Raw genomic sequence first — 144179 nt, 5'->3', positions numbered from 1 at the left:
GAGTTTAATGTTTTGTATTGCTGTATTGTTGTAAGCCACCCTGAGTCCTACAGGATTAAATAGCATAGAAGTCAAACAAACAAACAAATAAACAAACAAACAAACAAACAAACAAACAAGCAAATAAGCAAATGTTTAAAAAGCACAAATCTATAAAGCCTTGCCTTAATGCATCTTCAAGGTTTTATAAGAGGGTATTTTTTGTTTTAACAAAAAACAATGAACTATCATCAACAATAGAGTTGTAACATACCAGGGAAGTGGAAACAGAGATGGAAAACACAAAACTATATTCATACTGTAATTATTGATAGTTGTTTTTAGGGCTGGGAAATAAATGAATAATTGCATTTTACAACAATTGCAGATTGTTTTTAATCAACCAAAATAAAAACAAAAGTTGTTCAAGTCCACAAGTCGTAAAGTTGCCAAGTTTGAAAACCTCTGACTTACAGGTATTGGCTTTCAGTACATGGAAACCCACAAAAAAACTCTATGCCTACATCCTCCAAGATTCCTGTATTCATATCATTCAATCAAATACCTGGAAATACCCCCAAACAGTATAATCAGTTGCAATCAAACAGCATAAATAAAATGCAAACTATTCAGTGAAATCAAGAAGACTCATCTCATAAACTCTATCCTGGTGAAATATAATTTGAGGATGCTGAAAGAAGTTAAATAAAATAAATTTGTGCGTTCGTTTATAAAATCCACCCACGTTTGATTTACATTACAGCAAAGTATAACTAATTCAATAAAAAGAAATATGAAAAACAAATCTGAATTTTTGCTTTTATTTTTCACATTCATTTTTCTAAATGGCAGGCCTGGTTGCTATCACATGCATCATAATGTCATTGTACCAGTGATGGGCTACTACAGGTACGGACAGGTACAGAGAACCGGTAGGTTTTTTTTCTTTTTTTCCTTTCCGGGCTCTTGGTATGTTTTTCCTATCATGGTAAATGAGGTTGAATGTGTATAATTTTAGAAGAGCTGTGTGTGTATGTGTATACATACACATACAGTTTATATATTTTTGTGTGCCTGTGTATAATATGTATGTAGACAAATGGCATATATACATAGAATTAAATAGTATATTTTTGATGTTTATGAATAGTAAATAGATAGGGAAATTGTATTTGCTTGAGGCAAGGAGAGGCCAGGCACTCTAACCCTAACCCAACCCTTGATGTGAGTAATGTCAAGTTGGGCACTTTTAAGCCAGTCACATGACCTTTAAGCCACCCCCCTAGTCACATGATCATCAAGCCACTCCTTCCTGGTCACCTAGCCGGCAAGCCACACCCAAAAAATAAGCCACGTCCACAATGTGGTAGTAAATTTTTTTGCAGCCCTTCACTACATTGAACATGTGAGACATATTACTTGTGCAATGATATCTACACCAGAGCCTAAACATTTGACAATATTTGCATGAAATGTGCCAAAAAATCAAAACGGGAAATGAGCAGATAGGATTTTCCATTGAAAACTAAGACAAAATGATAAGCTTCATTTTTATTTGCTTCTGTGTTAGAGACCTCTCATTCATTCTGCCAGAACTAACTACATATGATGCTGCAGGCCACAGATTGAATCCAATTGGGATGGAAAATATTTAAATTACAAATACCATAATATAACTAGATAAACCATTAAAAACAAAGGGAAGCCCATGTCTCTAAAATATATGTTGTATTGCAGGAGCTATCCAGTAATACTTTTCTTTCATGTTGTGGGATGAGGCCCTCCTTATTCAGATGAAATGAATGGTATTCTAAGATATGGCTCCTTGACTTTGAGCTTTAGGATTGGTAACCAATGTTTATCCCCTCCCCCCAACACACATATTATCCTTATTCTTCTATTCCACCCCCCCACTAGAAAGTGGGGAAATAGAAAAAAGTGGCAGCAATCACTTCCTTACTCTGAATTGCAGTATTTTATTTATTTATTTATTTATTTATTTATTTATTTTATTTTTTTATGCCGCCCTTCTCCTTAGACTCAGGGCGGCTTATGACATGTTAGCAATAGCACTTTTTAACAGAGCCAGCATATTGTCCCCACAATCCGGGTCCTCATTTTACCCACTTTGGAAGGATGGAAGGCTGAGTCAACCTTGAGCCAGTGATGAGATTTGAACCGCTGACCTGCAGATCTAGCAGTCAGCTTTAGTGGCCTGCAGTACTGCACTCTACCCACTGTGCCACCTCGGCTCTTGTACATGTTTTGTTTGCCCCTTGGAAGGAATGGCAGTCAATTCAAAGCAGCCAGGAAAACAGAGCAGAGCAGAGGAGAAGGGAAGGGAAGAGAAGATAGGAGAAGAGAAGGATTGGAAGGGACCTTGGAGGTCTTCGAGTCCAACCCTATATAATTTCAGACTGTTGTTGTTATTGTTGTTGTTATTATTATTATTATCGTTGTCGTTGTTGTTGTCATTGTTGTTGTTATCATCAAGACAACATAGCAAACGAGATCACTTACTAAGGCATTATGTAGTGGTATTAACACTTCATGTGATCTTGAGTCTATTCCTCTATTAATGCAGCCTAGAACTGTGTTGGCTTTTTTGGCAGCTGCTGCCGACTTCTGGCTCATATTTAAATGGTTGTCCACTAGGATTTCAAGGTCCCTCTCTCAGTTACTACTGTTGAGCAAGGTACCACATATACTGTGCCTGTGCATTTCGTTTTTGCCTAAATGTAGAACCTTACTTTTTTCATTATTGAATTTCATTTTATTTGATAGCGCCCAATGTTCAAGTCTGTCAAGATCCTTCTGATTGTCCAATCTCTTCTTAAAAACTTCCAGTGTTGGAGAGTTCACAACTTCTGGAGGAAACTTGTTTCACTGATTAATTGTTCTAACTGTCATGAAATTTCTTCTTAGTTGTAGGTTGCTTCTCTCCCTGATCCATCCATTTCTTCCTATCAAAGAGAGCAAGGTTGGGCTAGAAACTAGAGGTTTGTGAATTCTCTAAGGAATGCTTCCTTAGAACCCAATCCAGGTTGTGGTTTCTATTGCAAGGAAAATAAGCAGTAGCATTATACATGTGGCTTTGAGTTGTACAGAATAAAGACAGAATAGAAATCTAATAATAATAATAATAATAATAAAACTAAGTTGGTGTTTTCTTCCATTGGGAAGCTGCCATACAGCAATTCTTATATGAGTTTATATTCTGAAGTTGATTATTTTACAGAATGAATCCCACTCAGTTTGCTGTAAGCCATCCTTTGATGGATCAGCAGTCCCTTTGTGGGTTGAAGAAGTCTGAATCTTGCTTCAAGTTTTACCAACTTCTGTAGGGAAAGGAAAGGCAGAAGATTAGAGCTTACTCTGCTTTACCCAGTGCTTCTATAAATTTGGAAAAGAAGCAAGTTAAATATCAGTCTCTCTGTTGATATGCATGTTGAGGGAAAGGGATGGAATCCAAATTGCTTAGTTTTGGTTTCTACCTGAACTTTAGCCAGTGCAGAAACCTGAGTCGGAACTCTTTTTTTCATATATGGTTCATTTCTCAAAATTATTATTTGGATTACATTGGCTGTTTGAATATGAAAAAGAGCAAAAGCTTTGTGTTGTGTTATAAAACATCTGCTATTTTCAGATTCTTACTTTCTAGATTCTAAACCATATCCTGCCTACAGTATTGAAGTAAACCAGGTGTAAGCGGTTTGAATAGTTGAGCCAAACCACATCTTACTGAGAGAAACTGTCTTGAAGTCTCTGTCCCTGATAGACCGAACACTCAACCATTCCCAGGTTGTTTCTGAGAATGTTTACAAAGGCCAGCAGCCCAGAAATGCTGAATTCAGACCCTGAAAGCCACTCTTACAAATTAAACCCTGAAAGGCATATTCAAAATATTAAGCAACAGAATCTATCATCTAACCAGAGTAGCCACTCTTTCAAATACTTCATGTTTGCTTAGCTATTTTTAAATATGTACAATATTGCTTTGAACTCAGGTGATTGATTTGTTGTTGCATTAAAGAAAGAGAAGAAACTTCTGTTTCCCATAATATTTTGCCTCGGCAGTTCTTTTTCTCATAATTGTGGAGTGCAATATTAGAATGGCAGAAAAGAGGAAGAAAAAAACAACAGAAGAAGAAGAAGAAGAAGAAGAGAGGAGAGGATCATTAGACCAGCCTGCAGAAACAGGAATTATACCAGAGTTTCTTAGAGAGATGGAAACATATTTAGATTGTCCTTCGTTATTGTAGTTGAGAAAGATGTTATGTTTTTCTTGAGATTCTTGAGTGATTCTGGAGGATTCTGGTAAAGGCAATAGAGAAAAAGTAATTAAAACTATTCCATTTCTAGGGGGCAGGATGAGAACTAGCAGATGCAGAAAATGGCAATGTTTAAAGACTAAATGCAAGATTTACAAAATTAAGAAATGTTCCAAGAGATTTCCTTGTGTATTTTGTGAGGAAGAATACAAAGAACCAGCAGCATTTCAATACAAGATTGAAGATTGATAACAGAGATGTAATTGTACTTGAAAGTAATTTCAATGAAAATAATGCACAAGAAAAAATGTATTACTTTCGTGTACAAACCAAGTTTTCCCAGGCCATATGACCAGCCTGCTGGATAGGGGAAAACCTATTTTTACCTTTATAAAGGTTCTTCAATCTGTGTTGGAAAGGTGAACAACAAGAAAGGTCATTTTATCAGACTTGGTGGATGTGGTGAAAAGCTAGAATATTAACTTTTCAAACAAACTCAACTGAGCAACTCTCGGGCGAAAGCTCCTTGCCTGGGTGCAGGGTCATGGTAAAATTACACCTGCCCCCTGCCCCATTACCACGCCCCCCATGGCGTGTGGGATGGCTCGCTACTGGTCTCTGTTAATCCCCAGCCAGCGAGCCACAGGAGCGACCCCCTCCCCGAACCCAAGCCGGTCGAGCCCTGTAATCCGAGAAGGAGATCGCCCCTCACCTCAGTAGAAGTGCCCTAAAGGAGATCACACAGTTGCTGCTTACGCCCATTTCCGCCCCCTATTGGCCACAGCAGGGGGTGAAATTATAATTTATTCCCCCTGCTCCCCCCCTGCACATGAATGTGCAGGCACCTATGCAGGTCCGCTATAAATTTGTCGTTCCCCTTGTCTGTCAAATGTACCCCGTCCTGTCTATACAAATCTATCTGGGATGCTCTAATGTCAAGGTGGTCTATCACTCCACCCCCTGCCTGGAGTACCCACTTCTTAACTGCTCTGTTGACTCTCTTCCTGGCCCCATCTACCGCCTTAGGGATTATGGCATGCCTCCAGCACCTTCGTGGCAAGATATTGGACCACAACACATGTGTGTCTGGCCACCGCTCCCAAATCACCTGTAAGCCATCCCAAATGTGCCACAGCAAGTCGACCCCCGTCATTGATCCCAGGTCGTTACCTCCCACATGTAAAACCAACCATCCTGGCACCCCTTGCACCTTCCCGCTGTTGAATAACAGGGGAAGCAAATCAAACCACCGTAGTCCTCTACGGCCCAACCATTGGACAATCACATGCTGGTCCAGCTTCAACTGCGTGCCGGGCATCATCTCGTGGGCCCTCCTCTTGGCCCAGTATACCATGCTGTGGCCACAGATCAGAATTCTGTGGTGCGCACCCTGTACTTTATCTAAAGGAAGGGAGGAAACAAAGCAGCATCAGAAGTGGCGGCGCAGACCGCACCCTTTCCCGCCCTACTCACTTAAGGGCGGATGTATGTCTGGAAGGCCGCAGATCTCCAACGGCCCACTGCGCGTATGTCCGGTGTGCTGAAACCCTCTTCAGCTGCAAAGGAAGCTGCACCAATCCTAAAAGAGTGAGTCCCATAACGCTTGGGGTCCAAGCCCAGCCGGGACAAGGCCTTAGACGTTACTGCCCAAAACTGGTACCTGGTGAGAGGTTCCCCAGAGGCATGACAGAAAAGAGGGCCCGGCTCTCCACCCCTAAGGGCCCAGTATGCTGAGATTGCCCCCACGGGGCACACCCTCTTGTTGCTAGTCCGGGAAAGCTTAACCGTAACACCCCGACCCCTTTGGTCAGTCTTGGATCGTCTCAGCCGCAGGAAAACCGAGCCACGCCTAAACCTAATATCCCTTGCCGTCAGGGCACGGACGGAGCTATCGGACCTGGATGCCACAAGAACCTCATTGACACGAAAAGCCCAAAAAAACAAGGTAACCGCAGCCGTGTGGTAAAGTGCCACCTCGTAATCAGAGCGGCAAAGCCCGTCCCACAAGTCACACATCCCCATTAGGTGGGCTAACTTGAGGGGACACCTGCTGTCACCCTGGACCTGACCCTTTTCCCTGATCCAGCCCTCCAGTGTTTTCCTAACCCTGAAGTCCCCCGTGGTGTCTGAGAAACCCCTCGACTTGGCTATAAAGGCCAAGCCTGCCAGTTTGCCCCGTATTGTTCGGGCTGTCAACCCCCGGTGTTTGCTAAGCGCACAAAACTCAAGCAGGTGCTCCACCGGGGCCGGCCATAGCTGATCGTATCTCCTGAGGTGACGAAAAGCCCCAAATTCCCTACCTGCCCGCTGGTATGACCTCCTGGTGCTGGCGGCTATGGACATATCCATTGCCCTGTTTACGTCGGCCCTCCAATCAGCCACAGGTGATGGGGGGCTGCCTCCGGGTGCTCCTCGGCCTGTGGGGCAAACAGCCGGAACCTAGCCAACTGCCCCCTTGACAATGCGTCAGCCACCCCGTTTCTAATCCCAGGGACATGGTGTGCTCGGAAGAGCATGTTATGGGCCAGGCACTTCACTACCATATGCCGAAACAGCCCCATCACCCGCTCATTCTTGGAGGAGAGTGTGTTGACCACATGTACCACTGCCATGTTATCGCACCAGAAGTGTACTGTCTTCCCGGTGAAACTAGGGGACCAAAGCTCAATGGCCACAACAATCAGGAATAGCTCCAGGAATGTCAAATCCTTGCAAACCGTGGTACCGCGCCACTCCTGCGGCCAGTCCGCCCGAAACCATCTATCCTTCCATATGACGCCAAAACCAGCCGTCCCGGCCGCATCAGACTTCACCTGCAAATCCCCTTTCAGCAGCATGTCCTGTCTCCAAAAAGATACCCCATTGTATGTGTCTAAAAACCGTTGCCACACCCCTAGATCCTTCCTAACGCTAGCCGTCAAGCGAATCCTGTGGTACGGCTTACTCAGGCCGACCATTGCCTGGTAAAGTCTAAACATAAATGCCCTTCCCGGCGTTATCACTCGACAAGCGAAATTCAACAGTTCAGCTAGCTCCTGGACCTGCCTGAGAGTCACCTTCCTGGCCTTCCAGACATACATCCGCCCTTAAGTGAGTAGGGCGGGAAAGGGTGCGGTCTGCGCCGCCACTTCTGACGCTGCTTTGTTTCCTCCCTTCCTTTAGATAAAGTACAGGGTGCGCACCACAGAATTCTGATCTGTGGCCGCAGCATGGTATACTGGGCCAAGAGGAGGGCCCACGAGACGACGCCCGGCACGCAGTTGAAGCTGGACCAGCATGTGATTGTCCAATGGTTGGGCATTGGTTGAGCCCGTGGCTCCCCCATGCTGGTGCCTGCCCCTCTTCCTCGGCCTCTTGTCCAGTTTCTCAAGCAAGGCAGATAATAGATGTGAGGAAACAGAAAGTGAATCATCCCCTGCGTTCTCCTTCCTGGCTGACCTCACAGCGGGGGGGCCGTCCTCAGACATGCTGATTTCTGAGCAGCTGGGTTCCCTTTCCTCAGGTCCAGAGACCTCAGCCAAATCACCACGTGGCCCCCTAGACGGGGCCCGCCCCTGGCGGCGGCCTCTTGCCCCCGAGGTTGGTCCCGGCGGCTTGCCGCCCGCCCCCTGTGTCTATCATCCCCCCTAGGGCTGCCTTCACCCTCCGGCCCTCCGGCCTGCCTCGCCCCAGGGGCCTCCATCCATGCCCTCTTGGGGGCCTGTTTCCTCCCCGTGTGACGGGGCTCGATGGGGGGGGTGCCCTGCTCGCTGGCCTGCCCCCCCGCTGCCCGCCGCTGGGCCTCCGCCTTGGCTCTGCCACCCCTCGCCATCCCAGCAGCCTCCCTTATTGCTTTGCCCACAAATAGCCTCCAAACCGCTGTGCCGGACCGAGCGCCAAAAGAGAATGCCGCTCCAAGCCGTTCTCTGGCTTCTTCGGCCTTCAGGCCTTGTCGCATGATCCTCGGAGCCGACAGGAGCTGCTTCTGTGTCCCACGACGATCCGGGCGAGAGGAACTGCGCCACGAGGCAGCCCCTTTTATAGGGCTGCCTCCGTCCCGCCCGGCCAATCGGTGCCCAGCACACCCAAACTTTGTCACTGCGGCCCCCTGATGACGTGGGGGCCGCGGGCTCCGCCCCCACAATGGCGGCCTCCTTCCCCGACCAACGCCGCAACAACCGCCGGCCGGTAAGTCGGCCTCGGGCATTGTTATTGCTGACTGGAAACCTGGCCTTTTTGTGTAAAATAAATGAGAAAAGAATGATGTTATAATCTATGATTCTGACAAAGGGTATATAGGACAGATTATAAAAAGAAGAGAGCCACTATGTAACTTATAGAACATGAGGTATATGTATAATTGTTCTTATAACTACTGTAAAGATCAGAAGTCATTTTATATCTTTTTTGTTTCTTTTCTATTTTTCTTTCTTCCTACTTTATTTTAGTTTGTATTAACTTTTATTCTTGTTTTTAAAAAATTTCAATACAATTACAGAGAGAGAGAGAAATGAAAACTTTAGCTGTGATTTCATTTTTCTACATGAAAACATCCTGAAACAAGTGTCTAAAGCAGTGATTGCTTCTGAAAACTGACTGCATTAAATTATGGATATTTGCATGTTACTTCCTAATCAGCATTCACAATCTGGCTGGACCTATGCTAATATTATGCATATATTGAATATAGCCAAGGATTAATAAATGCATCTGAGCATTTACAGTCTCTGGATCAGGCATGTCAAAGAAGATTTTTCTCATTGCTTTTTACAAAAACCAACAGATTCCTTATTCTTGTGGTATATGTGCAATAAAGAGCTCTTTGTGATTCATTCTTCATGTTTTCATTCAGTAAAAAGCCCCTTATTGGCTTTTTTTAAATATTACAAAGCAAATGAGATTATTGCTTAAATTGTCCCATCGCCATCAGCTTCAGTCCTCTAGCTCATTTCATTTGCAGGTTTCTATTGTGATTTGAAGAAAGGAACAGGAATAATAATACAAAAACTTTTTTTTTAAAGCTTCCCCAAATAAATCATGCTAACAATAAAAGGAACATTGCTGCAGGGTGACAATTTGTGGTGGCTTTTTATGCTTCTAATTATCATGATCTGTTCCCCCCCTTCCCCCACACTTTATTTATTTAATAATAATAATAATAATAATAATAATAACAATAATAATAATAATAATAATAATATATTAGATTTGTATGCCGCCCCTCTCCAAGGACTCAGAGTGGCTCACAACAAGTAAAACATCATATACAAATCCAATGTTAAAACAGTTTTAAAAACCCTTATTAAAAACAATCATACAACCCAAACACACCATACATAAAGTCAAGACAGCTAAGGATATATCAATTCCTCCATGCCTGGCGACATAGATGAGTTTTCAAAAGTTTACGTAAGGCAATGAGCGTGGGGGCAATCCTAATCTCCAGGGGGAGTTGATTCCAGAGGGCCGGGGCTGCCACAGAGAAAGCTCTTCCCCTGGATCCCGCCAGATGGCATTGTTTTGTCGATGGGACCTGGAGAAGGCCAACTCTGTGGGACCTAATCGGTCGCTGGGATTCATGTGGCAGCAAGCGGTAACGGAGGTATTCTGGTCCGATGCCATGTAGGGCTTTATAGGTCACAACCAACACTTTGAATTGTGACTGGAAACTGATTGGCAGCCAGTGCAGGCTGTGGAGTGATGACGAAACCTGGCATATCTGGGAATGCCCATCATAGGTCTCGCAGCTGCATTCTGCACGATCTGAAGTTTCCGAACACTCTTCAAAGGTAGCCCCATGTAGAGAGTGTTGCAGTAGTCGAACCTCAAGGTGATGAGGGCATGAGTGACTGTGAGCAATGACTCCCTGTCCAAATAAGGCCACAACTGGTGCACCCGGCGAACCTGGGTAAATGGCCTCCTCGCCACAGCTGAAAGGTGGTGCTCTAATGTAAGATGTGGATTGAGGAAGATGCCCAAGTTGTGGACACTCTCCGAGGGGGTCAATAATTCCACCCCCCAGGGTAATGGATGGACAGATGGAAGTGTCTTTGGGAGGACACTCCGTCTTGTCAGGGTTGAGTTTGAGCCTGTTGACACCCATCCAGACCCTAACAGCCTCCAGGAACCGGCACATCACTTCCACTGCTTCACTTCATTTCTTTTCATCTTCATTCTCCTGCATTCTGAGGCTCTTGTAATAAAGCTTAAGAAGACTGGGAACATTTTCTAAAAGGGAAAACATCCCACCGCCATTTAAGCCTGGAAGGACAGCATTCTGACCAGGTCCTATAAGCAAGTACCCTTCTATAATAAATGATTTTTGCATTTTGTACACCTTCTTCAGGCATTCCTCTAAACCAGGGGTATCAAACTCAAGGCCCAGAGATAGGATCTGGCTTGCAGAAGGCTTAGATCTACCCTGTGGAGCCACCCTAGAAACAGCAAGGGACTGGCCCATAGTGCCTCTGGCAGTGAAAATGGAGCTTGGGACAGCTGCATACGGCCCTCATGAGCTCTGTTTTTGCTGGCAGGGGATTGCGGGAGGCCATCACAACTGAAAATGGAGCTTGAGAGCCCATATTCTCAGGTAGAACGCTTGGTGATATCAAGCTGGCCATGCCCATTCTGGCCACACACCCCTCTCCAAGGTCAAACACAACCCTGATGCGGCTCTCAAGGAAATTGAGTTTGACACCCCTGATCTAAATGCATTAAGTAAACAGAGATCAGCCTCTCTTCATTCTTCTTCTAGCAGTCATGTTCTAAGCCAGTAATTCAGAAGAGAGATTGCATTTCTACTTTCTTTAATGATTGTTCAACTAAATTTGTGATCTCTCTATGGGACCCTAATCAAGCATGTTTCCCAGTTCATTGAGAAATCAGCTTAATCTCACCCATGCTTTAATAGATGTTTGTTATTAAACTTCACATAAGTACATACATTTTGGAGAGATATACTTTTCCAGATCTACATAACATAACATTATATGATTTTTGGGGGGTTGGGGGGTGGGATTTGTGACATTCCACAAAGAATGCCAAGTAAAAGAGTTTTTAGGGTTTTTTAAATTATTTGCATACTTATAATGATCCTTTTAAATAAATTATTTGAAGTTTAACATCATTGGGTGGATTTTTGTTAACAGCAATAGACAGAATAGTGAGCGATGTAACATTCATTTTTTATGGAATAATTCTTTCCTCCTATATCATTACCATGCAAATAGTTGCAGAGAAAAATCTCAAGGGCAAAAGATTCAGGGAAGTGCAGAACTCTAAAAGTTTTAGAGATATTTGTTACCTGGGCCCAAAACCTTTTCTATTAGAGAAGTATTTTTTCTTGTTATGTGTGAGCATTTTCTTCTTCTTCTTCTTCTTCTTCTTCTTCTTCTTCTTCTTCTTCTTCTTCTTCTTCTTCTTCTTCTTCTTCTTCTTCTTCCTCCTCCTCCTCCTCCTCCTCCTCCTCCTCCTGAATTCAATTGAGCACAATTCAGCTAAAACATCACCTGTGGAAACTTAATTTTTAGCAATCTGTTCAGATAGATGTCTAAAACCAAACAAAACAAAACAAAACAAAACAAAACAAGCCACCCCTTCTTCCTGAAGCGGTCACAGAAGAATCTGGTAGATTTTGTCTCTACTATGTCTTTAACAAAATAAGATCCTAATTTTCAAGGATAAATTCTAATGAGGTTAGAAACCTGCATGTTAGACACAGGTTTCAATTGCAACACACATTTAGCACATTTTCCTCCTTGAGTACATTTAGCTTTTCATATATATTCAAACAAAAGCCTTAGCTCATGGCCAATATTTAGATCAACCGAAATTCCTGATCATCATAATTAAGTTGTATATGCATGGGACCTTGCTGAAAAAATCATTTAAGTGCTTAGCTATTAAACCATAATGATTGTCATTTTTGATGCAGTAGAGACTAAAAACATGCTTTCAATAATTTTCATTCTGCAGTTGAGACATTACTTACCCACAGAGTGCTCCACAGAGTTTATCAAAAGAAATGGAAATAGTTGGGTAGAAGAATTTTGCACACTGTGTTGTATATAAGTAAGAGTTAGCTATGTTAGGATAAACATGCTGTATGCAGTGGCAAAGGGTCTTTAAGAAGTGTGTATATTAGAAGAAGGAAAGTTAGGGTCAAGAATGAATAAAGACTAATTCAGTTCAGAAAGTTAATCTAATTTAATCTAATTTAAAAAACCACACTTTTTGACATGTGTTCATCAAATCAGCAGACTGAGTTGGAAATATCTAATTTGATTTACTGATTCTGCCTGACCTGATTGGAATTCAGAGATTTGATAGAATATTCAGTAAAAATGCCCGGAGATTGAAACACTGAATCATGTTTCTGCATATATCTAAAGATCTATGGGGGGAAAAAAATCTAAATAGTATTATCAAAAACATCTGAATAGAAGTTTATTTTGTTTGAAAATACTTTAATGGTTGAAATGATTAAGGTTGATGTCTTGAAATCTGCATTTTCCAGATATATTGTGGCTAAAGTTTTTCTAATTCTTAGCCTGCATGGCCCAGATTTGGGAGTTCCAGAGTGCAGATGACTGGGGAAAGCTATTTTAGAATAACAAATTTGGTAATTAATAAAAAATGTAGCTGTAGCCTCTACTTAATTCCCCAAAGTTTAGCTTTAATGAGAAGAAATAATGATTTGGTGACTCATTCTACAATGGGCGAGTCAACCCATTGCTTCCACCACTAAAATTGCATAGGTCTAGCATTAATTCTATATCAGGTCATTTCCCCAAACCTGAGCATAATCTGAAGCAACTATTTTCAACATTCTCACTCTCTTCTTTTTGATTCCCTTTAAAACCTGGCAGCATCTGTCAATAAGCCATAAGTGCCAAGCTAAGAAGAACTGCTGTCATCAGATAAAAAGGCCTCCAAGTCCACTTCCTAACAACCCATTTTAATAACAAGAGCAATAACGGGATTTATTATGCATGCACTCTCCGCAATCATTTCTGAAGAGAAAATTAGTTTGAAGCCTTGGGCGACAGTTGAACTCTCCAAGGCGCTTAAAATAAAATAAGGAATGGAGAGGGAAATATATACATAAAAAGCATCAACGGGGGCGGGGAACAATAACTACTGAGCACTAAGAGTGCAGTGTGAATATTTATAGAGATAAGTGGGATAGTAAACTTTAGCTGTTTCTCACAATGCCAGTTTTTCTTCACCCCCAAGTGGAGAGTAGAGGAGCTGGCTTTTTTCAAGCTGAATAATGGTAGGTTGGTTGAAGGGCTGGGCTACTGCCCAGATTGGGGGCGACGCGACACAGTAGGGTAGTGAAAATGGAGCTCCACCCCAGAGCACCCAATTTGCACTGAAAGATGTTGAAAGAAAATGCAGGGCGTCCTGCATAAGCCACGCCCACAGTGTGGTAATAAAATTTTTGGTAGACCTTCACTGGTTGGTTGACTGCTTGCTTGGTTGGTCTGGCTCATTGGTTGGTTGGCTTGTTGGTACTAAGCTTCAAAGCATTAAATGTGTGGCAAATAGAGGCTCGGCAGTCCTGTCTGCTCGCGTGCAGATATATTTCCCAAGGAAATTGGCAATACATTCTGGATGCCTTTACTGCAGGTTGTAAATCTCAGATGCGTTGATAGAGAGTTAAGAGTAAAGACAAATCTTTATGCTTCAAGCAGAGAACAATGGATTAACCCTTCCCTAGAGCATGAACCAATAAGTGGCTTTTCATGGGCCATGTCATGGATGATTCAGGCAGCCAAATACTGTATTTACAAAATCAATTAGAGGAATACTTGAGGATAATTTTAAAAGACTAAAGATTTTAATTCCACAGGTTGTTGAGCTCTATTTTTATGAGTAGAACACCTAAGATTCAGTTTCAGTAGATACGGATCCTATTTCTTTTAGAAGTGTACAGATCAATTAAAACTTTCCCATGTTACCAACTTATTAATAAGATAGCTGGGTTACTGAGTTGTCTTTATATCAGGAAGAGTCTGGTAGCACCTTTTCTGACTAAAAGAAAGCTTTTGGCTTTTTAACAAAAATTGTTAGTTGGAAAAGGTGCTACCACATGCCTTCTGATCCCCCCCCCCCACACACACACACCATAGACTAACACAGTTGTCCTCCTACAATAAAATGTCTTTTTGGATTATTATTATTTTTTTTAGAAAGTACATACATTAGAGAAATTCATATTTTAAAAAAATCTGTGGTGTGAAAATCAAAAGAACAAAAAAAGTAATTCTATTTCAAAAAGGTTCTTGAGGACTTCAGATTGATTTATTAATCAATTTTATATAGTTGCCTGTTTAGTAGAAAGTGACTATGAGTGGTATACAGCAAATCAGTAAAAAGCAAAACTATAAAGCTGTCATTAACTGCAATAACACAGTAATTAGTTAAAAAGCATTAAAACTATAAAAGCAAAACTAAAAAAAGAAGAAAGTATTAGACAGAGAATAATTGTTTGTTTGTTTGTTTGTTTGTTTGTTTGTTTGCTTATTTATTTATTTATTTATTTATTCATTCATTCATTCATTCATTCATTCATTCATTCATTCATTCATTTATTTATTTATTTATTTATTTATTTATTTATTTATTTATTATGCCGCCCCTCTCTGCAGACTCGGGGCGGCTCACAGCAACAGAAAACAATATATAATACAAATTCAATAATTAGAAAGCTGAAAACCCATAATTTAAAAAACATGCACACAACATACCATACATAAACAGTATAGGCCTGGGGAAGTTATCTCAGTTCCCCCATGCCTGACGGCAGAGGTGGGTTTTAAGGAGTTTACGAAAGGCAAGGAGGGTGGAGGCAGTTCTAATCTCAGGGGGGAGCTGGTTCCAGAGGGTCGGGGCCACCACAGAGAAGGCTCTTCCCCTGGGACCCACCAAACGACATTGTTTAGTCAACGGGACCCGGAGAAGGCCAACTCTGTGGGACCTGACTGGTCGTTGGGATTCGTGCAGCAGAAGGTGGTCCCGGAGATATTCTGGTCTGATGCCATGAAGGGCTTTATAGGTCAAAACCAACACTTTGAATTGTGACCGGAAATTGATCGGCAACCAATGCAGACTGCGGAGTGTTGGTGTAATATGGGCATACCTTGGGAAGCTCATGATTACTCTCGCAGCTGCGTTCTGCACGATCTGAAGTTTCCGAACACTTTTCAAAGGTAGCCCCATCACAATAAAAGTACCCTCTTACTAGTTCATCCATTTCCTGGGGTCTCCAGATCTTGGGAGACATTTGAAAGCTCAGAAATAAAGAGGCTGATCTCATTTCTTGGGCAAGGGAGAAGATGTGATAATGTGACACATCACAAAAGATCATTCATCAGATGAAGATCCCACTAGAAAACTGCAGGACAAAATCAATTTATATTTTCACTAAATGAAATATCACCCTATTTAGATTTGCATATTGAGACACAATCAACATAGACTTTTGATTCAGTAGTTCATGACAAATTAATTCTAAAACTAAAATCCTATGGCATCTCTGGACCACTACATGATTGAAAAGTAGCATTCCGGTCTTTCAAACAACAAGTGGTCAAAATAGGAAGTGCCATAACTAATCCTGCTCCTGTCAACAATGGTGTCCCTCAAGGCAGTGTTTTAGGACCAACATACTTCATACTCTACATAAACAATGTTTGTGATCACATTATAAGCAACTGTGTTCTCTTTGCTGATGATGTTAAACTAGTTAATAGCACCAACAATGCTGCTACCTCTCAAAAGGACCTTGACCACATAGCAGAATGGTCAAACAACTGGCAACTTCAAATCTCAACCAACAAATGCTCTGTCTTGCACATTGGGAAAAAGAATCAAAATACAAAATACAAACTTGTAGGAAATGAACTTGTAGATGACCCTCACTCTGTCAAAGATCTTGGAGTATTCATATCCAACAGCCTAACTGCTAGAACCCGCTGTAACAACATTGCCAAAAAAGCACTAAGAGTTGTTTATCTGATCTTACGGAGCTTCTTCTCTGGCAACATTGCAGTGCTAACCAGAGCATACAAAACATTTCTTATACCAATTCTAGAATACGGCTCACCAGTCTGGAACCCACATTGCATATCAGACATTAATACAATCGGGAGTCCAGAAATATTTCACAAGAAGAGTCCTTCACTCCTCCACTTGCAACAAAACATCTTATTCCACCAGACTTGAAATACTGCAATTAGACAATTTACAACTACATTGCCTATGATTTGATCTAACTATAGTTCACCAAATCATATACTAAAATGTCCTTCCTGTTAATGACTACTTCACCTTCAACCACAGAAATACATGAGCATGTAATAGATTCAAACTAAATGTGAACCGCTCTAAACTCGACTGCAGAAAATACAACTTCAGCACTATCTGACACTATGGTTTCTTTGTCAGACTTCAAACTTTAACGTTAGATTGTCTATAGTTGACCTCTCCCCATTTCTAAGAGGTCTATAAGGGGCATGAATAAGCGCACCATTGTGTCTACCGTCCCTCTCCTATTGTCCTATTGTTCTTTATATCATTACTTTTTACTTATGTTATGTTTATGCAAACTACTATCCTACACGTTTGATAGACAAATAAATAAATAGATCGATAGATCGATAGATCGATAGATCGATAGATCGATAGATCGATAGATCAATAGATAGATAGATAGATAGATAGACAGACAGACAGACAGACAGACAGACAAATAAATAAATATGGTCTATGTATATAGAAATACACATTTTCAGGGAGGCAAAATAGGTAGTTTACTAACTGAACACAGCAACATGGAAGTGCTGAATGAAACAATATCTATAGTATGTATAAAATGAAAGACATCTGTTTATCTTTTCTATTAATGATTGCATTTTTGATATTCTGATCTTTGCTAGGGAATGTATGATGGTTAATTTAATGGCATATAAATTTTAATATCAATAAATAGTACACTAGCTACATATGCAGCAGTCGTGTTACATTCTGTAATTCATATAAATTGAAGAGAGCATTTATTTTTGAGTCTTTCCTTCAGCAACCCCATAGTATATGATCTACAGCTCATTCCTGTGACTGAAGAATAATCTATTACAAAATGATAATGAATTTTTTTAATCCAGCCAAATGACTTTTCCTACGCAGTGTGAATCTGAAACTGCACATTTTACTATTAATACTGCAATGTCACTCTATTCCATGTTGTCAAAATATATTTTTCTAAATTTGATTATTTCTGCTATTTACTGTTTTCTTACTGATTTCTTTTTTAAAAATAAATATTTTAAATTCAATTACGGTAATAAATAAGATAGAGAAAAATGTATATAATAGCCTTTTTTAGTTTTCCTTTAGCCTGAGGAAAATATCACAAAATATCACAAAAATCACACCTAAGCTCAGCCTGGTGGGCATTCCATGTATCAGACCATTACCTTCTCCTCTGGTTTACATGTCTTTGGATATTCTCAATCATTTAGGTTGTCCAGTTTACACGTTCAACAAAAAACAAGGAAGTAGGGTGTTGGGTTGAACCCGGTTCGGACCGGTTCTTAGAGCCGGTAGTGGCTCTGCCCACCCACGTGGGACACTTCTGTGCATGCACACTTATGAAATAGTGTCAGCCTAATTTAGAACTCACCACTGAGTGGGAGGTATATGCTTAACACATCTATAAGCCAATGGTTTTGGAAAAATGACATAATTCATTATGATGAATTTACTTCCCAATTAATTGTTACTGTTAAAATATTTGTTAATTGACAACAACTAGAAAAATAATCTGAAATGCTGATAATATAGTCTAACACACTATCATCTTTCTGTGCATAAGTCTTACCTGATATATTGTGATCTTTCATTAACTTGAAAAATAATGATTATGTTGATTTGTGAGGAGCAGCAAATTAGATGATCCTGCTAGTGAAACAGGGAGAGATTTTTAAAAAGGATTATCCTGTATTCTAAAACCTCCCCCTTGTAGTTTTGCACTATTGTCTTTAAATATCTGCTTTGGATTAGATTCTTTACAACAGTAAAGAAGAAATAGAGAAGGAAAGTTAAACTATAAATATTATTGCTTGTTCGGTTTCATTTTCAGTTGGATATCCCATTGAAATCCATGTCTCATCACCAGAGGTGGGATTCTCCTGGTTCTGACCAGTTTGCCCAAACTGGCAGTGACCTGCTGGTAACGCACGGAACTGGTTCTGTCAGTGCTAGTCCATGGGCGCCACCATCTTTTCTTGAATTTTTTTTTGGGGGAGATATTTTTTTTAAAAAAATTCTGCTAAGCATGCACAGAAGCTGAGTTTCCGGCACTGTGCCTGCGTCACCATCTGGTTTTTGCCTTTTTTAGGGGGGATTTTTTTGGATTTTTCAGCACTGCGCATGTGTGCGCATGTGCAAAGCAGATGTGTATCCATGAGGCACAGCCACATACATGGGAAAAAGTGAACTGGCAATGAGGTAAGTTAGAATCCACCCCTGTTGATTGCAAGAAGGTTAATAGAGAGTAAATCTAGATCCAAATATTGTAATATGATCTTGCATTGCCAGGTCTTGTATAAACGTGAAACAGGCCATTCTCTCAGCTCATTTGAATGACCAACAATTCCATTTGAATGACCAACCAAAAACATTGTTCACTTGGAACTTTTCTTATTTTAACTTCTTACATTTGTATCATAGAACCTTCCCTTCCACATATATTCATATGTACATCAGTTGGGTGGGGGAGGAACCCTTAGTGATACCAGGATTTTAGTCTTAAGCCATTACAGTCAAGAGGTCAGCTGAAATTTGAGAAATACCAGAATGCTAGCTAAAGATTTGATTGCTGACAGACACACCCTGTGGAATATGATTTATTCCCAAACTAGCTATTCAAATTACATTTGTCCAATGAGAAGAATGGAAAAGGCACAAACATTATTGGAGGGGACATTGACTCAAGATGCCTTCTCGGGCAAACATCTGCCAAAACAATGGAAGATGACTGATAAACATTCTTTGTGAATTATTTCTAGAGTGAAAACACAAGGAATGAGTAATTAATCCCTTACTGCCTGTGTATACAGTGCAATAGTTTGCATGGTGTATTTCTCCAGGCAACAGTTACTGCAGCACTGAAAATACAGTCCACGTCCAGCTCTGTTACTATAACTTAAAATGTATCATTCATTTACTTCAGATGAGATTAAATATATGGATGGTGTCCAGAGAACGTCTCTTAATGTATGAGCAAAACCCACAGAATACAGTCCATAACTATTTTCAAATAATGCTTCAAACCAAAACACAAAACAAATGATATATAAACAACTAGAAAAACTGACTTTTGGAAAAAAAATTCTGTAGACCAACTGGTAAAGTATAATATAGCATATAGTCCTACTGTGTCCCACTTTTTAATGTCAAACTGCTTAGTTCAGGCTTGGATTTAATAAGATGGTTGTTTTAAATATCAATTGATTATTTAAAGCCTTTTTATTTATAAGTACCCATTAAAAAGTACTTAGAAATACACCAATCTGGAGAAAGAAGAGGCTGCTGAACATTCCTTCCTAGATTCATCATTTTGTGCAAATAAAATAAAATAAAATAAAATGGCATTTTTGGTGCCACTGGGTAAAGTGAATTATTATTATGGGTTGTTTCTTCCTTTGCATAATAACATACCTTTTGGAAATGGGTTATACAGACTCTACTGAACGGGAGGGGGGGATCTTTCTCAATACTGTATGTTCCATTTACACTAGGAAATGTGATTTATACATGCGGTGGCTGGTTTTAATGTAAAACTCATACAGCAAGGTAAAATACAGCAATTTGTAGCTCATGCAAATGTAAAAAGGTCAAATTAAGTCTGACTCCTAGTAAATACTTTCTGGCAGTTTTCTTGGAACAGGTGAGGAAGGGATTTGCCTTTTTCCAGGAAGCATTTTTGATTTCCCAGCAACCCTAGGACTTAATTAAAACAAATCAGACCCACCACATTTCGCACACACACACACACAAAACTCTGCCAAGCTGAGATGGATAGGTGAGGACCATTCACTATGTTATCTTATATTCATATTAAATTTATATTTTTTACTACTATTTATGATTACTAGCAGAAGCTCCTAAAGTGAAAAGAGAAGAGAGCAACTATGTGGATATTATCTATGTTTACTTTCCCACCTTTGACTGTAGATACATAGAAACATAGAAACATAGAAGACTGACGGCAGAAAAAGACCTCATGGTCCATCTAGTCTGCCCTTATACTATTTCCTGTATTTTATATTACAATGGATATATGTTTATCCCAGGCAGTTACTGTGGATTTACCAACCATGTCTGCTGGAAGTTTGTTCCAAGGATCTACTACTCTTTCAGTAAAATAATATTTTCTCATGTTGCCTTTGATCTTTCCTCCAACTAACTTCAGATTGTGTTCCCTTGTTCTTGTGTTCACTTTCCTATTAAAAACACTTCCCTCCTGAACCTTATTTAACCCTTTAACATATTTAAATGTTTCGATCATGTCCCCCCTTTTCCTTCTGTCCTCCAGACTCTACAGATTGAGTTCATTAAGTCTTTCCTGATACGTTTTATGCTTAAGACCTTCCACCATTCTTGTAGCCCATCTTTGGACCCATTCAATTTTGTCAATATCTTTTTGTAGGTGAGGTCTCCAGAACTGAACACAGTATTCCAAATGTGGTCTCACCAGTGCTCTATATAAGGGGATCACAATCTCCCTCTTCCTGCTTACCTTTGTATGCAGGAAGAGGGATACCTTTGTATAACTGGTATAAGGGGATTCACCCCCATCAATTATGATGATAGTTGCCACCACCATCATCATCATCTACATAATGGGTATCAAACTTGATTTCATTGAGGGCTGTATCAGGGTTGTGTTTGATCTCAGGAGATGGGAGGGCATGGCCAGAGTCAGTGTGGCCAGCATGATGTCACTCATGTTGGAGGCACCCAAGCATCCTGCTAGCAAAAATGGGCTCCCAAGCTCTTCTTTTTTTTGGCTGCAACAGCCTCCTGCAACCTTCTGCCAGTGAAAATAGAGCTGAAAAACATCCCCCAAGTATTTCTTTTCAATTATTACAGCGTTGTTACTAGATACATTTCCTAGAGACTGTTTTTTAGATCTTTTATCTCTCTGTAAAGATCCCCTTGATTTCAATAATTGTTAAATATTAATATTTGGCATGTTTTCCTCTGTTTTTGCTTTCTTTTCTTTTTATCATCTTGTATCTGCTTTCGCTGTATCAATAGATAGCCTGCCACCTTCTTTTGCTTTTAGCAATTCAGAATATTTTTTTAATTACTTTGATGAATTTCAGCCCAGAATTATTTGGGCATTCTGTTAAATCTAGTTTATTACATCTTTTCTTTACCTCATCTTCATGGAATATTGCTGAGGCTGTATCTTTAAGGCTTAGTGATTATTTCTTTAATTAAAAATGGAATTGTGCAGGAAGTTCATGATTTGAACTGCAGTCAGATCCAGATCTTGGTTTTGTTCACTTGGGTTATTCATCTTTTCTTGTGAAACTTAAGAGTCATTTCCCCCTCATTTTTGTTGTCTCTATAAGTGATGTCCCAATTAATAATAATGATAATAATAATAATGATAATGATGATAATAATAATAATAATAATAATAATAATAATAATAATAATAATGATAATAATAATAATAATTTATTATATTTGTATGCCGCCCCTGTCCGAGGATGCATTGTCCAGATTTTCCTGTTATTTCAGATGCTATTCCAACATTAACATTTTAACCATGTATGATGAGTACCACATTTGGGCATGTGTGCAGTGTTGCATAGGCAAAAGTGCAATTGTCTGTTCAAGGTATGGTGCAATTATTAAATAGGAGCATTTTCCAATTTGTGGTTAGAGCATGGAGTTGGATGACCATAATACTGAAAGATTTGCCTTGGACTCAGATTGAAACCATTGTGTTACTTTTGGGGTTGCATTCAAGTATGAAGTTTATTTTCTTGTTGTTCTCATCACCCATCTCTTACCTCTAATGACTTTATGACTGTAACTTTGTTGCTTGTATCCTTATGATTTATATTGACTGGTTCCTAATATGATTTGATTGCTTATTTGTACCTGGATTATAGTTAAGCGTTGTACAAACATATCTTTTATTTTATGTACACTGAGAGCATATGAACCAAGACAAATTCCTTGGGTGTCCAATCACACCTAGCCAATTAAAACTTCTATTCTATTCTATTCTATTCTCTGTTTCTTTTATGATTTTTTTGAGGAGGGACTGTATGTGTCCACTGTAGGAGATCTGATGGCCATGTTATATAATTGTTCCACAATTCTTCTATTGTTCCCATTCTCCTAGATTTTAGATTTTTATATGAAAATTATAGCATTATAATTAAAATATTATATTTTATTTTATATATATAGCATTTTCATATAAAAATCTAAAATCTAGAAAAACAAAATTGAAATAAATAATACAAATATGAATGTTCAAGACAAAATAGTGAAGTGGTATTTACATATTGTACAAAATGTACAAAATACATTTTGTAAAAAATTAAAAGTAATGTTATGATGTTAATTGGAAAAATATTAACAAATATATGTGGTTCGCTTTTGGGGTGCCTTCATAGTTTGTTTGAGCTTTAATTTGTGCCTGAAAATTATGTTTGAATATTAGAATAATGCCATTACTGTATTGCTATAAAAAGCAAAACATTGGAAGAGTGAATGCAAAAGCTACAGGGGACTTATTTTATTCAGTATTCTTGGGAAAGTGTTTGGCAGAATTGTAACTGAAAGGGTAAAAGAGGTAAGAATGTGTAAAATGCATGAAGTACAATATAACTTTGAGCCAGGAATGGAGTGTGCAGAACAGATGTTTCTCTCTTTAGCAGGTCATGGAGAAATATACAAATGATACTATTTATCATTTGATAAATGAATAGGCTTGAATTATGCAATGTGTTGTGTGAATATGGAATTGAAAGTTGGTTGTTGAGTGTTATAAGAGTGGTCATAGCAGTAATGGAAATAAAGCATCTGTGAGAATAAATAGAAAGCTTTGTAAATAACTCAGCATTAAACAGGGAGTAAGGCAGCAACGTGCAATGCCTTCTTAGTTGTTTAATATATGTATACCTAAATGTATAAAGAATACCATTGTTGCTGTTAGATTGAGAACATGAATATACTTTGTATATAGAAAAATACAAGCTTTTTGGTAGAAAACATGAATGATTTGCAGTAAATATTAAAGAACAAGTTCTCCCAGAGGTTTTTTTTTAACCAATGTTAATTAAAAGGGGATAGGATGAAGTTACAAAAATCTTAGGAACTTAATTCTCTTTATCGTTTAGAATTCAGTTGATTTCCCCGGTGCCTAAAGTGGAGATTTTTCTCAGTGTTTCAACAATTGCTCTCGCGTTAACTCATGAGAAGGCAATTTTCATGAATAATGGAAGGATGTCCAGCTGATTAAAATGTAACTATTTCTCCAATACATGGGAATGAATATTTGTTTTTTAAAAAAGCAAACTGGAATTTATTTTTTCCTGTTTTGTTATATAGATGTGAGATGCCCCTTAGAGAGGGGCAGCATACAAATCCAATTAAATAAATAAATAATAAATAAATAAAATGTTTGTTTGTTTGTTTGTTTAGCTGCCTATTCACTCATTGCACCTCAAGACTGCTTACAAAATATAAAACCACATTTAAAACCATAAAACTAATAAAAGGTCCTAACAAAAGATAAGTGCGAAGTTTAAAGACAAAAGGCAACATATAAAACATTGGCTGGGTATAGCAGAAGCAAGGACAACTCAATATTCAAAAGTTGGGGATAAGGCTTGTGTATATTGCTTTCATTTTGCTTGCTTATAGATTAGATTAGATTAGATTTATTGGATTTATATGCCGCCCCTCTCCGCAGACTCGGGGCGGCTCACAACAATGGCAAAAACAATACATAGTGACAAATCTAATATTTACCAATGTAATTACAGTTTTAGGTTAAAAAATTCATAAAAGCAACCCCAATATATATGAAAAACAAGCACACAATCAATCATACACCAAAACAACATGGGCAAGGGGGAGATGTTTCAATTCCCCCATGCCTGATGGCAGAGGTGGGTTTTAAGGAGTTTATGAAAGGCAATGAGGATGGGGGCAATCCTAATCTCTGGGGGGAGCTGGTTCCAGAGGGTCAGAGCCACCACAGAGAAGGCTCTTCCACTGGGTCCCACCAGACGACATTGTTTAGTTGACGGGACCCGGAGAAGGCCAACTCTGTGGGACCTAACCAGTCGCTGGGATTCGTGCGGCAGAAGGCGGTCCCGGAGATATTCTGGTCCAGTGCCATGAAGGGCTTTATAGGTCATAACCAACACTTTGAATTGTGATAGGAAACTGATCGGCAACCAATGCAGACTGCAGAGTGTTGGAGTAATATGGGCATACTTAGAGAAGCCCATGATTGCTCTCGCAGCTGCATTCTGCACGACCTGAAGTTTCCGAACATTTTTCAAAGGTAGCCCCATGTGGAGAGCATTACAGTAGTCGAGCCATGAGGTGATGAGGGCATGAGTGACTGTGAGCAATGACTCCCGGTCCAAATAGGGCCGCAACTGGTGCACCAGGCGAACCTGGGCAAACGCCCCCCTATATTGGTCTTGTGGTTAGCTCTGGCCCAGCTCCTGCCCCAAGGAATGTGCAGGTGGATGTGGGAGAGACATCCACATGCCGCAGGCCTGTTTTGCTCCTGATGGAATCTGCCGATGAAGCCTCCTCTGACCAAGGCAGCATGAGTGACAGGGAAGAGGGGAGTTTGGCAGATAGCCTAGGAGGAGATCAATCATCTGTATCGTCTTTGGATTCTGAACAAGAATTAATGACACATCCACGCATGCGTAGAGTGTTGCATAGGAGACAACAACGAAAGGATTATTACAAGAAAAAATGAGGCCACCTGTGGTTGGGTGGGGCTCCAGTAATTAGGGCTGCTGCTATAAATAGCAGCGTGTGGGTTTGGCCGTTGTGAAAGAGTATCTGATCACAGTTCGTCAGGAATCCTGGGTTGCTGGTTTCTGGACTTTGCTTGTTGATTTTTCACGCCTTTGAAAACAAAGCAGAGCAACGTGTGTGTGTGTGTGTGTGTGTCACTTCGTTGGAAGAAGAAGGGGTGTGAAGTTTCTTCACAGCTGCTAGCTAAGTACTTAATGACTGCTTAAGGTTAATTGTACAGACTACCCAGTTGTTTTGGGACGAGTGCTCTTTGCAATACAAAAAGAGTGCTTAGTTTATTTTGACTTTTGGGATAAAGAACATTGTTTTGAATTTTCAAACGTGTGTGTGTCTGAAATTTGTACCCTTGAATTTTCGGGAGGTTCCTATCAGAGAGCCCGGCAGAACATATTGGTATACACTATTCCAGTTTTATTTATGTCAGAATAGAGATTAGACAGCTCCTATCATTCTTTCACAAAGAAAATGGACATTTTCTTCATAATTTCAGCTGCTACAGAACAACTTTTGAATAAATAAGAAGAAATTACAAGGTATTATAATGAACAGATTAAAACAGATTGCTTTGCAAAAAGGTGATGTTTCCATCTGAAATGCTGGAGTAGCAGATCCAGCTGTCATGCTGATGTTTAGCCAGGAATGCTTATTCCTAGCCTCATCTGCTGCTTTACGGGGTTCTTCTTCAAAACAAAAGTCAGATTACCTTGGTTCATTCTGTGCAGTCCTTCAACTGTTATATGACAATTGGAGTATTCTTCCTTTACTTTAGGTTATATGGACATTTAGAATTTGTAACTGGAGTAAAATGAAATTTGCGAATTAATTTATGTGTTTACTAAAGTTATAAGATTATTCTTTGCATGGTTGGTCCACTATGTAGGAAGGACCTAGACAGACTAACACAGTGGGCCTACACCAACAAAATGATGTTTAATATCAACAAGAGCAAAATCCTTCACCTAGGCAGAAAAAAACCCTGGACACACATACAACCTGGGAGAAACCCCTCTTAGCAGTAGCGACTGCGAAAGAGACCTCGGAGTCTTGGTGGACAATCAACTAAACATGAGCCAACAATGTGCAGCAGCAGCTAAAAAAGCCAACACAATCCTAAACTGCATCAACAGGGGAATACACTCCAAGACCAGGGAAGTCTTAATACCACTCTACTACGCACTGGTCCGACCACACCTGGAGTACTGTATTCAGTTCTGGTCACCACACTTCAAAAGAGACATTGAAACTCTGGAGAAGGTGCAAAAAAGAGCAACCAAGATGATTAAGGGATTGGAAACCAAGACTTATGAAGAGAGATTGAGGGAACTGGGCATGGATAGCCTAGAGAAAAGGAGGGCCAGAGCGGACATGATAGCAGTCTACAAGCATACGAGGGGATGTCACAGAGAGGAGGGGATCACTTTGTTCTTCAGGGCACCAGAGGGCCAGACGAGGAACAACGGCTGGAAGCTGACCAAGGAGAGATTCAACATGGAGATAAGGAGGAACTTCCTGATGGTCAGAGCGATCAACCAGTGGAACAACTTACCAGTGGACGTTGTGAACTCCAACACTCTGGACATTTTTATGAGAAGATTGAACTGCCACTTGACTGGTGTACTATAGGGTTCCTGCTTGGGCAGGGGGTTGAACTCGATGGCCTTCATGGTCCCTTTCAACTCTAACAATAAATAAATAAATAAATATTCTCACTTGGAAGGAGCATTGTATTTACTTTATTTGTGTTGGGGTGGAAGGTAGGAGGGAGGTAGGTGAATGTTTATACCAGAAGCTCATCATTGCTTCAGTTAAATGATAAATTGGACCACAGATTGTCTCAGGTTTGTTTCCTGAAACCTTACCAGTCATTGATCTATATGAAAATAAAATACTGAAGTTTTGTTTTGCTTAGCTAAAGGGCAAACTAATGTACATATAAATATTATTCACATTTAATAATTGAATGGCAACCAACATCTACCTAGGCATATTAATGCTAGAGGATTACATGGGAAGTGAAGGATGAAATAATTTTTACTAAAAGGCAAACAACTGAAAGTATTGAACATTCCTGTAGGGCTTCCTTCATTTTTCAAATGTTTCTCTGGCTGGGTGAATTATTGTATACCACTTCTGTAACCTTTGATATTCATTTCTATTGACTGTGAAAAAAGTGATCAAATTAGTGAATGCAGTTTTTTAAAGGGAAAGTTGGGCATGGAGGAGGGAATGTGATTTATGATGGTCCAATTCTTAAAGGCATTTTGGGATTGCAGTAAAAAAAATTCTCAGATAACTGCTAATTGCTATTTTTTCAATCTATATTGCTCTCTTACAATGGGGTTGGGGAGACAGATTCAGCTGTCCTATACTTTAGGGGAGGGCCCTGGAGTCCAGCATTCACAACCATAATTGTTTTTCTATAGACTCCCTGGGCAGTGCAGAGCAAATAAAGTTTTTAGTCAACCTTTCAATGCCATCAAAGTTCTTGAATAGATTCTTTCACCCAATTAAAAAAATGGAGTCATCTCTCTCTTCCTCTTCAAAGCTTAAGAAAGATTTTCCCAATGAAATGGTTCAGAAATGTGCCTGATAAAATTAGGGCATACAGATGTTTGATGCTGTTGAAGGTTTTTTTTTAAAAAAAAATTAAACAATATAGTATGATTGCATGTGGAAATTCTGAAACGAAATACAAGCTCTCTAACAATGGAAAAGAGTCCACCATTATTATTGATAAGGCTATTATCTTTCTGTTTCCTTTGTTTGTTTATTAAACTTCTCTGCAGCCCATCTCATTGATACAGCTTCATAATTTTATTTATTTATTTATTTATTTATTTATTTATTTATTTATTTATTTATTTATTTATTTATTTATTTATTTATTTATTTATTTATTTATTTATTTATTTATTTATTTATTTATTTATTTATTTATTTATTTATTTATTTATTTATTTATTTATTTATTTATTTATTTATTTATTTATTTATTTATTTATTTATTTATTTATTTAGTCCAATACATGATACACATTGAAGAGAATAGATATGTAATAATATAAGTAAAGAAAAGAATAGAAGAAAAGATATAAAAGTATAGGTGAACATATTTGAAAGGAAGAAAAGATAAATGAGATAAGGAGAGACAATTGGACAGGGGACGGAAGGAACATTGGTGCACTTATGCACGCCCCTTACTGACCTCTAAGGAACCTGGAGAGGTCAATCATGGATAGTCTAAAGGAAAAATGTTTGGGGTTAGGGGTTGACACTACTGAGTCAGGTAATGAGTTCCACGCTTCGACAACTCGGTTGCTGAAGTCATATTTTTTACAGTCAAGTTTGGAGCAGTTAATATTAAGTTTGAATCTGTTGTGTGCTCTTGTGTTGCTGCGATTGAAGCTGAAATAGTCATTGACAGGTAGAATGTTGCAGCATATGATCTTGTGGGCAATAGTTAGATCATGTTTTGGGTGACGTAGTTCTAAGCTTTCTAGACCTAGGATTGATAGTCTGCTTTGTACGGTATTCTGTTTTGAGTGGAGGAGTGAAGGGCTCTTCTGGTGAAGTATCTTTGGACATTTTCAAGAGTGTTGATGTCCGAGATGGGTTCCAGACAGATGAACTGTATTCGAGGATGGGTCTGGCAAAAGTTTTGTAGACTCTGGTGAGTAGCATGAGATTGCCAGATCAGAAGCTGCATAGGATCAGTTTAACAACTCTAGAAGCCTTTTCGGTGATATTGTTGCAGTGGGCTTTGGCACTGAATCAAGCTAATTTTGACTCCATTTTAAATCATATATATCTAGTATTGTTACCTGTAGCATAATCCACTGACAGGATGGAAATCAATTAAAAATATATATTTTCTCTTTTAGGATAGAATATAATAACAGAGTTGGAAGGGACTTTGGAGGTCTTCTAGTTCAACCCAGTGCTTAGGCAGGAAACCCTACACCACTTCAGACAAATGATTATCCAACATCTTCCAGTGTTGGAGCATTCACAACTTCTGGAGGCAAGCTGTTCTACAGATTAATTGTTCTAACCATTAGGAAATTGCTCTTTACTTCTAAGCTGCTTCTCTTCTTGATTAGTTTCCACCCATTGCTTCTTGTTCTATCCTCATGTACTTTGGAAAATCTTTTAACTCCCTCTTCTTTGCAGCAACCCTCGAGATATTGGAACACTGCTAACATGTCTCCCGTAGTCCTTCTTTTCATTAAATTAGACATATCCAGTTCCTGCAACCATTCTTCATATGCTTTAGCCTCCAGGCCTCTTTGTTGCTCTTCTCTGCAATCTTTCTAGAGTCTCAACATCCTTTTTACACCATGGTGACCAAAACTGAATGCAGTTTTTCTGGCAGACTCATGAAGCTTCCTAAAGTTTGCAGAAAAGTGGTTGCCATACCACTTAGCAACATTAGGTACCATGAGCCTGTCAAAATACACTTGGCATGAAGGTTTGCCCTAAAATCATCCTCTGTGAGACCATCAGGAAAGTTCTGTTAACCACAAGAAATATTTTTTTAACAGTTCATAGTGGCAGTGTGAGAACAGGTAAGCTAAATGGATGGTGAGCAAAGTATTTCAAGCTTCCACTCAAGCCCTAGTAATTGCTCACCAGACACTACAGGACAAGCTGCCTGATAAAATTCAGAGCCTGTAATGAGGCAGACAGGCATAATAACACAGCAATAAATCACAGCCTTTACTGTATATTCCCTGGACAAATGGCAAAGGGGTTTCAATCAGAAGTCAAGATCAAACCTGTAAGTAAGCATCATGTTACAATCTCAATCACTTCTGAACCTTTGTCTTCTCTGTTTCTTGCCCTCTCTTTCCATTGAAGGAATATATTCCTTCCTCCGAGTCTTCGGAGAGGGGCGGCATACAAATCTAATAAATTATTATTATTATTATTATTATTATTATTATTATTATTATTATTATTATTATATTCCCCACTCTTATAGATGCAATCTAGGCAGATCCAAACCGAATGAACAATGCCCTTTGAAATTGCTCTGTAATAATTATGTAAAATATCCGTGTGTAAAGATTTTATCCTTATAATGGTAGATTCACCGAGTGAATGTGGATATCAATGGCTACAACATTTGTTTGAAATCAGATCACCAGCATCTTTCAGTTACGGAGAAAATAAATCCAGTGCTGATTTCTTTTTATATAAAATATTTACCTTTAAGAAGTTCCAGCTATCAGCCACACAGAGAGCGGGAGCAAATTGAGTCTACTAGTTGCTACTATTTTTCTCCCATCTCTAGAATAGTTAATTTTAAAAAGATAGATGTGCTTAATTAATGTTTTATATTAAAAAAACTGTACATTGAAAAGAGCAGATATTGGGGTAGTTGGGTCAAAAATACTAATTTTCAGGTAGTTTTGCAAGTTTATTGAAGAAACATATCCCACAAACATATAGCACAATTGTGTTGATGCTGGTGATTTTGGCATTTAAAAAGCCCTATGCCTAGATTATATTATCTAATATATACTATTATATGGAATAGGAACAAAATGTGCAAACAGTTGAAAATTGATCTGCACATTCTCGCTTCAGCCAGTTTTTCTTTATTTTCTTTTGTTTGTTTTATTTATTTTGTTTTCTACATTTTTCCTCTTGCTTTTCCCCTCATTTATTTACACAATGATCTATCCCAGAGGTGCCATAATCACATTATGTATTATGACTTTTTTCCTCTTCAATAAATCGGGCGTGGGTATGGCCAGTGCGTGACACATCCAGCTCTTGGGGCTGGATGTGATAGCCCCGATCCATCCTATACAATTATTTTCATATTGTTTGTTACTTTCTTTCTACTGGCAATATTGTTCAGTAATTTGAACATACTGTACATATTCCATAAAATTTATTCTCTAATAAAAAATGGGACCAATGGAAGCAAATCCTTTATAGTTTCCTTTATACCATATCCCATATTTATTTATTTTATTTATTTATTTATTTTGTCCAATACAAATAGAAAGTTAAAGAGAATGAAAACATGTAGTAGTAAATATCAGGGAAGGGATAGAAGAAGAGATATGAGAATAGAATACATCAATGAAGAGCAGAGGAAAGGATATATGAATGGGAGAAAAGATATATAAAGTATAGGAGAGACAATTGGACAGGGGACGGAAGGCACACTAGTGCACTTATGCTCGCCCCTTACTGACCTCTAAGGAATCTGGAGAGGTCAACTGTGGAAAGTCTAAGGGAAAAATGTTGGGGGTTGGGGTTGACACCACGGAGTCTGGTAATGAGTTCCACGCTTCAACAACTCAATTGCTAAAGTCATATTTTTTACAGTCAAGTTTGGAGTGGTTGATATTAAGTTTGAACCTGTTGCGTGCTCTTGTGTTATTGCGGTTGAAGCTGAAGTAATCATTGACAGGCAGGATGTTGCAGCATATGATCTTGTGAGCAATACTTAGATCATGTTTAAGGCGGTGTAGTTAATTTTTGTGACTTATTAACCTTTTAATAAGTTACTACGAGAAGAAATTTGTTTGGTTAGGGGAAATCTCATCAAGGTTTACTCAACAAGCAGTGGGATTTGAAGAGAAGTTATTTTTTTTAACATCTCAGAATTATAACATTTATGTCATAGAAAGAGCAAGGACCTGCAAATTTTATCTAAATAAATAACAATTTTTAAAATGGTATGTTTTTTTTTAAAAAAAAGCAAATATCAATGCATTGTGAACATTAAGAAAATGTCCAAATCAATCAATCACAAAAACTTTCAAACGTTTGTTATCCCTTTATATTTCATTCATTTCTAGTATGTGAGTTATATCTTTGTGGAAGGCCAATGTTCTAGGTTTCCAAATCTTGTTTCAAGTAGTTTCTTTGTTTTAGTCTAAAATAGATTTAGGTCACCATGGAACACTAGGTTTTAAATCTCCCTGAAACAATTCAAAGGTCCCAAAACATTATCTTGAATGTTTATGGAGATTCTCAGCTATCCAGGTCATGGTTGTCCCAAAAATGCTTTTCAAGAGACAACTGGACTTTCTGGTTTTTCTTTGAAGGTGTATTGCTGCTCATTTAAGAAGTCTAAGTGCTGAGGAAGCTTCTTGAATGAGAAGCAAAACTTTTTCTAAGAAAAACCAGAAAGTCCGGTTGTCTCTTGAAGAAGCATCTTTGGGACAATATTTTGAATGATTTGAAGATTTTTGAAGATTCAATTCAAAGAGGCAATCGGATGTCATCTAATCAAACCATGTTTTTGAAACTTTGTGTAATCCTAATATTCTCTGTAAATTTTTAAAATATGTTTAAATCTCTTTATTAAACACCAACAACTCTTTTAAAATGGGCAAAATCTTCTAAATTTTAAGTAACAAATATTGAAGCATAAAATCATAGATTGAAAATCATACTTTTTTTGTTTTGGAATTTATATTATATTTCTTTGTATGTAGTCTCTTGAGTAAATTATTTGTTTATTTATTTATTTGTTTATTTATTTGTTTGTTTGTTTGTTTATTGATTGATTGATTGATTGTTAGAGATGAAAGGGACCATGAAGGTCATCGAGTTCAACCCCCTGCCCAAGCAGGAACCCTTTTCTCCAGAGTTTTTTGCACTTTTTTTGCACCTTCTCCAGAGTTTCAATGTCTCAATGTCTTATTTTAGTTTGCAAATTTTATCTCTGGTAAATTGCTGCCTAGAGTCACTTGCTATAGAAATTGAATAAATAAGTACATTGAGTAAATCAATCAGTCAATACATAAATAGATAAATAATGATGTGTGATCATTCAGTCATCTCAATTTCAAATATACTCACTGCCCCTCTGCATTGAAAGACAGCCCGTTATAAAATAGACTCACGATTTCTTATATTTTTCTCAAAATAATTCATGAGATGGAACTGAGAAAAAGGTGAAAGACACATGAGAAGGGAGAAGGAGCAGGAGAATATTTTTTCATTATTATTTAAGATGCTTGAATAAGCATTTTGAACTCTAATATTACTATGTCAGGCATCAAATAGCTTTTGCCCCTTTTTGTAGTATAATTCAATTATACTAAAACATTTTTTTACATTCCCTTTTTTCTTTATCCATTATGAACGTTAATATTTTCCATTCCCAGGTTCCAAATGAAGTCTCCTAATTAAGACAATATATATTGCTTTTGTCTATGCTTTTATTTTAAATTCTTTGTGCACTCATTTTCTTATGTGATGTCCATTGTGTAAGTATCACTGCAACATGTACGATTTCTCTGTCTCATCAAGTTAAAATCCACAACATGGATACATTTTATTTGCTTATTTGATTAATATCCTGCCTTTTCTTCAGAAGCTCTGTCTCTTCAGCAGAATTTCTACATTTCCAAAGTTATATGATGAAAAACATATGCATGTCTGGTCCATGTAAATCTATGCAACACGTTAGTATGGATTTTTTTTAAAATAGATTTTTAAAAAATCTGGCTAAGCAATTAATATGGAAGGGTGAAGAGAGGAGTTTTACAGCATTACTTTGCAATAATGGGCAGGGGTGCACGCTAGGAAGTGTCCAATCAACAACTCCAGAGTTCTAAAAACCGTCAGTGTAGAACCAATGATCAAAAGTTAAGCTGGCTACTAACAAAAGAAAATAACTATCATACCGAAAGTAATAGGTGCCTCAAGTGCAATCCTAAAGCATATAAAAATGACTGCTGGAATTGGGTATCCCTAGTTTAATGAAAATAAGGATTAGGGGGTAACATGATAGCAGTGTTCCAATATTAAAGGGATGCTACACAAAATAGGAAGTCAATGCATTCTCCAAAGCAGGGATAAACAATCTTTCAGACCTCAGGGACCACTACACTCATAATTTTAAATCCTGTGGACCACTAATACAGTCTGCCTACTGATTGGCTAGGTGGGAGTGGCTAAGTGGTCATGTGATTGGATGGGTGTGGACAACACAATGTCACTCAGTGAGTAAAACTCACCGGCCTCTACTCACCCCTTCCAGACACTCCTTGCCTATGCATCTAGGCTCCTTAGGGTCCCAATAGGAAGAAGTTGCTGGAGCTAAGCAGCCAACACAAGAAAGAGTTGGCAAAACATCTGGCTGAGTAAAGAATGGATCTGACCAAGAAGGAGGCTCAGCACAAGCATCATATTGAGGACTACAAGCATAGGCTTTACAAGCAGAGGGCAGACACTCCCTGTGGGAGTGCAAGGCCAAGCAATGGATGGAAACAATCAAGGAGAAAAGAATATGCTGGCTCTATTACTAAAATGTGCTATTGCTAACATGTTGTAAGCCACCCTGAGTCTAAGGAGAAGGGTGGCACAAAAATCAAACAGACAGACAGACAGACAGACAGACAGACAGACAAACAAACAAACAAACAAACTAAAGAGAAATCCTTGGATCCTTGGAACAAACTTCCAGCAGACGTGGTAGATAAATCCACAGTAACTGAATTAAAACATGCCTGGGATAAACATATATCCATCCTAAGATAAAATACAGAAAATAGTATAAGGGCAGACTAGATGGACCATGAGGTCTTTTTCTGCCGCCAGACTTCTATGTTGCTATGTTTCTATGAAATGTCCTGACAGAGCAATTAATAAATGGAATAACTTACCTCCAGAAATTGTGAATGCTCCAACACTGGAAGTTTTTAAGAAGAATTTGGACAATAATTTATCAGAAATGATATAGGGGTTCAACCACAACAATACACAAGCACACAATAGATACAAACTTTAATGTGAAAAATATGACTTTAGCAGCAGAGTGATTAATGTCTAGAACTCACTACCTGGCTGTGTGGTTTCATCACCAACCCCCAAAAACTTTACCCTTAGACTGTCCACTGTTTGACCTCACCTGATGCTTAAGAAGGGGCATGCATAAGTGCGCCAGTGTGCCCACCGTCCCTGTCCTAATGTTCCCTCTTATCAATACCCATCTCATGTATATAAACAATGTTATATCTATGTATATTACAAATATGCACTTTACAAAATGAATGAATAAATAAAATAAATAAATACATTTGACTGACCATGGGATCCACCATAATAATAATAATAATTGAATGTACACAATCCTAATGTGCAACACAGAAATTTTTCTTGGATGATTTTCTTATTAATCAGTCTTAGGGAGAGAGAGGAACTCCTAATCGACTCAAGGTATTCTCAGGAGTTTAATACTTCAGAGGTGTAAGATCCACAGAGAAAATGATTGACAGTTTTACGTTGAAGTAAAAATGCAGAGGTATAGAATTGCTTTAAACCAGGGGTCCCCATTAACAACTTTAAGGCTTGTGGACTTTAACTCCCAGAATTCTCCAGTTTGAGGACCTCTGGTTTAAGCAGATGGAAATTTTCCCCATCACTGAGACATACACACTATACATGCCAATTTTCTCTAATTTTAGGAAAAAGCATTTTGATCTGATTAACATAATAATCCAAATAATCATTAATAAATTAGCTGAATAATTGCCCGCATTATAAAATGGACTTCTACTTGGGTCTATCAAATGTGTTTCTTGATCATATTTTCTACTTGATCAATGATATGGAAAGATCCATTTTCACAGAGTGCACTTGCAATATTGAAATACTGTTAATCCCAGACCTTGACATCTGCATTCAAATTTCTAACATGTTTGCACAGGGTAATACATTTCAGTTTTACAAAAGAACTTAAATTTCCAGATCACTTTTTAAATTCTGTTAGCCACCTCGTATGTTCACCAGGGCAGAAAAGCAGAATGTAAATCAAATACATAAATTATTTTTGTCATCTTGCACAAATCTTTTACTATCAGCTATATTGGACTACAATTCCCATTTAGGAGTTGCTAGTCTTTGAAGTAATGGAAAGATTTAACAAATGACCTTATAAAATAGCTTCCTTATGAAGCATTTATGCCTCATGATAATTTAAATCCAATATTTTTATTCTCAATGTTGAAATATGGCTCAATTGTCATTTTGATAAGTTTCTGGTTAGTCAATGGAAAGAAAGTGAATTCTTTTGACTGCCTTTTCCTTCAGCTGCAGAGCATCCAAAGATGTATTATTAGTTCTTTTCTTGACGATGCATAATTCTCATCCATCCTAAGGCATACTCTGGGATGATGGATTCAAATATTTCATCAAGCGAACAAGGCAGTCTATTGTAGTGCAGTCCAAGGATGGCACCATCAAGAGACAAGTTTTTCAAAGAGGCAATTCAGTAATATTCTCTGAGCAGATAATCTATGCCAAGAAGTTGCTCTGCAGCTGAGATTTTGGCAGCTACTAGAAAGATAATTTATCTCCCTATTGAAGTGAATCTTTGCAGCACTGGAACTGTTTTAAAAATTTCCTTTGAACATGTAATAAAATCTCCCACTTCCTAGCAGAAGAGAGGATTGAATTATAAAGGTTTCCTTTAAAAATATTATATATATTTATATACACACACAAATACACACACACACACAGAGAGAGAGAGAGAGAGAGAGAGAGAGAGAGAGAGAAACATACATATGAATGCACGCACGTGCGCATACACACAAACACACAAAGAAAATGACTTATTGAGTAACTGATTTAATTGGAGTCAATTTCATACAATCACAGCATCAAGAAGTTGTTAGCATGGAATCATTCCTTCTTCCCCAGCCCTGTTTTTCCACTATTCAAGAAAAGACCATTTATTTCTTTTTCAATATTTTTAAGTCATCCCAATCTGAAAATTGGGAAAGATTTCAAAAAGCATGGAAAAGGTTTCCTGGCCCATCGGGAAGAGGACTATAAGCATGGTATCATTTTTCAGAGTCCATACTTCCAGGATGGGCTATTTTTAATGATTAAAGGGAACATTTAAAATTTTGGACAAAACAAAGAACCCAGCAGGATAAACTCATAGTAAAAAGCCAGCAGAATTATATCATGCATATTATATCATGCAATTATATCATGCAATTCAGTATTTGCTCTTTTTAGGAGAAGAGAGGAAATCAGGAAGGATGTTGAATTCTTTTTTCTTTTTCTTTTTCTTTTTCTTTCTTTTTCTTATGTCTTGTGTTTATTTTAATGCATGCACCTTGTTTTTTGTGTAATTGAATAGATCATTCAGCTGCGAGAGCTATCATGGGCTTTCCTAAATATGCCCATGTCACACCAACACTCCGCAGTCTGCTTTGGTTGCCAATCAGTTTCCGGTCACAATTCAAAGTGTTGGTTATGACCTATAAAGCCCTTCATGGCACTGGACCAGAATATCTCTGGGACCGCCTTCTGCCGCACGAATCCCAGCGACCAGTTAGGTCTCACAGAGTTGGCCTTCTCCGGGTCCCGTCAACTAAACAATGTTGTTTGGCGGGACCCAGGGGAAGAGCCTTCTCTGTGGCGGCCCTGACCCTTTGGAACCAACTCCCCCCAGATATCAGAGTTGCCCCCACCCTCCTAGCCTTTCGTAAGCTCCTTAAAACCCACCTCTGTCGTCAGGCATGGGGGAATTGACATGTTCCCTCCCCCTAGGTTTATAAAATTTATGCATGGTACGCTAGTGTGCATGATTGGTTTTAATTTGTGGTGGTTTTTTTCTAAAACTAATTTAAATATTGGATTTGTCTTACATTGTATTGCTATTGCCGTGAGCCGCCCCGAGTCTGTGGAGAGGGGCGGCATACAAATCTGATTAAACTAAACTAAACTAAACATTCATCTTCAACAATAATGGCCAAAGGACAGGACCACAAAAGAAACCTGAGTTAGGGCCACATGCTGCCCTGAGACTGAAGGCTGCCCTCTCTTTAAACTTGTGGTTTTCTGGAGTAGCTTCTAGGGGAGATTGAACATTTACCATATTTAGCCTATCTTTTAATTTCATATCAAGATGAACTAACTTTTTTTTTAAAAAAAAGAGTGTGTAGGAAAGAGTAAAAAAGAAACCTATGAAAAAGGAGGTGACCTTACCTATGACAAAATAAAACAGGGAAAATCTATAAGATGAGAGATGTAGCATCATAATCAACGTTGTAAATGCACATACAAAAAGACTTTGTTTTTTTCACAGTGCTCCTTCAACAATCTTGAAGTGATACAGTCTATACAGGCTTAATTAAACATGTGAGAATACCATTCCTCAATAAAGAGTTCCAAAATCTAGCACTACTTAGCCAAGTACCAGAGTCTACGTATCTGAAAATTCTAACGTCTATTAATGTTATTTAAATTAATAAAAAATTAAAAGAATAAATTGAGTCCCCAGATTGTTAAGAATACAAAAGTCAAAGGTAAAGAATAATTTCATGTACATTGTAATTCATTTAAAATAAATGGCTTAAATCTTTAGCATTAGTTTCTTATTTTACTAAGAGTCTTTTGCATGATGGAAAATGAAACTGCTATCATTGATTTTCCTTGTCTGAATGACAATGGTTGCCAGTCTTCCTATTACTGTAATTGCTGGCTAAATGAATTATAATTGTATTAAGAAGGAACTCTGAAATATGTATCCTCTACTGCAAAAGGAAGGAAGAAATGCTTTCTTGATGTCACTGAAAGAAATATGAATCTTGAATCTACGTCTGAAGCTACATCTGAATAGTGCTCTCAAAATGAATTCCCTACCATCACTGCTCTTAAGATTTTGGCAAATAAAAATTGATATAAAAATCAAGAAGATTAATGAACAGTTCCTTTTATTTTGTGTGTGTGTGTGTGTGTGTGCGTGCGTGCGTGCGTGCGTGCGTGCGAGATAGAGAGAGAGAGACACTCATGAGAATACCACAAATAGCCACAAAAACAAGCAAAATAATAATAGAACAAATCACTCCTGGTCTAAATACTCAGGTTCAAATTATCATATTTTAAATATACTATGAAAACATTTACCTGTCTGGAGAAGGCTTTAATACTGGCTAAGGGAAAGAAAATGGAAAAGTAGGAAATCACAAGCATGTGGATGATTTCAATTATAGTACCAATAAATGCACTATTTGCAGAACTGAAGAATCAGATTGAAGGGTCAGAGAGATTTTTCTGATAAAAAAATATAAATGTACACTAGTGTACCTCAAATAGATGATACATTGTCAAACTCAGTCATGCAATTACCAGTAATCAGCTGGAGAGAAATGAAGTAACAGATACATTTCATTTTTAACTTATGAAATAAATGTTATTTATCCCTTTTGGGGCACTATTCCTATTGTTTATTTGTTTATTTGTTTATTTGTTTATTTGTTTATTTGTTTGTTTGTTCGTTCGTTCGTTCGCTCGCTCGCTCGCTCGCTCATTCATTCATTCATTCATTCATTTATTTATTTATTTATTTATTAGATTTGTATGCCGCCCCTCTCCGTAGACTCGGGGCAGCTCACAACAGCAATAGAACAATTCATAACAAATCTTAATAATTTAAAAACATTTTAAAAACCCCATGATTAATCAGACATACATACAAACATACCATACATAAATTGTATAGGCCCGGGGAGATAATGTATTTGATTATGATTGATTGATTGATTGATTAAGCATATCCATAATCTTGTATTGTTATGCTCTGATATTGGCGGGCTATATATCCTTTTTCAGGGTTTTGTAGATTCTTTAACTCTAGCTAAATTGGTGACTTGATAACAGGCTTTCAGTGAAAACTGAACCTTAGCAAGAGTATGGCTATTTGTAATATTTTTTTTAAGTTTGAGTAAGAATTCTTGCAATTAAACATTAAATGATTTTACTGCTTACTGTGGAAATGAAATTTGTCAGTCTCTCTTATCCTCAAGGCATTTTTTTCAGCTTGCTTTATTGGCATTGCTTTCATGAAAAGATAAAATGGTAGCAAAGGATTTCCCCAATCTTCCAGACAACTCTCTTTGCCTTTCTACGTTTAACTGAGTCATCAGTATGCATTTTAGTAGGTCAAGAATGCAATTAAATAGCTTGCCTATCATTAAAAAAAAACAAGTGGTAATACCTGATAAAGTTATCATTATCTTGGAGTAATTGACCACATCAAATAATTAAGATACCTGAGGCAAGTCTTCACCCTTTCAAACAAAGTTCAGAGATATGAAAATTGGTAGAGCCAATTTTCTCAAGGTTGTGCTAAAAGCTTCCATTAAAAGATTTCATTTAGGAAAGAGCTGTAGCTGTTCGTGGATTTGTAGCTGTGCAAGGTTTCTGGGACAGCAAAAGCACATAGAAAGGACTCTCAGGATTATTTTTACATGTTAACAAGCTCTTTACCATTATAACTTTGCCAAGTTCACATAACATGCTAAGCCATAAGCTCTGTTTGGTTTTCCTTTAGCAATTTTCTTATGGCTAAATGGAACACTTTTTAAACAAAAGGCCTCCAAGGAATTCAAAAGGTATCGGCAGGTGATGTCATTATGTCTTTAGGATAAGTGGAACATAGGCATCCATGACATCAAAATTATGCAATTATGTGCTTGCATCCTGAAGTCTGATAGACGTATGTAAATTGCTTCATTTGCATGACAATGTCATAATGCTGTGTTAGTGACCTTCCTTCAGATTCTATAAGTGAGACAAAGAGGGTATGGTGGTTTTTCACTTTCTCAAGAGTTAATTATGATCAGTATAATTGGGGGCGGGAGTCTAGACCAGTGGTTCTCAATCTATGGTCCACCGAGCCCGGGAGGGCCTTGTTTTCTTCACAAGGGGCCATAAAGGCTTGAAGAAATATTATGGTTTAAATCTTGAGTTCAGTCTTGGTGGGCCGAGGCCATGGTCCCTCTCCAGATAAGAGGATCATGATGAAGAAAAGGTTCATTATCTAGAAATCACTATTCTAGAGCCAGACTCCTGTTTTCCAAAATGCCTCACACTTCTGTTCTCCTCTCACCTTTATCAAAATTTGACATGGGTCAGATAATATTTGGCTCGTAGTAGATTTTATTAATTTGAATAAAAATAAAGGCTGGAAAACTTCAGTTTTATTGCTAGATATAGAAAGATCATTTATACAGCTCATCTGTTTGGAACCCACACCGCATCTCAGACATGAACACCCTCGAAAATGTCCAGAGATACTTCACCAGAAGAGCCCCTCACTCCTCCACTCGAAATAGAATACCCTATGAGACTAGACTTTCAATCCTGGGCCTAGAAAGCTTAGAACTAGGCCGCCTTAAACATGATCTAAGTATTGCCTACAAGATCATATGCTGCAACGTCCTGCCTATCAATGAATACTTCAGCTTCAACCACAACAACACTAGAGCACATAACAGATTCAAGCTCAATATTAACTGCTCCAAACCTGACTGTAAAAAATATGACTTTAGCAATAGAGTTGTTGAAGTGTGGAACTCATTACCAGATTCCGTATTATTATTATTATTATTATTATTATTATTATTATTATTATTATTATTGTTGTTGTTGTTATTATAATTATTATTGTTGTTGTTGTTGTTATTATTATTATTATTATTATTATTATTATTATTATTATTTAGATTTGTATGCCGCCCCTCTCCAAAGACTCGGAGCGGCTCACAACAACAATACACAGTACAAATCCAATAATTAAAAACAGTTTAAAACCCTTAATATAAAAAAAGTCATACATCCCAGACAAACCATACATAAAATGGAACAGCCCGGGGGAATCAATTTCCCCATGCCTGATGGCAGAGGTGGGTTTTAAGCAGTTTGCAAAAGGCAAGGAGGGTGGGGACAGTCCTGATCTCAGGGGGGAGTTGATTCCAGAGGGTTGGGGCCACCACAGAGAAGGCCCTTCACCTGGGTCCCACCAGACGACATTGTTTCATTGATGGGACCCAGAGAAGGCCAACTCTGTGAGACCTAATCGGACGCTGGGATTTGTGCGGCATCCCCTAATCCCCAACATTTTACCCTTAGACTGTCCATGGTTGACCTCTCCAGATTCCTAAGAGGTCAGTAAGGGACGTGCATAAGTGCACTAAAGTGCCTTCTGGCCCCTGTCCTATTGTCTCTCCTATATCCCATATATCTTCTCTTCCATCCCTTTATCTTTCTTCTATTCTCTCTTTGATTTATCTTATCCTATACTCTCTCTTCTATTCCTTCTCTAATTTTCTTTTCTTTTTTCCCCTTGAAGGTGTGCTCTACTACCTTCATTGTGTATTATTGTGTATTGGACAAAATTAAATAAATAAATAAATAAAATTTACACACACTATAACTAAGGTAACCCCAAGGATAACTGAAATAGCTAGCGATGGATGGACTGCCTGCATAAAGACATTCATTCATTCATTCATTCATTCATTCATTCATTCATTCGACTCCTATGCCGCCCTTCTCGAAGCGACTCAGGGTGGCGTACAACATTGTAAATACAAAAAATACATGTGAGAAATCTAATTATTTTAAAAAGACATATACAAAATTAATAAAAATCTAAAATTATGCAGCCATCCACATTCATCAATTCAATCATTCATATCAGCTGGAGACAATCTCGTGTCACATGGTCCCCATGCCTGTTCTTTTGGAATATTTATACATAAAAATTGTACTTAATTAGGCTGTTTAGACTTCAAAATATAACCAAGTTGCACTTTCCTAATCATATTACTAACATATTAACTTGAAAAGTTATGGTACATTAAATATCAAAATAGAGTTTGATTTTTTTTAATCATGCTACATTATTGCTAGATCTTGATTTCAAAAATGATTTCTAAAACATTTTATGTAAAGTCTGAATTTTGGAATCTTTACATTAGATCAACTATGGTTGATAAGAATTAGTTTTTATAATCTCTATCGTAAAAAATAAATAACATTTGTAAATACTAGCAATATATACTGAAATCTTGATTTGAATCACTACATTTTCAGCTTCAGAGGCACCTATGTTTCAAATGGAGTAATGCAGTCCAACGACAACAAGAAACCCACAATCATATTTTTAATAAAAAATGATTGGATTTTTTTCTGTGCCCTAATTATTGTCAAATCGTAACTCAACACTGGAAAAAGAAATTTATAGATTCAGTTACTTAGTAGATTTAAGACCTGACATTGTATTCTATGAATGAATTACCAATTGATACAAATTATTCATAGATAATGGATGGATGGATGGATGGATGGATGGATGGATGGATGGATGGGTGGGTGGGTGGGTGGAGGCAGGCAGGCAGGCAGGCAGGCAGGCAGGTTAGATTCATATATTATGAAGCTAGATTAAGTAGAAAAATCAACTCTAAGTTTCAAATTCTGGCACACAACCTTTTAAATGAAAAATTCACAAACCAAATATGTTCAGGTACGGAAGAAGAAACTGAATCAAGAACGAACTGGGACTTTGATAATTCCTGTCCTAAATTTCTATCTCCAACAAAATATAATGAAACACTTTGGTCAAAATGAAAATATTATTTTGGCATATTGCATATATGTTAGAAGATAATCGGAGAGTAACTGCCTACTTGATCTGCCTTATAATTCATAATACAGTAGAGTCTCAATTATGGGTGGGCTGATAGTCAAATAGCTGAAAATGTCAGACAATCCAGACTCTGCTGTATGTGGCCTTGACATGATTCAAAATCAAGGCAGGAGAACAATAAATAGGTCTCCAGAGGTCCTGGATAAAGCAATTCAGGAGATACGTCCCTCTCTAAAATTGTGTGCTCTTTCCTTCCCTCCTCTGCTTGCCCCAAGCCACCAGCAAAAACATTTCCTGACAGCAGCCCCCCCGTTGCCATCTGCTTCACTCTTCTCAGCTCACTTGCCCACCTGCCTGCTTCATTCCTCTCAGCTCGCTCACCTGCCTAGCTCCTCTCATCTCGCTTGCCTATCTGGCTACTCTCAGCTCACTCACACAGCCACGTCCCCAAGCAGCCACAACGTCGAATAATCCGGAATGTCAGATTATTGACGGACGGATAACTGAGACTCTACTGTAGTGTATAACTGTTTATTACTTAATAGGATTCATCCATTCGGCATGTGCAAAAGCAAAATTGCGCAAGTGGATGCATCCATGGGCACACATGGGCATTCATGTGCAACCACCCATTTATTTATTTATTTATTTATTTATTTATTTATTTATTTATTTATTTATTTATTTATTTATTTATTTATTTATTTATTTATTTATTTATTTATTTATTTATTTATTTATTTATTTCTTAGATTTGTATGCCACCCCTCTCCGAAGACAGGATGGGCGCACAGCGCACAGGTATGCAGATAAGTGGAACCCACCACTGTATGGTATGTACTTATACTGAAATACAAAGCAGTTCAAATATCAAAGTAAAACAGAACGGCACAGCAAAATGGTTCATTGGAAATGGAAAGTTGAATGGCTTGCTTAGACGAGACGATCAGATGGAGCTTTGAAATAAGCCTTTATTTTAAGAGGGAGGATGTATTGCAATATTTATGCCTGTTCCATATTTCCATACACATAGAGTGAGAATAAATAACTAGGAAGGAGCCTATTTGGATCCAGGTTTGATCCAGACAGCTCCTCTAACATTCTTTCCTACAGTTTTTAAGCTGGCAGAAAGTATGTTGACCTAGCATTCACTGCCCACACAGCTGAGTTTTATTGCACCTCAGCTACGAACCTGGGGAATGTTGCTTTCCTTACAATTTTTATTACAATATAGTTTCATGGTAGCAATTAGTAGATTCCTTGCCAATCTGTATAGTCTGGAGGACAGAAGGAAAAGGGGGGACATGATCGAAACATTTAAATATATTAAAGGGTTAAATAAGGTCCAGGAGGGAAGTGTTTTTAATAGGAAAGTGAACACAAGAACAAGGGGACACAATCTGAGGTTAGTTGGGGGAAAGATCAAAAGCAACATGAGAAAATATTATTTTACTGAAAGAGTAGTAGATCCTTGGAACAAACTTCCAGCAGACGTGGTAGATAAATCCACAGTAACTGAATTTAAACATGCCTGGGATAAACATATATCCATCCTAAGATAAAATACAGAAAATAGTATAAGGGCAGACTAGATGGACCATGGGGTCTTTTTCTGCCGTCAGACTTCTATGTTTCTATGTTTCTTTTCCCTCCCACCCAATGTCACCTGAACCTGTATTCCAGGGGGTTCTGGATGCTTACTGTATCTTTCTTCCATGGCCTTTTTATGTTCTACCAGCCATCTTGCCTGAAGATTTTTAAGGATATTATTTATTTATTTATTTATTTATTTATTTATTTATTTATTTATTTATTTATTTATTTATTTATTTATTTCTGTCTGTCTGTCTGTCTGTCTGTCTGTCTGTCTGTCTATCTATCTATCTATCTATCTATCTATCTATCTATCTATCTATCTATTAGATTTGTATGCCGCCCCTCTCCGAAGACTCGGGATGGCTAACAATAATATAAAAAGACAATGTAAACAAATCTAATATTAAAAATAATCTTAAAAACCCCAATTTAAAGAACCACTCATACATACAAGCATACCATGTATAAATTCTATAAGCCTAGGGGGAAAGGAAATTTCAATTCCCCCATGCCTGATGACAGAGGTGGGTTTTAAGGAGCTTGCGAAAGGCAAGGAGGGTGGGGGCAACTCTGATATCTGGGGGGAGCTGGTTCCAGAGGGTTGGGGCTGCCACAGAGAAGGCTCTTCTCCTGGGTCCCGCCAAACAACATTGCTTAGTTGATGGTACCCGGAGAAGGCCAACTCTGCGGGACCTAACAGGTTGCTGGGATTCATGCAGCAGAAGGCGGTCCCAGAGATATTCTGGTCCAATGCCATGAAGGGCTTTATAGGTTATAACCAACACTTTGAATTGTGACCGGAAATTGATCGGCAACCAATGCAGACTGCGGAGTGTTGGTGTAAAGTCAGTGGTTTTTAAAGTTATTATTATTTATTGGTTTGGGATTAAAGCTATGGAAGATCAAAACAACAAAATTATCACAGGAAAAAAATTGCCAAAGTTCCCAAGCACTGAACTTTTGTATGGAAAATTTTGGGTATCCTAGTCATCTGGGTAGATAGAAGCCTGTATTCTAACTATAGGGGAGAATTAAAAACAGTCCAACCAAAATTAATCAGACTGGAAAATGGTACAGCTTTCAATTGCCACTTGAACAAAAAGCAGAAAGGCACATTGGGAAAATAACCGCAGTGGTCCACTTGAGCTTCCCCTGCAAACCTGTTAGCAATAGAAGGTTTGCAATCTAACCAAGAAGAAATTCAGCCCAAGGGCTTGTAACAATCCCACTGACTTGTCTTCCAGACCCAGCTGCTAAGTGCTGAACAGGTTTCCTGAGGATAAAGTTGCCTGCATGAAATTCTGGCAGTTAATGGGAAATTAACTCCAGAAATCCACTTTTGTGAGAACTGCTCTGAAATATTTTTTAGCACAGCTATGGAAATGCTATTTGTTTCAGTGATGAGACCTCAAATTAAAATTTATTAAATTTTAGTCACACCATTTTATGTAACTGCTGTCATGGATTTGCCCAATTCAGATTGAAGGTTAAAATCTACTGGGATCAAATGTTTCCTTTACAATTTTCCCTATACCTTGGGATATTTCAGACTTCAGGTTGATTCTGTAACTTCTGCATTTTTTTAAAAAAAACCCCGTTTTTCTTTTTAATGTACTGGATCTATTAGCCTCAAAATGCGCAGGAAACGTTGGCTGAAAATATGCATTTTGTCCATGTGAAGCCACTCCTGCTCCATCAGCAACTGTTTTCTTTTTTTCTTTTTTCTTTTTAAAATTTTGTATCGACAAACATACAAACAACATTAAACATTTATACTTATCTATATGCATAATAATTAATATTTTACAATTATGTTTTTTTTTACATTATATTTCCTTAATACTAATGCCTTTTCTTGGTTTTTTTTCTATCCAGTTATACAGTTTCTGCCACACTCTGTAGTAGTTCTTATTTTGTTTATCCTGTAATTCATATGTTAATTTACTTAATTTAGCGAAGTCTAACATTTTCTTGATCACCATCTCTTCATTTGGTGTCTTTTCTTGTTTCCAATTTTGTGTGAATGCCAATCATGCTGATGTTAGTATGTGTGTTATTAAATAATAGTCTTCTTTGCTGTGTTGACCTCTGATTATTCCTAATAAATACATTTCTGGTTTTGTTTCTAATTTATATTCCAATATTTCTTCCAGCCAGCCCTGAGTTCTAGTCCAAAATTTTCTTGCTTCTGGGCATAACCACCACTCATGTATCCACTCAAATACTGAGTGTTTTCGTCTGAAAATATGTATATGAAATTATGTTTCCTTCTCCAATGACCAGTAGTAAAAAGAACAAGTACAAATTATACGTCCAATCTGTATCACAAGAAGGTCAGAGTGAGTCATATGAATCTCTGGTAAGACATTATTGAAGGAATGGGCTAAGTGGTAGATCTGACCTGTAACCATTTACCAGCAGGCTATTCCCTATCCAGATTGTGCTTTTCAGGATACTCTTTACTAACTTCTTTGCCTTTTTTATCAGCTGTTATTCCAAACAGAGCCAAGCTTTGACCAACTAAGAACCCAAGAGTGCTCCTAAGATCTATGTGGGGATAGCAAGGAAAAGGATCCATAAAAGAGAAGGGAGTGAGACAAATGAAGACCAGCATAGAAAGCTGTCCAACTGTATTGTATTGTATTGTATTGTTCTACAAGTCATTTTTAGCAACATCAGTTTCGGTGAAATACTTAGAGAAGAATCTACACTACCTTAAATCCTACATGTCTTTGTTTTGTCACTTTATTTACACAAAGCTAGAAAGTGATTTGAGGTATTATTCTGTATTATTAAAGTATTATTCTGAAACAAGGAATGCAACTTTAAATATCTGCCATGGAGCAAAAGGGCTAAGTAATTCAAATTACACAATTTGTGTCATTTGCACAAGGTATCATATAGGTGCGAATGGATAAAAATATTAATTAATATATAACTGCAGTATGCATAAGAGGGCGGTAGGAGAAAAGGGAGAGGGAGAAGAAGTTGTTAGGCTAGAAGTATTTTTAAAAATGCAGTCATTTAGATATGTTTTAAAAATAGGGACCAGTGCTTTTTTGAGTCTAAAAGCAAAAAGGAAGGCTAGTCCACTTCTTTCAGAAAGAATGCAATTCGGGCTTTCAAGTGGCATGTTTTATATTTTACATATTATTTTATTATTTTATTTATTATTTTATGTTGCCCTCCATCTTTCCTATAAGGTGACTCTGAGTAGCATAAATGGTCAAGTGATATATAATCATCTCTAGAAAGTATGGCAGTAAATTGTAATATATTAGTATTTTCAGTTGCCAATTTGTTCTGTTATTTTGATATGTGTTGTTGTTTTAATTTTATGCTACCCACAAATGAAAATTATTGATAATAACAGCACCAGTATTAGTAGCAATGATTTGTCTTAGTCTGAGGGTAGTCCTGTGTATAGCAAATTCAATAATTCAACTGGAATTTATGGCTATGAGTTGCCATGACTCGGTTATTGTACTGCAAGAGTAGTACAAGAGCCAACAAAACACGCTATAGGCCCAGTTGCTTGCTACTATATTTATTTATCTGTGGAAAATAGGCTCAGATTCCAACCATAACTTTCCTAAAGGTTATTTTTTTCCACCCAATAAGGTATTGGTTTTTTCTCTCTTCATTTTCCCCCTTGCTCCTCTTAGTGCTCAATAGTCCTAGTGGACAACATAGTTCCCTCTAAGCTGAGCAGTGAGCAATGGCTCATTTAAAAACCATCATCAATTCAGAGTTTTTCAAACCTGCCCAGAAGCCGAGAGGGAAAGAGTGAGAGGGAAAGAGTGCCGCCCAGTCCCGAAGGGACTGCCGCTCAGACACTATATTTTTCTGCCCCCCCCCCCCCCAAAAAATAGAGGGAACACTGGTGGACAACCATTTAAATATGAGCCAGCATTGTATTGCAGCTGCCAAAAAAGCCAATACAGTTTAAAGCTGCATAAAAAGAGGGGTAGAATCAAGATCACGTGATGTGTTAATACCACTTTATAATGTGTGTAAGGCCACACTTGGCATACTACATTCAGTTTTGATTGCTACGATGTAAAAAAGATGTTGAGACTCTAGAAAGACTGCAGAGAAGTGCAACAAAGATGATTAGGGGCCTGGAGGGCTAAAACATATAACTTTTGTTGGAACTGTATGTCTAGATTTATGAAAAGAAGGACTATGGGTGACATGATGGCAGTATTCTGGTATCTCAGAGGCTGCCAGAAAGAAGAGGGAGTCAAACTATTTTCCAAAGCACTTGAAAGTAGGACAAGAAACAGTGGGTGGAAACTAATCAAGGAGAGAAACAACTTAGAACTAGGGAGAAATTTCCTGACAGAACAATTAGTCAATGGGATAATTTGCCTCCAGAAGTTGTAAATGCTCCAACATTGAAAGTTTTAAAGAAGAAATTGGATAACCATTTGTTTGAGTAGTTTAGGGTTTTCTGCCTAAGCAGGGAATTGGACTAAAAGACCTCCAAGGTCCCTTCCAACTTCTCCTCTCCTCTCCTCTCCCCTCCCATCCCCTCCCCTCCTCTTCTATTCCTTGTTAAGGGTAGTTAGTTGCATTTATAGTATTTTATACCTTATCACATCACCTCTTTTTTTCTGGCTTCCCTTTTTCCTTTTAATTTTTTAGAAGAAATTGTTTGTCTGTTGTAGAAGACAGAGAATTACAATAGAAAATGATTTGTTGTTGCTGGTGGAAAAAAAGATCAGAGGCATGGAACATGTTTGAAAATTCCATAATCAATACAAGATAAATAAATAAATGAAAACCCTGGCTTCACTATGATGTCCCTAGTTCAAAGATAATTGTTGAAAAAAATTGAATCCCTAGGATTCAGCTGTCGATAGACACCAGGTTTGATTGGGGGAAGGGACAGAATTCTCTTTTTCACATTGCCATTGAGAAATGGATAACTTTATTAATGATATTGGGTGAAGGTGAAATAACAAACTGATCTGCAAATCTGCAAACTCTCATATAAATTTAAGGGATTTGTGGAGATTCAGAGCAGCACTTTGCTTTAATGAAGCTTCGAGTAATATACCCCTTTGAAACAAAGTACAAAATGAAGTGATTGCAACACAACTCTTCTAAAAAACAACAAAAAAGGAGGGATTGCTTCATTTTAGTCATTAGAAAAGAAGCTAGGCCAGGCTGCTAGTTGAGGAGAATCAGATTTGTCACAGTGCTTCATGAAGTAGACTATATCTAGTTCACACATTCTAATAAATCATACTGGGCATACGCAGAAGCAAAAACCACTATTTTTTTTACTGGAATCGCTCCAGGTTTTCATGCACGCATGTCCATGAGCAGCTGGAACCAGAACAGGCATAGGTGCTCTGCTTTCCACAGGAGTTCCTGCTGGAGCCCATGACTGGCTATAACTCATAAAACAGGCTCAAGCTCAACCCAGACAAGACTGAGTGGCTGTCGGCATTTCCTCCTAAGGACTATTCGATCTATCTGTCCATTGTTCTGGGGGAAGAAACATTGACCTCCTCAGATAGGATCTGCAACTTGGGTGTCCTTCTGGACCCATAGATGAGCCTTGATCACCACCTCTCGGCTGTGGCCAGGGGGACCTTTGCCCAGGTTCACCTGGTTTACCTGTTGCAACCCTATCTTAACCAGGAGGTTCTAGGCACAGTCACCCAGGCCCCCATGACCTCCTGTCTTGATTATTGCAACACGCTCTACATGAAGCTATCCTTGAAGAGTGTTCAGAGACTCCAAATTGCAGAATGCAGCTGCGCAAGCTGTCATGTCACTGAGGTACGCCGATATAACACCTACATTCTGTGAGCTGCACTGGCTTCCTATTAGTCTCCAGGCACAATTCAAGGTGTTGGTTATTACCTATAAAGCCCTACATGGCTCAGGGCCAGACTATTTATGGGACTGTCTCTCGCCACATACCTCCCAGAGACCAATAAGAGCACACAGAGTTGGCCACCTCCAGGTCCCAATGTAGGTTGGTGGGGCCATAGGAGAGGGCCTTCTCTGTTACCACCCCGGCTCTATGGAATCACCTTCTCCCCTGGTGTTCGTACTGGTCCCACCCTACTGGCCTTCCATAAGGCCACGAAGACTTGGCTCTGCTGGCAGGCCTGGCATGCATGCACGCTGTCTGGATAGTTTAACTATGGGTTTTAATTAGGGTTTAATAGTTTTAGATTGTACATTTGACTTATTATTATTGTTTTTGTATTTTATATTGTTGTAAGCCACCCTGAGTCCTTCGGGATTGGGCAGCGAAGAAGTTGAATTAAATAAGTAAGTAAGTAAGTCAGTCAGTCAGTCAGTCAGTCAGTCAGTCAGTCAGTCAGTCAGCCAGTCAGTACCGTGTTTCCCCAAAAATAAGACAGCGTCTTATATTAATTTTTGCTCCCAAAGATGTGCTACGTCTTACTTTCAGGGGATGTTTTAGAGTCTTCAGAGAGGGGCGGCATACAAATCTAATAAATTATTATTATTATTATTGTTGTTATTATTATTATTATTATTATTATTATTATTATTATTATTATTATTCAATTAATTGTATCCTGTATCCTGCTGCAGCAAAAATGCATCCAAACACACAGCCGCATGTTGGGTACGTATTGGATGTGTTTTAAAACTAATAGATGCAGCGTTTGGGGATGCAATTTATGGACAGCAGTGTTATATATGTTATGTTCAGGAATGTTGCGAAATGAAAGGTCTCCTATGTCTTACTTTCGGGGGATGCCTTATATTAGGCAATTCTATGAAACCTCTCCCATGTCTTACTTTCGGGGGTGACTTATTTTCGGGAAAACAGGGTAAGTAAGTAAGTAAGTAAGTAAGTAAGTAAATAAATAAATAATTTCAAAAAATTAGAATATTACATGTGATCAATAAAACAAGGATTGTACATAGAACAATATCGGACCACTGTAAAAGGTGAAAGATTTATATGATCTGAAGAGAAACCAGACCTCTGAAAAGTATAAGTATGCATATGTACTCAGTACTTGGTTTGGCCCCTTTTGCAGCAATTACTGCCTCAATGAGGTGTGGCATGGAAGCTATCAGCCTGTGACGTTGCTGAAATGTTATGGCAGACCAGGATGCTTTAATAGAAGCCTTCAACTCTTCTGCATTGTTCAGACTATGGAAACTTTTGCAACTGATTTGGAAACCAAGAACCCAGAGTATGGAGGAAGAATGGAAAGGCACACGCTGCAAGATGCTTGAGCTCCATTGTAAAGTTTCCACAGTTTGTGTTGATTTGGGGAGCCATGTCATCTGCTGGTGTTGGTCCACTGTGGGCAGAAGGGGCAGGAAAAACACCTTAAAAACCTTGGCAGAAACATCTCCTGTGTTAATTCAAAACTTGAAAGTTAAAAGCTTTCTTGGAAAAGCTGCTAAAGTCATAAAATTGAGAAAGTAACAAGCTCTAAAGAGACGGCCAGAAGTAACAAGCTACAAAGAGGTGATCTTTCCTTCTTTAATGTTATGTAAGATAGAGAGAGGAACAATAGGTACTATTTTTCTTGTCCCACTCTTCCTTTGGTTATCCTGTTTAGCAAAAGGTCATCATGCAGTCACTTCCCTTGTATGGTTGGCCCTTTCAATTGACCAATCTCCCACAGAGAAAATTGCACAATCCTAATCAGAGCGTGCAACAAGAAGGAAGAAGACCCGATACAGAACAGGCGGAACTTTTACACTGTTAATGCATTTCTTCATTAACACAATTGATACACAAACAACAGCCTACATTTTTGGAGGGGGTGGGGATACTGTTGGTGGAAACTAGGGTTTGAGTGCTACCTGGGTGGGAACCACCCAGCTAGCACTCAAACTTTTGTCAAAGTTTTACATATATGCATTTTAATATGATTGAAGATCTAACCACATATGTGTGCTTACACAAAGCTATGCAGCTTTTAAATATGTTCCACAAAACAATAATTAAACATAGAGAAATCAACTAAATTGGTATGCTGGGTTAAACAGTATCCCTAGTTGGGAATTCTGGCTGCTGTAACAGATTGGGGAAAGGTGTTCTTGTCAGTTGAAAAGATGTTAATCAGAATAATTGTCTCCCAGATATTATTGTCTGGACTGATGTATTACACTGAACTAGAAGTATATCCTGAGAACCCAAGAGTCTCTAAAAGTCATGGCTGGGACTCCCAGTGAACTCCCAAATTATTATAAATAACAAAAAGAAAAATGATTAAATACATTACTGGAGAATAATATATTGAATATATTCAACATTAATTAAATGTAATTGCAATTCATTAATTCTAGTTTTTGAGCTGACTCCAAATTATGGACCTCTTTTGCTAACTCTGACAATTGCAGCTGTTTAATATATTGTGCCAGGGATGAAATGTTCCCGGTTTGGGTGTGCCTGGCGGTCTTCGTGGAGCTAGTAGTGATAGCAGCACAAGACTTCATCCACCTGCCTAGACGCCATCATGTGGGCTATGGCCATTTGAGTAAAGCCACAAAGACCTGGGGCAGTGAATTGTATATCTTTCATGGCCAAACTGTATGAATGGTGTGTATGTATGCAATTATGTCTTTTTATAATAAATGGGTTTTATCATGTGCTTAGTTTTAGATATTATATTCGACTTCTCTTATTGCTTTGTATCTTTTGTATTGTATTATTATTTTGCAATCCACCCGGAATCCTTTGGGATTGGGCAGAATAGAAATTGAATAAAAAAAACAAACAATAAACAAACAAACAAGCAAATAAATGAATGAATGAATGAATGAATGAATGAATAAATAAAAATTTTACCCTCTGAACATGTGAAAAGTGTTCTGCACATGCACACAGCATAAAAGAACCCAGATGGCGGTGTCCGGGTGGGTGGGCAAAGCCTCACACTGCAACTGCTACTAGCTCTACAATGACCAATTGTAGAAATGCTCCCACCCAAAGGGGGAGCATTTCACTTCTGCACTGTGCTTAAGAAAACTATGACATTCTCTATTAACTTCCTATTTATGATCCTGTGATCATTTAATTTGGGGTAGAGTTGGGGCAACTGGATGGAGCTGAATTTAATGGCCACATGTCTCTCTGGATGTCACACAGCGTTCACAGCAGATTTTTTTCCCCTGGCATCCTAGGAGAGAAATATCTGCTGCTACCTAGAACTCAACTCTCAATGTTCCGAGAGGGAGGTGAGAGTCTTCACCATCTATTTTTCAAGTTCTATATTATTATTATTATTATTATTATTATTATTATTATTATTATTATTATGTCAATACAACACAGTAAATGAGATCACTGTGCTGGATTTCGTATTTCATCACCAGTCGGGTGATTCCCAAGCACCTATGACTGCGTGATGTAGCGGCGAATTATGTTTGCCAATCCCAGTAAAGCGGCCTTTTGCAATTGACAGATGGAGATTTTGTCAATTCTGATGGTTTTCAAATGTCCGCTGAGATGCTTTGGCACTGCGCCCAGCGTGCCAAGTACCACTGGGACCACTTTCACTGGCTTATGCCAGAATCATTGCAGCTCGATTTTTAGATCTTCGTATTTCACTAATTTCTTTAGCTGCTTCTCCTCAATTCTGCTGTCCCCTGGGATGATCCATACTTTCTTTTTCTCCACAATCAGGATGTCTGGTGTGTTATGCTTCAGAATTCGGTCAGTCTGAAGTCGTAAGTCCCACAGTAGTTTTGCTTGCTCATTTTTGACCACTTTTTCGGGCTTATGATCCCACCAGTTCTTTGCCACTGGTAAATGGTAGTTCCAGCACAAGTTCCAGTGGATCATCTGTGCCACAGCATCATGTCTATGCTTGTAGTCAGCCTATGTGATCTTTTTGCAGCAGCTGAGTATGTGATTGGTTGTTTCATCTGTTTCTTTACAGAGTTTGCACTTTGGATGGTCTGTTGATTTTTCAATTCTGGCTTTGATAGCATTTGTTCTAATAGCCTGTTCTTCTTCTTCTTCTTCTTCTTCTTCTTCTTCTTCTTCTTCTTCTTCTTCTTCTTCTTCTTATTATTATTATTATTATTATTATTATTTATTAGATTTGTATGTTGCCCCTCTCCGCAGAAAGATGTACTACAAGTTGTGACACTAGCTCCAGTCAAAATATTTAAATAATAAGGCTGCTCATCATCAGACTCTAATATGTAGATTTTTATCTGTTTTGGAGTAGCACAATTTGCCCCACAAATACTGAGCATGACAGGGCCAATTTTTGTCATTTCAGAAAAAATAAGTATTGCATCTTGAGTGCATAGTTATAATCATCCCTTGAAAAGTTGGCAGCCTTAAGCTGTGCACAAAGAAGTGCATGCAAAATTTTGTTCACAATAAGTCTGGTGCCTTCCCAGTCTCATTAGCAAATTGCAAAGTTATAATAATGCTGCTGGAATTTGTAAAATAGATTGACTATCTCTCCACCTAATGTCAAATACCTAATTCCGACTCCTCTAATGTTCAGACTTGCAATCAAATATGTTCATGAGTAAATAACATATTGGTGTGTGAGTGCATGTGTGTTTGCTTAGAGGCAAATTGCAAATGACATTTATAAAAGCAGCAATAAAACTGATGTAGTCAAATATATTTCTAAAACAAGTTTGTTACTGTCTCTTCAAAACTATGTTTGAATTATCCAGATGTCTATCTTTCATCTTTGCCGCTAATTATACCAAATAGTCTTGGAAAATTGCCTACAGAATTGACTTTCCCAAGGGAAGATTATCTTCTATGGAAAACGGAGACAGTGGGAAAATTTGGCCAGGAGAGATGGAAGTAGGTTGAAGACTATCAGCATACAGGTGGTCTTCATTTGACTATACACTATAGGACCACAATTTGTTATTCTCACAATCCTCTGCCTAGATAAAAAGATCATCTAACAAAATAACTGTTGTCTAATATAGCTAAGTCTATTAGATCAACTGATGCCCCACTTAATTCATCAACAACTGAGGTTTCTTGTTGGAGCATACAATTGGGAATTTTTCATGCTAAATCATAAGGCGCTAATTCATCTGAAATAATATCATAACAATAAGGGTGCCTGGTTTTCTGCCTCTTTAGTCTGCCTGAGTTGATAAAACTTGTGTGCAGGCTTTTCCACGAGATGCTAAGCAATCAGAACACGTAACTGACCTGAACAGAGACAGATGGCTGGGGCATCCATTAGTTCCACCTTTTCCAGTCTGCAGTCTACATTACAAAGGTTACTTGAGTTAATGGCCTACTGACAGGAGTAGCAAATATCAGCATTGCCAGGTTCTTACTGTGAAGTGCAGAACTAGGCTCTTAACATTGATTGCAGGGTTTATTCCCAGTAGCTGAATGCCACAGCTAGCTGTGGTGTATTATCAGACAAGCTATACATCTTTGCCAACTTACTGCAGATTCTATTAAGCATTACATTTGAATGGTAGGTATACTTTCTCTCATATATACACATAGGCATTCATGGTAGAAAACTCCAATTTCCTTATCATACTCAATACTTCTATTACAGTACTGCCCCATCCTAGATTTTCTTACAAATATTGATATATGTATCTTAATGCTATTTCATATTCATGGTACTTTGAAATGTTTAAGGGGACATAACCCTATTCAAAATCTAAAGAATTGGGAACAAAAGGAGAGGAAACCGGAAAGAAAAAAGTAGTTAGTTGTATGTTCATTTACTTCTTATATATTATGTGGGTTTAGTTCTACTGGATTTGAGATTGTCAGGTTACCTCAATAATCACTTGCGTCTCCTAATGTCCTCTAGATAAAATGGATTGTAATTCTCAACATATCCAGCCAACATACGATGTGAAAAAACACCAGATGTGAGAAAGGCTTTTATTTCACTCTATTTCTTTAAAGAAGGACATTGAGGAAGTTATGTATACTCCCAGTTTTGATGCAACTTTTAACATTTAGTAAACAGAATGACAGAAATTCATTGATTACCTTATTTTAGATATCATATCCTTGGAAACCTACCCACTCTGAGCTTCCAATTTTTAAAGCCCAATTGGAATTTGCTTTCTTATTTCTTAGTTATTTCTCTCTCATTCATATGGCTCATTTTAGTCTCTTCAGCTCTATTATTTTATAAAAATCAAAGCATAATTCATATAATCCTTTTTCTCTCCTAATCTACTATTTTAATATCTTGCCCTTTCTATGACTGCATATACTTATGCCTGAATGTAAGAAAATCAGTTCTATATATAAGAGCATCAGATTTTAAACAATCCAAAGTGCAGAAGAAAATTTACAGAACTAGAACTATACATTGTCCAAAATGATTACTCAATTTAAGTTTCTTTCTCCTGGTATTGATTGTTATTGTGTTGATTTAATCATTTCGATTTCTATTGTTAATATTATTATTATTATTATTATTATTATTATTATTATTATTATTATTATTATTATTACATGTATAAATTATTTTTAGCCTTGCAGATATTCAGATTAGAATCCAATCTAACATTAGCTGGGAAAAATCTTCGGAGAGGGGCGGCATACAAATCCAAATAATAAATAAATAAATAATAAATAAAAATCATAATACACTTAGAGGGACCTTGAATTCTACAGACCCAGAGTTGTACAGTTAAATATAGTTTATATAGAATTTCATGCTCTTTGGTTACATACATACACACAGTTATACTCTACCTCCAAATGTAAAAGACAAAAAAAAGAGTTACTGCCTTTGGGGGGGGGGGGGGGTGATGCATGTGTTCCTTTCTGCCAAAATATTATATTAAAAAGTTATCCTAGGCAATCCTACTAGTTTCGTTGTGGCTTGATTATAGTGTGGTCTTGCGTGGGTTGTATGTGGAGCTACTTCAAGTTTCACTTCAAGAGGTTTTTTTAACCTTTCAAGAAAGTCTCCACCTAATGTGTGCTGCCTCAAGTAATTCTACAGCTTTACAGAGGAAACCAGAATGATTTCTATTTTTGGTTGAGTAAACCTTCAACATTGAACAGTCAGGTGTTTATTTCACTCCAAAACTGTCTTCAGTTCAAGTAACACTTAAAGTGATCCCCATCTGAAGAGCGGGAGAAGAAGTGCAAACATCTAAGGTCTCACAATGGGACATTCCAAGGAAATAATTGCATCGTGCATCCCGTGCCACAACCTCCTCTGCCCCTTCTCATTAGAAAGCCATCAGGAAATAGCTTAGAGCCAGAGAATTTTCAGTCAAAATATTATTTCTTCATCTGCCCATTTCGACTCCCTCACAGGTTGTATGGCTAAATGGCATTCAGGAATGTACATCCTTCAAGGCACTCAGCTGAATGTTTTTTCTCATGTTGCTTTCACATTTGAAGCATAGCAGGGCCCCATATCTTTTGCCTCCCAAATGTCCCAGGATATATCTGACCTTTAAAAAGATGTCTTTCGCAATTCAGAGCCACTTAAGGTTGATACAGTGGCTACTGTAACCAGAGAAGGCCATAGCGTTTGAGTATTCTACAATTCAACCTTCCTGGGAAACTCACCTAGGTGTGATCCATAAAGTGTTGAAGGGCACTCAATGAGCAAAGGTTTTTTTTAAAAAAAAAAGAGGGAGGAGAGTCAGTGCCCCCAAATCAGATGTTATTGCATAAAATTCTACAATTCAAACCAGATGCTTGCATGCTTTCCTGCCCACGCTGTCTTAGCCTACACTTACCCATTCACATCCTAACAGGATGTTTCTGTTTAATTACCATGAACCACTTTAAACAAAGGACAATGAGAGGGAAAGCAGAATACTAACTGCATTTGCTACCAGATACCTCTAACATATTTCCAAATTTATCCATTATTTTGCTTGATTTTAAAAGCAAAAATAATTACAGGGTGCTAAGATCAAGCAAATAGAAAAGGTTGCACATCTTAATGCCCAATTTCTGAATGACCTATTTGGCTAGCAAATGATATAAGTTATGGTATTGAAAGATATTTGAATCTAATTCAACTAGTCAAATGTCCATATTCCTAGAACTGTACAAAACCAATTAGTAACAATAATTGTGTATCTTTTTTTTAAAGTCAAGAAGCACATGGTAATGAAGGTTACCTAGATTTGGGTTTGTATGTGAAATGTGATTATAAATTGGCAGAATTTGTCACCTAACTGATTTTTTAATACACATTGGAGAAATCATTTATAGAAAGTGTACATGGTGTGTATATGCATAAATGTATGCAGCAGTGATGAAACTGAAGTGTAATTCCAATAACTTTGATTATTTTGCATTTGATCAACTTTATGAGAGATAATAAGCATTCCAGTTGACTACCACTAGGACCAATGGGAAAGAAAACCCTGCATAGATTTAGGACTTGGAAAACATTGTAACAATGAAAGAGCTTGCAACCCTGGGAACATTGTTACCACCTGCTTAGGGATGGAAAGAAACATTCAGAGCAAGTAAAGCAATGAAAAAAAACCCTACAAAGACAGGAAAACATTTGGAAAACATTCCTCACAGAGAGTAATAATGAAAGAGCTTGCAAGCCAGTAAAAGCTGGGAACATTGTTAGCACCTGGTTAGGCCTGGAAAGAAATATTTGGAGCAAGTTAGACCAATGGAAAAAAACTTGCAAAGACTTAGGGCTTGGAAAACATTCTTCATAGGGAGAAACAATGAAAGAGCTTGGGAACATTAATAGCACCTGGTTAGGGCTGGGAAGAAACATCTGGAGCAAATAAAGCAATGAAAAAAAATAACCCTACAAAGACAGGGTTTGGAAAACATTCTTCTTCTCAGAGAGTAACAATGAAAGAGCTTGCAAGCCAGTAAAAGCTGGGAACATTGTTAGCACCTGGTTAGGGCTGAAAATAAACTTCTTCTCAGTAAGTTCAAGTAATGGCAAAAACCCTGCAAAGACTTAGGGCTTGGAAAACATTATTCACAGAGAGAAATAATGAAAGAGCCTACAAGGTAAGATATGGGAAGATCTTTAGCAGCTAGTTAGGGCTGGAAAAAAAAGCTACATTCAGAGTATAAGACGCACCCTAATTACCAGCCTATTTTATGGAGGAAAAAGTTGTGTCTTATACACCGAAAAATACTGTATATAAAATTTGCATAGACTTAAACAAAATGACAGAAATGCTCATCATCCCATGACCTCCTTATCTATTTCTTCTGCAGTGATTAAGTTCTTATGATAGACTGGGTTTTGTTCCAATATTGGAATAGGAGTTGAGTCTTCCATTTTACAGACCCAATCTGTGCAGAACCAGATGCCAAAGAAAAGAAACATTTTGCTTAGTGTACAGGTAGCATCTAAAATGTGATACTAACAACACTCTCACATACTTATAGTTCTGGTGTGGTGCGGCTCTACAGCTGTTCACACTCTTACTGTCTGCCAGAATTGACTAACCCATTAATCTCCCTGTAGAAAGTTAGCCAATAAATTGAAAATAATTAGTTGGATAGGCTACACAGTGAGGAATTGCACAGTTAAAGTATGAAGTGAGAGTGCTAAAACAAGATACATTGAAATGAGTAATGAAAGGGAGAAGGGGAGGAAATAAGGATGAAGTGAGAAAGTACATTGTCTTGAATACTGTTTTTGTGAGCTTTAATATTGCATGCCTAGAATATGAGAATTATATAAAATGACAGTCCTGACACAATGATAACCCAATGGCTCCTCTAGCAAACTATTGATCAGTCTATAGTGGCTAATTCTAAATGAAGTGGCAAGAATTCAGAATGATTTTGGTTATTTATCCATGAAAGAAGTGATTTTTACAATGAAAGGAATGTAGAACCGGCACAAATCTGGATATCATTTATTTATTTATTTATTTGATTTTTATGCCGCGCTTCTCCTTAGACTCAGGGCAGCTTACAAAATGTTAGCAATAGCACTTTTTAACAGAGCCAGCATATTGCCCCCACAATCCAGATCCTTATTTTACCCACCTCGGAAGGATGGCTGAGTCAACCTTGAGCTGGTGATGAGATTTGAACCGCTGAACTACAGATCTACAGTCAGCTTCAGTGGCCTGCGGTATAGCACACTATCTGCTGCGCCACCCCAGCTCAAGAGACTTGTATCTCTCACTTCCATAATAGTGAATAGCACAAGAAAAAAAATAGTTCAATATAGTTGAATTGTGGGGGAAAAGTGCACTTTTTAAATGTGAGATGCTAACACTGATCACTTGTATTCTTATCACCTCATAATTGGACTAGCATAATTCATTTTACATGTGTCTCTGTTCGACTCCGAGGGCATTGCTGAACTATTGCCCAATAATGATGTCAGAATGCATGGTTAAATTCTCTTACTAATCCAAAAGCAGACAAGTTATTACATTTGGAATATCAATTGTAGTTGTAACTGTATTCTTAAAATGTGGTATTAAATGATTGCACATTGCAATCATTTATTGGCTAAGTATGTCTCTTTTCTGAGTTATAGAGAAAAAAAAATCCCTTAGTAAGGAACAACCGTAGCTTTGACAATACCTAGACTTTCCGTCTCTGAATTAACATATTCTCACTCTTAATTCCTGTTGTGTACTTCCCCCAGATATTATATTTGCATTGATTAAATCTCCAAGAGAACTCCTGTTTTTTTCCAAATTATTTTCTACATATATTCTAATGTACTATATAATAGATTTTATGGTAATAAACTAATAAATTATATAGGGCTGTATTTGTATTATCCTTCTCATCTTTCCTACTACCTTCTATTGGTATTTTATAATTTATCACTTGTTTGCATATTATAATTAATAATTAATTATTATTAATAACGATGATGATTAATTATTGCTTTTATGATTTATGATATGTCATTTGTTATTTGTATGTACAATGTACACTGAGATCTTATGCTCTGAGACAAATTTCATGTGTATACAATCACACTTAGCCAATAAAGAATTATATTCTATTTTACCCTGTCCTGTCCTGCCTTACCGTACCCCATCCTCCTCTACCCTACTTTACCCTACCCTACCTACCCTACCCTGTCCTGTCCTTTCCTGTCTTATCCTATTTACTCAGAACTATCCTGACCAATATACCAACTAAGGGGCAAAAAGGGAATGGAAAATGTGCTTTATTTGTGTCAGGGAATAAAAATCTTGGGCTAGCTAGATTACCTTACAAGTTGTTTGTTTGTTTGTTTGTTTGGTTGGTTGGTTAGTTAGTTAGTTAGTTAGTTAGTTAGTTAGTTAGTTAGTTAGTTAGTTAGTTAGTCCAATACACAATGAGGGTTTTAGTGGGTATATATCTATATACACATAGTAAAATACATGATGAAGGTTATAGAGGAGATACTCATAGTAAAATATATCTAAGAAATAATAGAAAAGAAGGTATAGTAATAGAACATATCAACGAAAGAATAGAAGAAGAGATATAGGAATAGAAGAAAGGTATAGGAGATATAGGAGAACAATAGGACAGGGGACGGAAGGCACTCTAGTGCACTTGTACTCACCCCTTACTGACCTCTTAGGAATCTAGATAGGTTCTTAATATTCACCCAAAGGACTCTGCCAATAATAACAATACTAATTAAGTTTGCTTAATTTGCACAAAGCACTTAATATTGCTTTTGGTTATTTAAATGAATGAAAATAAGTATGTACTTTATATCTTTATATAATACTAAAATATTTTCTTATTTGAGGAAGTAAGTTTTTAGAAGTATATTAGACAGTATCATACTACAGCTACAAACTGTCAGGGTTCCAAATAGCATCCAAAATTAAATCAGAGTCCGACTCAAAGTAATCCTCAAACTCAGATTTTATTATTAGAGCCATGTTGGTACATCTGGGTGAAAGCTGAATCTGAAGTCCTCAGGGTTTCATCACCCTGTTGTCCCCACACCCACAAGTTCACATTCTCTAGTCTCCAAGTGCCGTGCTGGCATCTCATTCCATGCAGGTGCAGAAACGCAGAGACAAAAGGTGACCTTGGCTTTCTAGAAAGGAATTTGTTGTGGCTACATAGTAACAACCTCATACTACCCCCCTTCCATTTCCCCACAATAGCAAATGCATAATAGGATAGCACATAATGTGGCAAACCAAAGATTCCAAATAAAATGACTTCGGACTGACACAAACGTTTGATATATGAGAAGAGAGTCTCAGTCAGCCTGAGAATTTCATTAAAATGGGTAGTCAAATTATGGTTTCAGAATCATTGAGTATATAAGGATCCAGAAAACTAGACAATTTATGTACATGTATAAAATATGTGCAATATGAATCAGAAAAATGAATGCAAAATGCATATATTACATAAAACTGTAAATACTTTTTTCCCTTTTTGGAAAATGGTTTGGTCATAATTATACAAAACTAGGAAATTATGTAAAAATCCAGCCATTGGTTTACATACACACTAAATGCAAGATGGGGTATTTTTTTTCCAATTTGTTAACAGCTGGAATAAGATGAGACATGTATTTATTAAAATAATTATTAATCAGAGTGTCACCAATAAAAATGCCCTGCTTGACATCCCTGAAGATCACATCTCAAAAAGGTCTGAGCTTCATCACAAAATGCAGGCAGGTTATACAGCAGAGGTGCCAAATTCTCTTTCATTGAGGGCCACATTAGGGTTGAGTTTGACTTTGGGTGAGTGGGCGTGGCCAGGGTGGGCGTGGCCAGCTTGATATCACTCAGATCGGATGGGCATCGGTGGTGGCCTGAGCTCTCTGCCAGTAAAAAACATTCATTTAATGTTTTTGTTTTTTTTTTGCTTTCTACATGGGGCTACCTTTGAAAAGTGTTCGGAAACTTCAGATCGTGCAGAATGCAGCTGCGAGAGCAATCATGGGCTTCCCCAGGTATGCCCATGTCACACCAACACTCCGCTGTCTGCATTGGTTGCCCATCAATTTCCGGTCACAATTCAAAGTGTTGGTTATGATGTATAAAGCCCTTCATGGCATCGGACCAGAATATCTCCGGGACCTTCTTCTGCCGCACAAATCCCAGCAGCCAATTAGGTCCCACAGAGTTGGCCTTCTCCAGGTCCCGTTGACTAAACAATGTCATTTGGCGGGTCCCAGGGGAAGAGCATTCTCTGTGGCGGCCCCAACCCTCTGGAACCAGCTCCCCCCAGAGATTAGAACTGCCTCCACCCTCCTTGCCTTCCGTAAACTCCTTAAAACCCACATTTGCCTCCAGGCATGGGGGAATTGAGATATCTCCCCCGGGCCTATACAATTTATGTATGGTATGTTTGTATGTATGTCTGATTAATAATGAGGTTTTTAAAAATGTTTTTAAACTATTAGATTTGTTATGAATTGTTCTATTGCTGTTGTGAGCCGCCCCGAGTCTACGGATAGGGGCGGCATACAAATCTAATAAATATTAATATATAAATATATACAATTAATGATAACATTATTATTATTTCATTATTTTTTTTCAGTATTGTTGAATTGTTGAAATTATTATTGAATCCAGGCTTTGAATTGAAAAAAAAAAGGGTACTGAGTTTAAACAAAGAAATGCTACAATGAACACAGAGGATATACAGTGGCGTGAATCTCATCTGCTTTCTATCCTGACAGTTTATTTTTATTTTTTATTTTAAATTGAACATTATGACGTATATTTTCTGGTTCATTTAGGAGATGAGAATTTTATCTATTTTTGAAAATGTGTGAGATGGTTAGGACCTCAGCTTTTTCTTTTCTTTCAAAGCAAACATTTCCCATCCATGCATAGTAATAATATCAGCACTTCTTGGAATTATCATCTGCACATATAATAATGGAATGTTTTTATATTCAGAACATAGATGACTGCAATTTCACTATTTCTCAGCCCAACTTGTCCCACAGGAAGATGTTCTACAGAAAAAATGGAGGTGAGACTGCTATGTCAACTGCCTAACGTTTGAAATATAAATCTAATCTATGTATTTTTATATCTCAACATGTAAGCAGCCCCTCATTTCCCTAAACCATGTGTTAGCAACTATGAACAGAGAATTATCCATAGCTGTTTGCTGAAGTTTCTAGTGTGACTTAAAGAGTGAAGAGATTGCTTATTACTCTTCATATGTTGCATGTTAGAAGCATAGGTATCCCTTGAGCAGCACTTTTAATGATCACCACGTCTATTGCGGTATATATTTTGCTCTTATTTACTACTGCTTCAGGTTTTATGTAGATTTCAAGGGAATACTTTAAGGTAAGGCAGCTTACTTACTTATTAGGATGTGTAAACCTTTGAAGGGATGCTTTGATTTGACGAAGCTTTGATCAAATCATACTAGCAAAGCAGATTTGTGAAACTTAGCAAGAATTTGCTTCAAAATACAAAATCAAATTGCATAGCTTTAAATTTCAGTTTCGTAGATAGAAAATGCTCCATAGAGATGAACCCTTCATGGCATCGGACCAGAATATCTTCGGAACCACCTTCTGCCACACGAATCCCAGCGACCAATTAGGTCCCACAAAGTTGGCCTTTTCCGGGTCCCATCGACAAAACAATGCCATCTGGCGGGCCCCATGGGAAGAGCCTTCTCTGTGGCATCCCCGGCCCTCTGGAACCAACTCCCCCCGGAGATTAGAACTGCCCCCACTCTCCTTGACTTTCATAAGCCATTAAAGACCCACCTATATCGTCAGGCATGGGGAAGCTGAGCCCCTGGGTTATATTATTTATGTATGGTATGAGTGTGTTGTATGGTTTTTAGATAATGGGTTTTGGACTTCTTTTAATGCATTAGATTCGTTACATTGTTGTTATTCTTGTGAGCCACCCTGAGTCTTCAGAGAGGGGTGGCATACAAATGTAATAAAAATAATAATAATAATAATAATAATAATAATAATAATAATAATAATAACCATGATGATGAAAAAAATAATGGATTGTGCACTGCAATGTCATGAAACACAACTCCAACTGGCATCATGACGGTATCATGATTCATGTTTCTTCACTTCTCCATTCTGTTTGTTTGTTTGTATGCTGCCCCTCTCCGAATACTTGGTGCAGCTTACAGCATATAACACATATCTCAGTGTATAAGATGCACCAGTGTATAAGACGCACCTAGATTTTAGAGGAGGAAAACAAGGAAAAAAGTATTCTGAATCAAATGGTGTACTATTAAATAGTAATAGTAATAGTAACCTCTCCAGCCATGAGTGAGTGGGTTTTGTAGCTCCTGGTGTTTTCTGTGGGAAATGTCTCCCTTCCTTCCTTCTTTCCTTCTCTCTCTCCCTCCTTCCTTCCTCTCCACTTTTCTCTTTCCCTCCATCTTTCACTTTTCTTTCTTTCTCTCCACTTCTCTCTCTCTTTTCCGTCTCTCTCATTCTCTCTCTCTAGGTCTCTCTCATTTTTGTGTATCTCTCCCTCTCTCTCCCCCTTTTCTCTCTCATTTGTTTCTCTCTCCCCCCTTTTTGATCCCATTTCTCTCACTTTCACTTCTGTTTCTCTCTCTCTCTTTCCTCTCCCTCACCCTTTTCTTTCTCTCCCCTTCTCTCTCTCATTTGCTTCCCTTTTCTCCCTCTCTCATTCTCTCTCTCTCACTCTCTCAATCTTTTTCTCCTGCATCTTTCATTGCAAATTGGGTGCTCAAAATTTTGCTGCCAGTACTGTGTACCTGACCATACCCGTAGGAGTCCATCACTGGTTTCAACCCTTGGATGGGCAGGAGGACATTTTTTTCTAGCAGTAGCAGCGGAAACAATGTCCAAGCAGTAAAAAAATTCCCCCCCAAAAGATGACGGTGCCCATGGACCGGCACCAAGCAAACCAGGTCCGTGATGCCATCCTAATGTCACTAGCAGTTCAGATGATCTGGTCCAAACCAGGATAAATCCACCCCTGTCAGCAAAATGCACACAAAATAGTTGGAATAAACCTTGCACCCTAGAAAGGCAAGTGGAAAAATGTGGATTTATTTTTATATAAAGGCAAAGATTTCCCTGTCAGTTGTGTCAGACTCTAGGGCAAAGGGCTCATCTCCGTGTTTTCATTTTCAAGGGAAATTTCTTTTTATACAAACTATTTTATATAGTTTTTTTGGACCCAAAAGCTGAGTGTCGCAGTATGACATTTTGCGAATTGGTTAAGTCCAATTCTCTTATACCCACTGTGGGGACTCTAGCATTGTTTTAGGTTCATCCCACTAGTCCCTGCCCTAAAAGATAAAACAGTAGCTATCTTGAACTTTTATTGCAACGGAACCATTGAAGTTAATCCAATTTAACTTCAGTTAAATCCAATTGGCAGTTAAAGTCCAACAAATGGTTTCCCTTTAGTGCTATTTTCATCCTGTGAAAATAACAGCAACTCACAGGGGGAAAACCCCTATTATAACCTATGGAATAATTGTTTCCCCTGAAATCTCAGAATGGGAAGAAGCCAATCGAATTAGGGGGAGGGACTTTGCTTTTGAGTAGATTCAATATTATGTCACAGAAGAGAAGATTATTCACAAAAACATATTTTATACCTCTAAATCTCCTATATCCTAAATGTCCCCTCTGTCAGGGTGCCTGCCCTCTGAAACATCATCCTTATGGCTCCCACCCTGATGATATTCCAAAAGTCCTTGAAAACTTGGCTGTTTGCCCAGACCTTATTTTGCTCCTGTCATTTGTTCCTTATGCATTTTTAACCATGCGACTTCTCTGTATATTATATTGTTTTTGTTTATTTTTTAAATATAAGCTGCCCAGAGTGTCTGGAGTCAGGCAGTCTCTCAATGTAAGCAAATAAATGCATTCACAAATATACACACTGTATATACTTGGATAATTATAGAATTCTTATCAGATAAAGGCATTTTTTGCATGCACGTTTGACATATTGATGTACAAAGGTCTATTTTATTGCTCTTGTTGTATAAAGACACAAAAACATTGGAAGAACACTATTGGATTAGCCATCAAGGGCTTTTATATACATTATCCAACAGCAGCTCATATGAATCCAGAAAGCTCAGAAGCAGGATATGAGGTAAATATTTGCTAATTATTATCTCTATGCTCTAAATCAGGGATGTCAGTCTCAAGGCCCAGCGGCCAGATCTAGCCCACAGGGTTGCCCTAGAAACAGCAAAGAACCAGCCCGCAGTCCCTCTGCCAATGAAAACAGAGTTCAGGAGGGCTATGTATGCCCCTCCCAGGGCCTGTTTTTGGCCCTGATGGCCTCCTGCATCCCTCTGCTAGTGAAAAGGTGTCCACCCAAGCTCTATTTTAGCTGACAGAGCACTTGGCCCCCCATAGGTGCCCCTTACATGAGTGGCATCAAGCTGGCCATTCTTACCCTGGCCACACCCACCCTGGCCATGCCCACTATGGCCCCAAGATCAAACACAACGCTGATGCGTCCCTCAATAAAATTGAGTTTGACACCCTTGCTCTAAATTGAGGGCAATAAATGGGAATTAATTTCAATAATAATTATCCCAGGAACTCTGCCATTAGCCCATCTTTTCCAGTATTGTGTGTCACAATAACATAAAATACATTTCAGAAGCTCATAAATTTGGACTGGACAAAGACAGCTTCTTCCATTGTTCTTTTTGAATAATTGGTGTTTAAAGAACATATCCTATAATTCAGGAGATAGTAAACAGCCACCAATATTGGTAACCATTCATAGTGTGATCTTCCCCAAACTATACATTCATTGTCATCAGTACAACAGCTGGCAGCAAATTCTACAATTCACACAATTTTTCACTGGGTCAAAAAAAAATATTCTTCCATCCGTCCTGAATCTTTTTGCATTTAATTTCAGTGGAATGACTTCGAGTTTTAACACTGTGACAAAGGTAGAAAAAGTCCTTTCTCTGTATCTGCATTCTATTGCATACCTCTGTCTCCCCTTACTCACCTTCATTCCAAGTTAATTATAGTTAAAACAGACCCCATGAAATAAAAAACTCTTATAATAGAGACTCTGGCTCCAATCCAGATTGCATAAATCACCAAAGAAGGTCAAGGGACTGTGTTTTTAAAGAACGAAATAATTTGGAGTTTAAAACAACAGCAAACAGTGGACAACCATCCCTTCCTTTTTCCATAGATGGGAATCACTCAGTAAGATTTGCAAAGGTTGAAATTAATCTAAATCAATCGTCTTGACAGAGCAGCTTTCCCTGGGTGACAGATACTATTCTGACACCCTCCCTGAAACACTGCAAGTCAAAACAGCTTCATCAGCTTGAGCAGGGCAGGTTCATCCTCAACCCAAGCACTCATTCTGTCGTTCTTTTTGCTGTAGAAGCCTCTGGGGCCATCTAAGTGTTGCATGTCGAGTCTTGTGACAATGAGAAGAAAGAGACTACAAGACTCCCAGTCGAACAAGCAGGGTTCTCTCGGAGTTTCCTTCAGATGTGGAATCAGAGATATATCTGGAGGGAGGTTTAAAAATGGGGGGGGGAGAGAGAGAAAGCAGGGAATCATGCTTGTCAGATGTCTTGGAAAGGCAAATACCCAGCTTCTGAACTTTTAGGCATCTGGAAGGCAATTCTCATAACTGCACTTATAGTCTCCCCAGCTGTGGTTAACATCATTGTCAAACCAGGCATGCTGATTCTTGTTGCCCGGTTTTATTAGGAGAAGAGGGTTTTCTTTTTTCTTTTTTTCTTTTTCTATGAAATCCTGAAAGCATAATGAAAATCTTCATCCACCACAGCTTTTAAAGTGGAATAAATTATCTCGGTCTGAGGATGCTTTAATGCTCTGTCAAAATATTTTTGTTACTACTCAGATGGCTATTTAGCTTGGTATTTAGAGGGAAGCCAGGGGAAGGGGTTTTATTGACATAATTCATTCCTAGGTATGAAAACAAGTAAGAGGGATAAAGCATTGTGTGAAGTCAGGGTCCATTGGTCTATTAGTCCAGTGAATTCAATATTGTTTATCACAGTGGGAAAGCTATTTTTGTCTTTTATTACTAAATCAACAGTCTTATGGCCCCTTCATCGTGCATCAGATGAAGTGGGTTGTAATCCCTTTTGAGGATAAACATTTTGTTAGCCTTTAAGATTCCTTGTGATGCATTATTCAGAGATTCAAACAGGAGTCTGTTCTTCTTTTTCTTGGAAGACAACAAAGATTAGATCTGAGTTATGCATAGCATATATTCCATACAACTATGGTTCTTCTTATTAATACTTCGTATTAATAAGAACAGATTTTTGTGCAGTGACTGTAGAAAAGAGACGGTGGATATATCTGTAGTGGTCTTCTCCTTTCATGGGGTAGAACAGACAGGAGCTTGCAAGTGCTGCTTCTCTTTTGCAGTGCCTGCCTTGTGAAAGACGTACCCTATTCTGTAAATTGTTCCAAATGGAGCGTTAGACTTTTTATTGCTGCCAACTATGTATTATGCATTGATTTTTAATTGTTATTTTTGTAGTTTGTCAAAATGAATTTTGTTGTCTGTGAATTTTTCAAGTCTTATTTTATGTTAATATCATACTGTGGACATTAACAATATACAGTATTAGATTAGATTAGATTAGATTTATTGGATTTATATGCCGCCCCTCTCCGCAAACTCGGGGCGGCTCACAACAATAATAAAAAAAACAGTACATAATAACAAATCCAATGCCCACCAATCTAATTACAATTTAAAATTAGTAATTTCATAAAACAATCCCAATATATATAAAAAACAGGCACACAGTCAATCAATCAAACGGCAAAACAACATGGGCAAGGGGGGGATGTTTTAGTTCCCCCATGCCTGACGGCAGAGGTGGGTCTTAAGGAGTTTATGAAAGGCAGGGAGGGTGGGAGCAATCCTAATCTCTGGGGGGAGCTGGTTCCAGAGGGTCGGGGCCCCCACAGGGAAGGCTCTTCCCCTGGGTCAATATGGTTTCTTTAAAAAAAACCTTCTAGAACCTATCTGATTATGCAGGTATCAAATTAAATTACTAGATGGCATGAGAGGTTTCTAAAGATATTTATAGCTTAAATCATGTTCAACTAATTTTAAGTGATTTGGATTCCTGAATTCTAATTCTCAAGCTGCATTTTAAGAAATGGCATGTTGTACTGAATTACCTCGAAAGAAAGCATGTACTGTATTTTCTTCTGCAGAACTACAGTATGCAAGAATTCCATCCAGCCAATACTATTTGATTTTATTCTTTTTAAATTGAATGATAACTAGCAAATTAGTGATCCATCAGTGCATTAAAATGTTGGCTTTACCCCTTACAGTATTGCAAACAATGCAATAATGCAAACAATTATATTACTCAAAAAAATAAAGGGAAATCTTAAATAACAGAATATGACTCCAAGTAAATCAAACTTCTGTGAAATCAAACTCTCCACTTAGGAAGCAACGCTGATTGACAATCAATTTCATTTTGTTGTTAGCACATTCAACTTTGTACAGAACAAAGTATTCAATGAGAATATTTCATTCATTCAGATCTAGGATGTGTTATTTGAGTGTTCCCTTTATTTTTTTGAGCAGTGTATATTCTTTGAATCATGGTATCATAAGAATATATTAACAACAACAGGTCAATTCTATAGCCACTTGAATATATAAGTTGAGAAGTAATAGTTACTTGTAAATATTTTCAATCAGATCACAGCATTCAAATAAGCTATTATTTTGCAGAAATATGTGTGGCATAACTGGTTTGGTTAGATTGGTATTTAAGATGTTTATAAAATGTTAAATAAATAATTTTTGTGGGAGAGAGTTTTGGCACATCATAATAACTTTGTATTTTCTCTCCTGCATATTTGTGGGAGCTAAAGAGGTTTTAAAGAATTACAGGTTTAAAAGGTATTAATAATGGATATAAACCCAAATTGTTGTATAGAATTTATGGACATTTTCTTTCCTAGATCATATACAAGCCACCTATTCAAAGCATAGAAAGATATAAGTACAATAAGGAATGACTGTGTCCGAATGACCTTAATAATATTTGCTTGATATTATCACATTTCTTCTTCTTCTCCATTTTCTCCTATGCACCCAGGGGAGCTGCAGATGTTTAAAGAACATAGCACATTTTGAGAGATGTAAGGAACAGATAAATCAGCTTTCCCTGTCTGTAGCCCAACTCCTACAGCAATGTTGACAGGAAAAGCCTGAATAAATAAAACAGCTGGCCAAAATAATTTCAGTGAACCACCACTGGCTTTCCCAGATAACCAGAGGGAGCAAGGAAAGCATAGATAGCTATCACTTTGTTAAATTATTTAAAATAGTTTATTCTACCTTTTCTTCCATTATGTTGTCTAACAGCTACATCAGAACAAATAGAGCATCCAGCACATTGAAGCTGTTAAAAAAAGAACTTCATCCTACAGAAGTTCATTAAACTGCTGTTTTCTAAAGATGTGAAGCCTGGGAAGATCCTCCTCCACAGGAGGATGTAGTCACTGTTGAAATTCCCTTAAAACCATTGAGCCCAGCAAGAAAGTTTCTCAGATATCTCTCCCCATCAGTCTACCCTCCCTCAATTCTTCGGTGCTCACACTTTGTGGCCACTCAAGCACCATCACTCTCTTTCCCTGATCCCTGCTACACCTCTTCTGCATCTCTTTGTTCCCTCTTCTAACTGGCAGTTGTTACTTAACCTGTCTGATACTATTGGACTTGTAATATCCTGCTGGGTTTCCCAATTACCTGTGATAAACTGTTAGGACTATTGGAAATGATGACCATATGACCAGATAACCTTCTTATATGTTCTGTCGAGCTCTCTGGTAGAATCCTCCCAAAAATGCACAGATACAATTTCAGACACACAAACGTTTGAAAATTCAAAACAATGTTCTTTATACCGAAAATGCAAATAAACAGCGCACTCTTTTTGTATAGCAAATAGCACTTGTCTCCAAACAAATTGGTAATTTGTACAAGTCCCTTATCAGTTCTGTGATACTTGGCTTGCAACTGTGAGGCAATTCACAGTCCTTCTTCTTTCACAAAGTGAAACACACTTTGCTCTGGTTTAGTTTCAAAGGGGGGGGGGGAATCAGCACACAAAGATCAAAGTCAGCAAAGCAGTCACGAAACACAACTATCAGATAATCCTCCACAATGGCCAAATCCACAGGCTGCTATTTATAGCAGCCTCACTAATTACCACAGCCCCACCCAACCACAGGTGGCCTCATTTTCTTTGATAATAATCTCTCAGTTGTTGTTGCCTATGCATTGCTCTCCGCATGCGTGGCTGTATCATTAACTCTTGTTCTGAATCCAAGGAGGAGCTAGATAATTGATCTCCTTCTGAGCTGTCTGCCACACTCTCCTCCTCCCTGTCACTCATGTCTTCTTGGTCACAGGAGCCTTCATCAGCAGATTCCACCGGGGGCAAAACAGACCTGCAGCATGTGGATGTCTCCCCTACATCCACAGTCCTTGGGGCAGGAGCTGGGGCAGAGCGGGGAGGCGCGGCATACAAATCTAATAAATAAATAAATAAACAACACTTATATTTCATTTAATGGGACTAATGTGTTGGGAAACAGGCAGTTTCTGGCCTCCAGATGGCCTCTGGGGGGGCAGGGGACTCACGCATCAGTGAAATTGCACGCATGTGCTCTTCTGGCACCCGAGGGGGAAAAAAGGTTTGCCATCACTGCCCTATAGCCTCCAATGAGACTAGAATTTGTCTCCTATTTTCTAGGGTGGCTACTGGCTCTTTAAGGAAAATTCTTCTCTGAGGAAAATTCCTTTTAATAAAAGCTGTTCTTTATATATTTTTTAATCGATACAAACAAAGCAATTCAAAATTCCTGTACAGTATCTCTATTGATACCTTCTTGTCAATAGAAATACTGAATATTAAATACTGTATTTGTCCTTAACATTGGAAACATCCCTATCTATTCATTCAAATTATGTGTTTATTTTGTTTTGCTATTTTGCTTTGCATTATTGATTTGCATTATTGATTTGGCCTTATGTTGCTGTTGATCTTTATATACTTTCTTGATCAGCGTATGTTTAAAAAGAATTAAAATTCTAATAATCAACTATTGTTCTTTTACCTTGGTTCAATTTCTAATGTTTTGTAAAGGTATTTTAATTTATATTTTTTAATTTCAAATTTGTTTATTCATCTTCAATCAGGTCTTCTCTTTTTACAGGGTTTCATAAATGCAATGTAAAAAATAATAATTTTCTATGTATTGCTGAATTGGTAGAGAACATTAGCTTCATGACCTATCTGCAAACCTCAATGCTGCTTTAATTAAAAACAAAACCGAAGAGAGAATTCTTGTACCAACATGTTGCTGTCAGCACCCTGCTAACCATCTGAACTGAACTGTGCATATCCCTTCCTTGGCTACAAATATTCTAGTGCCAAAAAAATACCATTTATGGTCTTTTTAAAGGTACAGGCAGATTATTTCTAATTTGTATCTCAAATTAGTAGCACCCAGTAATAATAACACCAACTGTCATATCCAGAGATTAATGAAGACAAAACTCTACAAGGAGAAAAGATTGTGTTTGAAGTAAAACTGATGGTATTTGAGCTTCTATGCTCTATTAATGCTTATTTTCTTACTTTATCATTGCAAAGGGATTAAGGGCTGCAACTCAGACTGTGTTTTCTGGGGGAGGTAGGTAATTCAAATTAGAATATAATAGTTGGCTCAAGATTAGCAATTTCAACTAGGGCTGGGCTGGGCTGCAATGGATAATTCCAAATAGGTGTGGAACATCAACTTATTGCTCTATCTGGAGGGACCTGTTGGCAGAAGGGAAATGTTTTCTGTTTTTCAAGGATGGTAGACTTTTGTGAAGCCGTATACTCTGTTTTTTATATCTAAACCAGAAACCTAAATTTCTGGATACGGAATTATCAGATTTTGATAAAAGAACTGTAGGCTTTGAGGAATGTGAAGAGGGGACAATATTTAAGCATGGAAATGAATTGATATCAAAGCCTTTTCATGTTGATTCCTTTTGTAAAAAAAATATGGAAAACAGGCACTGCCCCAATATCATTATGGTGTCTTAATTCACTAAGGATTAAATATGTTAGGGGCACAAATCAGCTGATGGTGAGGGTCACATTCAGCCACTTGCCCATTTCTGAAGTTGGTTTCTAGACGCATCAGAGAAACTTACCTTTCCTTTGTATTTCACATTATGATAATCATATTGTCATAACCCTACGAACCCTCTCAAAGGCGTTGGTTATAACATATCAGCACAGCTTCAAAGAAAAACCAATTCTAAATCTTTTTCACAGTTTCAATATAATTAAACTACAAAATAACCTCATCCCCAACTATTACAGGTCACATTGGGTTAATTGGTGGGCTCTTATGGCATGTTTTTCTCAACCTTATCTATTGTCAGTAGAGATGACCTTGGTTCTCATGAGAGAGCTCTGTGTTGTGGCTAGATATTCCAACCTCCTTCCCTCCTTCTCCCTCCGTGTCGCAACTGAGGAACAGAAAGATGGCTGCAGCAAGATAAATTGACACTTATCTATCAACTGCTTGACCATGAGTTCTGAAACTGGTTAGTTTCAACAAACAATCATTTGAATTAACAATTTTTTAATGGTTTGATTCATTCAGTGGTGCCATTAGAATCAAACCACTGGGCACATTTTCAATTATATTCTCAAAGCCACACCTAAAACAAAGTAGGATAAGCCCATCAACTTGAGAATTGTCTAGACTCATTCCTTTCATGATGAACAGAATCAGAGTGGTAGATAATGTTTTACATGCAGATTTTTTTCAGGTTGAATGCTTGCCATCTTTGGGAGCTGGAAGAAGGGAATGTGCCATTGGCAATTAGCCTAGAAAATATTGCACAATCAGGGCAGGCTAAATCAACCCTCCCAATCTTCATCTGCCAGCTATCTGGACAACTTAATTTATGATTATTTATAATAATGAAAAATCAAGTTTGCTTAAATGGTAATAATAATGGCCCTGCTGTCTGAGAACTGTAACAGAACAGGTCTCAAGGTCATTGACCTTGAAAAGCAGGTCTTGTCCTGACATGAACTTTCATTTGCTATGAGGCAGCTTCCTAATTTTCAGGAGATACTTGTTAGATTAAGATTTGGTCACAAACTATGACCCACTTCCTTTTCAGTCTTAAGTTCTCTGACAAATCATCATTAGGGGCCTACAAAATTGCTGATGTTCAAAATGATGTAAAAATATGACTAATTTACACCTTTAAGAGAAATGACCTGATTTGTACTTCCTAGATTTATAAGTTGACCAGAACTTAATGTCTTCTGCTCCTCTCTGAATTTTGAGATGTTACTCATACATTCAGAAACACACCTTTTAGGGTAAGATATGGAAACAAAATATATATTTTAACCGGAAAAACAGTTTATATCATCAATTTTTGAAGATGTTGGCAAGTTTCCAGACTTCACATTTTAAATCTTGATTTAAGACAGAAGTTCCCAACTCCTGATCCATGGATTAATACTGGTCCATGCCAGAAACCAGACTGCACAAACAAGAAAAGCTCCATTTGTGGGAGGCAGGCAGCATGCAAAACAACGCCCCCTCTGGTCCACAGAAGAACTTCTCTTCACGGAACTGGTCCCTGGTGACCAAGAGATTGGGGGCTGCTGGTTTAAGATATACTGTATAGTCAGCATGAAGTTTTGATCATGCCTATTTGTCTTCCTAGTTGCGATTTTCAGTTCCTATGGTACTGTCTTTGTTCAGTTCTGAACTTACTTCCAGCTTTGTGTGTATGTGTTTGTGAGTTTCAGTCCAGATATTTGCCTGCACAAGTCCCTGAAATTTTCTTGACAAAGACTTTAACATAAATGATTTATCACTGTCTCCTTCTTAGGCCGAGAGATTGATCAACCCAAGGACATACAATTGGCCTTATGTTTAAGGTGAGAGTAGAATTAGTAGTTTCCTGGTTTCTAGCCTAGTGCCATAACCACTATACTAAATGTCTCTTTCTTCTAGTTGGTAGGTTGTTGTTGTTGCTGTTATTGTTATAGAATAGAATAACAAAATTGAAAGGGACCTTGGAGGTCTTCTCGTCCAGCACCCCTGGTGGGTTGGACTACACCACTTCAGACAAATGGTTAGCCAACATCTTCTTAAATACTTCCAATATTGGAGCATTTACAACATCTGGAGGCCAGTTGTTCCACTAATTAATTGTTCCAACAATCATGAAATTTCTCCTTAGTTTTACTTTGCTTCTCTCCTTGATTAGTTTCTACCCATTGCTTCTTGTCTTACCCTCAGGTGCTTTGTATAAAAGCCTGACTCCCTCTTCTCTGTGGCAACCCCTGAGATATTGAAACACTGCTATCATGTCTCCCCTGGTCCTTATTTTCATTAAATTAGCCATGTCCAGTTCCTGCAACTGTTCTTCAGACCCCCAAATCATCTTTGTCACTCTTCTCTGCACTTTTTCTAGAGTCTCAATATTTTTACATCGTGGCAACCAAACCTGAATGCAGTATTCCAAACGTGGCCTTACCAAGGCATTATAAAGTGGTGTTAACACTTCATGTGATCTTGATTCTATCCCTTTGTTAATGCTAGAACTGTGTTGGCTTTTTCTGCTTGCTCATGTTGTTGTTATTGTTGTTGTTGTTGTTGTTGTTGTAGTTGCAAAGCAGCACATTTGGCCATTCTAGACAACTTGTTCTTATCCTACCCTCAGGCCATTCTACACAACTTGAATCCCAGCGACCAGTTAGGTCTCACAGAGTGGGTCTTCTCCGGGTCCCGTCAACTAAACAATGCCGCTTGGCGGGACCCAGGGGAAGAGCCTTATCTGTGGTGGCCCTGGCCCTCTGGAACCAACTGCCCCCAGAGATTAGAATTGCCCCCACCCTCCTTGTCTTTCGTAAGCTACTTAAAACCCACCTCTGCCGCCAGGCATGGGGGAATTGAGATGCTCTTTCCCCCTAGGCCTTTACAATTTCATGTATGGTATGTCTGTATGTATGTTTGTTTGTTTTATATTAATGGGCTTTTAATCATTTTTAGTATTTATTGGATTATTATTGTACATTGTTTTATTATTGTTGTTAGCTGCCCCGAGTCTCCGGAGAGGGGCGGCATTCAAATCAAATCAAATCAAATCAAATCAAATCAAATCAAATCAAATCAAATCAAATCAAATCAAATCAAATCAAATCAAATCAAATCAAATCAAATCAAATCAAATCAAATCAAATCAAATCAAATCAAATCAAATCAAATCAAATCAAATCAAATCAAATCAAATCAAATCAAATCAAATCAAATCAAATCAAATCAAATCAAATCAAATCAAATCAAATCAAATCTAAATAAATAAACCAACCAACCAACCAACCAACCAACCAACCAACCAACCAACCAACCTCTGTGATAAAGCCAAAACCATCATATTCAAGAATCATTGCACTGTGTAGATATGAGGTAGTAGGCTGAGTTTTACAAGAAGCCTCATTCTCCAGTTCTTGGTGGCTAGAACTTTGGAATGAGTTTCAGAGCTACAGAGCTCTACAGAGCTACAGGGAAACAAAAACACCCACTCACCCTTTCTTCATAGTTTTTCTCCCAGTGTTTTATTTTTGCACAAGTTTAAATTAACTGGGGAAACTTCAGTGATTTAACATGATCAACACATACATATATACCCCATCCCAGATATAAAGTGAGTACACTAGAATCTCCATTGGTCTTCTAGGTAATCTTTTGAAAGCTTTAGGCATTCCACTGGATCAAAATTTAGGGAAATTAAAGTGCTAGAGTTTAGAAGCCCACTAAAATATTTTTGTCATTGTATTATATTCCTACATCAAACATGTAAAGCCTAATTTCTTTATTTTTCCCAACACATTGTATTTTAAAACAAGCCCACCGATAAAGCCAGAATCATTGTACTCAAGAATCATTGTACTGCGTAGATATGAGGTACTAGACTGAGTTTTCTAAAATTGTCTTACAGCAATTTTGTGGCCTATAGGGTATAGATACCCAAGTGTGGTATTCAGATTTTATCAACATTCATTTTGAATGAGTTCTCATTCTCTTCCTTTATACACACGCAGAGCAGAAAGAGTCATTTTTTTTCTTGCATACAAATTCTAACAGTATACACATCAAATTTGACACTGGAATGTGTCTGGAGTTCCTCTATGCCATTAGTTTATTAAAGCATTGGTAAAAAAAGAAATAATAAAGCCTCTTTTTCTTTCTCTCTCCGCTCACAAAAACTTTATTGTTCAGCTCTCACTGTTCCTTTGAAAGATGAAACAAGCACCCAAACCACAAAACATTAACCGAGAGATGCACTGAGTTGCACAATAAGCCTTATTATCAGTGTATTATCATTTGGGCGAGGTTCCATAACGCTGCTGGAAGAACACTAAATACAGTAGCAAACTTAACCCAAGCAGGCCTGGATTCCAGCTTGGCTAGGAAAACAATAGCCACAATGGCAAAACCTCAGGTGCTGTGCAATTAAAAAGTCAGTTGCTACATTTCATTTCAAACAAAAAAAGAGAGCCAACATTTCTGGAAGCAGCCACATTGTCCATTTCTTTGTTTCTGTGAACCATGTCAACTGCAATTGGCTGTTTTTTTTAAATATCATAATTGAAAGTGTCCTTTTATATATAATTTGCACAAGGCATTTCTTTTCATGTGAGGGGGGAAGGGAAAGCTGCCTACTTATTAATTAATTAATTAATTAATTAATTTGTCTGTCTGTCTGTCTGTCTGTCTGTGTGTCTGTCTGTTTGTTTGTCTGTTTGTTTGTTTGTTTGATTGATTTTTATGCCGTCCTTCTCATTTATTTTTTTATTTGACTCAGGGCGGCTTACAACATGTTAGCAATAGCACTTTTTAACAGAGCCAGCATATTGCCCCCACAATCTGGGTCTTCATTTTACCCACCTTGGAAGGATGGAAGGCCAAGTCAATCTTGAGCCGGTGATGAGATTTGAACCGCTGATCTACAGACCTACAATCACCTCCAATGGCTTGCACTACAGCACTCTACCTGTTGCGCCACCCTGGCTCTCCATATAGATAGAGACTCATGTTCACACAATCAAAACCACCACCAGAATATATATTTGTGAATGCATTGCTTTGCTCACATGATTGATCTACGACAGTGATGGCGAACGTATGGCACGGGTGCCACAGGTGGCATGCGGAACCGTATGTACTGGCATGTGAGCTGTTAGCCTAACTCAGCTCCAATGTGCATGTGTGTGTCAGCCAGCTGATTTTTGGCTCTCACAGAGGCTCTTGGAGGGCATTTTTAGCTTTCAGAGAGCCTTTGGGGGATGGAGAGGGTATTTTTACCCTCCCCCACCTCCAGGGAAGCACTTGGAGCCTGGGAAGGGTGAAACACGAAACTATTGGGCCCATTAGAAGTTGGGAAACAGACTGTTTCTGGCCTCCACAGGGCTTCTAGTGGGTAGGGAAGCTGTTTTAACCCTCCCCAGGCATTGAATTATGGGTGTGTTCATGCTCTTCTGGCACCCAAGGAAAAAAAGATTTGCCATCACTGATCTAGGACTTTGCAACAAATACTACAGCACAAAACCAGCAGGAATTGTTCTGGATCAGGTCTATTACCTACTGTGAGAACAAACCTCTGAAACCTAATTCTGATGGTGCCTTTTAATACATAGTTTCTTCACCCTTTAATCATAAGGAGTACCTATGAGAAAATAAAAGGATTGCTGATCGAAACACTGTTGCATTTGGATAAAAGTTTGGTTCTGATTTTGTACGCATTGAGCTAATCTTCACATGTCAGATAAATTGGGATGCTATGATTATTTAACTTCTGCACTTCAGCGAAGTTTAGGATGCCATTCCCCAATTTATTGATTTTTTTTAAGAAGTTCTAGAAAATAGGCATTAAAAGAAATGCCTAAGAAACAAACTTGAATATGTATATACTGTACGTGTTTAGGTAGCTAACAGAATTTTTTAAAAATCAATAGAAACAAACCAAAAACAACAGCAATAATAGGGGATGGGGGTTATGGTTGTTCTGACCAAGCTTCTCAAACATGACAAACCCTCTGCAGTTGAAGCAATGGTTCATTTTTTAGGTATGCCAGCAGCCTCGGCAAAAAGTTCCTATCTCACTGCAAGCTAACAGGTCCGGCCAGCGAGGATGAATAATTGTCTGCCACATCTATTCATCTCCACCCCCTGCCTTTTATCCCCAGAGCTAAGATGAGGGCTTCGCTAGCAGTGGTGGCTCTTCCTTCCCAGGATCAGCCCATAGATTTCCATTGCTCTCCTCTCCTCTGCTTTCTGCGCATCCACGTGTCAGGCACTGGATGCAGAAGTTCCTTCTCTTCCTCATCAATCACCTCCAGACCAGACCGAGGCTCCATCTCCATCTCTGTCTCTGTCTCTCTGTCTCTCTCTCTCTCTCTGTGCCAACTCCATTCCTTCTTCCCCCTACAAGCTCTCGGGTTGCCTTGATGCTGACCAGGCGGGGATTCCACTCAACGGCCACTACCGGTATGCCCTCTGGGATCATCAGGAGTGTGTGCATGCCCAGCAGGCATGTGAGCACCCATCAACGTAATATTTGGCTTCTGCGCATGTACAGCAAGCAAAATCTCAAGCAAGGATGCTCCCATGCACGCGATTTTGCTGATTTTCAGCAATTTCTTTGCTTATGCGCATGCGCAGAAGCAAAACATGCCCAAAATTGGCAAAATCTCACACACGTGAGTGTCCTTGCATGGAATTCTTTTTGCTACACATGTGCAGAAGCCAAATCTCATGTGTGCACATGTGTGCATGCAATGGGGGTAGAGAGATGCGTGCACATCTCAATTTCCGCCACTGGAACCCTGATCCCACTCATACCAGCTGCAACTCATTAGTGATGCTGACCCTGACTCTCATGCCTCCTCTTCCTCCTCCTTCTCTGATTCAGCTGCTGGAGGGGCCAGCAGCCAACAGGCCACAGCAATGGTATTCCACAAGGAAGACATTACAACAATTATAGGTCCCCAGCTCCTTCTAAAATGATAAATGATAACTCCTCTTCATGACAGGCCACAAATGAGAATATTTGTCTAATTTTAAGTTTTCTCTGTTTATACGTAAAGAACCAAAAATAACTATTCCGTCAACCTTGAAGAGGTGATGGAGAACGATTGAACACATTAAATGCTGGGAGGTTTTTGTTGGTGTTGGTGTTGGTGTTTCTAGCCTAGCACAAATTATGTCTTTCTTTGGGGGTGTGAGAAAGAGATAATGGAAGCTCCTATTCTTTGAATCATTAAACAAGGGCAGGGACATACTCTGCAGGTGTAAATGGTCCCACCCCCTGGTTAACCATCTGTCTATCTGCAGTCATAGTCATATACATCAAAGTTCTGTGCAGCTTTTCCAAAGTAAAGCAAAAGAAGGCAAAGAAAAAGGGATTATATTATTGTATGGTTGAGCCACCAAAAATGGGACAAGTCACACCTGAAGAAAATTTGCTTGCCCTTGAGCTTCACATAAAAATGGGAACCTCCCTGCTTTGGGAACAAATGGCTCATATAATCAGTGTACTATAATATTCTAGGTGACAAAGATATATCCTTATTTTTGTCCCCACACTCCCTAAACCAGTGATGGCGTAGCCATATCTGCTGGCATCGAGCCGTTGCCTTAGGTCAACTCCAACGTGCATGTGTGTGCTGGCCAGCTGGTTTTTGGCTCTCTGGGAGGGCATTTCTGGCTTCCAGAGAGCCTCTGAGGGATGGAGGAGGGCATTTTTACCCTCTCCTGGTTCCAAAAGAGCCTTTGGAGCCTGGGGAGGGTGAAACACTTGGGCCCACCAGAAGTTGGGAAACAGTCCATTTCTAGTCTCCAGTGGACCTTCAGGAGGGCGTGGGAAGCTGTTTTTATTTATTTATTTATTTATTTATTTATTCATTCATTCATTCATTCATTCATTCATTCATTCATTCATTTATTTATTGGATTTGTATGCCGCCCCTCTCCGTAGACTTGGGGCGGCTAACAACAATAATAAAAACAGCATGTAAATCTAGTACTACAACAACTAAAAAACCCTTATTTTAAAACCAATCATACCTGTTTTTGCCCTCCCCAGGCATTGAATTATGGGTGTGGGCACTCGTGCATGCGCAATAGAGTGTGTGCACACTCTTTCGGCACCAGAGGAAAAAAAGTTTGCCATTACTGCCCTGTACTCTCCATTTAATGGTTATATTTTGCCCCAAGGATGGATAAGCTATATTGGAGACTCCATCCCATAAGAGGGAAAAGGGAAGAGATGAGACATAGGAACAGTTTAGCACCTTTATTGTCTATTAGCTGGAACTAATATGGACTGCCAGCAGGCTGCAGGGAAGCCGCTTTTAACCTCAAAAGACCTGCAGTGAAGTACAATGAGGCTTGGAGGAGTTCGCTGAGGAGCCATGCAATTCCATGAAAATATGCCATTTCTTTTTCACATTAATTTAGTTTGGAGAGGTCTGCAATATTCTATCAATCCTTCACAAACTTGCAAAAGGAAAACCTGAAAGCTAAACAAAGAAACAAAAAAGTGAATACAGTGTTCCCTCGATTTTCGCGGGTTCGAACTTCACGAAAAGTCTATACCACGGTTTTTCCTGTCCGATGACATCATATGTCATTGCCAAACTTTCATCTGCCTTTAATAAATATTTTTTTTAATAAACTTTAATAAATAAACATGGTGAGTAATGATCTAAATGGTTGCTAAGGGAATGGGAAATTGCACTTTAGAGGTTTAAAGTGTTAAGGGAAGGCTTGTTCCCTCCATTACCTCTTGTAACCATCAAAATTCTTGTCTTTTACTCTTCTCCACTCAACTTACAGTACATCTCAAAATGAAGCAGCCCAACTGTGTTTTATATACACAAAACTTCTATGTCAGACGCTATACAAAATCTTCAGTGCCCCAAGTACTGTGTTTTGGTTTGGATATAGAAACATAGAAACATAGAAGTCTGACGGCAGAAAAAGACCTCATGGTCCATCTAGTCTGCCCTTATACTATTTTCTGTATTTTATCTTAGGATGGATATATGTTTATCCCACGCATGTTTAAATTCAGTTACTATGGATTTATCTACCACGTCTGCTGGAAGTTTGTTCCAAGCATCTACTACTCTTTCAGTAAAATAATATTTTCTCATGTTGCTTTTGATCTTTCCCCCAACTAACTTCAGATTGTGTCCCCTTGTTCTTGTGTTCACTTTCCTATTAAAAACACTTCCCTCCTGGACCTTATTTAACCCTTTAACATATTTAAATGTTTCGATCATGTCCCCCGTTTTCCTTCTGTCCTCCAGACTATACAGATTGAGTTCATTAAGTCTTTCCTGATAAGTTTTATGCATATCAGGATGGATGATGGCTATGGATGATCTCAAATAAGCTACATGGCCTGAAATGTTTAGAATAAACTTAGAGGAAAGCATTTTGACTAAGTGAATAAACAAACTTTAATATTAAAAAAAAAGATATCAAAACCCATGTGTGTTATATTAAGCATCCTTCTTTTTCTATATTTAATAACCATCCCAAAATATGAGTTGGTCTCTCTCTCTCTCTCTCTCCCTCTCCCTCTCCCTCTCTCTCCTTCCCGCTCTCTCTCTCTCCCTACCTACCAACCTACCTACCTATCTCTCCTATCATCTATCTTTTTATTTTATTGAAAAGTAGCAAACATGATCAGGTAATTAAATTAACATAAATCTATGATGCACAGAAAGAAAAAAAGTAGAAAAATTAAAAAATTAGAAAATTTAAAAAATTACTAAAAAGTAGGTAGCGAGACAATTATTGTACATGTATAAACTCACCATAGAGGTAAAGTGTTAACATATTATAGTGTATTGTTATTGAGGTAAACCATAAACCACTGTGGTTTCTGCCTTCTGATGTCTCATTGTTTTAACTTTGTTTTAATGTGGCAATTAAAGAGGCCTTGTTAATCTACATCACAAGTGTTACCTTATCTAGAGTTTTCCAGTGTTGGGCTACTATTATTTTAGCTGCTAAAATTAAATAGATAATGAGTTGAGCAATTATCTGTCTGTGGTTAATGCTTCTTTGCTGTTAGTAAAAATGAGTCCTGAAAATTTGCTGCTTCACAATCCTCCTGAAAAACAAAACTATTACTATGATCCTTGGAAATACACCTTAAACTGAAATCTAGCTTTCCCTAGGTAAGAAAATTTTCCCTGTTACAGTTTAGCATAATTTTTTTCCAAAACAAAATGCTTATATTGTGATTGCCCCTTACTAGAATACATTTCTATTCAAGTAAAGTCATTTTGGTTCTTTGTTTACCTTTGCATCTTAGCAAAGTAGTTGCTTCACAAGCAGGAACAAAAAGTCACAATTTCTTATTGGTTCTGAAGTTCTCACCCTCACTACAGATCAATGCCAACTTAGCTGAATTCTATGATAGAAAGAAAGCCATTGAAACAGGAGACAGTAATGCTGATAGTTTGTAATTGATTCATGTACCTAAATTATGTCATCTCAAATATTTTGACCAATCTCATTCAAGTCTTTAATTCTGGCCACATTCATCAATGGAAAACTGAATGAATCATAATATGCTATGGTACTACGGTATAAATCTCTATTGTTTTCATGGCTGTTGTTCCATCAAAAATAATTGATTCTATAAGTTCAGGAGGTAAGGAATTTATGAATAATATCTTTAGCAACCACATCTCTTCCCAACATTTTTTAAAAAAGAAATTGTCTATAAATAGATGTGGACAAATTACTGAAGATTTTATATTTTCAATTAGCTCAGATTTATTTGAGTGTTCATGGGGAAATAATTGTTATTTCTTGGGTTATGGCATCTACATTGTTTTTCCCTAATCTGCAATAATACTGATTACTGTACAATGTATCACAAGTAATTTGCCATATTGTTAGAAGGCATTAGTTCAATAGATGTTGAAGTTAGACTGACAAAACTAAATAAAGAGAGCAGATGGCTTTCTTGTAGATTAAAAATAGCCTTAAAAACTCCCAAGTCTTCTGAGAACTACCCTTTAAAGAAATTACCCTTTTAACCAAAGAATCTAGTACTCATAGAAAAGAAGAATACTTTCTTGGGCCATGTACTGTAAGACATACAGCATCCCTTTGGCTACTCAGAAAAAAGAAATTCTGATATAGTATATAAAATGGACTTGATGTTCATGAGGTTTTAAACTGATGGTTTGAAAAACTTCAAGTAAAAGGATAAAGATGTTGAGTGTTTGTAACAAATAAAGTTATTTTGTATGCCAGTTGGTTATAGATATTGGACATTTGACCATCTCAAGTATGTCTCAAGTAGACTAAAGTAGGAGTAAAATATGAGTTGTCAGAGAATCTGAAAATTACTAGAATAAAAACAGTATGATACAAGACAGTAAGACATTGAAAAACCTATCAGGGTCTCAAAAATCTGATATAACGAGACTGAAGTTTATCTAAAACCCAACAACTAAACAGATTCTTTACTGTAATTTATTATCTTTCAATTAAAAATTCATTTCCTCAACCTCCCACTTTACAATAGTAGGCCGTTTATGAATCTAAGCATAGTATAACAGTGATGGTCTCCAGTAATGGGCAGCCAAACTTTTTACTGCCACACTGTGGGTGTGGCTTATTTTGTGGGTGTGGCTTGATGGTCATGTGACTGGATAGGAGTGGCTTGCCAGCCATGTGACCAGGTGGGAGTGGCTTGGACGATCATCATCGTTCAAGTGAACTGTTAAGACCTCGACTTACAACCTCACCCGTGTCGCTCTCTGGGGTGACAATTTGCTTTGTGTTTTGCTGTGCTCTCCTTCCTGGGTCGCTCCCTGCCTCAGGCTGGGTAGCTAGGCCAATGGGTGCGGATCAGCTGTTGAGAAAAGAGGGGGGAGGAAATGGGCCCCCTGCAACTCCTGACAGTGCTGGTCTCCCTGCTGCTTTCCGAGGATGAGGAAGAGGATGGGAGTGGGGGATAGTCAGCTGGAGCTGGGCACACAGCTTCATTTCCACTGGTGGAACTGCGTTCCACCTCATCCTGCCTGCTGCCCACCCCTGATGGTCTCTCAAAAGTCTCAGGAAAAAAGCCCTATCTTTGGTTATATGAATTTGCCCACAGTAATCTGTTACCTGTGTTAAAAGAAAAGGAAAGTGGGCTACTCAAGTCTAATTCAGCATTTGCACTGAAAGATGTTGAAAAAAAATGCAGAGCATCCTGCATAAGCCATGCGCACACTGTGGTGGTAAAATTTTTTGGTAGCCCTTCACTGCTCCCACCCTCATGGCCTTTCAAAAGGCCTTAGAATACGGCTATGCTGGTAGGCCTGGGGCCATTAAGCATTATATTCTGCTCCGGCCAGTAGCTATGAATGCATGAAGTATGAATGTTTAATATTGGGGTTTTAAATTGTATTTTTATAAATACAATTTATTATTGTGTCTTTTTATTCTTATAAGCCACCCTGAGTCCACTTAGAGAAGGGCAGCCTAGAAATTTAATTAATTCAATAAAATAAAATAAATAAATAAAAAGGTGAGATTATTATAGGTTTATCTAAAAAGAAATTGGTTCTCAGTGGGAAAAAAAATTCCTAGTTCTGCATATCTGACTATGCTAAATTGTAATACATAAGCCAGGTTGCACAGTTGCATCACCTGGCTAATATTCAGAAGACAGGTTAACATTATAGACAGTATATTTGACATTTAATTAAACCTCATCATGAGTGACAGGGAGTGATCTCTGTTTCTCAATCTCAGAAGCAGGACTTGCAAAATACAGTGTGCTGAATATCAAATAATAATTGTTGCATTAAAACTGTGATCATATTCAAGGGGTGGGACTGAATGTCTATACTTCTGTTTGCCTCCGGTCTTGTCTGCATGGGAAAATCTGGTAATTGAATTCATGTACACAAGAGATATTAAGGTATCATTAAACAATTAGTAAAAGCTTGCCTTTCTCTACCTCAAAACGCTCATGGATTTCTTATATGCATCAAGATGCTTTTCTTTCTAACAGATATTCTCATGGTACCTACGCATAGACATTATAGATACAGCTAACATGCCAAAATATCTTATGTTTTAGTAGGGGGAAAAAAATCCACCTTGCTTGTCCGTAAGATCAAAGTCCATGTTGGAGCCTGACTGAGATGAAAGCCTGGTTTACAGCTCTGCAGCCAATTGCAATAGGCTGCCTGTTGATTATAGTAGGTTCATTTTTCATTAGAAGCCAGATTCAGTTTATATTAGGATCACAGTTTTCACATACTTTTAGCACCCACCATTATAAAGATAACAAAAAATTAAGAAATGTCTGTTTTCAATAGACCAACATGAATGATGTTGTACTGAAAATCTAAATTCTGCATAAATAGAAACTCACATACATTCTAGATTCATGCCATAAATCTGTACAACGTAAATATGCTTTGTAGGTTTTATAAATGTGTAGTATTGGCCACCATCCAGTTAACTGATGTTCTTCATTTTGCAGAAGTCTTGTGCTTAGTTGCAATACAAACTATGCTACAGGACCTCTAGTACAAACTTGTTTACATTCTTTGTTAACAAAAGCAATGAATAAACTAAAGGTCCATACAGATTCTGAGTCATCCAGGTCATGATGGTCCCAAATGTGCTTTTTCAGGAGGCAACTGGAGTTTCGTGTTTTTTCTTTGAAGACATTTTGCTTCTTATCCAAAAAACGTCTTCAACTCTGATGGGATAGCGGGGAATGGAAGGGTTTATAGTTCTTGCAGACAGCTGGCAATTTGCATCCTTTTAGGATGAATTATTCCATTCCCCAGTATCCTATCAGAGCTGAAGAAGCTTTTTAGATGAGAAGCAAAATGTCTTCCAAAAAAAATCCAGCTGCTTCCTGAAAAAACACCCTTGGGACAATGAATAAACTAAATTGTTCTTTATATGGTAAACCGCAACTCAGACCTATGGATTATTGTACAAGCATATCTTAATTTAATATGCAAAAAAATGCATGAAATACTATTGAAATCATGTCTTTAACCAATCCACAAATGTGCAAGGTAACAAGTTATCCTTGTTATAGACAGTTCTACTCACCAACAACTGGAGAGCAAAATCTTCAAGAAGCAAAGCCACTAAACTAACAGAATCATTTGATTTTGATAAGCATTTGAGAGAGTGGGATAACAAGCTAAAATAGCTTGTAATATATAGTACATTTTGCTCTATTCTTGGCTTGTGTAGTTTAAAGTTGCATTTAGAACAAGGTAGCCAGCCTGAGTTTGAAGGAACAGATTTGGGTAGAAAAAGTTAAGGGATGAGATGCTTTTTTAAAAAACAAAAGGAAGGAGGTTAAATTAATGAATTCATCTAAACCATTTGCTAAACTGAGCTTTTACTTGTAAACGAATAAACTAAAAATCATATACATTGATTGACAAGACCCATTTTTAACTATATAGCAATCATATCAAGATCATTGTGAAATAACACAGGGTTAAAGATTTTGCTTGCATCAACTCCCCACCCCAATTATTCTCATTTAGTCTAGTGGGGAAAAATAGCTTCTTTTTCTTTACCCATGAGATAACATTTCAATGGAATGCTAATAGATAAAGGAATTTATTTATTTATTTGATATACATGCCGCCCATCTCATCTATAGCACATATTTTAGCTATTACTGATAGATGCCAAGCAGCGCACTCAAGTGCCCTTTTTCTTTAAAGACAAATAATCTACTGGTACTTTGTGAGAGATTGCCAATCTGTCCAGCACTCCCTAATATACTCTCCCTAATATCCTTGGCTCTTAATCCCAAGAGACGACATCATCTTGAGGTCCTTTTTTTAGCCAAGGAAGTTTCCCCAAACTTCAAATAACTGTTCTCTTCTGTGGATCAACATTATTTTCTAAAGATTATTACAAATGCCAACTATGGCCAAACAGAAATAAAATATTTAAGGTAGGAGATATACAAAGTCTTAAAAGGCTTGTACGATATTTTAAGATAAGCATAATTTTCTTGTACTGCTGAATATGTTCTAGATACACTTCATATGTGGATAGATTCCTTTTTACTCACGTGTTCTCCTGGAGAGCCTCTATCCAATGCTTTCTTCACAGGTATTTAATATCCTATAATATCCTGGGATGAGGATCTATATGAATAAGAGACTTACAAATTCAACATCTCACAGTAATACTGTAAGATAAACTCAAAGTATTTTTTATTTATCCCATGCTTTATTCTAAAGCACTCGGAAAGTACAGTTACGTAGAAAAACAGAAGCCTTTTCCTGTAATAGAGATTATAAAGTGAATCTTTCTAGAGAAGGAAGTTATGGCAAAGACTTTATAGCCATTCTTGTGGGGCTAACATGCACCTTAAGCAGAAATCTACTTTACCATTTTGAGCAATATGAGTATTCAAGAAGAGTCTTGGAATATTTAAGAGTATTGACAGACAAAGACTTAAAGGTGGATACCTGGTAGAATAATATAAAACAGAGATGAGGGAAGACAGACAAGAAAATAGTCACAGGTTAAAGTCTTCTGCAGTGTGCTCACTTTCAAATGCACTCAGGAAATAAAATATCTGAAAGTTTTTTAAATGTCTCTGCAGTAAAGAATCATTGGTTTACATGATACAATATTTTGTTTTGTTTAATAAAAGCTCCTGGCTCATCTGCAGCCTTAAGAGTTCCATTCCGTATGTGAGAGTAGATAGGGGAAAAATAGATTGAAGAATACAAAATACTTGAAATTTGGTTATACTTATGACCGAATAATATCCACTGGTAGTATTCACCATACGATAAACCAATGAGTACAGCAGAGGTGGGGTGGGTTATGTAGAGTTTGTTTTTGTCTTGTCTATGATTTTCTCTTTCACTTACTTTTTTTTGCCTGTTTTGATGATGAATGTAAAGATGATATGATTGAGAAAATGTCCTTTTAAATGTATATATTTGAAATAAAATTCCTTTTTATTAAAAAAAGAGTTCCATTCTGTATTTAAAGTCATTATACTATAGTTTCTTCTGCCCATTCTCTATTTCTTGTGCCATCTTCTTTCTTTTTCTCCCAATTGCAGGCAAGACTTTGAAATTTCTCCCTACGACTGCCTGAAAATACTCAAAACCCTTGCATCTTTGTGTCTGCTACTTCTACCTCCCCAGTGCTCTATCTTCTCAGGTTCATTAGAAAATCAAAATGTATGTTTTATCACTTTTTAACCATAAAACACCTGACCCGCCAATATCAATGCTATGAAGTTGTTCTGGTAGACTCCTCCCAAAATTTCACAGGTACCAATTTCAGACACACACACGTTTGAAAATTCAAAACAATGTTGTTTATAATGAAAATTCACTTAAACCAAGCCCTCTTTTGGTATAGCAAAGAGCACTCGTCTCCAAACAAACTGGTAATTTGTACAAGTCCTTTATCAGTTCTGAGATACTTAGCTTGCAGATATGAGGCAATTCACAGTCCTTCTTCTTTCACAAAGTAAAACACACTTTGCTCTGGTTTAGTTTCAAAGCGGGAAAAAGCAGCACACAAAAGGTCAAAGTCAGTAAAGCAGTCACAAAACACAACAATCAGATAATCCTCCACAATAGCCAAACCCACAGGCTGCTCTTTATAGCAGCCTCACTAATTACCACATCCCCACCCAACCACAGGTGACCTCATTTTCTTTGATAATAATCTCTCAGTTGTTGTTGCCTATGCATCGCTCTCCTCATGCGTGGCTGTATCATTAACTCTTGTTCTGAATCCAAGGAGGAGCTAGATAATTGATCTCCTTCTGAGCTGTCTGCCACACTCTCCTCCTCCCTGTCACTCATGTCTTCTTGGTCAGAGGAGCCTTCATCATCAGATTCCACCAGGGGCAAAACAGGCCTGCAGCATGTGAATGTCTCCCCCACATCCACAGTCCTTGGGGCAGGAGCTGGGCTAGAGCTAACCACAACAGAAGTCAAGCAGATCAGTCTGCCATTGCGATGCAAGCACTTCAGTTTGAGCCTACTAACATTACACAGAGGTCCAATATGGCTTGCTAAATGATAGCACAACACAACTTTTGTCATTTTGATGAAAGGAATTGGAGTTGCAGATATGATAGCCAGTAAATGTTGCAGCATTGGCCACTTACCTTCAAGACAGCCCAGGCAATGATTAGGGCAGAAGACTATTTTGTGCTGTTCCTGGTGTAACAATAGGATATAAATGTAACAAAGTCTTAAGAGCAACTCCGTCATTATTGCAATAATTGTTCATGCAAAATTATATACAAAGTAGCATTTATTTATAAAAGCTTCATACTAAATCAGTGTATATATTTAGGAAAATTACATTCAAAAAGTAATTTGTAACTGGCTGACCAACCACACTCAATGTGTAGTCCTCAATGGAACTGCCTCTACATGGAGGGAAGTATGCAGTGGAGTACCCCAGGGCTCTGTTTTAGGCACAGTACTCTTCAACATCTTCATCAATGACTTGGACAAGGGGATAGATGGGGAACTCATCAGTTCTGCAGATGATACCAAGCTGGCAGGAATAGCCAACACTCCAGAAGATACATTTAAGATACCGAAGGATCTTGACAAATTTGAACATTGGGTGCAATCTAACAAAATAAAATTCAATGATGAAAAAAATTAAGGTTCTACATTTAGGCAAGAAAAAGAAAATGCACAGATACAGTCTATGTGGTACCTTGCTCAAGAGTAGTAAATGTGAGAGAGATCTTGGAGTCCTAGTGGACTATGAGCTAGCAGTGTGCAGCAGCAGCTGTCAAAAAAGTCAATACAGTTCTAATCTACATAAACATAGGAATAGAATCAAGATCACATGAAGTGTTAATACCACTTTATAATGCCTCAGTAAGGCCACACTTGGAATTCTGCATTCAATTTTGGATGCAAAAAGATGTTGAGACTCTAGAAAGAGTGCAAAGGGGAGCAACAAAGATGATTAGGGAACTGGAGGCTAAACATATGAAGAATGGCTGCAATAAGGGTGGGTTCCTCCCAGTTTGAACCAGATCACCTGAACTGGTAGCGACCCACTGGTGGCGTCACTTAACTGGATCAGCTGGTGCTGGTCCATGCACACTGCCATCTTTTTTGTTATTGTTGTTGTTCAGCTTCTTGAAAAGGGGCTCTCCCACCCACACCTGGGATAATACTGACCTTTAGTACTTTGCTTGAAGCACAGCTGATCAGCTCCTCAGCTGTGTTTCGGTCTGATTCCAGGTACCGAACTTGCGCGGAAACCAAATGATCACACAAAATGTCTCAATGCAAACCAGTGGGGGAGGTAGGTAGAACCCATCCATGGATGGCAAAAATTGTGTATGTCTACTTTAATGAAAAGAAGGACTAGGGGAGACATGATAGCAGTGTTTCAATATCTCAGGGGCCGCCGCAAACAAGAGTGAGTGAAGCTATTCTCCAAAGCACCTGAGGGTGGGACAAGAAGCAATGTATGGAAATTAATCAAGGAGAGAAACAACTTAGAACGAAGGAAAAATTTCCTGACAGTTAGAACAATTAATCAGTGGAACAGCTTGCCTCCAGAAGTTGTGAATGCTACAACACTGGATGTTTTAAAGAAGATGTTGGATAGCCATTTGTCTGAAGTAGTATAAGGTCTCCTGCCTAAGCAAAGGGTGGACTAGAAGACCTCTAAGCTCTTTTCCAACTCTGTTATTCTATTATTCTAAAATGTACTTTAGTAATTAAAATCAAGCTTTTTATGAGTGTATATTTCTACTACAAATAAAAACTCAGTTGTGGATTTATGGATACTTCCCTTTAGATCTTGCTCACTTTATTCTGAATAGCTTGCTGCCTAAACTTTGAATGAGCACTTTCTTTTGAACTTAAAAAAAACTTTTCAGCCTAATTTATGAGCCTGGGAATTTCTCCTAAATACTTACAAGGTCCAATCCTTCTTAACTTTTGAGCATAATGCAATTAATGATATTTAAATAAAGCATATTTATTTATTTATTTATTCATTTATTTATTTATTTATTTATTTATTTATTTATTCATTCATTCATTCATTCATTCATTCATTCATTTATTTACTCATTCAATTTTTATGCCGCCCTTCTCCTTAGACTCAGGGCGGCTTACAACATGTTAGCAATAGCACTTTTTTTTAACAGAGCTAGGCTATTGCCCCCACAATCTGGGTCCTCATTTTACCCACCTCGGAAGGATGGAATGCTGAGTCAACCTTGAGCCGGTGATGAGATTTAAACTGCTGACCTTCAGATCTACAGTCAGCTTCAGTGGCCTGCAGTACAGCACTCTACCTGCTGCGCCACCCCAGCTCATATATTGTGGGGAGTGGTATAAACAAGTAGTTGTATTAGAGCAATTAAAAATGGTAAAATGGTGGGAAAGTAGCATCTGATAATATGCATTTGGGAAGCAATTATTGCAAATAGACTATCAGTAGTATTCAGAAATGTGTATGTCTTCACAGGGTACTCTTCATAAGATACTGCACTCCTTCAGTGTTTTCTTTTTATAAGATATTGAGTTCCCATTTCTTCCTGCAACTTCACTCATGGTGGAACGGCTTGCAATGCCATCCAATGCTTCTTTTTGGTCATCCAGAAGTCCAAGGAGGATTTCTGGATGTCAAATAGTCAAATTTGGCAGCCAAAATAGTCTGTTCATATGGGACAAATTAACCTGGATGAATGGTCTTGTCTTTCTGGCTGCAATCTATTTCTTTAGGCTATTGGTGTGGTTCCCTCTCCATCATCCCTGACAAATAAGGTCACCGGTTGCCGGGAAAATATTCTGCACTTGGCAACCTTTTTAAGGATTGGGTGCTGGCATCTCATGAAAGAGACAAACCGATTCCACTTGCCACTCAGGTTTTAAGCGCTCTCGTTCATTTTAAGGGAGCTTGTTAGCACGTGTCCAGCCAGGAGAGCCAAGCTCCTACAGAGTTTGAATATTGTGTAGTATTATGAATTCTAAATCATAGGCAGAAGTTTCCAGTCAGAAAGCTCTTAATCCTCCTAAAGGGAGTGAAACCTCCCTTGCAGATAAAAAGAGGCACCAAGCTTTTTGCAAAGAAGGCCTGTGACATGCTTCCTCCCTCATACTTTTCCCTTGGGGAAATACAGCCCTGGAGAAGAAAGGAGGGGAAAGGGAAGATCAAAGGGAGCGGCAGTATTTCTGCTTCTTTCCAGCCCAGGAAACCCGTCATTACTGCTGTTAGAAGTGCCTTTTGATATGAACTGTGAGTGGGAAGTGCAGAGCAGCCCAAAATTTGGGATCTCCCACAGACTGGAGCTGTGGAGCTGCAACTAGGGAGAGTCAAGTTGGGAGGGACCATGGCTCCTTTTCCTCCTGGGGCAAGCTAGACACCAGGTGCATTCCTGAGACTTCAGTTTCATAATCATCTTGGAAACACTTGCATGTTTGTTCATTTTACCTTTTGCCTTTTCTAGTCAGTGCAAAATCCAGGAGTGGACTTTTCTTTCTTTCTTTCTTTCTTTCTTTCTTTCTTTCTTTCTTTCTTTCTTTCCTGCTTTCCTTCCTTCCTTCCTTCCTTCTTTCTTTCTTTCTTTCCTGCTTTCCTTCTTTCCACCTTTCTTTCTTTCTTTCTTTCTTTCTTTCCTTCTTTCCATCTTCCTTCCTTCTTTCTTTCTTTCCTTCCTGCTTTCCTTCTTTCCACCTTTCTTTCTTTCTTTCTTTCCTTCCTGCTTTTCTTCCTTCTTTCTTTCTTTCTTTCTTTCCTTCTTTCCATCTTCCTTCCTTCATTCTTTCTTTCTTTCCTGCTTTCCTTCCTTTTTTCTTTCTTTCTTTTTTCCTTCCATCTTTCCTTCCTTCCTTCCTTCTTTCTTTCTTTCCTTCCTTCCTTCCTTCCTTCCTTCCTTACGTATTTACCTCTTTCGTTTCTTTTCTTTTCTTCTTTTTTGGTAAATCTGTCCATATCCAACTTCCCCATAACCCTGAGTTAAGATGGCTAGAGCCCAAAAATTATAAGAACTGTAGTCCTAATGAATTTACAGGGTGCTAGGTTTGGGGAAATTGTAGTAGAAGACACAATATAGTCATGGGATTCTTAATCCTATGGCACAAGGTGTGCCAGATTTTAATTTAAAAAGGAGGATCTGGATTTTGTTCTATTATATAAGAAAAGCAAATAACATCACACCACAGCCTAAAGGAGTAAAAAAAGAGGTTTTCCTCTGGTTGTACATGGTTGCTCCATCCTCTGATTATATTTTGCCTGTGGCAGGTTCAAAACATTGCTATTTAAACAAGCAATACTAAGCTTTAAGATTACTAGGTGCCATCTGAATCCATATAGATGGAAACTAATCAAGGTGAGAACCAACCAATACTGTTGTGCCTAGAGGTGGAGCTCTCATCCCAAAAGCAGGAGATTGTGAGTTCAATCCTAGGTAGAAGCAGACATAGGGTCTCCTGCTTGGGCAGGGGTTGGACTAGATGCAAGGTCCCTTTATTTTTCAACCTAGAACTAAGAAGAAATTTCCTGACAGAACAATTAATCAGTGGAACAACTTGCCTCCAGACATTCTGGGTGCTTCAACACTGGAAGTCTTTAAGAATAGATTAGACATAATTTGTCTGAAATGGTATAGAATTTCCTGCCTGTACAGAGAGATGGACTAAAAGACCTCCAAGGTCCTTTCCAATGTTCTTATCCTTTTATTCTCGTATCTTTATGATCCTTCAATGCCATGTGAAAACCCTTGTCTTCAATCATCCTTTAAATTATTTATTTATTTATTTATTCGATTTTTATGCCGCCCTTCTCCTTAGACTCAGGGCGGCTTACAACATGTTAGCAATAGCACTTTTCAACAGAGCCAGCCTATTGCCCCCACAATCCGGGTCCTCATTTTGCCCACCTCGGAAGGAAGGAAGGCTGAGTCAACCTTGATGAAATTTGAACCGCTGACATACAGATCTACAGTCAGCTCCAGTGGCCTGCAGTACTGCACTCTACCTGCTGTGCCAGTTCTTCAATTAATTATAAATTTATACTATTTTTTGTTTAATGACAAATTAAGTTGTTTATTTATTTATTTATTTTATTTATTAAATTTGTATGCCGCCCCTCTCCGTAGACTCATAGTTTAGCTACTACACAAATGAAGGGATATAGGGTATCTGTCCTTAGAAATTTATTAACAAAAATTTACCAGGGTGGACAAACTGCTAGATCTGCAGGTCAAATCTCATCACCAGCTCAAGGTTGACTCAGCCTTCCATCCTTTCGAGGTGGGTAAAATGAGGACCCGGATTGTGGGGGCAATAGGCTGGCTCTGTTAAAAAGTGCTATTGCTAACATGTTGTAAGCCGCCCTGAGTCTAAGGAGAAGGGCGGCATAAAAATCGAATAAATAAATAAACTACAGACCATGGTAAACCTGTTCTACAGCCTGCAAAACCCTTAAAGATAGTACTATTGAAATTAGGAACAAATTGCCAATATAAAACAGAAAGGTTTTTTTAATTTTCACTAATTATTAGTACACTAATAGATAAAAGGCAGCGGATACCCTAACTCCAATTTTTAAAAGTTTGAGAGCACAGGGTAACAGAGTTGGAAGGACCTTGTAGGTCATCTAATCCTGTAGCTGTCGCTACACCATTTCCAACAAATGGCAGTCCAATTTCCTCTTGAAAGTCTCAATTGCTGGAGCTCTCATGACCTCCAAAGGCAAGCTGTTTCATTGGTTGATCACTCTCACTGTCAAAAATGTTCTACTTATTTCCAGGTTGAATCTCTCCTTGGTGAGTTTTTATCCATTATTCTTTGTCTGACTTTCTGGTGCCTTGGAAAACCTTCTCCTCTCTGTGGCAGTCCCCCAAGTATTGGAACATTGCTATCATGTCTCCCCTGATCCTTCTCTTCGCTAGACTAGCCATGCCCAATTCTAATAACTCCTCTTCATATGTTTTGCTTTCCAGACTGCTAATTATTCTGGTTGCTCCCGTCTGCACTTTCTCTAGAGTCTCAATGTCTTTTTTGTAGTGCGGTGACCAAAACTGGATGCAGATGTGGTCTAACTAAGCCTTTATAGAGTGGTATTAATATCTCCCTAGACCTAGATTGTATTCCTCTATTAATGCAGTTTAGGATTGCATTAGTTTTTTTGGCTGCCATTGCACGCTGCTGGCTCATGTTTAGCTGGTTGTTCATCAAGACTCCAAGATCCCTCTCACAGTCACTGCTATTGAGTCTGGTTTCACCCAGTTTATACATTTTTTTTTCTTCTTACCTAAGTTTAGGACTTTACTTTTCTCAAAATTGAATTTCATTTTGTTAGACAGGGCCCAGTGTGGAGCCTGTCCTCTAGGCCAGTGTTTCCCAACCTTGGCAACTTGAAGATATCTGGACTTCAACTCCCAGAATTCCCCAGCCAGCGAATTCTAGCTAGGGAATTCTGGGAGTTGAAGTCCAAATATCTTCAAGTTGCCAAGCATGGATCCTGCTTTCCTGGTGTCCTGTTATATGCCTAGAGCAGTGGCTCTAGGCATATAACAGGACACCAGGAAAGCAGGATCCATGCTAACAATTTGCCTTGTGTATTGATTAGCATGACAAAGGCTATGTTTTTCCCCAAATCACTTTTCTTTTTCTTTTCTTTTGCCCTAATGTAATTTTGAATTCATCTATTATAGGCTAGTATTCAGCAAACAATGGGTTTACACATCCTGGTTTAACAGTCTTTGTGAAACATTATTGAATTCAAAGATACATTCCCAGATTGCTACCAAATAAAAACAGTATATTTGTATTTTACATGAATGTAGTGAAAGCAAATAAGATGCCTAACCTTAGACAAATACAGATATCAACAGAGAAGACTATAAAAAAACCAACAGAGGAAGTTCCCAGTTTAAGACCAAGTTCTGATCTGAACTCTGTCCTTATGCCAGATTTGTATCTAAAGTGTAACAATTTATTCTGTGGTTAGACCGCAGTACTGCAGGCAACTTCTGCTGCCTGAAATTTGGCAGTTCAAATCTCACCAGACTCAAGATTGACTTAACCTTCTATCCTTCCTGTTGTGATTCCGTCTGAGGCCCTTCAGGGAACGGCTGATCTTCTGTCGGTTTCCTGCTCAGAGGGGGAGGATGAGGAACAGGAGGTGCAGGCAGACGAGGAGGAGGAATCCCAGGCTGAGGAAGAGGGGGAACAGCCAGAGGCCCCCGAGAGGGAGCTCTCCCCAGCAAGCAGCCTGGATTCCTTAGAGGAAAATGCACAAGCAATAATCGATCTGCGACAGAGAAGAGCAACACAAGAAGGGACCAATTGGCTAGGTACTTTCAGCACTAAAGAGGCAACAGCTGGGTTTGGGTGTGGTGCTCTCTGGAAAGGCTAAAAGGCAGACCCACCCTTCCTGGCTTGTGGAGTATTATCTTTGGGAGTCCTGGGACCTGGCTGTGATCTTTGGCATCTTGGAATTCTGGTTTGTGACTTTGACTACTGAAACCTTGGGGGGAAAAGGTGGGGGGTCTTATGCTCTACAGTGGTGGGTGTGCCAGCAAGAAGTTTGCTGTATTGTCTGGACATCAGGACTCTGCTGTAAAGTCTCCTAGCCTGCCTGTTGGGAAGAACAGGTTTTTCTCTGTGTTTATTTTTCAAGCTATAAAGTACTTTTGCTTTTACCAGCGTGTCTGGCTGTTTTTTCCAGTTGGTGTTGAGGTCTGGGGGAACCCAGACAGAACACTTCCAAGGTGGATAAAACGAGGACCTAAATTGATGAGGGTAAAATGCTGACTTGATAAATCGCTTAGCAAGGGCTGTTAAGCACTTTAAAGCGATATATACATGTATGTCTAAGTGCTAATGCTAATAAAATATTTGTTTAATAAACTACTGAAAATAGGCCAGAGTGCATAGAGACCCCAGGTGGGGGAGGGAATTGTGTGCAAGTAGGGAGGTGTACAAATTCCAAACTGAGGAGGTAAGCTTCGAAATGCAATGGTGAGTTTTAGATGGTGCTTTGCTGCTCAGCCATAGCCTCCCCATGCTGGGAATGTTCTTGCCAGCCATATGTGCATAAGAGAGACACACTACCAGGGATTCCCTGCCTGTAGTGGCCACAGCTGAATTTAAGAGAGAAAGAGACACCAATGAGCCTCCCTGCCTGCACAACTAGAATCTCCTTGCCAGCATGTACCTGCCTTTCTCTTTCTGAGTCAGATCTTGTTGCCAGTCAGCAGTCCACCACTTTGAGTACTACGAGCATCCTATTACCTGCCTAGGGCTGGAGGTGCATAACCAGAGGACTTCCTATATTCATATTTATCCCAAAGACACACAAAACATTTGAGACAGTCCTCAATTACTCGTTAACTTTTTCATGAGTGGAATGGCGATGATGATAATGAGCAGCAACTTTTGTTTTGCTTCACTTGTTAATGTGAAATAAGGAATCTGCTAGAGAAGAAAATAAAAGACCTCTTAACTATGTGAGCATTTCTATACATTCACAAAGTTGACTAAATTTTCATGGAAGCTTGAATATGGATGGAAACTTCAATCTTTCAAAAAGTCTGAATTTAATAATAATAATAATAATAATAATAATAATAATAATAATAATAATAATAATAATAATAATTTTTAAAAAAACCTGGAACTTGTGCTGGAACTACCATTTTCCAGTGGCTAAGAACTGGTGAGATCATAAGCCCAAAAAAGTGGTTGAAAATGAGCAAGCAAAACTACTATGGGACTTCTGACTTCAGACTGACCAAATTCTGAAGCATAACACAACAGACATCCTGTTTGTAGAGAAAAAGAAAGTATGGATCATCGACATCGCAATCCCAGGGGACAGCAGAATTGAGGAGAAGCAGCTAGAGAAATTAGTGAAATACGAAGATCTAAAAATCGAGCTGCAATGACTCTGGCATAAGCCAGTGAAAGTGGTCCCAGTGGTACTTGGCACGCTAGGCGCAGTGCCAAAGGATCTCAGCAGACATTTGAAAACCATCGGAATTGACAAAGTCTCCATCTGTCAATTGCAAAAGGCCGCTTTACTGGGATCGGCAGACATAATTTGCTGCTACATCACGCAGTCTTAAGTGCTTGGGAAGCGCCCGGCTGGTGATGAAATACGAAATCCAACATAGTGATCTCGTTCACTGTGTTGTATAGACATAATAATAATAATAATAATAATAATAATAATAATAATAATAATAATTTATTAGATTTGTATGCCTCCCCTCTCCAAGGACTCAGAATTGCCCTATAAAGAATCTTTTCAATCATTGTCAACGATAGCATTAGCTATTGATGGAATGGAGAATTAAAAGAAAACCCATTAATGACAGCTATGTAATTCAAGGATTAATTATTTCAGGTAAACCCCATCAAGGCAGTCCCTCTCTTCTTAGGGTTGTTTTTTTGTTCCCTCATCTTCCCAAACTGGTCACCACAGACGATAACTTTCCACAGTCTATGTCTCCTGGTGAGGCCCGAAATAGAAATAATCATTCTTCCTTTTATTATTTCTTTTCTTCTTGTCACGTACTGAGACATTCTTGTATGGACAACCTTTTAAGCTTCCCCTCAGTGAAGATAATATTTACTTTCCAATTGGCTGGATCTGCCTCATGTTTTCAGAGTGTGTGTGTTAATGATGGGGAACTCTAAAACAAACTGACTCATCCTTAGCTGCTAAGTTCTGACATGCACTCCAGATAAGTAAACCTAAGCAAGGAATGGAGGAGAGGAGCAGCCACACTCATTTCAAACCATCTAAGCCATCAGGAAAATGGTCATTTTTCCATGAAGCAGTTTATCACGGAACCCAGCTGGTGCCAATCTGCCCAGTCCATTTCTCCCAGCAAAGCTAACAAAGCACTTACTTGTTATCCAGGGAACTCTACTTCTAATAGACTTCCAGTGAAATAATATTTGCTTTCCAACCCCACTTTGAATCCCACTCATTTTTTAAAAAAGATTGCCTCCAGCTGTCTCTGCTGGTCTAATCTAATAGTTTCTAGTTTGTACAAGCAAGGCGCTTTCAACCAACTATATAAATAACTTAAAGAGAAGAAGACCCTTTTAAAGAGTACAGTGCTGGGTGCTTTGGAACATGACAGATTAGCAAATGACGCCTCGGCGCAATTCATTTGGGAACCTCTGTCAGCTGAATATGAGCAATTGCAATATTCTATTGGGGCTGAAAGGGTTGTCTGTACAAAAAGACTAACAAGAAAAATATTTCTTGTCTGCTTTGTCCTATGTGGGAAACTGATCTAACAACTTCTTCTCTTCCCCCACCCTTCAAAATCATCCTCTTTCCCTCTCATTTTCATCTCAGCAGCAGGAAAGCAAAAGAGAAAGAGCCGAAGTCCTTCTCCACCCATTCGACTTTTGGTTTGATTAAAATAAAGCTCAGAAAGAATAATATTGGGGAAAGAGGACTCCCTGATGCTTGTGAGGGAATTTATATCATCATATCAAAGGATTCTTTAATGACACCCCCCACTTTGACACCAGTAGGAATGCTGTATTTTTCTTAAATTAATATTGCCTCAACTTGCTAGAACCTGCTGACTTATCCTAGCTCACCTGCTAAGGTCACATCACGCCTTATATGTTCAAAGGACCACAGATGCACCCAAGTAATTTACATGGTTAAGTAAAAGTCTGAAGTTGCTGTATATGGTGTTAATTCCTCCGTGGTATTTTCAAAGTTGTATAGGCAGCCAATCACAGCCAAGGAGAGGATCTTCTTGTCGAAGGTACTATTGATAGGAGTTTGCAGAAACTCTTGCCTCTTCAAACCATTTAGAATGGATCTTTGTTTATTTATCAAAGAAGAAGACTAGTCTAAAGTATTCTAAGTCTAAATTTGGAGAATTCTGGGAGTTGAAGTCTGCCAAGCTTAAAGTTGCCAAGGTTGGAGACCCCTGTTCTAAGTTACTCAGTTGGATTTTCATTCAAACATTTGTGGTGCAAAGGTCTGATGGTCTGCATCTTTACAGAAGATTAGGACTGATGGTGTCTCTTTGAGTGAAGTTGAATTACAATGTTCTCTATTAGCCATGCTAGCTTAGGCTTTTGGGAGCTACAGTTCAATAACATCTGGAGGGTCTCCAGTTCTGGAGTCATTGGGAGTTAAGAAAGGCAAACTCAAATGTTTACACTCTGCTTTCACACCAAACAAGAAGTTATGTATTTTCTCCTGGACAGAGGTACAAGGCATGTTATGATGCTGGAAAATGATGCAAAAGTTCTGATTTGAATTGTTGATGATGTGTAAGAGCTCATATAACAGTATTTGATAAAAACCACAGCCATGTTATTATTTTAAAACATCAAATTAAAAACAGATGCAATAAACTCCTTAAATATTAAAACTACTGGGTACATTAGATTCTAAGTCCAATAATTATGGCTTCCCTGTTAAGTCCTATTTAAAAGGATATAACTTAGTACTTTTCTGAAAGTTTATAATGTTTGATTCTTACTGATAATATGTTCCAGATCATCAACTGATAATATGTTCCAGATCATCAACTGATAATATGTTCCAGATCATCATATTCGTAATGGCTCAAAAGCTTCATTTCTATTTCTGCACTGAAATTTGGGTTGGCAATAATAGGAATTACTGGTCTTTCCCTCTCCTCCCCTACTCGCATCCTTAAAGATGGATGGTAGGAGTCCTGTTATCAAGGACATATCAATGACCTTCAAAATCCAGCCACAACATCACACTCACTGCAAACATCCCCAGAAAATCCAAATAAATTGTCAAGTGCCAGGGACAGACCATCCTAATGCAAAAGTCATGCATATTAACAATGTGCATATTGATCCATATGTCATATGATTACATGAAATAAATTCTAGTGGTATCCCTCTATCTTCAAATCACTCATCAACTGTTCCAATGCAGATATGAGATCTAATGACTGTCCATTTATACCGGTGTCAGTCAGGCCCAAGATCAGCTTGGGCAATCACATGGTTGTAATGGACAATTACATGGCTGCCATGAACTCATGAGCCCACTTGATTCCATAGCTAGGGAATATTTTTCCAATATTAAAGACTTGGGTTTGCTGGTCTGGGCTGCAAATGGGAGAATTCCATGCTGAAACTGGCTGCTGGATTGATAGCACACTCCAATAATCGTGTAGTTCTATTTCTCTGTTTCTATTTTATTGTTTATTTTATTATCCTATTATCTTAGTTTCCATTGAGGATGTGTATACTGCATGACTCAAAAAGAGGGCTGTGAAAATATTTACAGACCTCTCATATCCCAAACACAGACTATTTCAAATCCTACACTCTAATGAGAGGTTCCATTAGGCACCTGGTAAAGTCCTGATTTTTGGAAGTAGTCAATTTATTTGTTTGTTTGTTTGTTTGTTTGTTTGTTTGTTTATTCATTCATTCATTCATTCATTCATTCATTCATTCATTTATTTATTTATTTATTTATTTATTTATTTATTTATTTATTTATTTATTTAAAAATACAATAAACAAAACATTCTGGTCCAATTAATAAGATAATAACTTTAAAAATTTTCTTAAAACTAAACATTTAAAATCAAAAAGTCACACACATACTATCACCCCAGATACATTCATTGGGCAGAGGCTGGGGTCTTATGACCCAAGCCTTGCAACATAAATGTGTTTTCAATTTCTTACGAAAAGTAAGGGGTTGGGGGCAGTGCAAATCTCTGGGGGAGTTGATTCCAGAGGGCTGGGGCTCCCACAGAAAAAGCTCTTCCCCTAGGCCCCGCCAGCCGGCATTGTCCAGTTGACGGGACCCTGAGGAGACCAACACTGTGAGACCTAACCGGATGCTGGAATTCATACGGCGGAAGGCAGTCTCGGAGATAATCTGGTCCTATCCATGATTATAATCAAGAAAACTTTTTCTGTAGAGCCCCTCACATCCTGGACATAAATTGTTTAAACTCCTATCCTCAAAATGACTGTATAGCGCACTGCACACCAAAACAATTAGATACAAGAACAGTTTTTCCAGAACACCATCACTCTGCTAAACAATTATTTCCGCCAGCATTGTCAAATTATTTACTAAGTCTGCACTACTATTAATCTTCTCATCATTCCTGTCATCCATCTCCTTCCACAAATGACTGTATGACTATAACTTTGTTGCTTGTATCCTTACGATTTATATTGACTGGTTCTTAATATAATTTGATTGCTTATTTGTACGCGGACTATCATTAAGTGTTATACCTTATGATTCTTGATGAACATATCTTTTTAAAATTTACACTGAGAGCATAAGCATCAAGATAAATTCCTTGTGTATCCAATCATGCTTGGCCAATAAAAAGAATTCTATTCTATTCTATTCTATTCTATTCTATTCTATTCTATTCTATTCTATTCTATTTCTATTCTATTTCTATTCACATTCTTTTCATTTCTTCCTTGTTATTGTTGTAAACTGCCTAGAGCAGTCCCATGGTGAGATAGCCAATATATAAATTTAACAAATATTTAAATAGTAATAATAGTAGCTTTGGAAGACTCCAAAATCAAAGCTATGAAATCTGGCTGCTGCTAAGGAGAAGGAAATTTGGGGTCATGGCATAATTCCCATCTTGATCCTTTAGTCCAAATTAATAAATATGAGTTCATGTTCAGTCTCCTATGGCAGTGTTTCCCAACCTTGGCAACTTGAAGATATTTGGACTTCAACTCCCAGAATTCCCCAGCCAGCAAATGCTGGCTGGGGAATTCTGGGAGTTGAAGTCCAAATATCTTCAAGTTGCCAAGGTTGGGAAACACTGTCCTATGGAACAGGCAGTTGATTACGGTCAGCTCGATCAATATGATTACTTAATCACCTATGGAACAAGGTAGAAGACAATCATGTTTACTCCCTAATCTTCATCTCAGAGCTACAACCAGCACAATACTCAGAAGTTACTCATATGAGCAAATCTCAGACAATTTAAATCTCTGGTGGAGATCTGACCTAAACCAATAGCAGTGTAAGCCAAATTTATTGGGGGGGGGGGGAGAAACTCTTCTAAATTTAGAATCTTGCTGAAACCTTGATTTAGGACTTACAGCATTTTTTAAATCAAAAAATAAAAGCAATGTTCCTCCTGCACTCCTGGTATTATTCATCATGTTCTTATCTGTAGCTGCCTGTGTGGTTTATATGCCATAGAGGCCTAAATTAAAAAAACAGAGGCCTCCAGCTACAGTATTTATGGGTGAACTCAGCTTAGCCCTTTATTCACAAACATCTTGAATTTAAACAGCTGGATTCTTCCAAACCAAGATCTGCAGGTCCAGAGGACTTTGGCTTTATCTGTGCTGTATCTTATATGTGCCTTCATAGCTTTAATTATATCCCACATAGGCTATCTATTCAAGGAGGGTTCAAATTAGTGCCAAGGGCTCAGTCTCAGCAAAGTGGGGATGCTTAGGAATGTATACTTTACAGGTTCTGATACGAAATAATATAATTCATTTCTCAAATGTATGAGCCGGGGTGGCGCAGCAGGTAGAGTGCTGTACTGCAGGCCACTGAAGCTGACTTGTAGATCTGAAGGTCAGCGGTTCAAATCTCATCACCGGCTCAAGGTGGACTCAGCCTTCCATCCTTCCAAGGTGGGTAAAATGAGGACCAGGATTGTGGGGGCAATAGCCTAGCTCTGTTTAAAAAAAAGTGCTATTGCTAACATGTTGTAAGCCGCCCTGAGTCTAAGGAGAAGGGCGGCATAAAAATTGAATAAATAAATAAATAAACAAACAAATAAACAAACAAACAAACAAATAAATAAATGCATCAAATCACAACTCTGGAAATACTACTATAGTTGGAGGAAGGCACATGCATACCGTATGTAAACAAAACAAAACATGCACACTAAATATCAACAGGTTAGTCAACTTTGGCTGATCTTATATTAGTTAAGCTGGTTGTTCCATGGGTGACAGACATCAGAAATGATCTTGAAAAAGTCCTTTATGGCCTCTAAAGTACTTTGTGAAACATTAGGCATCCTCCCCTCCCAACTGCAGTCACAGGACTTCATTTCAGGCACTTGGCAACCAGATGGCATTTACAATCAGTTTCTAGGCATCCCACAATCATCGATTTCCATTTGCCAGCTTCTCTGTCAGTTTCCCCAGAAAGTCAGTGGGGAAGCGGGCAAGGAAGGTTGCAAACAGGGAAGATGGAACAGAACTAACAATCCTGGGTCTAGAAAGCTTAGAACTATGGTGCCTAAAACACGATCTAAGTATTGCCCACAAGATCATATGCTGCAATATCCTACCGGTCAATGACAACTTCAGCTTCAACCGCAACAACACAAGAGCACGCAACAGATTCAAACTTAATATTAACCGCTCCAAACTTCACTGTAAAATATATGACTTTAACAATCGAGTTGTCGAAGTGTGGAACTCATTACCGGACTCAGTAGTGTCAACCCCTAACCCCCAACATTTCTCCCTTAGACTATCCACGATTGACCTCTCCAGCTTCCTAAGAGATCAGTAAGGGGTGTACATAAGTGCTCTAGTGTGCCTTTCGTCCCCTGTCCAATTGTCTTTCTTTATCTCATATATCATATATTTTTTTCCTTTCATATATCTTCTCCTCTATTTTTACATATTATCTTTATATATATTACTTCATGTCTATTCTCTTCCATATGTGTATTGGACAAATGAATAACTAACTAACTAACTAATTAACTAACTAACTAACTAACTAACTAAATAAATAAATAAATAACTGAATGAATGAATGAATGAATGAATGAATGAATGAATAAATAAATAAATAAATAAATAAATGAAAACTGAGATCATTCTGCATGCTGCAGGAATGGAGCTGAAATTTCCAGGATTTGTGCTTGGAGGGGGAATTGAAATTCTTTGGTGGGTTGTAGGAGTGTTTGAGGGTGAGCTCCCAGTTGAGTTGAAATCTTTCCTCCCACCAACACCCCAGCAATTTTTTTGACAAAATGCATCATTCAGCAGTCAGGCAGATATTTTGCTCCATTTAATAACCCAAGAAATTGCCTAATGACCACAATCCAGAATACTGTGATTATGGTCATTGAACAAAGCTGTCTCATGTCATGGATGCCTCACTTACTGACCACTCTACTCAATGATCAAGATTCCAGTTCCAGTTTGGGTTGTTAAGCAAGTATATATTTATATTAAAAAAGGATAAGCAATCTTTTTCTTGTCTAGAGCTATATTCCCTCAGAGGTCTCTCTTAAGAGTTAAACCTGTGACGGAACAAAAGCAAACCATGGAAAAAGCCAGAACCAACAATTGTCAGACACAATTTTTTCCTTCAATGGGCTTCCCACCTTTCTCTCCCCCCATCAACCTCTTGTTTCAAATAAGGACAGAAAAGAAATAGATAACCCTTTCCAGAACTTCTGTATTGCCATTTAAAAGACAATGTGAAGAATTATATCTGATGGTCTATAATGGCTGCAATTGTAGTATATTTGAGTAAGGAACCAACATCCCTCCCTGACGTGCAAAAAGAATTTCCAATGATCTGGAAACTCTTTTATTGTAGAGATCTATGTACATCCATTAATGTGTGCAGAACACTTCTTTTCACGTGTGGAAGAAGGGAGTAGTGATGGTACACATTGTTCAAAGGTATGCCAATGACAAAGAACACTTCGTCCCTGTCAGTTTGGAGAGTTCATGTACTTTTTTCCTAGAGTGGGTTGCTATGGAGTGCACTGATAATTTATTAGTATAAATACAGGCATGATACAGGCATTGCTAAACATTTGGAATTTGACCAGTTAAAACACTGGACATTTGCCAGCAGCATCAGAGAGAACAGGGCTAAGCACATATCCTTGGAAATATTCACAAATCTTAGGCAAGATGGGCCATTGCATCCTGTATAGCTACATAGAAATACTTTAAGGGGGTTACCTCATTTGTTTCAGTGGGTGGCCTTGAGGAAGTGAATTATTTAAGCAAGTCAGTTAAACTTCCTCCTGGTTTAATTCCAGAACAGTTCTTTGAAATTGGGTCAGTAAATCATTGAAAACAATTGTATCTGAAGGGTTCTTTTTTAATTTCTAGACAATTGTTAATATATTGCAAGAAGGAACACAAAATATTTTATAAAACAAATAACCAGTGAAGTCTCATAAGGATACATTTGTGCATAATTCATTTCTATTTTATTTCTGATGGGAAGAGAAAAGATGTCCCTAGATTATAATCCAATTAGCAGATCAGTTTTTCATGGGAATTTGTTGCATAGAGAGACTGCTATAATCAAAAAGGTCCTATTTTCTGTTTGTGCAAATAATTTACAGCAAAAAAATGATACAATTGGGCAGTGAAGGGCTACCAAAAAATTTTATTATCACACTGTGGGCATGGCTTATGCAGGATACCCTGCATTTTCTTTCAACATCTTTCAGTGCAAATTGGGTGTTCTGGGTGGAGCTCCATTTTCACTACCCCACTGCACCCCCCCCCCAAATCCGGGCAGTAGCCTACCCCTGCAATTGGGGTATCTTGGAAGAAGATAAGTAAAGTAGTTGAGCCAATCTAAATAGGAGGAGTTATTTTCTCAGGAATACCTGTAGGTAAGGTTCATAATTTATGAGCATGATCTTAAAGCTGACCAGGCAGCAAATCGTAACATAACCCATAATGCTGGAATATAAACAGTGACTAAACAACCAGCAGTAACAACTTTGACACCACATCTGGCATTTTCTGTATCACAAACACAAAGAATACCTTTGAAAGAAGATCTTTGTTGTGACTTTTGATCACACAGTCCTCAAAATGACAGCTCTAGGGTTATAGTCTACAACTGACACTGAAAAATAAGACAAAATAAACAATCTAATGAATTATCTAATTATGGAATGGACAGAAGTTAGGAAAAATGCCTGTAATAAAAACTCAATTTTATCAGGTATAAATTAATTCAGAGAGGAATGAGGTGTTTATTTCAATTTTGGCTCAAATAAAATGTATGGGTTACCTTGGAAATATTTCATGAAAATGTATAATCTTTTTAAGAATAAGCAAAATTTCACGCTGCTGGTAGTCACTTCAAAAGGAACATTTTTTAAAGCTTGATGGAGCTTCCACAACTGAAAATGACAGATCTTCTGCCTGGGAGTTGGTCTCAATCTGTTTTGAACAGAATATGCTTCCCTAAAGGACCAGTTTAGGGATGCTTCTATGAGATCCAGATTTAGCACTAAATTTTCAGACTGTGGGATTGGGATGTACTCCATTACTCAAGGCTGATCAGCTGTAAATGTTTTTAAACAGAGGCCAGGTTTTACATCATGCTAAGCCATAGTTTGTGAATTACAGTTTGTTGAATTGGCCACAATTGGCTGAATTCGTACATTATATTGTACTAAGTCAAACTAATCAAACCACATTGTGGCTTACCAAGATGTATGACATTTAGACAGTCTGGGCTCGATGACCTTTGGATCGGTTAAAGAAAATATACTCTCCATGAGACTGTTTGGAAATTTCAATTGATTGCAAATACTGTATATTCCCTGTGTTGCCACTTAGAACAAAACTTTATCAGTACAGAAAATCTTTATTAGTACTGAAACAACTGCACTTTTTATTTTGTGCACATCTACATATATTTTAAAGTACTGAGTGATGAAACTCATGAGATTGAGATTGGATTCTACACTAGCTGCTATGAAATATTCTTCCCTTTTTGATTTAGCAAGCTGGATCTCAAACTGTGAAGGACCTGATTTTTAGTTCCTAGCTTGTTTGCAAAATTACTGATAATGCCTCAACACCTTAGCATAATCCAGTGCATTATGGGAAATTTAAATGGCATACAGTTCCCTAGCGCTGTTATTTGGTAACAGTTAATTTAACACTATTTTGGATGTGACAAACAAACAAAACAGAAGAAATATCAAAGTGTTGTCGTTGTTACTTTTCTAAGTTAAAGTTTTCTTTAACTTTGAAATGCAGTCTTTTAATATTTATAAAAATGGCATGCTCATTTTTCGGGTGTTTTTCCTAATATGCATTTGGAAAGCATTTTCTTTTTGCATACTAATTTTTACAGGTTATTTCTGTTAATATCATGCACACATTTCCTTAATGTAAGTCATTTGCTGCTCCAAAATTCAGATTTGAGGAATTAAATGCCCATTAGTTGATATCTACAAAGTGGCCATTTGCTAATTCACATTTTAAAAGTTGATTTTCTTTAAATGGGGTTTCATCAATTTACAGATAGTAATGCTAATAAAAATATTAATAAAGAATGTCACATTATCTTAAACACAAATATTAAAACTGATGACTATAGCTCTCAAACCATATGAGTCAATATTGTGCGGTCATTAAAGTGGAACCAGGAAGATTTAGATTCAGGTACAAATTCTTAAGTTCAATCAACTTTAGAGGGTTTATATTGTCAGATGAAAGTGAAAATAAACATTAATGCCCTCTGAGGATGGCATATGGAGGAAAGGTAGTATATACATATATTAATATTAATATTCCCTGAGGATTTTTTTTTCATTTCTCAATTCTACCATGGTTGCAAAATGGTTAGAATGCAGTATTGCAAGCTAACACACTGCTCACTGCCATGAGTTCAATTCTGACTGGCTCAAGGTTGACTGAGCCTTCCATGATTCTGAAGTTGGTAAAATGAGGATCTCGATTATTTAGGGCAATGCTGACTCCGTAAACCGCTTAGAGAGGACTGCAAAACAATATGAATTGATGCCAAAGGTGATTTTTAAGAAACAACTGGACTTTCTGTTTTTTTCTTTGAAGACGTCTTGCTTCTCATCTGTTCTGCCGGGCTTCTCGACATGAGCCCCCAATTAAGTTCAAAAGTAGAAATTCAGACACACACAGTTGTAAAGTCAATAACACTGCTTTATCAAAAGGAAAATACGAGCTAAACACACTTTAGTCAGTCAAAGTGCTACAGCCTTGAATGCTGTGAAGAACAATAAACAAACACAAAGCAGATAAAAGGCATCTGTAAAGGCGTCACAGCCACCCCCTTTCGAGAGTTTGCAAGTCACAAACTTAACTATGATTTAGTTCACAAGTCCTGGAAACAGTTCACAGAGTCCTTGTAGAATTATGATGCAGAGCACACATCTCTCCTTCATCGAACAGATAAACTTCCATGCCCAGATGCAAGAACGCTGGCAATTTAACAGCAGCCCCACTCGCCTAATTACCCCCAGCCGCAGGTGATCGCCTTTATTTCCTGTAGTATTTATGCAGTTGCTCTTTCCTTGACATTTCCCTGCATCTGTGCACATCTATGAGTGTCTCCTTCTGAATCCAATGATGATAATGATGATGAATCACTCACGGGGCGACTATCTAATGGGCTGCCTGTAATTACCTCCTCTGTAGATCCCACTTCACTTTCACTATCTTCTACAGACGCTTTGCTATTGGAAGAGTCGGCAGTAAAACTGGCCTCTGACAATGGGGGGATTGTCCCACATCAACCCCCACAGTCCTTGGAGCAGGAGCTGGCCCAGAGCCAACCACAACACCATCCAAGATGCTTCTTCAGCTCTGACTGGACCAGGGGTGAAATTTAGCAGGTTCTGACAAGTGCTGGAGAACTGGTAGCAGAAATTTTGAGTAATTCGGAGAACTGGCAAATACCATCTCTGGCTGGCTGCAGAGTGGGGTGGGAATGGAGATTCTGCAGTATCCTTCCCCTGCCATGCCTGCCAAGCCACAATGACAAAACCGGTAGAGAAGATTTTTGAATTTCACTCCTGGACTGGATGGTGGGCAATGGTAGAATTTGTATTCCTTGATTCCTTTGATACCTTCTAACATTGAGTTAGAGCTGAAGAAGCTTTTTGGATGAGAAGTAAGACATATTCAAAGAAAAAAACAGAAAGTCTAGTTGTTTCTTGAAAATCACCTTTCGGATCAATTCATATTGTTTTGCAGTCTTCTCTAAGCAAAACATCTTCAATGAAAAACCAGAAAGTCCAGTTGCCTCGTGAAAAAGCACCTTTGGGACAACTATGAGCTGGATGACTGAGAATCTCCATAGGCACTATGAAGCGATATGTAAACCTAAGTGCTATTGTTACTGATTCTACATAGGGGTTAGGCATATAGCATGCAGCATGGTACTTTGGCAATATTGTTCCAACTTTTACTATAGTGTTTTTGCCTTCATCCTAATTGAGTTTTCACCACTTCCAGCATGGACTGCTTATCATGCCCTATATATCAGTTGTGCATATCCCAAAAATCTGTTTAACCCCTGTGGTGCCTAATAAGAAAGATGTCTCATTCAAATGAGCCTTTAAACCCTTCTAAACTGAGCCCATTATGTGCTGTGGCTTATCCATTTGCTTCTCTTACATGATAATTTATACATGTCAAAGTAGATAATCTGCAGGAAGTTCAGTCATCTAGACTAAGAGCTAAACAGGAGGAGAAAAGAGACAGAGAAGGCAGCTAGGGTTTGTGATTTCTTACTTCTCTATGCTTTTCTGATCCATTTCCCCTTTTAAGATGTTTAATACCCCATTTCTAAGTCCCCTTTTCCAAGACATTCCATCATTGAATAGATATATCCAGGCTGGAGGGAGATACTGCCATTCTTCCTGAATCACTACAATTGTGTATATTGGCACAAACATGGTAGAAACCTCACCTTTGCCCAAAGCTGTGTAACACCCAGATTGACAAGACGTGGCCGATGTGTTTCGCTCACTGTACTTGCAGTTGGCTAAGATACTGGCTTATGAACTGCATGAAGCTTGAAGACAAGGGTGTGTCCTGCCCAGGAAATTCAGATGACTTTTCAATCTTTTAGTTTGGATGGCAGCTGTCTAATTTATTCTCTCCAGAAAGAAATTTTGAATGTAAATCAAAAGCCAAAAGACTGACGTACCTGTACAAATCAAGTGGAAGAAAATTGTTGGACGGCAAGAGAGAAAGATTGTAGGGCGAAAATACATGGTTCTCTTTAAATTTCGGTTTGGATGTGCTGATCTGCCTCCTCCTAGATGCTTTAAAAAAATAAATCAACATATTCTAAATATAGAGTTTGTAATAAAGTAGAATAATATTAAAGTAAGAAGTTGCATTCAAACTTCTGAGAAACAGGGAAGGCAACTTGATTTATACAAGGAGTGAGTGGGGAAAAAGAGATTTTTGATTAAGGGTTATGGGAAAATGCAGGCACTATGAATCTCACAAAATGGAATAGAAGAAAAAGGAAGATTCAATGCAGCTCTAAAACAGGGGCCACAGTTTTAGGAAATGGAGCCCATTCCTTGCCACATATTATAGTTTGGAATATGGATGCTACACAATGAATGGGGTCAATGGACTTGTGCAGAAAGACAACAAAACACCTTATTCCACCAGACTTGAAATACTGGAATTATGCAAATGGTGTCCCTCTTTCCCAATCTTAAAATCTGGTCACTTTATGTTAATGACTACTTCACTTTCAACTGCAGCAATACATGAGCATGTAATAGATTTAAACTAAATGTAAATCGCTCTAAACCCGGCTGCAGAAAATACGACTTCAGCAATAGAGTGATCAATGCCTGGAATGTACTACCTGACTCTATGGTTTCTTCTCCAATCCCCAAAAATTTTAACCTTAGATTGTCTATAGTTAACCTCTCCCCGTTTCTAAGAGGTCTTTAAGGGGCATGGATAAGCGCACCATTGAGCCTATCATCCTTGCTCTATTGTCCTCTTTTATTGTCACTTTTCACTTATGTTTATTCAAACTACTACCATCCTATACATGTTTGACAAACAAAACAAAACAAAACAAAACAAAACAAAACAAAACAAAACAAAACAAAACAAAACAAAACAAAACAAAACAAAACAAAACAAAACAAAACAAAACAAAACAAAACAAAACAAAACAAAACAAAACAAAACAAAACAAAACAAAACAAAACAAAACAAAACAAAACAAAACAAAACAAAACAAAACAAAACAAAACAAAACAAAACAAAACAAAACAAAACAAAACAAAACAAAACAAAACAAAACAAAACAAAACAAAACAAAACAAAACAAAACAAAACAAAACAAAACAAAACAAAACAAAACAAAACAAAACAAAACAAAACAAAACAAAACAAAACACCACACCACACCACACCACACCAAACCAAACAAAACAAAACAAAACAAAACAAGTTTTAATTCATAGTATTCTGTGCAAAAAGGTGAAGAAGGGACTAAATGAATTTTTAAAAATGATGTTTTATTTTATTATTCTGTTCATTATGGAATCCACCAGATACAGAGATGGCTACCTATTTGGACAGAATTATAAAAGAATCAGAAAAATCCATACAGAATAGGCCTATTGGCTATCATCTTGATAAGTTTTGATTATCTCTAGAATCCCTGTTGTTTTACATGGAAGAATGATGTTCACGCAACAGTTTTTCCCCCTTTTTATCAGATCTTTTATTTATTTTATAATATAAAACACAAAGAAAAATAAAATAGGAAATTAAGAAACAGGGGAAATGGGGTATGAGATATAAAGGGTGGGAGGTGGGGAAAGACACTGACCTCCCACCCTTCTTAGCAGGATAAAAACAATCCAACCTCAACAGTCTCAACCTGAATACCAAAGTTCATTTTCTTTGTATTATACAATATGTTACATGATACACTGAACGTATTTCATTTGCCCAACACACTAAGCCAGGAAAAATTATAAAAACCCCTATAGTTATATCTTTCCTATTTACTTTGAATGTTATTTAGCCTTGATGCGTTTAGATTTTCACAGGCTGAAAAAAAAAATCTTGAAGTACTTCTTCAAGTTGCATGTAAAATAATTAATCAACATCTAGAGTTTTTTTACCATATGATGCTTGTCTGCATAGCTAGAGGTATAACAAGCAGGAAGAGGGAGATTGTGATCCAGCTATATAGAGCGCTGCTGAGACCACATTTGGAATACTGTTCAGTTCTGGAGACTTCACCTACAAAAAGATATTGACAAAATTGAACGGGTCCAAAGACGGGCTACAAGAATGGTGGAAGGTCTTAAGCATAAAACGTATCAGGAAAGACTTAATGAACTCAATCTGTATAGTCTGGAGGACAGAAGGAAAAGGGGGGACATGATCAAAACATTTAAATATGTCAAAAGGGTTAAATAAGGTTCAGGAGAGAAGTGTTTTTAATAGGAAAGTGAACACAAGAACAAGGGGACACAATCTGAAGTTAGATGGGGGAAAGATCAAAAGCAACATGAGAATATATTATTTTACTGAAAGAGTAGTAGATCCTTGGAACAAACTTCCAGCAGACGTGATTAGTAAATCCACAGTAACTGAATTTAAACATGCCTGGGATAAACATATATCCATCCTAAGATAAAATACAAAAAATAGTATAAGGGCAGACTAGATGGACCATGAGGTCTTTTTCTGCCGTCAGACTTCTATGTTTCTATGTTTCCATATAAAACTACATCCATATTCTGGCACATTATCTAAATGTATGAACTGTTGAAGAGAGCTAGGAGCTCAGGCACCAGTTATTATTCCCAATATCCGTATGTGGATCACCCTTCTTCTCTGCCTTTGATCTTTCTATGTTCAGTGGAAAGGCCTAAAGGGAGTTTCTAACCATATTAAGCTGAATCTGTGCTATCATGTTTCTCCATCATGGACAGCCTTCTAAAAGCACTCAGCCAAATACTATTAGAATCTCATTTTAGATCTTATATTCCCTTCAGATTTCACTCAGAAGTTTGATAATAGAACTGACATGCTCAGAAATGTTGTGACAGAATTCATGCACATGCCTTCTGTCCCATACACACAAAGAACACTTGAATAGGGCTAAAGTAGATTTCTAGATACTATGCTTTCTATATCCTGAAGTCTATATGTAGAAATATGTGATCTGTGGTATTGGTGATCCTATTTATAATCTCATTGTGCAGACTGTGAAAAATGATAATGCGCTATAGGAAAGCAGATTGTTTTAATGTTAGAAAAATACTTTAATAACGACAGTGGAACCTATTTCTAAGACAGTAGCACCCCTTTCTGGGTATGTATAAGTGGAGGCTGGAAAACATTTGTCGTGAAAGTTTTAATCTAGATTTATGCAATATGAAGCAAGCAGTTAGATTAGGGTCTAATTGGCCCTTCCCATTGTATGATATACACATGTATACATGCACACATACACAGAGATACCATGGAAGTCCTATCTCATACACATTGCTCAGGGGTGTCAAAACCATGAAGGAGAAAAACATCATGAAGCATCCAGTGATGGCAACATGAGGTGAAGAGTTTGACACCTGTGATAAAGATAGTCCTTGACTTACAACCATTCATTTAGTAATCATATAAAACTACATAGCACAGAAAAAAGTGGCTCACAACTGGTCTTCTCACTTATGAAAATTGCAACATCTCCATGGTTATATGATCAAAATTTGGGTGCTTGGCAGCCAGTATTATTTATGATGGTTGTAGCATCTCAAGGTCATGTGGTCAACCTTCCCAGTTGTCTTCCAACAAGTAAGTCAATGGGGTTACGTATTACAACGGGGAAGGCAGAATTCACTTAATAACAATGTTTCACTTAACAGCTGCAGGAATTCACTTAATAACCACTTAACATTTGCTTAACAACTGCCTTGCTTAGCAATATAAGTTCTGGGCCCATTCTCCTTTGAAGGAGGTGGGTGACACATAAATTTGAATTAATTAATGGAAAACAAAGAAAGAAATTAAGAAAGAAAGAAAGAAATTAAGAAAGAAAGAAAGAAAGAAAAAGAAAGAAAGAAAGAAAGAAAGAAAGAAAAATAAGGGTCATAAGTTGAAAACTACTTATAGAAAATATGGTATGGAAAAAATACAATCTGTATTATTGAAATATGAGTATAGTGGTACCTCTACCTACAAACGCCTCTACTTACGAACTTTTCTAGATAAGAACCGGGTGTTCAAGATTGTTTTGCCTCTTCTCAAGAATCATTTTCCACTTACAAACCCAAGCCTCCAAAACTGTAACCGGAAAAGGCAGTGAGAAGCATCCTTGGGGCCTCTCTAGGAATCTCCTGGGAGGAAACAGGGCTGGAAAAGGCAGGGAGAAACCTCCATGGGGCCTCTCTAGGAATCTCCTGGAAGGAAACAGGGCCTCCACCCTCCCTGTGGTTTCCCAATTGCACACATTATTTGCTTTTACTTTGATTCCTATGAGAAAAATTGCTTCTTCTTACAAACTTTTCTACTTAAGAACCTGTTCACAGAATGAATTAAATTGGTAAGTAGTGGAGTTAAATTGATATTGGAACTTTGTTTTGTGTGTGTTTGAAGAACTCTTTTGAACTCAAATCCCAGCACTATTAGAAAACATAGGCAATACTTGATTTCTGGAATACATACATAGAAAGAGGCACATCAAGTGTTATGATAAACCTCTTTGGGTCAATGAAAATTTGGATGGATTTCAACTTGTTTCTCAATAGGTCTGAATTCCATGGCTCTTGATTAGGAAGGTAGACGAATGAAATGATGGATCTCCACATCCAGACAACCAGTTCTCTTATCTCCAGCACATTTTGCAGAAGTAATACTGTTATCTCTTTTACTTCAACAAGTGACAGAGAGTCTCCTTCAAATAGCGAACAAAATTAAAATTCATGTCACAGTATCAGTTTGCACATTTGATAGACAACACCCTTTTTAAAGTTTAGTACTTTGATCTAATAAAATCATGCGAAATGCAGGGATACTTTTCAGTCTCTTTCGTTAGAGAATAAAGAGCTGAAGCATTAATTCTAGTGTAGTGTTTCATTTTAGCACTTTGCTTACTAATGAAGGGGGACCTTTTGCTTACAGAACTAAATATGCACTTGACAAGTCTAATGCATGCTTATATTTAATGTGCCAGTTTTCTTTCTATAAACAGCAGTGGCCTCTGAATCACAAGTGCCCAGAAGTGCAGATCATGTTAATAGTCACAAGCATGCAGTTAAAGCAAGGGGGAGATGGCGTCAACTTATTTTCCAAAGCACCAAAAGGCAAGGCAATCCGGAACCGCCTTCTGCCGCACGAATCCCAGCGGCCAATAAGGCCCCACAGAGTTGGCCTCCTCCGGGTTCCGTCAACCAAACAATGCCATTTGGTGGGCCCCAGGGGAAGAGCCTTCTCTGTGGTGGCCCCGGCCCTCTGGAACCAACTCCCCCCAGAGAGTAGAAGGGCCCCCACCCTCCTTGTCTTTCGCAAATTACTTAAGACCCACCTTTGTCGCCAGGCATGGGGGAGTTCAGTTATCCTTTCCCCCTAGGCTATTACAAGTTATGCATGGTATGTTTGTGTGTATGTTTGGTTTTTTATAATAAGGGTTTTTTAGTTGTTTTTATTAATTGGATTGTTCATGTTGTTTTGCCACTGTTGTTGGCCGCCCCGAGTCTGCGGAGAGGGGCGGCATACAAATCCAATAGATAGATAGATAGATAGATAGATAGATAGATAGATAGATAGATAGATAGATAGATAGATAGATAGAAACAAACAAACAAACAAACAAACAAACAAACAAACAAACAAACAATGGAGAGAAAGAACTTAGAACTAAGGAGAAATTTCTTGACAATGAGAAAAATCAACCATTGGAACAGCTTGCCATCAAAAGTCATGACTGCTCCATTACTGGAAGCTTTTAATAAGAGATTGAGCAGGGTGGTTCTGGAAACCTCAGGCTCTACTGGATAAAATTTAAGATTGAGATCAATTTCATTCAGTACATATTCTTGCCTGCCTAGTTGAAACCTATAATACTTTATAAATACTTTAACAACTTCCTAGATATATTTGGGACTAGAATGTTGTCATCTCAGAATGTTGTTATTCCTTCTGCAGAAGCTTGAGGAATAGTGAGATTTGGCAGTTTGCAAATAGTAGATTCCCAATGAATTTCTAAGTGGAGCAGAATTTTCATAATAGCAATATCATTTAGACTTATATACTGCTTCATAGTGCTTTACAGCACTCTCTAAGCAGTTTAGAGTCAGCATACTGTCCCCAACAACCTGGTACTCATTTTGCTGACCTTGAAAGCATAGAACACCGAGTCAACCTTCAGCCAGTCAGAATCAAACGTCTGACAAGGGGCAGGGTTAGCCTGCAATGCTACATTCTAATCACTCTACCACTAAGTTTTGGCATTAGTTTATGGACATCATTGCATGATTCTCAATAAGATGAATATTGAAGGGAGAACTAAGCTTTATTCATATAACCCATAATAAATAAAAAAGTTGTCCTGGCCCTTGTGTATACAGTATGTAGACATAGAGAGTTCCAAAAGAATGTTTTGATCAAAATGGCAGTCAGGAGACTATAAACTGTGATCCCCCGAGTTTCGCGATCTCGATCTTTGCGAAACGCTATATCGCGATTTTTCCACCCGATGACGTCACTCCCTTCCTTTCTCATCTTTCTTTCTCTCTCTCTTTCTCTATCTTGCTTCTTCCTCTCTCGCACTCTCTTCCTCCCTCTCTCATCTCTTTCTTTCCTTCTCTCTCTTTCTCTATCTCTCCCCCTCTTGCTCTCGAGCGGCGGGTGGCACCCAGGGAAGGTTCCTTCGGCCGCCCACCAGCTGATCTGCTCGGCAGCGCAGTAGCAGCGAGAAGCCGAAGATGGGGTTTCCCCTTTGCGTGGGCAATGGGGAAACCCCATCTTCGGCTCCTCACTGCTACTGCGCTGCCGAGCAGATCAGCTGGTGGGCGGCCGAAGGAACCTTCCCTGGGTTTTCAACTCCCAGAGCGGCGGACAAGCGGAAAAGTGGCGGACAAGCGGGCAGGCAGGCGGCTCCTCAGCTGCTGGGTCTTCCCAGGTGTGGAAGTAAAAACACCATCTGTGCATGCGCGGCCATGGAAAAAGGGGCACGCATGCGCAGATGGTGTTTTTACTTCCGCACCGCTACATCGCGAGAAATCGATTGTTGCGAGGGGTCTTGGAACGGAACCCTCACGATAATCGGGGGATCACTGTATAAGCAACATGTGGTCTTTAACTCACAGCTTTACCTCAAATGAACCATTGTTATTCTAAGCCTGCTGTCTTCATATACCCCAGCTCTGGCATGTTATGGCAATTTGATTTAAAATAATAATTAAAAAAGATGTGAATTTAAAAGATTACTGTCTGAAATGCTTGCTTCTTTGGTATAATGTAAACAACCACAGTTATGAGTTTATTGGGCAGTTCTACAATGCTTTTTAAATGTGTTGTTCCCCTTGCCAAACACCTGGCACATCTGTACAGATAACTGAAATGAACATAAAAAAATACCTGGACTATCCTTAATTGCTGGAGAATGTCACAGCAAGAAAAGGCAATGTTAGAAACTTCATAATGTGAAGCAGTAATAATACTGTACATTAGTTTTCTCCAATATACTGACATTTTAGCCTATAGTTTCCAGTTTCAGCTAGATTAAGGAAGATGGTTTTTTTTATTTATTTATTTATTTATTTATTTATTTATTTATTTATTTATTTACTTACTTACTTACTTACTTACTTACTTACTTACTTACTTATTTATTTATTTATCTATTTATTTATTTATATTTGTGGACTCAGGGCGGTTAACAACAATAAAAAAGACAGTGTAAACAAATCTAATATTAAAAATAATCTAAAAACCCCCATTTTAAAAAACCAATCATACATACAAGCATACCATGTATAAATTCTATAAGCCTAGGGGGAAGGGAAAAAATTCAATTCCCCCATGCCTGACGACAGAGGTGGGTTTTAAGGAGCTTGCAAAAGACAAGGAGTGTGGGGGCAACTCTGATATCTGGGGGGAGCTGGTTCCAGAGGGTAGGGGCCACCACAGAGAAGGCTCTTCTCCTGGGTCCCACCAAATGACATTGTTTAGTCGACTGGACCCGGAGAAGGCCAACTCTGTGGGACCTAACCGGTGGCTGGGATTCGTGCGGCAGAAGGCGGTCCCGGAGATATTCTGGTCCGATGCCATGAAGGGCTTTATAGGTCATAACCAGCACTTTGAATTGTGACTGGAAATTGATCGGAAACCAATGCAGACTGCGGAGTGTTGGTGTAACATGGGCATGCCTTGGGAAGCCCATGATTGCTCTCGCAGCTGCATTCTGCACGATCTGAAGTTTCCGAACACTTTTCATAGGTAGCCCCATGTAGAGAGCATTACAGTAGTCGAACCTCGAGGTGATGAGGGCATGAGTGACTGTGAGCAGTGAGTCCTGGCCAGATAGGGCTGCAACTGGTGCATCAGGTGAACCTGGGCAAGTGCCCCCCTCACCACAGGTGAAAGATGTTTCTCTAATGTGAGCTGTGGATCGAGGAGGACGCCCAAGTTGCGGACCCTCTCTGAGGGGGTCAATAATTCCCCCCCAGGGTTACGGATGGACAGATGGAATTGTCCTTGGGAGGCAGAACCCACAGCCACTCTGTCTTATCCGGGTTGAGCTTGAGTCTGTTGACACCCATCCAGGCCCCAACAGCCTCCAGGCACCAGCACATCACTGCTTCGCTGACTGTAATCCAAAGCACTTGGAGGAAAGAGAGTTAAATACTGTTGAAGGACTTTGAATCCATTTATATATTTAACAGACCAATTAGATTTTTCACCTAAGGGAAGAATATATTCATTATACATATACAGTATGTAGCAATAACAATAGTACTTAGATTTATATACCACTTCACAGTGCTTTACAACCCTCTCTAAGCAGTTTACAGAGTCAGCACATTGCCCCAACAATCTAGCTCCTGTTTTTACCAATCTTGGGAGGATGGAACCTTCACCAAGCTTGGTGACATTCGAACTGTCAAATTGCAGTCAGCCAGTAGTCAGCAGAAGTAGTCTGTAGTATTGCGTTCTAACTGTTGCACCACTGCAGCTCATAATTTATATACAGAATGCTCATATAGTCACAATGCATGGATAGGTCAATGGCAGGGAGAAACAGTATTGTCCTTACTAATCCCAAATTCAGACCTTTGTACATTCAATGGAAATTTATGTATACTCATATCATCTGGGTAGGGAAGAAATGGAAAGTAAATCTATAGAGTTTCTATGGAAATTAATTTCATAACTTCCAAATAAGAACGGAGAACAAATGTGTAAGCAGAAAACATAATTTCTCAGGATTTTGTGGCTGAGCACACAGAAAAATATATTTTCCCATGAACTGTATAATATCTATATTAGGAAAATATATTAATCTGCAGATTACAAAGTGGTATTCACAAAATTAACTTTAATATGCAGAATTTGAACCAATTGGAACCAAATTTTCATGTTGGACTATTGTTAAAAACTTCAGTTTAAGCTTTGTGCCCTGTCGTTTCATAATATACAATTGAATGGAATATAATGAATGATCCAATAACCTAATAATGTTCAAAGTTTTACTGTCTAGTAAAAAATACTTCCATTAAACAACTACAAAAAAACCTGCATTTGGGTTTTTGATCATACATTCTATTACAAGAATAAAGCAAGTTTTACACTGTAAAACAGGTGAATCACAAATGCTAGGGAGTTTGTGAAAGTTAGCTAGAACATTTTATATTTGTGTTTGCAAAAAAATGTGATTTTAAGTTGGATCATTTGAAAGATAGAGGGTGACAGAAGACTACTAAAATATGCTTTTTCCTCAACAGCAGAAAACTATTTTTCAAGGAGGATGTGATTATAGTAATGATAGCATTCAAAAAATACAGAGAAAGGAGAGAGAAGGGGGGAGGGAGAGACGGAGTGAGGGAGGGGGAGAAAGAGAGAGGTGGAGAGGAGGGAGAGGGAGAGAGAGAGAGATCTTAAGCATGTCATTAAGAAAAATGTAGCATACTGTAATACATTGGATGCAAAAATTTTATTGAGCAATATGAATGTGACTTGGTAACTGATTTTAATACAATCCTTGCCAGGTACACTAACAATTAGAAGCCTATCTTATCATTGATGGATATGCAGGTGAAACTCAAAAAATTAGAATATTGTGCAAACATTCATTTATTTCAGTAATGTAACTTAAAAGGTGCAATTTAATATATGAGAGATATTCATAACATGCAAGGCAAGATAGTTCAAGCCATGATTTGTCATAATCGTGGTGATTATTGGGTACAGCTCATGAAAACCCCAAATGCCCTATTTCAGAAAATTAGAACATTATATGTGATCAATTAAAAAAGGATTGTGCATAGAACAGTATCAGACTTCTGAAAAGTACAAGCATGTATATGTGCTCAATACTTTGTTTGAGCCCTTTTGCAGCAATTACTGCCAGGGTGGCATGGACTCCATTAGCCTGTGGCACTGCTGAGGTGTTATGGAAGACCAGGATGCTTCAATAGCAGTCTTCAGCTCTTCTGCTTTGTTCCGTGTCAACTCTCTCATCTTTCTCTTGGCAATCCCCCATAGATTCTCTAAGGGGTTCAGGTCAGGCAAGTTTGCTGGCCAATCAAGGACAGTAACCCCATGGTCATTGAAGCAGGTGATTTGGGCAGTGTGGGCAGGTGACAAGTTCTGCTGGAAAATTGAAGACACCATCTGTTCTGCCGGGCTCTCTGGTAGGAGCCTCCCGAAAATTCAAGGGTACAAATTTCAGACACACACACGTTTGAAAATTCAAAACAATGTTCTTTATCACAAAATTCAAAATAAACTAAGCAATCTTTTTGTATTGCAAAGAGCACTCGTCCCAAAACAACCAGGTAGTCTGTAAAATTTCCCTTAAGCACTCATTAAGTACTTAGCTTTCAGCTGTGAAGGAACTTCACACCCCTTCTTCTTCCAATGAAGTCACACACACACATACATGTTGCTCTGCTTTGGTTTCAAAGGCGTGAAAAATCAACAAAGAAAGTACAGAAAACAGTGCAGGGCTGGGTTCCACTTACCATCACCAATGGTTTGCATTGCAATGTTTTGCATGCATGTGCTCACTCCACTTGCATGGGCATGTGTCCTCTTGTGCAATTTTACATCTGCACATGCTCCATAGCTACAATCAGCCCAAAACACAGCTGAGAATCAGCTGATCAGCTCTTTTTCCGTCAGTATAGACCCAGAGGCAGGTAGGAGGGTCCTTTTACAAGCAGCAGAACAGGAAAACACTTCTAAACAGTAAAAAAAATATTGCTAAAAATCATTTAAAAAGATGATGGCACCCATGGAACGGCACCGTTCAGTGACATCACCAGCGGATCACTACTAGTTCAGGTGATCTAGTTGATCCCATCCATGGGTGTTATATGTACTTTGGCTTGCCTAAAAAAGATAGGGTGAGGTCTATTTTGGAGGTTTTATATCTTTATACCTAACGTACTTATGCCCACCTAGTATGAAACTCATGAAAAGTAAAAGAAGTGTAATACTTGCAATGCACATTATACCAATTATAAGCAATAATAAAGATCTTCCTATCTCATTATTGTTATTATTATTATCACCAGTATTATTCACAGAATCATAGGTCATTTAATCAAATCCTCGCTTGGTACATTAAGCCATTCCTGTTTAATCACATTTTTTAATATCTTTTAAAAAATCAGACTTCATGGATTTAATTACAAATAAAAGTTTATTACACTTAAGAACCATGCAATATCTAACAACATGATAAGCTTGGCTTCACTTACAAAATTCCCTCTCATTTTTCCAACTCACTAGCAAATGCATATCAAACTTTAGTCAGTAAGTGAATATATAAAGATGGGTTACATGGTTTCCATGCCTGAAGACTAGGGTCTGACATGGAGACATTCTTAGCTTTGGCTATATAATTTGTATATGGCATCCCTGGCATATCTAATTCAACTTTTTAGGTGGCATAGCCAGGAAAGATATAAAATAGATGTGCAAATAATCATTGAATTTCCAGAATAACTAGAAGAGTGGAACTGTATATCATGCAAACAGCTTTACCTGTTTTGAGAGCAATGGACCAAATCAAAGCAATAATTGGAATTAGGGTTTTCAGCAAGACTTTCCCTCATTAACTTTACTTTGTCCAATTTAACCCAAGCTAAAATAATTTTTACATCTGTGCTTAACTGTTCTACAAAAAGCTTAACCTCATAATATACATGTATTCTGTATTTAAAAAAAGAAATCTTACCAAAAACTACTCAGGTTTCTGTACTACGTTTCCTAGGAACATATGAAATAGGGTCCTTCCTTAATCCTGAAGATAAAAATGAAGAGGAATTAAAAAGAATAACCAGATTAGCAATTTCAAATGCAGTACTCCCATGTACCCTTATTTTTATTATTTTTAAGACCTTTCTTGTGGAAGGTGACCTTTGTAAGGAAGGAATGGGCAGGAGCTGAGTGAATAAACCAGATGTCTTGTAAAGCTGACAGTAAGAGGAAACAGTAGCAATAAGTTAGGTAAAGAACGCAGGGAGGATTGTAAATGAAGAAGGAAAATAAGGGCAAAAAATTAATTAAAAACAATAATACTGTGAAATGGTGCTGCAAGCAAAACCAGAGTGGGCTGCTTTGTTTGTTCCTCTGGAAAACTGATGAAACCCAGAGAATGTTCTGACCCTTTTAAGGCTGGTATTTTCAACTGGATAGGATTTGCACAGCAGCACATTGCTGCAAAATTCAATAAGCCTCAACCATGGTGGAAAAATGCCATGTGCCAACAGCTATTTTCCACATTAAAAAAAGCAGTTTAAAAAATTGATTTGCAGTCCTGGCAGGAAATTAGTAGCATGGAGTTGTGGGCCAATAATTCATATTTCAAATATCACAGAGTACTTTACCTATATAATTTCAGGGTAAAATGATAATAATTAAAAGCATGCGGACACGCTAATCGTGACATAGGAAAGGAAATGCTGAACCAAGTAAGTGGAAGTCTTTCTTAAGATTCCTAAGGTTTCCAGTGGTGTGTTCAAGAAATTAAAGGCATAATCATATCTGATTCATCTAAAACAGGGGTGTCAAACTCGATTTTACTGAGGGCCACAACAGGGTTGTGTTTGACCTCAGGAGGCATGGCCAGGAGACATGGCCAGCTCGATGACACTCCTGTCAGGGGTGCTTTTGGTGGCGCGAATGCTCGGCCAGTGAAAACAGGCTCCCGAGCTCCATTTTTGGCTGTCACAGCCTCATGCAATCCTCTGCCAGTGAAAATGGAGTATGCAGCCCACCCAAGCTCCATTTTCACTGGCAGAGCATTGTAGGAGGCCGTGGCAGCCAAAAATGGAACTAGAGAGCCTGTTTTCACTAGCTGTTTTCAGGGCAGCCCCTTGGGCCAGATCTAAGTACCTCATGGGTGGATCTGGTCCCCGAGCCTTGAGTTTGAGATCCCTGATCTACAACTATCCCATAGAAACATAGAAACATAGAAGACTGATGGCAGAAAAAGACCTCATGGTCCATCTAGTCTGCCCTTATACTATTTCCTGTATTTTATCTTACAATGGATATATGTTTATCCCAGGCATGTTTAAATTCAGTTACTGTGGATTTACCAACCAAGGATCTACTACTCTTTCAGTGAAATAATATTTTCTCACGTTGCTTTTGATTTTTCCCCCAACTAACTTCAGATTGTGTCCCCTTGTTCTTGTGTTCACTTTCCTATTAAAAACACTTCCCTCCTGAACCTTATTTAACCCTTTAACATATTTAAATGTTTCTATCATGTCCCCTCTTTTCCTTCTGCCCTCCAGACTATACAGATTGAGTTCATTAAGTCTTTCCTGATACGTTTTATACTTAAGACCTTCCACCATTCTTGTAGCCCGTTTTTGGACCCGTTCAATTTTGTCAATATCTTTTTGTAGGTGAGGTCTCCCGAACTGAACACAGTATTCCAAATGTGGTCTCACCAGCGCTCTATATAAGGGGATCACAATCTCCCTCTTCCTGCTTGTTATGCCTCTAGCTATGCAGCCAAGCATCCTACTTGCTTTTCCTACTGCCTGACCACACTGCTCACCCATTTTGAGACTGTCAGAAATCACTACCCCTAAATCCTTCTCTTCTGAAGTTTTTGCTAACACAGAACTGCCAATGCAATACTCAGATTGAGGATTCCTTTTCCCCAAGTGCATTATTTTACATTTGGAAACATTAAACTGCAGTTTCCATCTCTCGACCAATGTTTCTCAAACTCATCAAGTTTAAGATGTATGGACTTCAACTCCACAATTCTCTAACCACTGTAGCTGACAAATTGTGGAAGCTGAAGTCCAGATAAATTGGAAGGGACCTTGGAAGTCTTCTAGTCCAACCCCCTGCTTGGACAGGAGTCCCTTCACTACTTCAAACAAAATTTTAAACTTGAGATTGAGAAATTTGTTGAGCTTAGGCAGGCTCAACAGATTTAGGAGGAGAAAAACATCAGTTTAAGCATTCAGTAGGAATCATGGCTAAATATCACAACTATTTGTTCATTCTATTGAAATATTGCTGAAAAGAGGACAACCCACAGATCACTTATCCTGAGACAAGCAGAGATCATCATTATTGCTCAACATTATTTCAACATAATTAGTGTCTTAATTTTTTGTGTTAGAGGTGCCTGTGAATGTGGAGGGAAGGACAGGTAAAAACATAAAAATGGCATATGAATGAGGTCAGCATCTTTATTTTATTTTTTGAACTTTTCTTCTGCGCACTGCACCTGCAGAAGAAGAGTCCAGGCACTGATGTTGCCCCCATCATCTTTCAATCCCTGAAATACCATCTCCTAAAAATCAACTAGAAGTTTGTCACTGCATCTTTGGGATATCATGCCACTATCCCTATCCCATATCAAAAAGAATGTGGCTATAGGCTATAAATATTTCTATAATAAATATAAACAATTCAGGGCTGACTGTTCCCCAGTTCTCCCCCAGTGATGTTGGCAGTCTCTAGCAATGGCAATGCCCCTGGTCCTGTTCTGGGTCCTATTCTGTTCTGGGTCCTATTCTTTTTAATATGTTCGTGAGTTACATAGGGGAAGGTTTGGTAGGGAAGGTTTGCCTATTTGCTGATGACTCTAGAGTATGCAATAGGGTTAATATTCCTGGAGGCGTCTGTAATATGGTAAATGATTTAGCTTTACTAGATAAATGGTCAAAGCAATGGAAACTGCAGTTTAATGTTTCCAAATGTAAAATAATGCACTTGGGGAAAAGGAATCCTCAATCTAAGTATTGTATTGGCAGTTCTGTGTTAGCAAAAACTTCAGAAGAAAAGAATTTAGGGGTAGTGATTTCTGACAGTCTCAAAATGGGTGAACAGTGCAGTCAGGCAGTAGGGAAAGCAAGTAGGATGCTTGGCTGCATAGCTAGAAGTATAACAAGCAGGAAGAGGGAGATTATGATCCCGCTATATAAAGTGCTGGTGAGACCACATTTGGAATACTGTGTTCAGTTCTGGAGATCTCACCTACAAAAAGATATTGACAAAATTGAACAGGTCCAAAGACGGGCCACAAGAATGGTGGAAGGTCTTAAGCATAAAACGTATCAGGAAAGACTTAATGAACTCAATCTGTATAGTCTGGAGGACAGAAGGAAAATGGGGGACATAATCGAAACATTTAAATATGTTAAAGGGTTAAATAAGGTCCAGGAGGGAAGTGTTTTTAATAGGAAAGTGAACACAAGAACAAGGGGACATAATCTGAAGTTAGTTGGGGGAAAGATCAAAAGCAACATGAGAAAATATTATTTTACTGAAAGAGTAGTAGATCCTTGGAACAAACTTCCAGCAGACGTGGTAGATAAATCCACAGTAACTGAATTTAAACATGCCTGGGATAAACATATATCCATCCTAAGATAAAATACAGGAAATAGTTATAAGGGCAGACTAGATGGCCCATGAGGTCTTTTTCTGCCGTCAGACTTCTATGTTTCTATGTTTCTATGTATCCCTTTGTAAACTAAACACACAATGGGTTTGGAGGTGAAACCATTCTAAATGTGCCGGTGGCGAAATCCATTTTTTTCCACTATCGGTTCTGTGAGTGTGGCTTGGTGGGAGTGGCTTGCAGGGCATGGCAGAGGAAAGGGCATGTCTCCTACTGGTTCTGTGAACTACTTGAAATTTCCGCTACCGTTTCTCTAGAACCTGACAGAACCTGCTGGATTTCACTTCTAAACTGCGCCCTGCAGAAACGTGAATTAAAATGGAATGGAGTCAGGGGCCAAGCAATTGCTGTCCCTTTCCTCTTCTAAATCCTAATGCAAGTGGTAGAAATGGAGCTTTAGAGCATGCTAGGTTATTTCAAAATCTTGGATGCAAAAAGAGAAGCAAAATATTGATTTCAGTGGACCTCACTAGCTTTGAAGTTTTGAGTTTGAACATCCTGAGCTTTGTCCCTGAAAAAGAAATCTCACATAAATATATGTGGGCTTATCTTTGGCTCTTTGCAGAAAATTAAGGAAGCGTGGGGAAGAAAATAAGAGCCTGTTTGCACACTGGGCGCAATTCTATTTCAGTGTTGGCAGGAAAAGTTACCACAAAGTGATTTTCATTTGTTTGTTTTTCTTCAATGTCTACATTTAATTGGAGGTGTGTCTTGCCACCCACTAAGACTGTTTTTCTTTGTTTTTTTTAATGTTCTGTAAAATATTTTTTAAAGTAGATGAAACGTAACAACATTAAAATTGAAACATGCTTTTTATAATTTAGCTATAAAAAAACAAGCACTTACCAAATGGTGTCGCTTCTTCTATCTCACTCTCTTTGTGAAACAAAATAAAAGCTTCTTCAATTCTTCTCATGTATTTATAAGGTGATAACATTTGCATATGTTACTACTTCATTTTTCAGTGAGTGTGATTTACACTTCAAAGCAGAAATAATTTTGCCCAAATTCTAAACGATCTCCTTAAGAGAAACTTAAATTAAAAGTTATCACACTATAGAACACTCTAGCATAATTGGTTATTCTTCCAAGTCTTTCCACCTCCTAAAAACAAACAAACAAATGAATCAACTTGTGATCCATTAACTTTACAGAGTATTATAAACATTCTAGATATAATGGAATCTCCAGCTCAAGTAAGTGGAGGTGTAAAGAGGGTACAAATTTAAATCCTTGCATAGGAGGAAGTGGTGTAGATCATAGTCCCCCAGAATCCTTGAAGCCTTAGCTTCCTGTTCACAGAGGCATACAGTCAGTCTGGTAAGACTACTGTAAATAGGCATGCAACAATAAAGAAGTTTACAAAAGTATCTTTTACAACGTCCTACCTGTCAATGAATACTTCAGCTTCAACCGCAATAATATAGGAGCGCACAATGGATATAAATTCAAGGTAAACCACTCCAAACTCGATTGCAGAAAATACGACTTCAGCAATGCTCTACCTGACTTCCATTGCTACTTCATCAAACCCCCCGTAGTGTCAATCTTAAACTGTCTACTGTGGACTTCACCCCATTCCTAAGAGGTCTGTAAAGAGTGTGCTTAAGTGCACCAGCGTGCCTACCACCCCTGTCCTACTGTCTCTATTTATTTGTACCCATTTCCTATTTTTATATTCATGTTTATACTTATGCCTGTTATCTTGTACATGTTTGATCACCTCCGCAATGTTATTCTGGCCCCATCCCAGAATATGTTATCAATTGCTGCAATCAATTGATTGCTGCAGTCTTCACAGAGGGCTGGCATGCAAATCTAAAATAAATTAAATAAATCATGTTAATCCATTCTTGGCAGCTATTGGCTTGGAAGCCAAGATAGTAGTTTTATTAGGTATTAGATGGTCTCTCATCCTATTTTCCATCTTAATTTTTTTTAAGTTCCAAGGGTTGCAACAAACCAACTAAACAAAAGGAATTTGACTATGTATAATGTATAGACTATTGTATGCATAAAAATGGAAAGACACTTTGATACTTACCATGGAAGAATGTTTGCAGAAGTTGATGGAGTTGGCTGAAATGGCAAAACTAACTGCTCTGATTAAAGAAAAGAACATATGTACTTTTGTTTCCAGATGGAAACCACTTCTGAATTTTGTTCCTGATATAGAAAACTTTGACTTTGGGTTTTATAGATTGGATTAATAGATCTTTATTGAAATAAGCAGTTCATATTATAATGGGGGGGAAATGATTTGATGTTAATATCTTTTTCTACTGCATCATCTTTTTCTTTTCTTTTCCCTACCTTTTCTCTTTCCCTTTCCCCTCCCTCCTCATACTTCTCTTATTTACTTTTGTATTTTATAACACTTTCTAACTTAATAAAAATGTTTCAATAAAATAAATAAATAATATCATTTGATCAAAACTGGTAGGTTCAGTCTGAGTAGAAAGGATAAATTATGCAAGTTTTCACAGTTCAACCTAGAGATGTCAAATGGAACTAGCAATCTTTTTGCTGATCATCCTACCAGATAGAATGGCTTTTCTCTTCAGTTTCTTTCTTTCTTTTTTCCAAGCGAGTGGTAACATAGATCAATTAACTCAGAAACGAAATGAAATGAAATGAAAATCTTCTAGGACTCAACTTACACTTAATATATATAAACTTATAAAGAATATTTGGTTCACGTATCAAAATGTCTTAACCTAATAAGACTATATACTCTTTTTATCAACGTTATATCATATCTTCATTCTAGCATGGTACAAGATGTTGAATTGTCTGGCAGTAGAAGGCACATTGCTGGAGAGACGGAGTAACGACACGGACACAAGAGCTGGATTTAAATTGGGTCATTTTTATTAACATAAATTTGCATAATTTATCCAATACTTTGCATAAATTAGCATAATCAACTATGACCCGGAAATGGACCTGCAGGGTCAAACAAATACTTCCGGGGCGGAAATGACGTTATGCCAAAAAACATTCCTGGGCAACTCATGGGCGTATCTCGATGCAAGTCCAGGTGAGGGCCAGGCCGTCACCTGCGACCCTGCCATGCTGTGCATGAGGGGGGTCCCACCGGCTAACCCGAATCCGGGAATTAAAGGTGCAGGACCCAAAGACAGGTTCCCCCCAGCTGCTCAGGCAGAAACTCCCTCCATGAGCTTGCGGAGAACCTGTCAATCATCCCCAAAGATGCCCAAGGGAGAACGCGCGGTTGCTAAACCACCCCAGTTTTCCGCCCCTAACCTGCCTACCCAAATGACCAAAGGTAAGCCAATTAACCTAATAAATGCAAGCACCCCCTAACCGCACATCTATCACCTCAGTGTGGAATGGGCGAAAAAACAGCTCGGCTAAGAGGCAGAACTGCAAAAAATTCCCATTCGGCCCCCTAAGGGCGACCCCTAAGCACACTGCAAAATAGTGGAGGGCGGGCGGGTGTCTGCTCGAGGCTCTGCAGTCTGGGCGAAAAGGGAGAGCCCCGGGCCTGCTCGCCCTTATATAGGGCAAGCAGGCCCCGCCCGGACCAATCAGGAGCCTGGCCAATTAGGCCTGATCTCCCGAGCGAAGTCTCGCGTTGCGAGACTTCGCCCGGGATCCAAAATGGCGGCCGCCATGAGGGACCGTGTCTCCCGGTCCCTCCAGCAAAGCCTGCCGCCGGGTAAGTCCGGCGCTGCCATTATGTAAAAAGAAATATATTCCAGATATATTTCTGTGCAAAATTTGAATTATTTTTATCAATACAAATCAATTTCCTAGATCCGAAGATCTAACGGAATTTTACAAGACTATGTAGCTTGCTAGAATTGTTTGAAATGGTCCAACTATGGGAGGATTAGTTTTTTGAGGAGTGAGGTATTCCAAACTTCTATGTCCCTGGATATATTATGACTATGAATGTAGGAAAACTTTGTGAGGTTTTTCTTCCCTCTTGAAATTACAGCTCTAAATGAAATTTTGAAATTTCAAAATCAAGAGAAAAATATTATTTGTCTTTTGTTGTGCAAATAATCAGTTTAGTACATTAGAGCTTCTAGCAAGGTTTTCACCTGGTTGGACGACATCGGGGTTTAGAACTTTTTGCCTCCTAACCTTGGCCGCACCTATTTTGCCTCTAGAGTTCTGCCTCTGGCCATTAACTGCTGAATTTTCTCCTTGGCTGACATGCCCCTAGCTGTTTGCCCCAGGCAGTAAAGGGCAGCTATTCACGGCCCTACTGGAACACTTGGGAGGTGGGCACGGGGGTGGGGTGGGCATGAACACGCGCCCACCCTTCCATTTCCTGTGCATACACAGAGTCATGGGCCAAAGCTGTCCCACCCATGAGCCACCAGCAGGAAGAAATCCTGCAGGAAGGAAAGGATTTCTTCATGCTGGGAGCTCCTGGCTGGGATGGACCATCACTGCCTCACTGTTCTGTTCTGTTCTGTTCTGGAAACTCAACATTTATTTGTACATCTATTTTATATCTTTCCTGGCTATGTCACCTAAAAAGTTGAATTAGATATGCCAGGGATTCCATATACAAATTATATAGCCAAAGCTAAGAATGTCTCCATGTCAGACCCTAGTCTTCAGGCATGGAAACCACATAACCCATCTTTATATATTCACTTACTGACTAAAATTTGATATGCATTTGCTAGTGAGTTGGAAAAATGGGAGGGAATTTTGTAAGTAAAACCAAGCTTATCGTTTTGTTAGATATTGCACGATATCTAAGTGTAATAAACTTTTAATTTGTAATTAAATCCATGAAGTCTGAATTTTTTAAAAAATATATTAAAAATGTGATTAAACAGGAATGGCTTAAGGATTTGATTAAATGGCCTACGATTCTGTGAATAATACTGGAATTAACAATAATAATAACAATAATAATGTACATGCACAGAAGCCGAATCTTGCATATATGCATGTGCACCGCTGGCAGGGACAAAGCTGGCCGTGCAGCTTCATTTTTGCCAGTGGAATGGTGTTCCATACCATCCCCTTTGCTCCCCAACTCTGGCCCCAGGCAATGGGCCACGGACCTTCCGTCCACATGTGTGGGCACAACCAGTTCACAGAACCAGAGTTCCCCCTGGTTTTTTGGGTTCCCTGGGACACTTATCTACCAGCCAATCAGCTAGCTGCCAAGGTGGCCAAAAGCTATCATGTGATCGATTGCAGGGAGGGGGGTTGGGGAAAGGGCTGCAACCAAGTGGCTTTAGAAAATTGGGACTCAGTATTGTTAGGAGAAAGAACAAATACTTCTTAGGAGAACAAGTAACAGAAGGGGGTGGAAACTCCCCTGTATCTGAGCATGCCTCCCTGATCCAAAGGAGGATCAGGGCCCATTGCCTGGGACAGACATCTGGGGACATGTTAGCTAAGGAGAAATTTTAGCAGTGAATGGTCAGAGGCAGAACTCTGGAGGCAAAATAGGTGCAGCTAAGGGCAGGAGGCAAAAAGTCCCATTCTGAGAACATCATCATATTGTCAGCTGAGCAAAATAAAGCATTATTTATATGCATAGGCATTATGGACCAGAAGTAAATCCAAGATTCAATATATTTTAAAAATGATTAGCAAGGTTAACATATTTAGTTGGAAAAAGGAAATCTTCTTGCGCTAAAAATCATTTGAGTCCCTTGAATTTTAAAGTCAGGTGTTTGGAAAGACATGGAAAGCAAGCACACAAGGGGGAGGCATAACCAAATCAATGCAGCCCATAGTTTAGAAGAGTTAAAAAAATAATCATTGGGAAAGTGGAGGAGGGGAAGAGGCAAAAACAATGAAAATGGAGTGTTTAGCAGCCATAAAATGCTGACTACAATTGGACATAGCTAAAAATCAAGTTAAAGGAGATTTGAATGGAATTTTGTGAAAGAGGGCATGTTTGGGACAGTGAATATGAACATTTTCCCTGCAAAATTTTATAGCAAATCCCAGATGTATATACTAATAGCAAACACAGTTCTTTGAGCCAATGTTTTTAAACTCTGCAGGCTCAGGTAACTCAAGGACAAGAAGAGAATGTAAAAGAGAGAGAAAATGTGAAAGGAACTTAAAATTAAGGAGACCCAGATAAGATTGTATTTAGCATGCTCAAAAGAACAGTAAAATATTAGAGAATTGCAGATTACTAAAAACTGTGGAAGGATATGCTGAACAGGCATTATACTATATTTTAACATTGTTTGCACAAGAAGTTTGCCCGCAATATTGTCCGACTCAATGCTACAGAGCAATCATCCTGCTGTTGTTGTTTTTAAAAAGGACTTTCCCCCAGAAATTGCTTATGATTCCTTGGTTGATTCCAACTCACAATTTGAAATCCCTGGAATCAGGTTACTTTTCTAACTATGAAGAAATAGACAGGAAAGGAAATTTACTATAGCCTGGTCAGGGCCCCAATAAGGGATTCACAACTATTTCCTTCTTTATTTCACCTTTTTCCCCCAGACCTAGAATCATATACAGGTAGTCCTCTACTTACAGCCATTCATTTAGTGACTTTTCAAAGTTACAATATCACTTGAAAAAGGTGACTTGTGACCATTTTTCACACTTATGACCGTTGCAGCATACCCCACTGTAGCATAATTAAAATTTAGACGCTTAGCAACCAGGACATATCTATGACTGTTGCAGTATCCCAGGGTCATGTGATCACCTTTTGTAACCTGGCAAAGTCAATGGGAAAGCCTGATTCATTTAACAACCATGTTACTAACTTAATGACTATATTGATTCACTTAACAACTGTGGCAAGAAAGTTAAAAAGTAAAACAGGGCAAAAATCACTTAACAACGGTCTTGCTTAGCAATAGAAAATTTGGGCTCAGTTATGATCATAAGTCAAGGAATACTTGTATAAGATACTCCAGTGTTTGACTTCAATCCTGGCTTACAGTGTGTTTATTAAAAAAAATAATCTACTATTCCATTCCACTATGTATATAGAGGGAACAAGAACTTTGACTTTGTTATTAAGCATCTACTGCAGACAACATTTTGAAAAAAACTCTTTTCTTTAAAAGCGGGTGGGGGGACTTGAGGTGGAGGAAGAGAATGCAAGCTCTGTTAGCTCCAAGAAGCAGGTGTTGTTGTGTTAACTCTCAAGGGGGACCAATTCAATACCCAGATGTCATTAGCGCTGTGAAAAAGAACACTGTAGTACAGGAAGTGTGTTCTGTTGGACTGCTTGCTAGAGCATTGTGGAACTGCCTGCAATAGATCATGGTGGAATCCTGTCATGCAAGGTTGTTTGGAAGGTGAGAGAGGGAAGTCAAAATAGTAGCAGAAAAAAAGATATTAGCGGGATGATTGGTGGGACAAGATGTTGCTCTATATCTCTCCATAACCCAATTTAAATTATTGGTTATGACCTATAAAGCCCTACATGGCATGGGATCAGATTACTTATGGGACCTTTTTCTGCCTCATACATCCCAGTGGCCAGTCAGGTCCCACAGAGTCAGCCTTTTCCAAGTCCCGTCAGCTAAACAATGTCACCTGGTGGGGCCTAGAGGAAGAGCCTTCTCTGTGGTGGCCCCATCCCTATGGAACGACCTCCACCCAGGGATTCATACTGCCCCTGTTAAATCGCTGCATTGGAGAATGCGAAATTTGGACATGTAAGATGTCCATGACTCTGAGTCTGGATTGTAGAAAGGCGGCGGTTGAGCCATGACCGAGCGCATGGTTGTTCAGCGGGAGTTCGACCTCCTCGTCGCCACTGTTAAATCACTGCACCGGAGACTCTTACTGTGCAAACATATTTATTTCAGAAGGCATAGCATCCAACTGATCCTCTCAACAGTAACTCCCAACAAGGGCAATGGCTAATCCGTTGCCCTATTTATACTTTTTCTTAAGCGCGGGAATTTTCTCTGACAACCGTTTATTTTTGGCGGCAATCTAGAACTAGCCACGTCTTAACCAATCAGTGAATTTCTCTTTATTTCTTTAAACGAACATAACAGCCCCCACTCTCCCTGTCTTCCATAAAGCTCTAAAGATCCATCTCTACCAGCAGGCTTGGGTCAACTGAAACTCTGATATCTTGCCCCACTTGATTAACAAATGTTGGCTGTATGATGTATGAATCTAGTTGTCTAATTTTTAACTGTGGGTTTTTAGAATGTAGTTTTATTAGATTTCTAAACATGTTGTAAGCCAGCCTGAGTCTCAGGAGAAGGGCTGCATAGAAATTTAACAAACAAACAAACAATAAACAACTGTTTCTGGAATAGAATATGGGGTAACTTCACTTCAGTAGAAGGAGTAATCTGTCTGAAATGCAGATTTGAATATTTGGAACTTGTGCCTTTCTATGGAATTAAGCAAGGATTCACAACTTCCCTATCTTTTTTTGGCATTCTTGTAAAAATTAGCTTTAGTACTTTGAGAAAGTATTGCAGTACTGGATCACACTCATCAATGATGTCAGTGATTGTAAATGACACATTCATATTGTTCCCAATGTTAATGGAATTTATAAATTGTGCATGTTTGCATTGATCATTTGAACTTTCTTGCCTTTAACCTTTCATTAGTAAAAAAAGAGATGACACTCAACACAGAGTTGAAAAAATGGTGGTTCTCATTCCTCTTTTATGTTAGCACTGCAGTGATTAAAGGAAGACTTGGTGAGGCTTTCTGTAAAATGAAACAGTGGAAAAGTCCAACTCTGGTGTTATAAGTGCTTTAACAATTAATTCATCCTTCCCCAATCTGGCACCTAATGATTAACATCCTGGAACTGCATCTGCTCAGATATTCGGAGGAGACCAATAGCTTCTTTAATAAAAAATAATGTTTTCCGAAGAAATATGATTTTAAATTTCCAAACTTTTTTTTTACGTGTGATATATGATCTTAGTAATATTCTCCTGATCAGTTCAGCTTTTTGGAGGTGAAGGCAACTCTTCTGTCTTCCTAATCCAATGAAGAAAGCCCCAGGGAAGCTAATATGTGAAAAGAATTTCACATTTCACATCAAAATTCAATCTAGTGGACAATACCCAAAGGTGCTTTTCAACAGGCAACTGGAGTTTTCTTGGGGGTTTTCCCCCCTTGAACATACTTTGCTTTCCATCCAAGAATCTTCTTCTTCATTCCTTTATTCTTTCCTTCTTTTTCTGGTATTTGTCCTGCCAGTATTAACTGTTCCATCTATTTAAACTCTCTCATGCTGTCTTGACACTTGAATAACACTTTCTCTTCAACTGGTTCAAAACAAAAAGAAAGCCTCAGTTAAGCATCTCTTGGAAGCTTTGCAAACAGAGATGAATCTTAGGAAAAAATAATATGAGCAGGAAAATCAGATCTGAGCCACTCTGACAATTCTCTTATGGCTATTTCCTTTTATATCTCTGCTCTTGGTAAATGATCTCTTAATGGATAATGGAGTTTTATACTAAGAAAGACCTAAATGAAATATAAATCCTTTATTCATAATTAACTAGGTAGTTTGTAGTGAAAACACCAGTCTACCAGATGGTTGAGCAATAGAGGAAATCTCATGGACATAATTGAGCTCCTTTCGAATAAAAATATAGCATTTACACCAAATTGTGCTATTTTTTCCAGCCTCATACCGGGTTCTGTCCATTATTCTCCTTTAATTCTAACTTTTATTTCAACCAAATAGGAACCTGCTATTAGTAATGTCCAGTGGAGATCTACAGAGCAATTCTGGAATTTGTCATCTGCACCTCTATAACTACCTGGTTCAGTTCTGCAACCCAACAAGACAGACAGAGACTTCAGAGGATAATCAGAATTGGAGAAAAAACAATTACTGCCAACTTCAAATATGTTACAGTTCTTTTTTGAGGTTCACAACAAGGATCAAGCCAGACTTGGTCAGTCACCCATCTGATCCATAGTCCTAGGAATGTCCACTTGGCCCACTAGGGAAAGAAAGATAGAACAGAACAGAACAGAATAGAATTCTTTATTGGCCAAGTGGGATTGCACACACAAGGAATTTGTCTTTGGTGCAGATGCTCTAAATGTACATAAAAGAAAAAGATACATTTGTCAAGAATCATGAGGTACAACACTTAATGATTGCCATAAGGATCAGATAAGCAATGAGGAAACAATCAATAAAAATCTTAAGGATACAAGCAACAAGTTACAGTCATACAGTCATAAGTGAGAGGAAATGGGTGATAGGAATGATGGGGAAAAGCTAGTAGTAATAGTAGTGCAGACTTAGTAAATAGTTTGACAGTGTTGAAGGGATTATTTGTTTAGCAGAGTGATGGCATTCGGGAAAAAACTGTTCTTGTGTCTAGTTGTGCAGTGCTCTGTAGAAATGTTTTGAGGATAGGAGTTGAAACAGTTTATGTTCAGGATGCGAGAGGTCTGTAAACATTTTCACAGCCCTCTTTTTGACTTGTGCAGTATAAAGGTCCTCAATGGAAGGCAGGTTGGCAGCAATTATTTTTTCTGCAGTTCTGATAACTGCCTTACCCAATTAAGAAAGCCCCAGAGAAGCTGGAACGTGAAAAGAATATCAAGAGCTTCACTTCTCATCCAAAAAACTTATCCTGTAAGTGTTTGGCTCTTCTATGGAGGACAATTTTGTTGAAAGTTCACGAGTTGTCTCAATATGGGCTGAGATGTAAGTCACCCACCTGTTGCTGGAGACAATGAACTATAAGTCAGAGGAGGAGCAGGGAAGGGCTCAAGCCCATATGTGGAAGAAATTTCCAACTTCTGAGCTACAGAAATAAACAGTAACTCTAACACCATCTGGACAATGTACCTGTTCTTGAAAGAGTTTCTTTCAAGAACAGGCACCAAATTCTGTACATTTTTTCCACAATTCACAATCCTTCCTAAGGTCTTAGTACTTTAGTAGAACTATATGTAGAACTCATTGTCTCTATATGTATTGCCACCTAAAGATTCAATTATGTCAGAAAGGGAGACTAAGCCCAATCACATATAGAGAAAATCCCATGCTTTAGTCGGTGGTATTAAGCAGTGCCATGATACTTTTTATTCAAAATATTTAATCAGTTAAAATGTACTTCCAATAATTTGCACTTCCATATAAACTTCTGTTTCTTAATAAATGACTCCATGGACTCTTGCCAATGATAAATGGGGAAAATACTGTATATTTGTAGACGATGTAGTGAGAAGAAAGTGGGAGTGTAAGGGAAGATGGTTGATTTACAGCTCCAGAGGGCCCTGTGGGAAGTGGATTATCTGAACCCCTTTCAATCAGTACTCAGGCCTGAGACAACACTGGGTATGCTTAGTGATGCCCTCTATCAGACTCTGGACAGAAATTATGAATCCATCACGGTCTTTCTTGGCTCTTCAAATCACAGTTTACGGACTCTCCTAGACTCATAGCTGCTGCTCAAAGAGTAGGTAATAGCCATGGCTAGGTTGACTTTTGCAAGGATTCATCTTATCTATCTATCTATCTATCTATCTATCTATCTATCTATCTATCTATCTATCTATCTATCTATTAAAAACCCATTAATATAAAAACCAAACATACGTACATACATACCATGCATAGAATTGTAAAGGCCTAGGGGGAAAGAGGATCTCAATTCCCCCATGCCTGATGGCAAAGGTGAGTTTTAAGTAGCTTACGAAAGGCAAGGAGGTTGGGGGCAATTCTAATCTCTGGGGGGAGTTGGTTCCAGAGGGCCGGGGCTGCCACAGAGAAGGCTCTTCCCCTGGGTCCCGCCAAGCGACATTGTTTAGTTGACGGGACCCGGAGAAGATCCACTCTGTGGGACCTAACTGGTCGCTGGGTTTCTTGCAGCAGAAGGGGGTCCCTGAGATAATGTGGTCCAGTGCCATGAAGGGCTTTATAGGTCATAACCAACACTTTGAATTGTGACCGGAAGCTGATCGGCAACCAATACAGACTGAGGAGTGTTGGTGTAACATGGACATATTTGGGAAAGCCCATGATTGTTCTCGCAGCTGCATTCTGCACGATCTGAAGTTTCCGAACATTTTTCAAAGGTAGCCCCATGTAGAGAGCGTTACAGTAGTCGAGCCTCGAGGTGGTGAGGGCATGAGTGACTGTGAGCAGTGACTCCCGGTCCAAGTAGGGTCGCAACTGGTGCACATACATTAATTGTACCTATTACTGCAATATGAGGACTGTCAAATGCTTCCACAGAATTGTATTTAAAGCTGCAGCTGGTCCAGAATGCAGCAACATGGGCAGCTTTTGGCATTTCCCCTTGTGCTGTTGTTCCCTGAATTACCCTGGCTCCCAGTAATCTTCTGAATGCAATCCAAGATGCTGGTTATCATCTATAAAGTCCTACATGGCATACAGCCAGGATATTTGCAGAACCACCATATGTTTCTGCTTAGCCCACCAGATCTAACAAAGAGGGTATGCTCCAGCTCTTTTTATCAAACAGTGCCATCTTGTTGGATCCAGAATTCATGTATTCCCTGCAGCAGTGCCTACCCTGTAGAAAAGCATCCTACCAAAATTCCAAATAGATCCAACCCTGCTAGTCTTTCAGAAGGCTTTGAAGAGCTGGCTAATGCCCAGGCATCTGAGCCACATTGTTAGGCAATGCAGTTTTTATGATTTAAATTTAATTAGGTTTATTGTTATAACCTCAAATATCATCGGTTACATGACTGCTGATGGTGTTTAACTTTGTATGATATTCTGAGTTGTTGTGAGATGGGTTGCCATAAATATAAAGAAATAAAAAGCTGTAACCCATCAAATAAATAATGTCTTAGATCACTTGATTTGTTAGTGCAAAGTCTTCGTCTCCATGAAGATTCCTAGAGTATGAATGAATAAAAGCAAATACGATCTATTTTTATACTTTTATTCTTTGAGAAAAACCTTTCATTAAGGTAGTAGTGGCAAAAGAGAAGGATTTAGGGGTAGTGATTTCTGACAGTCTCAAAATGGGTGAACAGTGTGGTCGGGCGGTAGGAAAGGCAAGTAGGATGCTTGGCTGCATAGCTAGGGGTATAACAAGCAGGAAGAGGGAGATTGTGATCCCCTTATATAGAGCGCTGGTGAGACCACATTTGGAGTACTGTGTTCAGTTCTGGAGACCTCACCTACAAAAAGATATTGACAAAATTGAACGGGTCCAAAGACGGGCTACAAGAATGGTGGAAGGTCTTAAGTATAAAACGTATCAGGAAAGACTGAATGAACTCAATCTGTATAGTCTGGAAGACAGAAGGAAAAGGGGGGACATGATCGAAACATTTAAATATGTTAAAGGGTTAAATAGGGTTCAGGAGGGAAGTGTTTTTAACAGGAAAGTGAACACAAGAACAAGGGGACACAATCTGAAGTTAGTTGGGGGAAAGATCAAAGGCAACATGAGAAAATATTATTTTACTGAAAGAGTAGTAGATCCTTGGAACAAACTTCCAGCAGACGTGGTTGGGAAATCCACAGTAACTGAATTTAAACATGCCTGGGATAAACATATATCCATCCTAAGATAAAATACAGGAAATAGTAAAAGGGCAGACTAGATGGACCAAGAGGTCTTTTTCTGCCGTCAGTCTTCTATGTTTCTATGTTTCTATGTAAAAGTAAAGAAGCGGGGAAGTCATTGGCAATGACTTCTTTTGGCTTAAGTTGCTTTTAGCTACAACTGCAAACACAATTAGAAAGTCATTTCAGCACTAATGAAACAACAAATGACTAAGACTTAATGCACTTATAACCCATTAGCCCAATTCTAAAAATATAACTATTCGATCAAACCATCTGGTAGGATAAAAACAAGACAACTGAAATCAAATGCTGTAGGTGGTTAAAATGCAGAGATTAATTGTCTTTGTACTAAACACTTTAAAATAGGAATCCAAAACCAATCAATGGCTTTTGAGACATTCCCA

The sequence above is a fragment of the Erythrolamprus reginae genome, chromosome 3, assembly GCF_031021105.1.
Source record: "Erythrolamprus reginae isolate rEryReg1 chromosome 3, rEryReg1.hap1, whole genome shotgun sequence".
Taxonomy (NCBI): Eukaryota; Metazoa; Chordata; class Lepidosauria; order Squamata; family Dipsadidae; genus Erythrolamprus; species Erythrolamprus reginae.
The sequence above is the reverse complement of the archived record's forward strand: the minus strand, read 5'-3'. Positions refer to the sequence as shown.